This window comes from Amblyomma maculatum, chromosome 5, assembly GCF_055883805.1.
Source record: "Amblyomma maculatum isolate TAMU_Amacu chromosome 5, ASM5588380v1, whole genome shotgun sequence".
Classification (NCBI taxonomy): domain Eukaryota; kingdom Metazoa; phylum Arthropoda; class Arachnida; order Ixodida; family Ixodidae; genus Amblyomma; species Amblyomma maculatum.
In genome coordinates, this window is record NC_139348.1 from 162,334,075 (window position 1) to 162,460,584 (window position 126,510).

Below are 126,510 nucleotides of genomic sequence, written 5' to 3' on the forward strand. Positions count from 1 at the left end.
AGAGCGAGCGCGCAAGGCCCTGCATTTCACCCGTCGACCTACCAAGGAGTGTAAGACAATGTGCTACGGCGCAGAAATCACTGATGAGGCGCCCCGCGTCGGACTTTGCACTCACGAATCACGCGGTGAGCGCCGAGCAACGCAGCGTTCGGCGCGGCAACGAAACGTGCGCCTGAGCAAGCGGAACGAACCAAAGAACTCGGTGTCTCGGAGGGAGAAAGCCGGGCAGCGACGCGCCATGAAAGCGGACGCGATCATGGGGCTGAGGCCTTGATGGGATCGTCCTCTATCTCACTTGGGAGCACCACGCAGAAGCATGATTCCTCGGAAGCAGCTCGGCACACATCGCAGGGGACGCTTTCCCAGCAGAAGCGCTACGGAGCAGCGATCACGTCAGAGGCGTCCGGCATCAGACGCTGAACCTAGCAATCGCGCTGTGAGCGGAAAGAGGAGCCGCGTCGCCTAAACACCACTGTTCGAGTGACGCACGCTGGAGAGAGCGAGAAAACTTATTAAACGCAAGGGTATTGAGGCATCCTCGCACCGGTACCCGCGCGGCCCGAAGGGGAGAAGCGAGTGAGCGAAGATAGTGATCTAAATAAAGGAAAGACGCTTGATTCTACAACCCGTGAGGGTGCACGGCGAAACGTCAGGGGCGAGTGGTGCGCCACGTGTCGGGGCAGCGCCGCACGTTGCGAGGAGGGGTTCTTCTGTGTTTGCCGCAAGATGCGCACATGCAGAGCCATCACGTCATCAGCGCTGTCACGTGAATAAGGACCATACCAGACCGAAAGCTTGTCTCATAACATAACTAACCAAGGTATACCTTACAGTGTTGTGTTGATTTTTATGGTGCATAAGTGACTAATGCTGCCATGCACCAAGAACAAGGTTTAATGTATTTATTTTGTGTGTAATGCCTAACATGTTCTTTAGGATGTAGCTTCTTTAGGAACATTTTAGGAGACCAAAAATACAGGAAATTTGCACGTCTCTCCTATGATCATGCTGGGATGGAAAAGGATCTGTTGCAAAATCGTACAAAATGTTTTCCTCTTATTTTCTCGACTCTGGCGCACGTGTAAGTAAGATATGGTTTATTGTTAGTTCATCTCCACACTCATTGAAAAAAGGTTTGTCCTCTTTCATAAGTATGAAGCTGTGTGTCAGGTGTGGGAATGTGTTTTGTGAAGATAACCTAAAATGTCCGCCATGCTGTGTTTTTCATGACTGCATGATTTCCATTCCCCGATGACAGGTTTGACAAAGTATACTTCGTAGTTTATTTAAATGTTTCAAAACTCTTGCCATTTCACTCTCACTTTTCTTTCTACAAGCTTCTTGGTATCTTCATGCAGCATATTCACCCTCTGTAATTTAGCATTGTGGCAAGGTAACCTGGTTATTTCTTTTCATCACCTTTCAAGACGGCTGTCCCGATTTCATAAAGTGTGGGGTTTCTGACGACAGGAACTCCTTGGAAATCATAGAAATAACTGAGATCCACAATCATGAGCTATCTAGGGTATGCATATACATGTCCATCGCTCAGTGGAATGGTGTCAGTACGCTGTTAGAACAGGTCTTGTGGTAACAACAACCGTTGTCTGAGGTGGTCCTTTAATGGGCATTGAAATGCCATGTAACTGCAGGTACTGGCAGAACTCTTGATAATGTCATGGGATTATGCTATCCTTGCATGCATATTTTTTATTTATTTATTTATTTTATTTTACAATACTGTGAGCCTTTCTCAGGCTCTGACAGGAGTGGAAAAAAAGTATAAACGGCAGGCATAGTGTTCCAAGGTATATAGGTATACATTTCAGAATCTGCAGTGCACCACTTGACCATTTGCCACCAGTTTGTGTGAAAATGTATTTTTCATGCATTTTAACCAGTATTTAACAGATAAACCCTGTGCACAAGCCAAAAGTGCAACGAACTAAATGTCACGAGGCCACACGACATGGCAGGAGCTGTTAACTCAAGCTTACAAAGTTATATTTGAAATATATTCTGGGACGTTTCAGCTCTGATTACGAAAGGTTACTCCTAGGCCATGAAGGCATGTGTGTACAGTTTGGTTAACGTGAGGCTTACAGAGGTCTATGCCAGGTTGTCTATCCCATAACAGGGCAGCCTACGACCGTATGCTAATGAGCATGTCTGAGATAACAGAGACACGAATTAAGGAATTAGTAATTAAGTTTGTAGCAAAGGGCATATAAATTAACGGGAATTCACAGTGGGATCTGCAGACAAGAGCCATTAACGCTGGCGCATCATACCCTTACAGGTGGGGATTGAGTCTCCCTAATTTTTTGGCTGCTCAAAGCTTGTCATTTTCTTCGTTCTTCCAAATAAGAAAGATGTGAAAATGATAGCACCGAGAATGCCAGAGACCATCATTAACAAGGATGCTGATCCCAACAGCGTCAAAATGAATTTCAGAAAAGATGGGTGACTAGTAATTAATGCTGGCAACAGTTGAAGCTAAGTGGAAAGGCATGAAATTGAAATGCAACGTATGCAGAGATATGTTGCGAGACGACCAGTCTGTGGTGTGCAACATCTGTCTCCGTTAGTTGCGTCAAATGATTGGCCAAAGCAGATGGGGCTTGTGGTTTTGTGATGAGTGCAGTGTAGTAGCATAGATGCAACCTTGCCCACTAACAATTGGAATGCAGTAAGTGCATTGTTTTGTTTTTGTAAGATGTTCATGGTTTCCATGAAAACATTAAGAGAAATTTCTTCCTAGAGAACGTTTGCTGAAATGTGAATATAATGTGCAATAAAACTAGTGTTTTCTTGCTATTTACTTGTTCTTGTACACATTAGTTCTGTGAAAGAAACCACAGGCTAGAAGGAAATTTAATGGCATGCATTTTGTTACTTGGCCCCGTTGTGCTCGCTCAGTAGTTAGAGTGCTTGGCTGATTTGCAGATTTGATTCCAGCCACAGCAGGGGCGTTTCAATAGAGGCGAAACAATAGGCCGTCATGCACCGTGCGGTGTCAGTGCATGTGAAAGAGCCCCAGATGGTCGAAATTATACCGGAGCCCTCAACTATCGTGTTCCTCATAGCCGTAGTTGTTTTGGGATACTAAACCAAATATTATATATTTTTACGGACGAAGAAAGAAGAATAAGAGGGCAGTGGCGCGGGCAGGAGCGCGCGCGTTAGGCCCGCACACAGATTCATTAAACGTCATCTCACGAGCATCGAACATCTTCTCTCTGTCCTCTGTTCTCCTGTTGTCATCGCTTGCCGCCACGTAACATTTGGTTGGAGGTTCGAAGTACGTCATCCCCATCCTCACCTTGGAGCATCGACGCCATCTGTAAAACGGGACAATCGACCGAGGGCCCAGGACATCGCCGAGTAGCTTCGCCCCAGCCCTTCAAGCCCAGACCTGACCAACTACCACCGCCCAGCCCCCAACCCGGACCTGAAGACAAGGAGAAAATACAGACCAATCAGAACTGAGACGAAGGACCCGAAAGACCCGAATGACCCCAATGACCCGAAGGAACCGATGGACACGAACACGCTACCCCCGCCGAAGCTGCCCGACGTGACCTCGAGCCATCGGTCCTATGGACTCCGGTGACGGATGGTTGATACCTACAGGGGAGGCGGATCACCCACGCATCAGACATCGTATCGGCAAGCCGTTCTATTCTTACTTCTTGCTCGTATTCAAGCATCCAGACTCGCCCACCTTCATGCCATGGAATCATCGGTAAACTTCCTCGTCTACGATCAGGACGATCGCTCGGTGGCCCCGGGTCATGTTACGGACGAAGGAAGAAGAAAAGGGTAGTGGCGCGGGCAGGAGCGCGCGCGCTAGGCCCGCACACAGATTCATTAAACGTCATCTCACGACCATCGAGCATCTTCACTCTGTCCTCTGCTCTCCTGTTGTCATCGCTTGACGCCACGTAACAATATCACATCGTACCCTGAGTAAGATGCTATTCACGGTCAGTTAATCGTACACTAAATGACCAATTTTTTCTGCATGGTACAGCAGCTGTTGTACAATTTTATTTTAGCCTTCATGAAGAATAGGCTCCACATGGCCTTCTGTCGACCCTTGATATGTGTCACAATCACACACCCGAGTATGTATTTGTCTAAGGGCACCTATGCATACATGGAGGGGACCGTTACTTTCCATTTGTCAGAACTGAAATGCATGATCCACATCCTTCCTGTAATTCAACTGCCTGGTACTTGAACTGTCCAGCATTGATGCAAGTTTCAAAGAACTGCATTTAGCAAATTCATTCAAGCAGGAAACCATACCAAAAACTGCTTCGGTTTCATCTTTAACAACTGTTTGAGAACTGAATTTAGCCAAATGTTGCAAAACATAGATGAGTGGTTACAAAACCTAAAAAACAACACATCTTACCTGTGGCATGTAGGGTTTCACATCCTAAAGTGACATATGTAGCTATGAAAAATACCGTAGTGGAGAGCTCCAGACTAATTTGACTGCCCGGGATTTGTACTTTGCGTTGACATATTGCAGGAAACAAATGCATTTACATTTAACTGCACCTAAGAGCGACTGCCATCACTGGCATTAAACATCACGACCTTGGGGCAAGTTGCCGAACGTGCCGCTGAGATGTCGCAGCGTGTGCGTACATGCTATACACGTCAACCTTTCCACCATTAAACCTGTCACATGCATGGCAGATATTCATGTTTACCTTTGGACTGACAAGTTTAAAAGTGTACCATTTGTGTTTGTCTAGCATGAAAAACAAAGGAAACTATAGAAAAAACGAAAAAAAATGACCATAATATTGTTACGGGGTAGTTCAGCTTGTAACAGAGGGCGGACACCGAAGACAAGGCTTTCCAACGGACGTACTCTGTAGGCACCAGCCGACGCTGTTGAACGTCGTCTTCTCTCCAAAACTCACGAGAGTCTTCCTCTTCTTTCCTTATGAGTATGCGTTCTTCTTTCCTTATGCGTTGCACCGCCGAATGTGACACTACCCCGGCGGCTGAAAAGCACCGTCCCGGTGCGTACTAGCGTCCAAACCAGGGTCCATGTAATACGGTTTTAGGCGTGCAACATGGACCGTCTCGGTTCGGGGTGTAGAGGCATGGCGGACGGGATGCAAGGGCACAATTTCGTATGTCACTGGTGTCACTTGTCGTAAAATACGGTAGGGTCCTGTATACCGGGGCAAAAGTTTTTCCGAGAGGCCAACGCGGCGAGCTGGAGTCCAGAGCAGCACGAGAGAGCCGCAAGAATACTCGGTGTTGCGATCACAGGAATCATAGCGACGTTTCTGGGAGTGCTGAGAGGCTGCGATTCGGTTGCGAGCCAAAACGCGAGCAGCATCAGCTCGGGCTATGGCGTCACGAGCATATGAGCTGGCAGTGGTGACAGACGGGAGCAGGCTGTCAAAAGGAAGCAGAGGTTCACGGCCGTATAAAAGATAGAAGGGGGAGTAGCAGGTAGTGTCGTGACGCGACGAATTGTAAGCGAATGTCACAAATGGCAGCGTTATGTCCCAGTCGCGGTGGTCATCAGAAACGTACATAGACAACATGTCAGTCAGTGTCCGGTTAAGGCGTTCGGTAAGCCCGTTCGTCTGTGGATGGTAGGCGGTCGTGAAAGAATGACGAACGTTGCACAGCCGTAGGATCTCGTCGACTATCCGAGCCAGAAAGCAACGGCCACGGTCGGTGAGCAGTTGGCGGGGAGCTCCATGGACGAGTATAACGTCGTTGAGGAGGAAAGCAGCGACATCAGTTGCACAACTGGTTGGTATTGCTCGTGTGACCGCGTAGCGTGTTGTGTAATCAGTGGCCACCGCAATCCATTTGTTCCCCGATGCGGACAGTGGAAAAGGCCCTAGAAGATCCAGACCCACTCGAGAAAATGGGTCTATAGGGATGTCGATTGGCTGCAGAAGTCCAGCTGGTAAAAGTGATGGCTTTTTCCGGCGTTGACAGCGGTCACAAGCAGCTACGTAACGGCGGACTGCGCGATATAGGCCTGGCCAAAAGAACCGACGACGCACACTGTCGTATGTGCGAGAGACGCCTAAATGACCCGCTGTAGGAACGTCGTGAAGCTGTTGAAGGACGGCTGAGCGTAGGTGCTGAGGGACTACTAGTAGAAGGTCGGGGCCATCAGGTCGCATATTGTGCCGGTATAAGGTGCCGTCGTGGAGCACAAACAAACGAAGAGAAGGGTCATCGCGATCGGCGCTGAGGCGATTGATAATTTCGCGAAGATGAGGGTCCTGGCGTTGCTCATGGCGAATGTTGGAGAAATCAGAAATAGAGAGCACGCAAGCGTCATTGTCACATTCAGGTTGGCTTGGCGGGTCGACTGGATGACGGGACAGGCAATCGGCGTCTCGATGCAACTGGCCAGACTTATAAATTACTGAAAAATTGTACTCCTGAAGGCGCAAGGCCCAACGTCCAAGGCGGCCAGTAGGGTCTTTGAGTGTAGAAAGCCAACACAGTGCGTGGTGGTCAGTGACTACTGTGAATGGCCGCCCATACAAGTAAGGGCGGAACTTTGTAATGGCCCAAACTAGGGCTAAGCACTCACGTTCAGTGATGGAATAATTTTGTTTGGCCGCAGAGAGGAGTCGGCTGGCATAGGCGATGACGCGGGGTAACCCGAGCTGACGTTGTGCGAGAACGGCACCAATTCCATGACCACTTGCGTCGGTGCGCACTTCTGTGGGCGCTGACGGATTGAAGTGAGCCAACACTGGCGGACCGGTGAGGTGGGCAATAAGAGCGACGAAGGCGGCCGATTGTTCGTGGCCCCAGGTAAAGGAGACCTCTTTTTTCAGAAGCTGAGTGAGCGGAGGTACTTTCGGTTCCCCTTGCCACAGCTCCTCGTACTTTCACGCCAGAAACCTGGATTTGCGCAGTGGACGTCATCTCCCTGAGCTCACCCCACCGACTACCCAGCACCTCCACCAAGGTGTTACGGGGTAGTTCAGCTTGTAACAGAGGGCGGACACCGAAGACAAGGCTTTCCAACGGACGTACTCTGTAGGCACCAGCCGACGCTGTTGAACGTCGTCTTCTCTCCAAAACTCACGAGAGTCTTCCTCTTCTTTCCTTATGCGTATGCGTTCTTCTTTCCTTATGCGTTGCACCGCCGAATGTGACACTATATTGAAAAAGCATTAGTCATTAAAACATAAAGCATATTCGGATCTCAATATATGCACCGCACAAGCCAAAACCCATAGCCGCCGTTCGCCACTGCGAACCGCCTGGCTAAAAGTTGTCTTTAATTATACATACATGTCGTATTGGAGTTATTTGCCTCAACTATCGAAAAGCTGAAACAGCTGGTGAGCTGCGCTCAAATTTCGCATTACAAAGTAACGTAATCGTCGGCAATTGTTTTCTTTGTTTTTGCTTTGTTTTCGGAACTACGTGCTTACCACTATAGGCAACATAACAAGATGATAGGCCCGCAAGGAAAGGACTACCCTCGTTCGCGCAAGAAGCAAAACCTAGTTTATACTTTTTTTTTAGATTTCCAAATTTCCAACAGTTCCTTTCGCTCACCCCCTGCCGCTTTCTTCTTAGCCTTTGCTCCGTGCAGAGTGCACACCAGCCTGCTCGATTTGCACCCCTGCTGCGAACTGTCACGGTGCAGTCGACGCTGCATCTGCCGCTGTGCATCAGCTAGCATTCTGTCCATCCCCGCGCTCCATAATAAGGCAGCAGAACTTCGCAGCTTCACCTAAAAGAAAATACCATGCGCCTGGCTGAGTGTCACGCTGCCTTCGTTTCTTGCCCTCTCTTTTCCCTAAATCGGATTGTCGGTGCCATCTGCCCATTACTACTCCTCGTCTTTTAACGCGATAGCGTTACGAACCCCGTATCGCAGAAAAGCGGGTGTCGGTGTTGTGGTTGTGGTTATAACGCGAAAATCAGAAGAACGTAAAGAAACAATAGAAGTGCTGCGAAAATCCGCGGAGTCGAACACGGTTCCTCCGCAGTGCGAGGCGAGCACGCAACCACTCCGCCACAAAATTGCATTGCTTCTCTCCAAATAAAGGTGGTCCTAATGTGTGCATACCTTATGACTGTAAGCTAAAGTTTAGTGTTTCATTATAAAGAAATTAATTACGGAAGTAATAATTAGGCGAGAAGCAAAGAACATTTCTCCTTTGCTTACCTGCGCTGCGACACTAACTGAAAATTGTCTTCGATCGTATGTCTCTGCCGCAAAGATGGCGCAAGCCGCTGCCGAATAGTAAGAACAAGATCATACTGCGAATAAATAAAGGAGTGCTAAGGCTGAAGAGCATGAGAAGGCGATGCGAACGAGGCCTGATGCTGTGGCTGTAGGAAGAAGGAAAAGAAAATGCACGGACCTGCTACTGGCTCTGTAGCTGAGCCACCTCCGCTGCCCGATGACTATCGCGTCGAACTCTGTAAAGCCGAAGCTTAAGCGTCCTCCAAGTTCTTTTATAAATGATTCTAGGCTGTACAAATCCGAATTCGCGAAATATGTAAACTCAAAATAACGCATACCAATTATGTATAGCATTGTAAATTGAACTTCTATATTTCAAGTCAGGCCAATAGTTGATGCACCGCAGTGATGCAGTGATACTGGTAGACGCGAATAAGAAGGTGGAACAACATTGCCTTTTGCCCAAACAGCAACAATTACTTGGCATATAACGGTCCCAAGAAAGAATTCATCGCTTTAATTTATTGCACACGCTATAATCGTGCCAGTAGTGTGAATAAAAAACAAACGAGAGTGAAATATATATTTCAGCACATATTCACACATGGCAGAAAGAAATCGTAAACGATGTCTCATACAATCTGCGAAACGCAAGCTGAGCTTATATCCCCTTACCTCCAAGATAAGCGTGCTTTTGTTAGACTATAATATAGCGGTAATGCCCATTGGTAAGACTCCTAAACGTGCGTTCCGCAGGTGCTGCGCATCTGAAAGAACTCAGGCCGCCGTCTAAACGATTACTTCTTAAAGGATGCACGCCCATAATTTCTCCCATATTTCAATCTTGGACCTTTGAACTGTGAAGTTTGCGCATGTCATGGAGCTATGACTAGATTGTATGATTGACGAATGTATCTGTTGTTCTGTGCAAGCGCTGAAAATGCCGAACGGTGTTGTGACACGGACTTTAGTTATCCTCGCGGCATATCTAGTCCAAGAAAATGCTTGCCAAGAAATGAGGTGGGTATTGCGGTACTTCGTGCCTTTGGCCTGTACACAGTTTTCGCCTCTGTTGTTTTACTGAATGATTTCGAGTGCTACAAACGGGAAATAACGGAACGTTACCTAACGCTCATGAAGCGAAAGATAAAGATAACTTTGTTGTCATAACCCCGTCACTGGCAAAAATGTTTGCGCGACATACAGAAAAGTAATCAAGAAAATGTGAAATCGGCTTCTCTAATAATCGGATTTAATGAAAAAGGGCTAACAGGTTTTATGTTTCCTGGAGACATTGATGGATTCGTCTAAAACTTGAGGCGTCAGGCAATCAGTTTTAAGGCTAGAGCCTTTAGGCTCTCATCGTTGTCTGCAGGTGTTGTCGGCAGAGGCTGTCGGCAGTGGTGTCACGCTTTCGAGAGCGGGAGTTAAAAATAAGTTAACAATTCTTGTATCCACCGGGAATCAAACCTCCGTACCTTGGGCCGAGCTCTTTACCACTGCGCCACGCACAGGATTTTTTTTCCTTTATAGCCTGGATTTGGCACACGGCATAGCACGAATGAAAACTCCGAACAAAACATGGTAAAGCACACACAAAGCAATCTACAGTCGACGTCACCCTTGTATAGAGCACTCGAGTGAGACATATCGGGCTACAAAAGCCGAAACTAGACTCCAGCTCCAGACGTCTGGGCTAGGTGCTAGTGTCTACCTTGGTGGCGGCTCTTTGTGGCACCACTTTCAGTCGAGTATTGCCGCAAGAACCTACCAGCTGCGCCGATATCTGGCCTTATTTACAGGGACGTGTGTCTCCCGAGATCTCTACACAATGATGACGTCGACTGTAGATGAATGAATGTCATAATCAGCCAGCGTTAGACTGGCCTCGTCGCAATAAAACTCCCGCAGCGACAACAAGAGCCATTCGGGAGGTTCTTCAGACACTTTTTGAAAGGCAATAAGCCACTCCATACTGTCTATAAAATAAATTCGAGCAGGTCTTGCATCCCTGTTACAGTGATAGCCTGCCATTCTGGAGCGCAATATCATGAAACGATTTTCATAATTCCCCTTGTCTGCCGTGAGGATGATAGCGGGATACTGTCTTGGACAAAGTGTGTCCTGCGTTTGCGGCGGCTGTCGCATGGCGTTCCTTGGCGCGCGTTTAAGTGTGGGATTGCAGATGGCAGGAACGCTAGACAAGATGAGACTTCTGGAGGAAAGGCGCCGTATCTGTCACACTCTCCGACAAGTGTGCGTTTGGATGGTACGCCATCGCTCCTGTCGCGTAGCGTTCCTTGGCGCGCGTTCAAGTGTGGGATTGCAGATTGCGGGAATGCTATAAACAAGATTAGACTTTTCAGGCTTTCGCCTTTCCCTACTTTAGTCGCTAAAGTCCCTCGTAATTTTTTTAACCATTCACGTAATACAAAACTTGGAGGAGGCAAGTCTATTTACAGTAGGTAGTGATAGGTTTAAAGTGTCCCGACCTATACAAAATATTTTGACAGTCCATAGGCTACGTGTAGACCTGCCAATAATGTCTACAGATTATGTACAGACTTACTACGTACCTTTTTCTGAGAGTTTTGCTACAAGCTCCTTATAGAGGAAATGAAATAAAAAGGCATGTAACGTTTAGTCTGCCGACACTTTATAGGCAACTGTAATGGGTCTAAATGATACTAAAGAAGTCGCTAACAAGTCTATAGAGAATAGATTGTTTTGCAAGATTTCAGTAGCTTGGAAGACCCTTGGAGCACCCTTTCGCCGGCACTTACATACTTGTTTCCATCAATTGGCACTTTTTTATTCAGTCGAACGAACATGCCTCTCGGCAGCGTAGAGCTACGGTGTCGGGATCCAAGGGAAAGGTGTTCGATATCGCAGCTTCGCAACACATTTATATATTTAGCGCTTACTCTTAATGCTGCAATTTTGTCAACCACGGTTTTTCAGTCTTACCGACTTTTAGATTATATCGCTGAACTTCACCGACGATGCGACATAATCCTAAGATGCGAGAAGCATACTTCATCATGATACTCTTTTACGCTCATGTGCAAATAAGCACGAGTTCTTTAATGCGGACTTTCATGATGGTGAACCCGTTCGCTGGACCAGTATGGGGTGTCTGTAATGCAATATAAATCCATCCTCTATTCGGCTGAGGTAGACATTCATATATCATTCCTTGTTCGTTTGTTTCCTCTTTATAGCGACAGAAACTTCAAGTTTAACTGTGAGTAAATCTACTATATTTCTGTCTGTACTGAGTATTTTAAGCAAAATTAAACTGCTCCAGAAAGCGTGTCGTAGCTTGTTAGATATTTTAGCCTGTAGTGTAATGTCTGGCGTTGTTATGGTCCAGGGACCATAACGTTGTTGTTGTAAAGCGAAAATCAGCGTCAGTATGAGTCATCCATAGGAAAACCCTCGATCGTACTGCGCTACCGCAGTACAGATTGCGCGCAAGAAGTATAAAAGGTGCGCCTGGTGGATTCTTTGTCGTGCAAATGTATGTATATAATAGCTTTGTTATTTTTTGAAGAAAATATGTGGAATCAACAGGCGCTATCCCGTCTCCACTCTTAAGGTGGACTTGAAGTGTGCATCTCATTTTTTAAGCATACAGTGGCAAGACTGGAAAAAATAATTAGCTGAAGCACCATATTCAAGACGAAAGTAAAACAAAAGAAGTAAACAAAACACAAAAGTGAGTGACTTTAAACATCTTTTTTTATGGTAAAATCAGTTTCTTGATTATCAGGCTAGTGCACCATGGCGACTCAACTTTAGCCAAGGAGCTCCAACAACGCCGTCTACAAGAATGCCATCAGTTTTGTTAAAATATGATAGAGTTCTTAATTATGGACGAGCTAGTTATCGTCTGTATTTCAGCAACTCATTCACATATCAGCCGCCTCTACAATGTTCTTTCACCTGAGTATGGACTCAGTGGTGTGGATACGCCAGTAGTATGGATATTCTGCGGAAAGCGCAAAATGCTGAGTACCCTCCGGAAACGTTTTGTTGAACATATTGATTTGTTGAAGATAGGTGTCACTTTGTACAGCGTCATCTTGGAGTAGTTACTCTATTGTAACTGGCCTGGCCCTAAGTCGCACGCAGCGACTAGACTAAAAACAACAATAAGTACAAACTTTTGAAGGCTTAATACTCCTGAACGCCATGCTGAAGATTAAATTGGCAAAAAAAAATTATTTTGACATTTTACACGAATAGCCACAGATGGAAAATTGAAGCTTTGGTCTATGAGCAGCCATATTCACCCAACAGCTCAGCGGTGCCAAACTTGGCCGTCTGGTTTAATAATATTCGCTCTCATAATAATTCAATAAGCTTGAGCTGTAAAGGAAAAATAAAGGGTCGCGCCTTGGATTGCTGCTGATACCAGAGGCACCGCTGTTGACATGTCATCCGACAGTGACCATTCTTTGAAATCCTGGCGTCAACGAGGGGAAGCAACTACTTCGACCGGCAGCTTCGATGTCCTCTACGGCGCCACGATGCTATCAACAGAAACGCATCATCACGGCTGCCCAGTATAAAATGGGACCACCATGGATTGCTGGGCGCAACAGCAACGCCAAGATGAACCAACCCGTTCATTCTTCTCGTACAGGTGAGCAAACCCTACGAGATGTCATTTCGAAGTAACAATGGCTGCTTACTTTTGCTCACAGGCAGTTTGTGAAACGTTCTCGATTGTGATTGTCTCGCTTAGGTATTTGCTTATGCTGAGCAGTGATATAGAGGCGAATCCGGGCCCCAATGATACACATATTGCAGAACTGAAGTTAACTGCGCATGACATTCAGGATATTAAGAAAGAAAAAGTTCTAACCAATCAAAAATTGAACGCAATAGAAAAGAAGCTTGAAAAAAGCTTGAAAACGAAGACGAAAACAAGCCTGGAAAACGAATAACTAGAAGCCAATGCTCTTGACTGTTCTCTATGTGAACGCGCGAAGTATTATTAATAGAGCGCATGAACTCGAAGCAATCCTATTGGCATTCAAACCCGACATCGTTGCAGTTACCGGGACATGGTTGCACAGCAACATTTTGGACCAAGAAATCGCGCCGCCGGGCTACACAATATTGAGAAAAGACAGAGAATCAAGGGGTGGGGGCGTCGCCTTGCTTATTAAAAGTGAAATACAATACTTAGTCATGCCAGACGTGCCGGAAGTGGAAACGGTCTGGTGCAAGATCTATTTGGCAGATCGTGTTGCACATGTTGGCGTTGTGTATCGGCCGCCAAATGCAGAAAAAACCTACTTAGACCCTTTGTTTGATTACATGCTAAACCGAATGTCCGGCGGCCAGATACTTATGGCAGGAGACTAACTTTCCCAAATTTGACTGGAGCTCTCTGTGTGCGGGAACTGCGACAAGCTGCATTATAGCTGACTTCCTATTCACGATTATTTTAACTCAGCTATAGTTACCACACCCACTCGTATTCGGGGGCATCCAGTACAATTCTGGACCTAATATTTGTAACCGACCACTTTCTGCGAGGTACTGTCGACATCCGTACACAGGAAAGCCTTTCTGACCATGAACTAGTGATCTGCACTTTACACGTGACAAACCTCATTCTTTCTAAGTGCTTATTGAAAAGAGTGCATGCCTTAAACAGAGCAAATGAGGCAGTCATAATTACATACCTTGCACATGAATACCCAAACTTTTATGATCTTTGCACAAATGAACAAAATAGCATTAATGAAGTATGGATGCGATTCAAGGCACACAATGCACATTGCATTGACTGTTTTGTACCGTCAATAGTAAAAACCACCCGGAAGAAGAATCCCTGGATCACGCGTGACATAATACTCGTAAAACTCAACATTAAAAGACTACGCAAATCTAACAAGTCGCGACCTGTCCCAGCCTACTCATCCCAGATAAGTGCTTTAACAAGGTCTCTAAAAAACAAATTTCGTTGCGCGAAAGAACTCTTTTGCAGCCCCACTTTGAATAACTTCATCAAAAGCTCTCCGCACAAATTTTGGCGGTATATTAATGACCATCGTCACCCTTCTCCAGCACTTTCTCAGCAGCAGAACAGAGAAAAAGCATATTCATTCAACCGATACTTCCAATCTATTTTTACACCAGACAATTTTCATCTTGATGAAAGCAGACTGCACCCTACTAGCCATGAAAAACTGCCAGGCATGCCTATTATATCTGGGGCTGGACTGTTATCGCTGTTGATAAACTTAGATGAGAAGGAAAGCAACGGATCGGACGGAATCCCGAACAGTTGTTTTGAGACGGTACGCTGAGCCAGTCAGTAAGTTTTTTCAAAGTCGATCCGTGAAGGCCACCTGCCATCGCAATGGAAAATTGCTAAGGTAATCCCCGTACACAGATCAAGTAATTTCTCCACGCCGGCTAACTTTCGTCCTATTTTCCTTACCTGTACTTGTTGTAAATTACTAGAACACATCATTTTAAAATATATTACTAAGTTTGTAGAAGAACTTAACCTACTCAGTTCAAATCAGCACAGTTTCCGATCCGGGCTCTCTACAGTAACGCAGCTCATAGAGACTGTTCATGACTTAACGCTCGGCATAAACAACCAATCCCAAATTGATATAATATTTTTAGATTTTTCAAAAGCCTTTGATCGCGTGTCGCATTGTTATAAAAACTAAGGAATGTATTTGGAGATGGGCCGATTATTTGTTGGATTAAAGATTACCTTACAGATCATTACCACTTTGTAGAACTAGATAATTGCACTTCAGACACGGTTCCCGTTCTCACCGAAGTCCCCCAAGGCTCAGTGCTTGGCCACCGAGCAATCGTCCCGATCGGTTCGTTGAAGTCGATGGTGACGTGACGGTGTAGATGTTTAAAAAAAGATAGAAAAGAATGATGCGCTTGCCCCATCGATGACGATGACCACCATGATGCTTAAGTGATCCGCGTCCCCTGGAGCTCTTCAGCCATACGCCACTCAAGCATCCATAGGACCGATGGATCGAGTTCGCGTCGGGCGGCTCGCCGGGGCGGGGTTTGCGTGTTCTTGTCTTTTGGTTCTTCGCGTCTGTCGGGTCTTTTCTCTGATCTGGTCTCTGGTCAGTTCATGTGTGCGCCTTGTCTTCAGATCCGGGCTGGGAGCTTGGCGGCGGTAATTAATTGGTTGGGTCTGGGCAGGAAGGGCGAAGCTGCGCCGCGTTATCCCAAGTCTCTCGTTCGATGGTCCCGGCGTAAGCATGACGTCGATGCTCCAAGGCAAGGATGAGGTACGTCGCACCTCCAACCAAAATGTTACGTGGCGACAAGCAAGAGAACGGCATAACATGGTGACATGGTGAAAAATGACTTAATGGCTGTCCTAGCACGAAGGCTCCTCTTCTTCTTCTTCTTCTGCCTTGATATATGGCACATACCCACAAAGGGGGATTGGCCAGGGTTCAGTGTGAAGTGCCAAATGTCCTACACAAACTGAATTAGTTCATTAAAGTAATTGTCAAATAAACAAAAACATAAGACTTAAGATCACAAAATTGATTGAAAGGAAAAATACGAACGAAAAATTTGGAAGTTTGTAAATTTGGAATACAATTAGGAAGGGAATTTGTCCGTAGCTGTGATGTAATTATGTAAGTACTGACAAATTTGAGGCAACGCAAATCTTTTCGCACTCGCACCGAAGGAGAGTAGAAGCGGGACCGACAACGTAAATCCCAAGCGTGCAATTGGAATTTCTAAATGCACCCTCCTCTGATGTGAAAACCTTCGGCAAGCGAGAAGGAAGTGATCAATATTTTCAATCTCACCGCAAGCCTCACAAAGGTTTGTGGGGCTGATTCCGCATTTACATAAATAAAGCTTTAGGCAAGGAATCCTGCATCTCATGAGAGTCATCGTTACCTCACACTGCCGTGATTTACATGAACGAACTTTCCATGAGTATATGAGTGCTGGTATTCGGCTGTAGATAGCAAGGGATCATTACGTGGAGTGGCTAGGTATGGATAACGCTGGAAATGGGACATTCTAAAAATGGTGATATTAGGGATGGTGCATGAAACAGATGCATCAAGAGTTGATTTAGCCAGGAAGTCTGCCACTTCATTCTGGAAAATACCGCTGTGACCGCGGACCCAGATGAAGCGTATTTCTTTCACCTACCCCGGTATGAAATACTTTAGTGAGCGGCTTAAAAAAGCATCCCGTGCTCACTCCAGTGATAACAAAACAAAAAGAGAGTCTGATAGAAAAATTATTTTTGATTGACTGCAGGAAACTTTTAGTAGTACCAGCCTAATTGCCATAAACTCTGCTAAAAATATCGATGTGTAATCCGGGACACGCACCGAAAAACGCCAGGAAAGAAACTCTGAAAAAATTCCAATCATTGCTTTCTGCGCAGTCACAGACGCATCAGTGGCAATTACAGTGTGATCGGGGAACTTTTCAAGGTGATCACATAGGAGACTGGATATTAGACTTGAAGGTAAGTGCTTCACATTAGATGGAAATATAGGATCATAATTTATATCCACAAAGGACGTTGAGCAACCAATAGGACATATAGAACCGAGGTCCACACCAATGTTTGCTAAAATGCTCTGCGTGAAAACAACCTGGGGCATGCAGACCCTTGGCCACTGGTGACTGAGAAAGAGGGCTGGGTTTGACACAAAAATAGTTATAGCCACAACGGGGGCAGCCTCAAATAATCGCAAGAATGATCTAACAGTTAGAAGGCGGAAACGGGAGTTAAGGTCCGGAATGCAGGCCTCGAAGTACAGAACAGTGGTAGAGACTGACTGTGGAAGCCCTATGCAGAGGCGCAGCGCCCGTCTCTCTAAAAACAGCAAAGGATGCAGCTTATATTTTGGACACCCAGAAAAAAGAATGCAGCCAAATTCCAAAATCGGTCTCACATAGGCTTTGTACAAAAGAAGAAAAGTATCTCGATGCATACCAAATTTCCTATTACTTATCCGTATGAGCCTACCAAGGGCACGCTCACCTTTCCGAACATTAGACGATGTGAGGCCTCCAATCCATACTAGCGTCATACGTAATGCCTAAATACCGCACAGACTCCACTTGAGGTATGACATCTGAGCGGTAGTTTAACGAAACATATAAGGGGGTTTTGTTTTAAAAACTAGCACACTACTTTTGCACACATTTAAAACCAATTTTATTTTGTCCAACCAGACCTCAAGTGCATTTAGGTAAGCCTGTAGTGAACGACAGAGGTCATGAATATTTTTTGCAGAGGCGAAGAATGATATGTCACCTGCATATACATATACAGTGACATCAGGATGAACCGGAATATCACACATTATTATATTAAAAAGGAGTGGTAAGAGCACAGAGCCTTGGGGCACCCCTCTTGTCTGTACATAGGTATCAGATTAATGAGCCATCAGTACAAATGACTTATCCTCATTTCAAAAATTCCCTGATCCACGCATAAATGTAGAACAGAGGACGTAATAATGACAACTTGTTTAATAGAATGGAATGTTCAATGCTGTCATAGGCCTTAGCAATATCGAGCGTCACTAACGCTGATACCTCCTTGTTGCACATTGCAAGGTGAATCCTGCTTTCTAAATCTACATGTTTGAAAGGGTACGTATACTTGCGCGAAGAAGACGGGACACAAAAAAGGCACATATACGACATGTATGGAGCGAAACTTCGAACTGGTTATAATTTTGAATAGGCCGATACATTTATACCGGCGCTGTGCAAACACAAGAAAAATAAACGCACTGCCCACGTAGCGTCCCACCGCCAGGTGTTCCGACAGACAGCAAACGTGTAAAACTGATATCCTTCGATATACAGTAATCAAATACAAGAAAAGGCCACGACACAGATAAAAGGGAAGATGAAGCATGAAACATTTCTTAGCAAAATCAGTGTCAAGGAAATAAATAAACAAAAAGAAAAAAAGAAAACAAAAACAAAAAAAAAAGAAATCGGACAATGTGTAAAATTTCCTCATCGTAGCAAAAGCAGTGTCAAAAAGTAAGAAATAACTAGATGCCGAAAGGCCAGAACAAGGCAAACACGGTGGGAAAAGGCTTATCTAACTAAACAGCAAGCGAAGGCTAGGTGAACAACCCACCAAAACTAAGGTGAGGTCAACAAGAAAACGAATTTACACGTGTCCATCTAAGGATGTTATCTCTTTGTCCAGTAGTACGACAGAAGCAGTGCTAATGCATTTGTCACCAGTGTTATTAATATGAAAGGCTTCTATTATTTCTCTACTAAGTTTAGTTTCAGCAAGTGCGAACTCTGCACTACTCCTGGAAACGTAATACTAGCCCTTGTTCAATTTGTTCCAACTCATCCTTTGCCTCCTGTGGAGTCAACACTACTGAACTTAATGACTGAGAAATTGTGTGAGTTTCTATTTCGTTCCATGAAACGACGCAAAGCCTTCCTGTGCTTAGGGTTTGACAGATAAGTATTTAAATTTTTGTTGTACTCGTCCTTTGCATGCGCTATGGCTCTCTTAAATGACGCCGAACAAAATTTGTAGTTTATCCAGTTTACTGGGCTTTGGTTATAAGAAAGGCTCTTCCATGCTGCTTTCCTACGGCGGAAAGCTTTTTCACACGCATCATTCCACCGTGGGGATGGCGACTTATTGTTTACTGCAGACCGCACAGTGAACTGGGAATCTACAGTAGCATTCGCAATTGAGGAAAATACCTGTTGTGCTTTGTCGGTCCGACATGAACAAAGGTTTGATGTGAGGGAGGAGAGTTGCGAAGCTGCATATTTGGCGTTGTTTACTAGTTTACGGTCAAAAGTGCTATCTCGTGTTGGGCTCATCATGATGGTAAATGTTATTGGAAAGTGGTCACTAGACGTACCACTGTCCACTGTTGACCATCCTCCTATACCTATCCCACCTGCTACCAGGGATAAATCGCTGACAGATCGCGAATTTCCGCGCATGAAGGCTATAGCCCGAGAATTGCAGCAGCGCACAGCATTTGCAGACATCCACGTCCATAACAGCTGTCCACATGAGTCAGAGTAGTTACCCCAAAGAGTATGGTGACAGTTAAAATCGCTTGCAATAAAGACACTATTAGAATTTGTAAGTAATCTGTCAAAATAATCTGTGCTACGTGCACTTATGGGGTAGTAGACGTTAGCGACTGTGACAGGGCCACACTGCGGCAATGTGATATCTACAGCCAAAATCTCACACACAGGATTCATTATTATTTTGCTTATTTTTGCCCGGTGACATAATTTTGACGATATCAAAGTCAATAAGCCACCGCCCCAATCGGCGCGGAAAACACGAAATTTATTTAAGGTAAATGACTTTGCGGGGAAGAGCCAAGTTTCTTGCAAGAGCACTATGTCTGGCTTATGTGTTGAAAGGAGAAGATATAAATCTGGAAGTGAAGATACAATAGAGCGACAATTATACTGCAGAACTTGTACACCTGCCATGATTACTTTCCTAAAATTAAGGCCGCAACAGCTTCTTTTAACACATTGGATTGCGGTAAAACTTTGGAAGGCCCTTTTTAGTTTTGGTCTGGGAAATGGAGGACTTAGAGGGTGAGGTAGAAGCACGGGGCTTCTGAGTAGGGCATGCCATTTCAACATCATTAGAGCAAACACCTTTGCGAGAAATGCTTACAGGGACACTGTCGATAGGCTGCACTTGAGCCAGCACTAGAGGAGAAGCTGCATTTAAACTCTCAGCACAGGTTTGAGATGAAATAGATGCTGGAGTCAGCACAGGTTGAGATGGGCAAGATGACTGGCTACCAACAATGCCAGAGAAGGCTTCAGTAAAGCTGGTAACCATACGGTCAACCACGACAGAAAGGGCTTTTCAACCGTTGTCACAACTGCGGTAGACAACGGGGCCTCAAAGTCTGGAGTAGAAGGACGCACACAGTTGGCATAAGTGTGCCTTTTCTGATTAAGAAGGGCATAAGCATCTGCTCGAGAGCAACGATTCTCTTCAATTAATTCCAGTAACGCCTGCTCCTGAGAACGTTTCTCACAACTGGCGTCATCAGCCGAGTGCTCGTTACTACATTGTCAACAGCTAGGTTTTGCAGCGGTACAGCTATCAGAAGAGTGGCCTTCCCCACACACCCTGCATCTAGTCGCCGACTTACACGCTCTTCCGCTGTGTCCAAATCGCCAACAGTTGGTACATTGAAGGGGGCGAGGACGTAGCGGGTCAATGCGATAGACAATTGGCCAAATTTCAACTCAGATGGACACATGAGACCGGCAAAAGTTGTTATAACTGACTCTGTAGCAACATGCACCCCGGCCACCATGCGAGAGCAGCAATACACTGAAAGAACACCAGCTCCTGCGTCCTGAAATTCCTCCAAAGTTTCTTGAGCAGTAGATGCAGTATCCACTCCACGCACAATACCCTTAGTGCAAGCCAGCTGTTCAGAAATAAAGACTTTGACAGGAATCGAGGTAAAAGAACTGCAGCGTAGCAAATATGACACACAATGTTTGCAGATTTGCTAACTATACCTCGTCTTCCGAAAGGTCGCCCCTCAGAGATATCAAGATAGTGATCCGTCAGACTCTTGAGTTGCTGCTGAATAGTTTTTGGATTTTTCATTTTCAGCATTCCATCGCCTATCGGTATGAGTGCGACATGAATCACATCGACACCATTTTTAGCAAATGAATCCAGAGGCAAGCTTTCAATCGGCAAGCTGACGAACCAATCTGCCGAGCCCCCTACCGGGGAGGTGAAAGACATGCCTGTGCGCAAAGTAATGAAACCTTTACATTACCAAATCCTATGAAGCTAGCCTAAAACCTGGCCAAAACCCCCCTGAACGTGGAAAGGCCTCACCACGAAGAAGCACCAGGCACAGAACACCTTGAGTGAACCACAGGACAAGATATCTACTCCACGACCGTTCTGGACAATCTGCCGCCTTCTTCGCTTCTTCGCAGAGCCAGAGCAGAGTCAGTCGAGGAGATTCTTCTACTACTGCACTTCTGCTACTGCACGAGTGTGCACGAGTCCGCCTCTGCCGATCTTCTTCTTCGCAACAATATCCTAAGGAACTCAGAAAGAAACTAAGGAGAATGCGAAAATGCAAATTAAACATGGATAATATTTGAAGGTTTGTTCCTTATTTCTTTCCTTTTCGCGAAGTGTCATTTTTAATTCTGCTGTAAAATGGCATCCCGCACCATACTTCCCCTTAAAAATTCAACATGCATTGCTGATTTGCATTTTTTTTCCTTCTTCAAAATTAAAGACTACTAGGACATGTTTTCTTGCTCTTTTCAAGAAGTAACCTTTTTACATGTTGTCTAATATGCTGCCCATTTCCCCTTGTTTTCAAAGAATTTGATTTCTCCTTTATATAGCGATATTGTAGCGAAAAACAGACGAGACACACGAGAAGAGCGAACAACACGAGCTACAATATCGCTATGTTCATGCACCCAAAAAGCCCAAAAAGCCACACTTTTCCTTTATGTCCAGCTATGGCCCAAATGGATGGGAACAAATAGCTTGTTACACTGGGACAGGAGTTAGCCGACGACGACGACCTGAATTATATGAAAAGAGCATTGAAATGTCTTGGGGTAGGCAGTTGCGCGAAGATTGATGTAATTCGACCTGTCTTCAACAGGTTCTTTTCCTTGTTGATGGAGAACTGCCCGTCTTTGGTTTCAATGTCCTGCGTACTGCCTCAGAAAAAAAAAGTGCATTTTGCGTTTTCCCCGCCGATTTGCTGAGGGGCCGCAAAAAAGATTTTTTACCTTCAATTAAAGTTTTTTTTCCTCGCCAGTTTCAGGGCGAAGGCCTCACTTGCCTCATAGCATGGTCAATATTAACAGTAAAAAAATGCGGAAAAGGAGTGGTAACAAAAATATAACCTGATTTTGTATCGCATTTGCTACGCAGGCGTTCTTCGCGCAGCATTCAAAGTGGTCTCGGATCGTTTCGTTTTCTTTTTAGCAGCCACCTGCTATTCAAGTTGGAGGTTACTTACTAGAACGAAGTTGTAGGGGGGACGTCGTAAGAAATAAACCGCAGAGGCAACAGTACGGGGTGGTGCCAAAGCACAAGTATTGAACGCAAACATTTAAGGAATCCAGCCTATCTCCAGCACTCAGCTTTTAAGACCTCCGCTACTTTTTTCCCAATAGCCAGAAGAAGGCCAAATAACACCAAACACGGACAAAACATCGTGGAGACAGGTGTTATTCCGTAGACAGAAGGTGTGGGCTCTGGCTCTCAATGCGGAAGAAGCGATGATAGCAAAGCACACTGATGCCTACTTTCGATAAAATGTAACTTACAAAAGTAACTTAGCAAAAGATGTCTTACCAGAAACAGAAGTTACATAACTAAGATATATGGTGTCATCTACAGTTATGCATGTATGTACTCTTACATTTTTTTTTTCTTTGCTCTAACAGGCACAGTAACGGCAAAATGCCGCGACCGATTGCAAAGAGAGTGAGAGAGCCTGAACCTGAACTGTCTACTCATCAGCGATATTCCAATGTGCGTGGTGAGTGATTGAACGGATCCGCTCCAGTCTGCTCGTGGTCTGAGTGAAGAACTTTTACTCGCCAAACTCCCTGCAAAGCAGAAAATAATTTGTTTTTTTTTTTTTAAACATGTGAGAAATTTTCGTCATTGTCTAAGGTAGGGAAGCATAACTCATTCCGCACGTCCCGCGGCTCACGCGACTTTTCTTAAACTCAAAAAGTTTATTTCTGTTCAGCACAGCTAATTTATATTATCCAAGCAGCACTTCGGCACCAATAAACAATACTAGATTATGGCGCTAAAGGGCAAAAAATTCTAAAGGGAATTTTGCACCCTTAAAGAGCAATGAGGCGAAAACCATTACAGCGTGGAGAATCGTAGCCCTCCACTACGGCACCTCTATCTCCCTCTCTTCTTTCACTCCTAATATCCTCCCTTCCTGTACGGCGGCGCGTTACTTGTGTCCGCGGAGAATTGTGACAGATACTGCGTCTTTTCTATCCTGTAAATCAATTTGAAATGCCGCTAATGCCTGCTGTATTAACGCCTCCTAGACATCTAGGTCTGCCTCTGTTTGCAGTGTGGTGTGGCGTTCGAGGAAGCGCCAACTGAAAGGCGCCGCGTGGACGCTTGTGGCAGAGAAACAACTCGAGTTAATACCATTCCAGTGGAAATCAAGAAGACGAAATGGGCAGGTCATGTAATGCGAAGAAATGATAACCATCGTCGGTAACTAATTTGATTCCAAGGGAAGGAATGCATAGTAGGGAGCGGCAGAAAATTAAATGAGAAAATGATTTTAGGAAGTTTGCTAGGGTCGAGTGGATACAGGCTAGCAAAGGACCGTTCTTTCGTTGTTGTTTTTTTTTGATGGAATATGGTGAAGGTCTAGGCCATGCAGTGGCTATAGTCCCGCTACTGATGATGACGATGATGATGCCTTGAATATAATTCGCAGTAGCAGCGTATTTTGCGTGATTTTTCTGAACAGTTTATTGCCTTCTAGATATTACAGCCATTCGAGTTCAATGAGTGATGCAGTGAAACATCTCATCAACTAAGTGCTATAGATCGAAAGCAGTCGACAGCGCTCTTTCTATCAAGCCTGTTGAAGGCCTAAGTCTTTTAGGTATGTGCTGCTGTGTTGCTACTGTCCTGCTCCGTAGCTTCCACCTCTTTTCTACTACACCGCTTATATGCTTAGCTACGCAGTGATGTTGTGTCTTGTCAACTGCATGCACATTCGACATGCTTCAGCCGAACAAGAGCATTTATTTTTTTTTTGCTACGTGCTGACAAGAGCTGCTCATGATCATGGATCATGAGCAGCTCTGGATCATGGATCATGCTGGATCGTGGATCATGGAAAAAGCAAGAGAGTTCCAAAAACCCATCTGCTTCTGCTTTATTGATTATGCGAAAGCGCTTGACTGCGTACATCACAACAGATTGTGGCAAGCTCTCCAAGAGATGGGAGTTCCAATTCACCTCATCTGTCTCCTCAGGAACCTGTATGAAGGGCAAGAGGCCACAGTCAGAACTGGGCATGGTCTTCATGATTGGTTTCCGATTGAGAAAGGAGTGAGACAAGGCTGCATACTGTCGCCCTGACTATTTAACCTATATGCTGAGTGCATCATGAGGAAGGCCGGTCTGGACGAGTCTTCAGCTGGAGTGAAGATTGCTGGGAAACGTATCAACAACCTTAGATATGCGGATGATACCACTTTAATGGCAGAAAGTGAAGTGGAACTCAAGAGACTTCTGATGCGCGTACAAGAAGAGAGTGAGAAGTTTGGGCTTAAACTGAACATTAAAAAGACAAATATCATGGCGTCTTGCCCCATCAAGTCCTGGAGCATCAAGGGACAAGAAGTAGAAGCTGTGACAGATTTTCTCTTCTTGGGCTCCAAGATAACCCCGGAAGGAGACTGCAGCCATGAATTTAGGAGACGCCTACTTCTGGGAAAGAGAGCCATGGCTAGCCTTGACCGCCTAGTAAGGAGCAGAGACATTAGTCTGCCAACCGAGATCTGTATAACTCGTGCTATGGTATTTCCAGTTGTGATGTATGGATGCGAGAGTTGGACTGTGAAGAAGGCTGACCGCCTAAGAATTGACGCGCTTGAATTGTGGTGCTGGCGGAGAATCTTGAGAGTTCCTTGGACGGCCCGAAGATCAAATGAGTCGATATTGTCGACCATAAACCCTGACTGCTCATTGGAGGGTCAGATTCTAAAGTTAAAGCTCAGTTACTTTGCTCATCTGATGAGAAGAGAGGAGTTGATGGAGAAAGATTTAATGTTGGGAAAGGTTGAGGGTCACCGGAGAAGGGGTAGGCAGCGAACGCGATGGTTAGATGGCATCCTCGAGGCGCTGCAAATGAAGTTATGTGATGTTAGGAAGATAGTGAGAGACCGGAAAGCGTGGCGTGATATGGTCCATAGGGTCACGAAGAGTCGGACACGACTGAACGACTGAACTGAACTGAACTGACAAGAGCAAACGTCGTGAGAGAATGTTAGGCATATCACAAGTATGACGTTCGGCTGTGGGGAAGACGAGTCCCAATTTCTTTTTCCTAATTTCATGCTCTTATATTTTCTTCCTTCCTCGCCCCTCGCTTCTTAGCACTATCTTCGTGTCACACCAGCCTGATGTGCACACCATCCTGCTGCGAATTGTCGCGCCGCCACGCTGCACACGCCACGGTGTGGCAGCTAGCATTTTGCACAGGACGCCAGAAAAAAACCTAGTGGTACGGTACCGCTGAGACCAGCACTTGAGAGCAAGGAAGGACTTGCAGCAGAAAGGATGCCATTTTTTCCTTCCTTTTTCACTCGAACATGCTCGCTCATAAAGTGCGACTTACGTAGGATACGTCTTGATTTCGTTTGTAGACTCCTCATGTTTTATCTCATTACAGTCACGTGCCATGATGTCAATAAAATTACACTTTCTTATTCGTCATGCATCTCGCACTTGGTTTAGTCTGTTAAAATACTAAAGCTGTTGTCGACACCCGAGGGATGCTTCGACCCTCCTTTGTATAACTTTTTGCAGGCCTCCAGACTATCAAAAATCTATAAACAAACTCCAAGCAACTCCAAGTTTTATATCTTCTTAGCAAATAACCTTCATATTGTCGAAATGAATCCTAGTTGATGCATCACAGAGATACGGAGAGATCTGGTATATACAGACACGTAGATTGACCACAGTGTTCTCCTCCTGGAACAGCAACAACTCCTTAAAGTTCAGCTATTACAAGAACACATGTATCACTTTTACCCTTGCATACTCTGCAATTGTCTCGATAGTGCGAACCCAAAAGAAACGAGCGCAATATATATTTCTCAGCGCAGTTTACAATGTGGCAGTCAAACATCATGCAACCATGATAAATGCCAGCAGAGCTTAAGTCACACAGCTGCAAGAGAAAGGTCTTTTGTTGGAAAATAGAATAAAGGCCAAGCCCGCTGTTATAGCTGTAAACGCACGCTCCGCGATTGCTAAGCATCTATATGAACCTATTATTGCCGCCAATTTGACCGGCGCTCTTCGAAGCGAACGGCAACTGAGTATCGCGCAGGTTTTGAAACTGCAGTCTTAAACTGCAAAGTATCCGGGAACTATGACTTTACTACACGAGTGACGAGTACGGCTGTCGTCTTGTATAAGCGGTGAAAATGTGGATGGACATTGTGACGCGGATTTTAGCCATCCTAGTGGCATATATATTCCAAGAGAATGTTTACCACGAAATAAGGTTTGTATTGCTCTACTTCATTCCATTTGGTTCGTATGCAATCTTCGCCTCTGCTGCTTTAGTTACTGCCTTGGACAGCTACAGTCAAGGCATATAAGGAAACTCATTGAGTGATTACAGTAATCTTTCTTTTAAGGCTCCAAGGCAAGGAAAAGGAGCCTATCAGGCTACCGAGAGCGAGAACTAAGCTACGGCGAAAAAAAAAAGGAAAATTTAAGGGAAAAAGCATCACGCACGTTATTTCTCTATGAACGTTAAATTTCTTTCCACAAATTTCGCTTCTGTCAGCTCAGTTCACCTAAGAGCATGCAGCAAACATTTGTTGAAAACACACAAATGCGATAAGGCGAATGCCTTTCCTGAGAATCTCTGCATTCATTTGTCGCTATTTCACACATTTGTTTATTTCTCTTTCTTTTTTTTCGCTCTGGTTTCTTTTTTTTTGCTCTTTTATTTCATATTGCATATTTTACACAATTTCGACGGCCGCAGATGTTTTGACATCTAATAATCTGATCTGGCTCCAAATAACTAATTATTCCATATCAACTAAATTTTTTACAAACATTTTCTTGCCCTCTACCTCCTATAAAACTATTCGTTTACTAGTGAATCAATTCATTTCTCGACAATGATGGTGTGACACCTCCGCGAGCACACACATCCTGCCCACACTCACAAGCCTACAAACGTTTTCATCTTAATAGCTTTAAAGGGGCCCTACACTTGCCTGGAAGCCCCTTTCACATAAATCTGCAGGCTTGCTTGCTTAGAAGCACAATGTAGCACCCTTTCGCAGAAATCTGCAGGCTTGCTTGCCTGGAAGCTCAATGTAGGACCCTTTCACGCAAATCTGCAGGCTTGCTTGCTTAGAAGCTCAATGTAGGACCCTTTCACAGAAATCTGCAGGCTAATTTGCTTAGATGTTCAATGTAGGACCCTTTCACAAAAATCTGCAGGCTTGCTTGCTTAGAAGCTCAATGTAGGACCCTTTCACAGAAATCTGCAGGCTAATTTGCTTAGATGCTCAATGTAGGACCATTCCACGCAAATCTGCAGGCTTGCTTGCTTAGAAGCTCAATGTAGGACCCTTTCACAGAAATCTGCAGGCTAATTTGCTTAGATGCTCAATGTAGGACCCTTTCACGCAAATCTGCAGGCTTGCTTGCTTAGAAGCTCAATGTAGGACCCTTTCACAGAAATCTGCAGGCTAATTTGCTTAGATGCTCAATGTAGAACCCTTTCACAGAAATCTGCAGGCTTGCTTGCTTAGAAGCTCAATGTAGGACCCTTTCACAGAAATCTGCAGGCTAATTTGCTTAGATGCTCAATGTAGGACCCTTTCACAGAAATCTGCAGGCTTGCTTGCTTAGAAGCTCAATGTAGGCCCTTACACAGAAATCTGCAGGCTAACTTGCTTAGATGCTCAATGTAGGACCCTTTCACGCAAACCTGCAGGCTTGCTTGCTTAGATGCTCAATGTAGGACCCTCTCACAGAAATCTGCAGGCTTGCTTGCTTAGAAGCTCAATGTAGGCCCTTTCACAGAAATCTGCAGGCTAATTTGCTTAGATGCCCAATGTAGGACCCTTTCACGCAAATCTGCAGGCTTGCTTGCTTAGATGCTCAATGTGGGACCCTTTCACAGAAATCTGCAGGCTTGCTTGCTTGCTTAGAAGCTCAATGTAGGCCCTTTCACAGAAATCTGCAGGCTAACTTGCTTAGATGCTTAATGTAGGACCCTTTCACGCAAATCTGCAGGCTTGCTTGCTTAGATGCTCAATGTAGGACCCTTTCACAGAAATCTGCAGGCTTGCTTGCTTAGAAGCTCAATGTAGGCCCTTTCACAGAAAAATGCAGGCTAATTTGCTTAGATGCTCAATGTAGGACCCTTTCACGCAAATCTGCAGGCTTGCTTGCTTAGATGCTCAATGTAGGACCCTTTCACAGAAATCTGCAGGCTTGCTTGCTTAGAAGCTCAATGTAGCACCCTTTCGCAGAAATCTGCAGGCTTGCTTGCTTGCTTAAAAGCTCAATGTAGGACCCTTTCACAGAAATCTGCAGGCTTGCTTGCTTAGAAGCTCAATGTATGACCCTTTCGCAGAAACCTGCAGGCTTGCTTGCTTGGAAGCTCAATGTAGACCCTTTCGCAGAAATCTGCAGGCGTTGTTTCAACCGCTTACTGCGTGTTAGCCAACTCCAACAAATGTGTCTCGTTGGCCTAGTGATAGCATGTATTACTTGCAACTAAATGGTTAGACGTACGGTGGCACCACTTAAAAAGGCATTTCTTTTTTATTGACGACTCCTGTTTCTGCAGATCGACTAACCAGATTTCTTTCATCGGCGTCGATGTCGTGTCTTGTGCCAAAAGTCTGCTCATGCTCCCGCGTTATTTACTGAGTAATTATTCTTTAACTAGTGCGTACTTATTGAAAGCTTTTTTCATCCGGATGGAGACGCTAACTAGACAAGCATTAAGCATTCTCAACACAAATTAAAATCCTTGCAGCATTTTGCTGAGGCGGACTCTGATGAAGGTTGCTTTTTGATTTTTTCAACACAGTGAAAAACACTCCTTTTATTATGGTAAGTAGACCTGCAACCTTTCGCTTGCGTCCTCAAAAAGAAACGTAACAGGGCATGAGAAAGTATGCTTCTTTTTGCTGAATCATTTATTTATAAAGCAGAAAGTGTGAGTGATTAAAAAATTTCGCTTCCTTAATCGACTCAGCAACATTTTAAAGGTTAATTTTAAAGGGAAGCACTAGACACAACTTCGATACAATGAATATCTTGGGCACATTTATATAGAGAAATTTATAGCCTTTGTTTCTTGACCTGAGTTGGGAATGAGCGCATCATAATGAACAAACCATACCAAAGGAGCCGCAATAGCGCCTTTCGAAAAATTGTTTTTTTTTAGCATAATCCTTATATACTGTACAACTGCTACAAAATGAAGAGCCACCTGTATTTTATCGTTCACACAATTCATCTATCAAGAAGCGGATCTCCATTACTATACTCCGTTTCATACATTAGGTGCAACGCAGCGAAAGCTACGCAAGTAGTCCGCAAGAAAAATATGGAGGCGTATCACTTCAGTTCAGTTCAGTCGTTCAGTCGTGTCCGACTCTTCGTGACCCTATGGACTATGTCACACCACGCTTTCCGGTCTCTCACTATCTTCCTAACATCACATAACTTCATCTGCAGTGCCTCGAGGATGCCATCTAACCATCGCGTTCGCTGCCTACCCCTTCTCCGGCGACCCTCAACCTTTCCCAACATCAAATCTTTCTCCAGCGACTCCTCTCTTCTCATCAGATGACCAAAGTAGCTGAGCTTTAACTTTAGAATTTGACCCTCCAATGAGCAGTCAGGGTTTATGGTCGACAATATCGACTGATTTGATCTTATCACTACCGGGGCGTATCACTACCCGCTCGTTTTGTGACCGAGTGGTTCTTGCAGAAACGAACTCTATCCCGACCATACAAATGTTCAATAACTTGCTTCACGCGCCTAGACATCTTCGCAGTGCGGATCTTATAGAAAAAATGCGCAACGAAGAACCATTTTCTCAAAAAGAGATGCGCAGCGCGGAAGGCACAGCCAGCGCCATCTAGTGGCACAGCTGGCAAAGTTGCGGGGCAGCGAAAACGCGACACGAACGAAAACGACATAAAAACATACAAATTCACCGAATTCGATCATTTCTCCCTAAAAAAAGGTGCTCTTTATGAAGTTGATGGCAAATGTAAGATGTATTAAGCTTGCAGACAAAATAACTATTATTTGCTCTCGTCAAGAGCAAGCACTATTTTTCATCGCGGATGCGGAGAGCGCGAACAAGAGTTGTAGCTTTGGCAGTGTTGTACTTGATGTATGAAACGGAGTATAGACGCCAGGGCAGGCGTACGGCTAGTGCGCTGTTTTTACCACATGGAATTTTTTTTTTTTTTTGCTGTTGAAGAAATTAAGTGGTGAATTTTCGGTTCTCCGAAAGTGTCATTTCGAACAGCGTTCTCGCTGTACATTCATCAAAGTCAAAGGCAAACGCCTTACTTCATGATGGTCGAAATCATATTCCATAGAAAAACATAGAATAGACTACGATCGAATAAAGATGCGCACCTCATGTAAAAATTTGCTAAAAAAAATTAAATAAAGCTAATCATATTTTATAGCCGTATGGCGGCACGCAAGGGGGTCCTAATAACAATGCTTGAGGGATTATATTAATATAGTGACAGAGATATTATTTACAGTTGTGTGGCAGTATTTTAATATACTCTCAAATCCTTGCTGCTTTCGTCAAAATGCACGTCTTGATTTAATCTCATCATCATCATCATCAGAAGGGTACCCATGGCAGGGCGGAGGTCTCTTCGATATTCCTTCGGCTAACGTACTCATGTGCTAGATGCATCTTCTTAACCCCTTCAGACTTCCTAATATCATCCGCCCACCTAATGGTCTGCCGCCCTCTGCTACACTTGCCTTCCCGTGGAATCTACTTTATCATTAGCGACCATGGGCAATCTTCTCTTCGTACTACATGTTCTGCCATGCCCATTTCTTCTTTTTGATTCCACTAGAATGTCAGTAACTCGAGTAATTTCTCTGACCCACTTTGCACGCTTGGTATCTCTTAACGTTACACCTACCATTTTCCGTTCGATAGCTCTCTGCGTGTCCTCAACTTAAGTAGGTCCATTTTCATTAGCCTCCACGTTGCAGCTCCATAAGGGAACTGATAAGATTCAACCGTTATATATTTTTCTCTCGAACAATACCTGTAAGCTGCTAATCATATTCTGCGAATGCGTGCCAAATGCGCGCCATCTCAATCTTATTCTCCAAGTTATTTACTTTTCATGGTCCGGATCTTACTACCTGTCCCAAGTAGACATATTCACCTACTACTTCCAGTGCTTATAAGTCAGTGCAGAAGTTTAGCAAATTTTGTTATATTGTCGATGTTAGTAAGGACATTGTTCGCTTTGGCCCTGAGTGCATATTCAGGCTGCCACTATTCTTAAGAGCCTGCCCACTTCTCTCCATGTTATACTGTCTTATGTCGGCCACTTCACGCTTATTGATTAGCTTCGATATCTCTTCCAGTTCAATCATGTCTGTTGGGTTGAAGGTTATCATGCATTTTGTTTCTGAGTGAATTAGTACTTTTGCACTAAACGTATCTTTCAATCTTTAGCAAAACTTTGATAAATTAAAACAATCTTCTGAATGTAGGTCTATTATCTGGTAAAAAACGGTCGAGACAAGTATTTCCTCCTTATAGGGCGTCTTTCCCTCAGAAAATTTCGCCTACACTGAACTCTTTTATCATGGTCTGCATTCAGCGTGCAATAAATATCTATCTGAAAAAGTTAAATGTAGACAAGGTATAAGGAGCGAAATAATATTATTCTGGACTTCATCAGTAGAAACTGTTTTCTTCACCATAGAAGCAAGTCTCATGACTTCAGTTTGAGGCGATCATTAATATTTGTGCTCCGAGAAGCTTCGCATTAGTTGAAAATGGTGAAACTAACTTTGTCCAAATATGTCACGCCCGCAGTTCACGCCGAATGCATCGATGAAGACGTTGATCGCTGCGCCCAGCGTGACTGGATTTGTGTCCCGACTCAAGGTCAACCGGCATGCACAGGTAAGCCAGCTGTTTATGGCTCTAACATCTTAACAATAACTTTGAGCTTTTGCTTTGTTGCGTCCTTCGACACAAGGCAGTTAAAAAGCAATGGGAGCAACTGTAGAAGTGTCGTACTACCAGAGGCGATAGGTGCAATTCCGGTGTATGCATCCTTCAGACTCTCTCACCTTAATTTCGAACTGCCACTTATCGCCGTTATATAACAAGTTGCTGATAGAGCGTCAGGTCAATGACCCAGCGTTCTTATTAACTATCCAGCAGGACGCACCTCTCAAAAATACCATCGTTATTTCCCCCGCATAGTTAAGCCGTTTGACCAGCACAAATGTCACTTTCCACAGTAATAGCTATAAAAGAAATTCCGAGATTCTCTGCCTGCGCGTTAGGTGGAATGGAAACTACACTGTTAGTGTGAATTTATTCTCTCGATGGAGGACAATCAAATGCTTCACTGTTATTCACCGATGGAGCGCCCTCAACACAGTCAGGTACCGATCTAGGTTACCGTATTATGCCCAATCTGACTGGCATAAGCTACAATTTTCTCAACAATGTTCAGGATTCAGATAATGGCGCTCGGAGCTACATGCCTTCCCAGTGAACGCTCCGGGTTTAAAGCGTGTGGACTGCTCGAGGTTCGTTGCTACATATCGCCCATAAGCATGAGTAGCTCATTGAGTCATGTCATAGGCGGTATACGAAGAAGGAAGTATTAGAGAGATTTAGCACACCGGGGTCCGTGATCCGCCACCGCGCGTTCCACTGCGCATGCCCAGATCACTTTGATGCCGATAGATGGCGCCACATACTGGATGTCGGTACATAGACCTGCCGCATCGGAGCCAATCAGCTTGAGCGCCCCGCCAACGAGCGGTGGAGGGTTACGGTGACGGATCGCGGATCACAGTATGCTAAATATTATTGCCATTGATATTGCAACTTACCCTCCTCTTTTTATGGTGGGGCAGGACAACAACCAACCACGGGTTCGATCGAACTTCACGAAGCCGAAAGCACAGGCTACTCGTCACCACACGCAAATTGTGGCAATTAATGATGCCGCATTCTCAACCAAGTACACGGGGTGTGTGATTAGCGGCAAGAAAACAGGACTCCGGATCTACAATGAAGATGTTTATTTACCCACCGCGGTGACTCAGTGCAGCTCGATTACTGAGCCCAAAGACGTGGGATAAAATATAGGCTGCGTCTGCTTTCTTTTTTTTTTCGGCGGATTTGAAAAGGAAGGCGCCCGTACACTGTGGAATACCAGTGTATATTAAAGACACCTAGAGCTCGAAACTATATGGAGCCCTCCACTCCCTGAGGAGTGAGGCGTCTCTCACAGCCTGAGTTGATTTCTGCCATTATAAACGCTACAAAGCAAACTCCTGTGACACGCTCACAGCTGCCTGGTCCCAGGATCGAGTGGGGATCAAGGCTTCGCTGCGTGCAGGAACCGACAAGAGAAATGCTCGCCGCTATAGCACGCAGCACACCGTGACGGTTTTCGATACCGAGCGCGCAATCAACGCAACGTACGCCTGCGGTGAATCGCTGGACCTCACTGTCCAGCTCAAAGCCGCTTTAAGACCCCATGTTGACTAGCTGGAGTTCGCACAGATCCGCCGGTAAAGCAGCAGCATCATATACACACTGTTATTTATCGGAAAAGTCTCTCTCTGGGCTCTGCTCAGATGATGGCCCGAGCGCGGCCGTCGAAGCAAGTCCCGAATTTTTACCAAAATGCTTCAAAGGGAAGCCATTGGGAAGCCATGACAGAGCTACGACCTAACAAAGGTGTGTCCAGATGACGGACCCTGGACCTGTTTTGGCCCGCGGACCAAGCGTCACGTGACGTTCCATTTCCGGTTTATGAGGTCCGCGCCTGGTCCGCGGGCCGCAGCACGCGATAGATGGCTGGGTATTTTTCTCGGGCCGCCGACCTGCTCTGTGTACGGAGGAGGCGCGTTTGCGCCCGATTAAAGCGCATGAGCCACATCAACAAAGTGCACTTCGAGCACGCTTTGCAGAGCACCAATCAAGTAGCAAAGGCAGTGTCTATAGTGGCGTCCGATGGTGTTTTCACACAGCCTTCGAGCATCGCCAGACGGCATACATGCAGCATTGCATTGCTGCCTCGTCGCCTCCCGCACGAGTCTTTTCAGCGCGTGTTTTGTGAACTATGTCGAAATAGATCGGCTACAGTTACGTTATGAAAGTAGAAGAGTTCGCAGACGAACACGTATGTATACCGCATAGAATGCCGCGAGCTTGCCGGAATGAAGCCGCCGCCAGCGCGGCGGACGACGGCTGCCCGCTTGCTACTCCCTAGTCGTCGCTATAGGCCTAGATTGTGTCGCATCGAAGTCGCAGCGAATGGTGCTTGTATTTGACCAGCGCTATAATAAATGTTCTGCCAATTAAGGGGACAGTGTAGGCCCTATTCCTCCCATGCATTTTAGCCTATGTTTGTGACCCTTTTTCTCATAATCTGCTGGGGTTAGAACATTAATATTGGTATCATTGTAATTCGGAATGAATGTGAGGTAGTGCTACTGAACTAGGATTATTGCTTTCTGAACATTGCATTTTTGTTTGCTTTTTTTTACTAGGCCTAACAAATTTTAGACCCAAAATCTGCAGTAAATATCGTTTAAATTAAAATTCTCTGCAGTAACTTTACTAATTCTAGTTCAGTAGACTCTCTGTAGTTTTACTCATTACTCCCAAAGTTTTATCTCCCTATCACCTGTAGTTCCTGAAAAAAAGGGGTCAAATGCAGCAAGATTTCACGTTTTGAGATAACTGCCTTTGAAATGGAAGAAACAGCATTATTACAATATTAACTCTAGAAATTCATACTGTTGCAGTTTTTTCAATAGCCACCAGCATGTTAATCATTTTCATAGTCAATATTTGTTTTTCTGTACCAGCTGTCTTGCTCTCCCGACCCCCTTAGTGACCTGTCGTGTAGCCCTGAGTACAAATTATAGCCGCCGTCAGTCAGCTTCACATAACCAGTGGACTGTTTATCGCCCTGCAGAAATTTCTAATAGCCTCATATGCCAACTTGAGCCATGTCTCTCGATGTTTTCCGTCTATGTTTTCCGTCACAACACAATCCAGCGGCGTCCGCCGCATGATTGTGTTGTGGAGATTTGGTGCCATTGCTGATCGATCAATGCCTCTTCTTGTGGAAGCGCAGTCTGCTAAACCCTTTCGTTATCTTCGTCATTCGATGAGTGCGAAATATCCAGCTTCAAAATAAAGAAAATGTCAGGTGCCCACGAAACACGCCGAAGCGCGAACAAAATGTCGGAGTTGTGAATAATCCGGCTGCGTCTGATTATTTTTTTCGCTACAAAACATGTGCTAGCTATCTTTTCACTGTTGGCAGATCAGTGACGACCATCCCACTAAATATGAAAAAAATATACTCTGAAAAAAAAATTTTTTTTTAGATTAGGAGAGGCAAAGGTCTTAAGCAGGTGTAAAAAGGGGACGTTGCTGGCCGCCGCCTTGATTTCAAAAAATGCCGATTTCGAAGTAAATATTTCGCGTGCCGGTAAATGAAGGACTGGACTATATAAAGAATAAAATGGAAGTTTTAATTTGCAGAAAAATAAAAAAAAAATTAATTTTTCCTACCGTGTTCCCTTAAGAAAAAAAAATCTGCCTACTGTCTCGTAATAAAAAAAAAAACGAAAGATATGGTCATCTCAGCGAGGAGCGGCTAAGCTAGCGAAAAAGAAGACCAGGTGAGCCGACGCCGCAAAGGCGGCAGCGGCACCTGCTATGCGGCTGCAAGCAGAAACTTGCCTGTTATTATATTATACCAGCCACATGTAATAATAATAATAATAATAATAATAATAATAATAATAATAATAATAATAATAATAATAATAATAATAATAATAATAATAATAATAATAATAATAATAATAATAATAATAATAATAATAATGCTGGAAGAAGGATGGCTCCATACGATTTTGTGTTGATTATCGCCGACTCAACAAAATTACTCGTCGTGATGTGTACCCCCTCCCACGTATCGACGATGCCCTAGACTGCTTGCAAGGCGCAGAATTCTTTTCCTCACTTGATTTGCGCTCCGGGTATTGGCAGGTGCCCATGGCAGAAGAGCATCGCGCTAAGACCGCCTTTATTACTCCGGACGGACTATACGAATTTAATGTTATGCCATTCGGACTCTGTAACGCCCCAGCCACATTTGAAAGAATGATGGACACCGTACTGCGTGGCCTGAAATAAAACATCTGTTTATGCTACCTCGATGATATCGAGGTAGCATAAAAAGTGGTTTGGACGCCCGTCTCGACTGCGGGAGGTGGCCAGTTCGAAACCCACCGCCGGACACCCACCGGTAAAATGGGTACAAGCGTCCCCCGGCCCGGCGCACGGCACTCTCAGGGGTGTGCGTTTGGAAGAGGCTCTGCTAACCCTGCTGTGCTCCTTAGAGGGCTTAAAGTTTCGAACAACTAATGACCTGCAAAGGTCGGGTTCTCACAGGTCAGGTAGGGCTAGAAGAAAACAAATTGGGTGTGGGCAGCAGTCACAAGGGTTTCCAGCACTAAAAAGCAGGATCCGTCTGGCCGTCTCGGGCGCTGGGCTCTCAGGCTTCAGGAATACGACATCCGTGTAGTGTACCGCTCTGGACGCAAGCACTCTGACGCCGACGCTCTTTCTCGGTCACCGGTACGCTCGCCTAACTCATCATCCCCTCCTCAAGCATCCTTGTCAGCACTCACCATTGAGGATATGCCTTTCGAGCAAAGACAAGATCCTTGGGTTTCTAACCTGCTAAATATCATAGGCACTACTTCTGGGGCTATGCATCCTCGGGCACTCCGCCGACAGGCCTCCCATTTTACCATTCAGGACGGCCTCCTCTACAGAAGAAACTACAACTCAGACGGCAGAAAATGGCTTCTTGTCATTCCGCGCCACCTCCGCTCCAAGGTTTGTGCCCACCATCACACTGACCCTCAAAGCGCTCATGCCGGTGTCCTGAAAACTTGTGATCGAATTCGTCAGAGGTATTACTGGCGGGGAATGTACAATTTCGTACGACTTTACATTCGCTCTTGTACCTCCTGTCAACAACGCAAGATTTCTCGCCACCCCGCTGGCCCTCTCCAGCCTTTACCGTGTCCAGCTCGCCCATTTGATCGCGTGGGAATCGACCTTTATGGTCCGCTACCATGCAGTACCGCCGGTAATCGATGGGTAATCGTCGCCGTCGACCACCTGACCCGCTACGCGGAGACTGCTGCACTTCCCGCGGCGACAGCCCGAGAGGTAGCCCATTTTCTTCTGCACCGCTTCATTCTTCGACACGGCGCCCCTCGCGAGCTGCTCAGTGATAGAGGTCGTGACTTTCTTTCCGAAGTAGTCCAAGAGCTCCTCTCGTCTTGCAAATCAATACATCGGGCTACAACCACGTATCACCCGCAAACCAACGGCCTCACGGAGCGTTTCAACCGTACGCTTGGGGGCATGCTCGCAATGTATGTTACATCTGAATCTGGGAGCTCCAACTAGGACCAGGTACTTTCATTCGTAATGTTCGCGTACAACACTGCCACCCAAGCAACAACTGGTTTTTCGCCCTTCTTTCTCTTATACGGCCATGAACCATCTTGCACTCTGGACACAATTTTGCCATACAATCCAGATGCTTCTCAGTACAGTGCTTTGTCCGATATTGTACAGAAGGCCGAGGAATGCCGTCAGCTAGCTCGCACGTTTACCTCCAACACTCAAGGCTATCGCAAAGACCAGCATGATAGCGATACCCCTGCTCCAACGTTCCTGGCCGACAGCTTCGTTTGGCTATGTGTTCCTGCCACCAGCAAACTAGAAACGAAATACCACGGACCTTATCGCGTCTTGGAACGCACATCCCCTGTAAACTACATCATCGAGCCAGTCACCCCTTCTTCCGACCACCGCCGCCGCGGCCGTGAGGTTGTCCATGTTAGCCGCCTCAAGCCGTATTACAACCCTCTGGTTGTCTCTTCTCCGTGAGTCGCCAGGATGGTGACTTCTTCACGCGGAGGAAATGTAAAGAAGACAAAGAACAAACAACGCTGCGGCATCGCCATCACCATCGCTGGTCTCCGGCGCCCATCTCTCTCGCGCTGAAGCTCTGCCCTACGGCTGGTATTCCGATCCTGCTGTGCCCGAATTACTGCCAGCGCTAGACGTTCGAACCAGCTATTAAATCCACATTTAATAATAATAATAATAATAATAATAATAATAATAATAATAATAATAATATTAATAATAATAATAATAATAATAATAATAATAATAATAATAATAATAATAATAATAATAATAATAATAATAATAATAATAATTCATTTTTGCTTTACTACAAGGAAAGGAAAGGAGCAGCCGCTAAAAAGCTGCTTCGAAGAGCAGCTTGACGGGGCGGCTGCCCCTGCACATGACGGCATTTCACAGCAGAGAAAGTCACGCCCACACAGTGAATAAACAATCAATGGAGAAATAATTAGACTACAAAAAAGCACTAGGTAAATCAGGAAAAATACATGAAAATAAAACAGACAGGCCGCAAGACAGAACTACTAACTTAAAAATAGGTATTTATAGAAACTATCGAGGTATAATTTAATGGGAGGAAGAGAGAAATCATGACCCCTATTAGCAAAGTATTGATTTAATATGGTAGGAAGCCTGAAGCGAAGCATCTGCCTGCCATAGTTTATCCGGCACGCTGTAACGTGCCAATGCTCCGGGTTACGGGTGTCATATGTGTTTATGTTGTCTTGAAGCGCTGCTATGAGTGTTAGTGTGTTGTCCTTTTTACTGATGCCTTGTTTATATAATCGCAAAAGCCTGTAGTTATACAAAGATGTTACTTTAACTATTTTTAGCTGCTTAAATATTGGTCTTGGATGTTCGAGGTAAGAAGCTTTAGTAATATTTCTTATTGCACGTTTTTGAAGGAGTAGTAACTTTGTAATGTTTTCTGCTGTTGTTGTTGCCCATACTAGCAAGTAGTTCAAAATAAAGGAAAACGGTGAATTATAAAGCATAATGTTAATAGTAAGTGGAAATACACGGAAATGTCGGCGTAGAGAACCTATTGTGCGTGATAATTTTTTCACTAAATATTCTATGTGAACATCCCATGTCATGTGCTCTGAGAAGTATACGCCTAACGTTTTCACAGAGTGAGCAATTTCTATTTTCGTGCCACTGAGTTCAAGGGAAGGCAGCTCAAATGCTTTATTTCTGGGATGGAAGAGAACGGCTTTTGTTTTACTGACATTGAGTTTTAGACTGTTTTGACACGCCCAGTGTTCAATTTTTTCCAAGGTTATGTTAGCCCGACTGGATAGCTCTATGCCTGAGTGACCAGAGAAAAACGGACCTGTATCATCAGCGTAAATAATGTGTTTTGCAGATCAATCTATGGAAACAAGATCATTGATGTAGAGAATAAAAAGAAGGGGGCCTAAAAGACTGCCTTGTGGAACTCCCGAGATGACTGGCTTGACTGTAGAGGAGAAACCGTTTATTTCAACATATTGTGTCCTATTGGCTATGTAAGAAGATATTAAAGAGTAGGCTGTGACACGTATGCCATACCTGTTTAGTTTATTGAGTAAAGTTTTGTGGTTGATGCTGTTGAAAGCTTTCGAGAAATCTAAAAATATGCCCAAGACGAGTTTCTTTTCTTCAAAATTAGTTCTTCAATACTCTTTTTGAGCGAGAAGGGCAAGCTCAGTAGATCTGTTTTTCCGAAACCCGAATTGAGCGGGGTTTAAAATATTATGATGATTAATAAAGGACGTAAGACGAGCAAGAATTAACTTTTCAAATCCTTTTGAGAAGGTAGGCAGGATAGATATTGGGCGATAGTTGGAAAGGTCGTTTTTATCGCCTTTTTTGTATAATACTGTGACCCTCGTCGACTGCATGTTACGTGGGAACAAGCCTTTTGATAAACATAAGTTGAAAATATGTGTCAGGCAGTTTGATATATCAAGAATAACAAATTTTACTGGCATTATCTGAACACCCGCGCTATCCTCAGATTTGCTATTGTTAAGACTGTTGAAAGCCGCCACCACCTCTCTTTCTGAAACTGGATTCAAAAATATTGTTAAGTTATTGCGAGAATAGTTGAGCGGTACCTCTTCGCAAGATGACGAAGTTTGGGCAACAGAAGTGAAAAAGCGTTAGCGAGTTCATGTCGCTCAACCTCTATACCATCAAGAATAAGTTTGGTAATTGGTTCTGTTATATGCCTTATGACAGAGTTCAATTTCTTCCAAGTCAGCTCCGGGTTATTTTTCGAAAAAACAAACAAATTCTCATGATACAGTTTTTTTGCAGCTCGAAGCTCTTTTGTCACTATGTTTCGGAAAGATTTGAAAGCTTTCAACGCATCAGGACATTTCGTTTTTAGACATTGGCTGTACAATTTGTCACGTTCTTTTATTCGGTTAAGTAGCGTACTGCTGATCCAAGGCTTACGAGCTCGCCGTGGACGACTCTGTATTTTGCGGGGAAAACATGTAGAATATATGTGTTTGAATAATGTGATAAATTTATCGTACGCTGCTTCAGGATTGGTTTCGTTGAAAACGTCGACTATCTGCTCAGGAAAGTTATAAAGCGTAAACGAATAGATGTCCCTATAAGCGTATTGTTTCAAGCTCCTTTTGAGATTAGGTACGTGGTTGACACACAGAAATATAGGGAGGTGATCGCTCATCGGCAGACTGATTACTGCGGATGATTTTGGTTATTTGTAATGAAAACATCTAATAATGTTTGTTTCTTCTGTTACTCTGGTTGGGGCATTTATAGTAGTCATACAGCAGTGAACATTTAACAGTGTATCTAATTCCCGCGCCGCAGTACTATCTGACAAGCGATTTATATTCAGGTCACCTCCAAGGACAATATTATACTTGTGCTGATTCGCAAATTCAAGAACAGAATCTAAACAAGAAAAGAAAACACTCGTATTGCCGGAGGTAGGGCGGTAACACACAGCAAACAGGTATGAGCCGACTTTGAGCGTAAGTATCTCGTAATGAGCACTAACTACACAGAATTCGTCAAGAAGTTCACATTCTATGTCATTTTAACCAACATGGATACGCCACCACCTCATTTAACCTGGCGATTCAAGCAGTAGCTCTTAAACGCTGGTATGCTGAACGCATCGTCTTCGTTACAAAACCAAGTTTCCGAAAACATAAGGACATGAATTGACAACTTCACTTCAGCAAGAAAAAATTCAATGTCATCTTGCTTCCCTCTTCCTGAGAGAAGATTAAAATGAACAATATTTAAAGATTGCTGGGAATTTCCGCAGAAAGAATCGAGGTCCGATGTACAGACTGGGCTTGACAGAAAAACAGACATTCAAACGAAAAACAGAAAATAACTAGACAATTGTCGAAACGACGATTGCATCATGAACTTTCCAGTTTGAAGATATCATCTGGGCTACGGATGACAACTGCGCTCTCCCCTTCCGCTTTTCTGACAAATACACGACCGCCAACATGCCACGTGAAACGATAACCATTTGCTGCTGCCCAGTCTCGGCTTAGCTGCAAAAGGTTTCTGTTGTACCTAGCCAGGTTTTCGGATATGGAAGCAGATGTCTCCGCAGCTCTCAAAGCTTTTGGTCCTTCGAGCCATTTGTCACGAAGTCCTTGTTTAGAGAACCACACCAGAATTGTGAGAATTTTTCCCACCTTAGCAGGAAGTCTGTGGACATTGTCGATATCGCTCGGTTGCAGATCTGGCAATTTGATTGCTTTAGCGATGATGTTCAGTTCGGTTAGCAAGTCTTCATTTGGGGAAACGGGAACATCGTGAACCTCAATGTTGTGCTTCCTACTGTATAGCTCTAGCTCATTTAATGACATTTTCAGTTGCTCAATGGTATTTTTGTCACAGCTTGTCTGCTCCAGCTTCTGGACACGTTGTTTAAGGCTGCCTATCTCTTTGTCCTGCAGTTCCTGCTTTGCTAGGATGGCATCGTATTTAGCTGACATCATTTCGATAGATGCCTTTACCTCGTCGACTAGGGACGGCAAACCCGAAAGCGCGTCCAGCTTTTGAACGATATCTGCAAGACTTGCAGCGAGTTCTACATCAACAGACATTTTTCGCCCGGTATTTGCCTTCTAACTGCGGCAAGGCACGCATCGCCACGCTTTGCGGCCGGCTTCACCTTTAGATTTGAAGGTTGCCTCCGACCACCCTGAGCAATTACCATGATGATAGCTGCACTTACATTCGGCACACAGCAGGACTCGGTCACCAGGCGGTACAGCTTCTTCACAAGATGGGCATATCTCAGACATGTTGAGACACAGTGCACGAATAAGCACAGAAAACAAAGCACTGTGGCAGCAGCGGCGGCGCTACAGAGATTAAATTAAGCAAATAAGAAACTCCGTATAGCACCAACCTGGAAAACGAAGTAGGTGCGAATTAGGTGGGCGTCCTTGCTCTGCCGCCGCTGCCGCCAAAATGCCTCGTTTGCGATAACAGCCACCAAGAGCAAAGCACGACCAGCGCGTCGGTAATGTGACGTCAGCCGCCAATCCAGTCCACGTAAGCCTGATGCAGGTATTGTTGAAAAGGCTTGGTTCCTGCCTGGAAAACGAAGTAGGTGCGAATTAGGTGGGCGTCCTTGCTCTGCCACCGCTGCCGCGAAAAGGCGTAAGTGATCCTCACGAAGCGGTCAGTTGTGACACGCCTTTATGACAGCGTTACTATCCTACAGGAAAACTATTTCACATGCCGGCGAAAGGATATCCGGCTGTCGCTGCCGTATATCTGGTGACAGCTTGTGCAGGTGGGGCGCGACGGTAGGACAATGCATCGGATGATGCTTTAACGCGCTATCGACGCCCAAGTCGGAAGCCACTCCATACACAGTGTTATAATACCTCGGATATTTGTGAATGAAGCTTCGGTATGCCGATTGCCCAAGGGGCAACTGTTGCAAGTTGTAACCATGAATTGCTATTCGCTTAACTGCGGTTAAGCTCGGGAGCCTAGATTAAGCGTAACCGCGGTTAACCCGGCTGCTTTTGATGTGGTCCTTATCGCCTACATATTTGCGTCTAGAATTGAACGGAATAAGTAGAGCGCTGTCAAACGTAGGTACGTTGTTACTGATCTAGGTGCACCATGCATGTTTAGATGAAGCCGATGGTGCATATGAATACTGCCCAAATGCACACTCTGCTTGCCATTGTGAAATAACGTTTAAAAAATGGCATGCAGTGTTCTGCGAATGCATCACGAAACTACGTACGAGGTCAATAGTGTCGGCCCGCTTCGTGGTCCGGCTTGTCGGCTGTTATTTTGGCCCGCCGTGTGGATGCTGCCGGACATGGCCAGACCGTGCGCAGTCGACACCACATGACCGGTCAGCGGCCCAGTCTGTGGTCCGTCTTCTGGATACACCTTAACAGTGATCTTGTAGAGCCCTTCGCCTGAGGCGCAAGAAAAGCATAGGGGAGAAAACCGTGGGACACAGTCGCACAGAAGCAACAGTACAATGCCGGCGTCCACACAGCCTTCCCGGTTATGTTTGTTTTGGCAAGGTTTATGGCAGACAATTGTTACAACAAATATAGACCCAAATATTGCAGCAGCAGGAATCTAGGAATTACTGACATTGCGGAATTGCTGTTCTTCCTTGATAACGTCCATATCAGCAATTGGAATTTCAAGCTCTTTTACCTCGATATTTAAGATCTCGCCTGATTATCAGAGCATAAGGAGATGGAGAAGGGAACGAAGTAGAGAGGACACAGTCCTTTCTGCTTAAAAGTTGAAATATTGTCCTCGTTCATTCATTATATTGCAAAGTTTACAAGCACTTCTAGCTAAATTTCCTTTGTATTTATCGAGCGAGAAGAAAGCCCTCTCAAAATGGATAAAGAGCGCTGGCTACACAAGTAACCTTAAACGAGTGAGCACCAATCTGGACTTGAAATGCGTCGCAGGCATTTGAGCAGTGCATCATACTACAGCGCCAAGCATTTACTATATATACGGACAACCTGCGAGCTCGGATGGAATGGAAGGCCGGTCATATGGGGAGCTTATCAGTAATGATCTCCAAATTATTCGCTTATTTATTATAACGCTTCACGACGACACCACTCACAACCGCCTTCCATAGACTGATCGGCTTTTAACAATGTTAGCTAACACCGCGCTGAATTTAGCGCATAGTTACGTTAGAGGCATTCTGACGGCCGCGTAGTTAAATGCGGTACATGAAAACATAACACAGCTCATATTTCAGGGCCATTGCGGCTGTCCTCGTTATTCATATTAGCCAGAATGTGGTTAAAAGCAAAACAATATATGGAAATGGTTTCAACCTATTGTCATAGAAGCAACAGTGTCTGTTTTACTCTGTAAAGGGAGGTCGCATCTAAATCTCCCAATTTTCAGTGTGCCCAAGACACCTTTGCAATGAAAGAATATATTAAAAGCTCGCGTTCGTGTAGAACTAAGCAAAAACGATTTCCAGCGGAAAGCTAAATCTGTTCATTTATCTTTATTTCATAATAAATGCGAATAATCGGACACATAAACACCTGATGTGAAAGATCGATTGCAGCTAAAACTATGTAATATTTTGTTTTCGTAAACAATGTCACATAACCTTATTTCTAGAGCGGAATAATCGCATTACCTAATAATTAATTAGAAAACAGGATGTCAACCTCTCTAAAAGCAGCAAAATAAAACGGTCACCGCTTTGAGGTGCGAATTCTTCACTCTATTGGGCTAAAATACTATTTGCTCTGGTACCTTCTCGTGCGGATGGAGACATGCTGTTGATCAGGGCTTGCTACATTCAGCGACGTCTAATGTATAGCTTTTCTTTTTTTTTTTTTTTTTCGAATTGCACCACTTGCAGGACTCGGCAATTGCTCAGAGTTCTACGCGAAAAGATGCGCCCTGTTCGGCAAACAGTGCACCATGGAGCGGGAGAGGCCACGATGCAGGAGTAAGTAGCAGTGGTGAGCCCTGAGGAGAACCACGCTGTAACCAGACTTTTTTTTCAGCCTCTTGCCAAAGTATCTAGATTAGATCTCTAGAGAAAATGTTAGAGGCCTTCAAGTAAGCGATGGATGAAGGCAACAGGGACGTAAACCGCCACGGCAGCCAATAACATCAAACGGCTAAGTACTGTAAATTGTAGAAATACAGTCAGCACTGTCTTCCTAAATATGCAGCGTTTTGTGAACCCAGCCTTATATAAATGAATAGAATACATGCCTCCGACCGACGCTTCACCGACCAATCTACGAAGCGCTATGATTTTCCCTGCTCTACCTTGCGTTCCGTGGATCTCAAGAAGATGAGCAATAATTGAATTATATTATGTGGTCGGTAGTAAGAGCATAAAGACACTCAGTCTTGCAGATAAAAGGTAAAACTGGGCGTATGAAACAGGACAATGCGCCAATCTACAGTGAATCGACTATCCTGCAGAAATGTTCAATACTCCCCTCGTTCTTCTTTTTCTTGTTCTACCTTTGTGCAGTTACATACTACTTCACCTTTCGTACAGCAACGGTATTTGATATCATGAGTAAACAGAAGAAACGTCCCAATCTGACATGATGTTGACCTTTTATAATAAGAACCTTCGTATTTTTACTTTCAAAATTAGCGATGCACTAATATCCTGACCGATTGAGGTAATCAGTAAAACGCATTTCGTGTTTCGTCTAAAATTATACATGTCTGAAGATCGCTATTTTAAATAAAAAGAAGAAAATGGCATGCGCAGTGTCGTTTTTTGTAAAAACAAACACTGAGTAAAAAAACAAGATGTGTTTTTTTAGGTAACAAACAATAAAACAAATTATGGGTGGTTTATTTTGAGGCTAACCCCTAATTATCATTCGAAAGAAGAATTATCCTTCGTTTTTCACAATTTATTTTTACATTCTCATGGTTATGATTGATTAAACTGGAACAGATCGAATACTTATGTGGCAGCGAAGCATTAGATTTCGCAGCCGCTTAATTCACCTGAAGAGGGCACTGCGACAGCATTGTGTTCTACGCAGACAGCGAGCGAATAAAAGTTGACAACACCGACAAAAATTACGAGGGACTTTAGCAAATAAAGTAGCGAAAGGCAAAAGCCTGAGTGGCCGATTCTACTACGCAACTGACGCTGATTAGTAATGATTTAATCATATTGTTAAGGGAAACTTAAACAGCGATAAAGGCCAGATAACTCTCAGAAGTACACACCACCAGCACGAACCCAGCTTAGCCTGAGCGTCGTCTTTTTTACAACACCACACCAGTGCGTCGTCGTCATCTAGATATTGCGCACCGTAAAAGTATTCCCCGCGCGGGAGAAGCACCGTCCCGGTGCTGCCTACACAGGAGAACTTGAATGGTATGGTTTCAGACGGGCGACGTGCACAATTTCTGGATGAGTGGTTGTGGAAGGATACTTGGGCTGTAGAGGGGCGATCTCATAGATCACATCGGTGACTTGTCGCAGAACGCAGTAAGGACCCACGTAACGAGGCAGAAGTTTCTCGCACATCCCCACACGACGGGCCGGAAGCCAAAGAAGCACGAGGGAACCAGGAGGGTAGTGGACGTCTCGGTGATGTAGGTCATAACGACGCTTTTGTGAGCATTGAGACGCGCCAAGCCGGTCTCGAGCAATGTGGCGGGCGGCATCAGCGCGGAGGGAAATGGCGTCCGAAGCGTAACTACAGGAAGAGTTGTCAAGAGGCAGCAAGGTGTCGAAAGGGAGTAAAGGGTTGCGGCCGAAAAGTAGATAAAAGGGAAAGTATCCGGCGGTGTCATGACGTGAGGAGTTATAGGCGAACGTGATGAAAGGTAAGGAGATGTCCCAGTCACGATGGTGATCGGACACATACATAGATAGCATGTCGGTCAGTATGCGATTAAGGCACTCAGTAAGACCGTTCGTTTGCGGATGGTAGGCCGTGGTGAATTGGTGACGAGTAGCGCATGAGCGGAGAAGGTCACGAACCACTTTAGAAAGGAAATAGCGGCCCCGATCTGTGAGCAGTTGACGCGGAGCGCCATGAATTAAGATTACGTCATGCAAAAGAAAGTCAGCAACGTCGGAGGCGCAGCTGGTGGGGATCGCCCTGGTTACAGCATATCGGGTAGTATAATCAGTCGCCACAGCAATCCATTTGTTTCCAGACGTCGACGTCGGAAAAGGCCCAAGAAGATCGAGGCCCACACGAGAAAACGGTTCAGTCGGCCCTGAGATTGGTTGCAGGGGCCCACTAGGTTGAAGCGATGGTGCGTTACGGCGCTGACATAGCTCACAAGCGGCGACGTAGCGACGGACAGAGCGGTAGAGACCAGGCCAGAAAAATCGTCGTCGCACACGGTCGTACGTGCGTGATACTCCCAAGTGTCCTGCTGTAGGGGCGTCGTGAAGTTGGGCGAGGACAGTAGAGCGCAGATGAGCCGGAACAACCAGTAAAAGGTCCGCGCCATCTGGACGCATATTGCGTCTGTATAATGTCTCGTTATGGAGCACAAACATGCTGGCGGAAGAATCGGGGTTGTTGCGCAGCTGGTCTATAATTGGTTGCAGGGCAGGATCCCGACGCTGTTCGGAGGCGATATTTATAAAGTCCGAGATGGACAAAATGTAGTCGTCAGCAGTACGGTCGGGCAAATCGGGAGGATCTACTGGATGGCGGGACAAGCAGTCAGCGTCTTGATGTAAGTGGCCGACTTGTATACCACAGTAAATTCGTACTCTTGTATTCACAAGGCCCAGCGACCTAAACGGCCAGTGGGGTCCTAAAGTGAGGACAGCCAACACAAAGCATGATGGTCTGTCACTACACAGAAGGACCGCCCAAACAAATAAGGGCGAAATTTGGTCAGCGCCCAAACAAGTGCAAGGCATTCCCGCTCTGTAATTGAATAATCGCGCTCAGAGGACGAAAGCAGGCGGCTGGCATAAGCAATGGCGTGGGAGGACCCATGCTGGGATTGGGCAAGTATCGCACCAATACCATGGCCGCTAGCGTCGGTGCGCAGTTCGGTAGGTGCAGAAGGATCGAAGTGCGCCAGAATAGGTGGTGTAGTGAGGGTGGAAATAAGCGTCGTGAAGGCATAGGCTTGGTCACAACCCTATGTGAAAGGTACGTTTTTCTTCAGAAGAGAGGTAAGCGGACGAGCGATGTCTGCGAAGTTTCGAATGAAGCGGCGGAAGTAGGAGCAAAGACCAAGGAAGCTTCGCACGTCACTTGAGCTACGCGGGGTAGGAAACTCGCGCACGGCTCGAACCTTGTCAGGGTCGGGCTGCACACCATTTGCATTAATCAAATGACCCAGGACTTTGATTTGGCGCCTACCGAAGCTGCATTTTCTGGCGTTCACGTTGAAGACCGGCGCGGCGAAAAACGGCCAGGACTGCAGAAAGTCGATCAAGGTGGGTTGCGAACGTGGAAGTGAAAACTACGACGTCATCTAAGTAGCATAAACATGTTGTCCACTTGAAGCCACGGAGGAGAGAGTCCATCATGCGCTCGAATGTCGCAGGAGCGTTACAGAGTCCAAATGGCATCATCTTGAATTGATAGAGTCCGTCGGGGGTGACAAATGCGGTTTTCTCGCGATCCCGTTCGTCGACAGCAATTTGCCAGTAGCCTGAACGCATGTCGATAGAAGAAAAATAGCTGCCACCATGCAAGCAGTCAAGCGCGTCGTCAATTCGCGGAAGAGGGTAAACATCTTTCTTTGTTATTTGATTAAGGTGGCGATAGTCCACACAAGAACTCCAACTTTGGTCTTTCTTTTTGACCAATACGACAAGGGACGCCCAGGGACTGCAGGAAGGCTCAATAATGTTTTGCGTCAGCATCTTGTCAACTTCTTTCTGTGTAGCATGCCGCTCAGTAAGAGAAACACGATAAGGCCGTCTGTGGATGGGGCTGGCGTCACCCGTATTGATTCGATGGGTCAAAACGGATGTTTGGCCCAGTGGTCGGTCTCCGAAATCAACTATATCAGCGTACGACAACAAAAGGTCGGAGAGAGCTCTGGCTGGGTCATCTGGCAGATCCGCAGATATCATGCTCGAAAAGAGGTTCGAATGTGAAGAAGCTGATATATGCTGCTCCCACAGATGCTGAGGCGTTAAAGCATCAACTTCGCAGTCCGCCAAAGGAACCAGATCAGCAAGTGCGATGCCATGGGGTAAAACTTGGGTCGAGCGGCTGAAGTTAAGGACGGGAAGAGAGGTGCGGTTAGTAGTGACAGTCACTACGGTATGAGGGAGTATGATGTTGCGACGCAGAACAACATCGGTAATTGGGAAAGTGACGTATGTGCCGTCCGGAACTGCGGGGAACGGGGCCAGTGGAACATAAATAGCAGCTTCGGGTGATAGACGAACAAATTCGGCGGATTGGAAGCGGGGCTTGCTTTCGGGGCAGTAGGGCAGGTCTAAGCGAAGAAGGCCAGTTGAGAAATCAATCAGGGCAGAATGGGCCGTTAAAACGTCGATGCCGAGGATCACGTCGTGAGAGCAGCGGTCGATAACAGTGAAGAGGACAGGGGTAGTGCGACCGGAAATACTGACGCGCGCAGTGCACAGTCCCACGACCATCGGCGACACGAACGGCCGATGAAGCGGCGGGTGTGACAACCTTTTTGAGACGGCGGCGAAAGCATAAGCTGAGGACTGAAATTTTGGTACCAGTGTCAATGAGGGCAGTAACAGGGGCACCATCCACACAGATGTCTAGAAGGTTGCGGCGATGAGCGAGGGTCAGCAGAGGATTTTCGGGCCGGGTCGTCAATGCAGCATCAACTCCGGGAGCTGCATTGGTTAGTTTTCCGGAAGAGAGCCAGAGAAGTGAGGAGATTATGGACGGTGAGGTAGGGGCGAGCGGGACCTCCGGGTCTGAGGCGACGGTGAGCGGCTGGACATGCGCGGGGCTGGCGAGTTAAACTCACGAGAGCGCGTATCTCGGAAATGGTTTGGGTGTGGATATTCGGCGCTGCGATCAGGAAAGTAGCGGGGTCGAGGTGGCGGAATCCAACGGCTGCGGCAATGACGAGAAATATGGCCGACACGTGAACAGTTGAAGCAGATGGGTCGGTCATCCGAGGTTCGCCATTTGTCCGGATTGCGGTAGCGGTAGCGGTATCGCGTCGGCAAGGGCGCAGTTGGAGCCGCAGCTGCTACCACCGGAACGGTGGGTTGGACAGATGGCATTGCGTTAGGTTGGAACGAAGGCTGTGTGGAATACTGGCCAGAGTTGAAGCCCACGTTCGCGTTCAGGCCCACATTTGCGAACTCCTGGCGAACGACAGATTGTAGCTATAGTAGCATCTGCCGGCTGAGGAGCGAACGCAACGGGCGCCATAGCTTCTATCTCTCGGCGAACAATCCTGGTCAAGGTAGAGGGAAGAGATGGCTGCTACAGTGTTGAACTGTCTTCGCACGAAGACGTAGCAGCTGTGTTTGGCAAGCGGTCGAAGCGGGGAGTAATGCGACGGTGTTTTGCTTGCTCAAACTGCCGGCAAACTTGGATGACTGAATCGACCGTTGGACGGTCTTTGCAAAGCAGCAGATTGTAAACATCGTTTGCAATGCCCTTTATTATGTGGCCCACTTTGTCTGACTCGGACATGGCGCTGTCCAGGTTTCGGCATAAGGCTAAAATATCTTGAATATAAGACAAATATGATTCCGTGGAATTCCACGGAAGACTGGGCACGGGATGCGAGGTCTTTTTGTGCGCCGAGCTTGCGTCCAATCGGCTTGCCGAATAGATCGCGAAGCTTCTCTTTGCACATATCCCAGGATGTGATATCATCTTCATGCGTCTCAAACCAGACGCGCGCCGTACCCGCCAGATAGATGATGACGTTTGCGAGCATGAGGGTCGCGTCCCAACGATTGTGCTTGCTTACGCGCTCGTACATACCGATCCAGTCTTCTACGTCGACATGGTCGGTGCCGCAAAAGGTGCCCGGGTCACGAGGCTGCGTCATGACGACTGTGGAAGCCGGTGGTGCAGCTGAAGCTGATGTCGCGTCGGATGGCATAGTGATGGTACCAATCTGGCGGCCACTACGGAGATCCAGGTTTCCTACGGATGCACTTCCAGCAATCATCCACCAAATGTTAAGGGAAACTTGAACAGCGTTAAACGCCAGATGACTCTCAGAAGTATACACCACCAGCACGAACACAGCTTAACCTGAGCATCGTCTTCTTTACAACACCACACCAGTGCGTCGTCGCCATCTAAATATTGCCCACCGTAGCAATATTGCCGCATAGAAGACGACGCCAAAGATGATGACTGGCCCCACAAGCGCGAGCCTGAAAAAGAAGGAAGTTGGAGCGCAAGACTCGTCCTTGTTGGTTATTAAACCCGTTCTATCTTTGGGTTTTCCTTGGCGTTCTATCGAGACGTGACACTGGTGGAGGTCAGTTCAGTTCAGGCGTTCAGTCGTGTCCGACTCTTCGTGACCCTATGGACCATGTCACGCCACGCTTTCCGGTCTCTCACTATCTTCTTAACATCACATAGCTTCATCTGCAATGCCTCGAGAATGCCATCTAACCATCGCGTTCGCTGCCTACCCCTTCTCCGGCGACCCTCAACCTTTCCCAACATCAAATCTTTCTCCAGCGACTCCTCTCTTCTCATCAGATGACCAAAGTAGCTGAGCTTTAACTTTAGAATTTGACCCTCCAATGAGCAGTCAGGGTTTATGGTCGACAATATCGACTGATTTGATCTTCTGGCAGTCCAAGGAACTCTTAAGAGTCTTCGCCAGCACCACAATTCAAACGCGTCAATTCTTCGGCGGTCAGCCTTTTTCACAGTCCAACTCTCGCATCCATACATCACAACTGGAAAGACCATAGCACGGGTTATACAGATCTTGGTTGGCAGACTAATGTCTCTGCTCTTTACTAGGCGGTCAAGGCTAACCATTGCTCTCTTTCCCAGAAGCAGGCGTCTCCTAATTTCATGGCTGCAGTCTCGAAATTAGGAGACGCCTGCTTCTGGGAAAGAGAGCAATGGTTAGCCTTGACCGCCTAGTAAAGAGCAGAGACATTAGTAAAGAGCAGAGACTGGTGGAGGTGCTGGGTGCTGTCTCGAAGTTTCGTTTTAAATAGATTTATATCCCCAACGCACATGTATTCCTAACTTAACAATTGTAAATAGCTATCGGGCATGCTAAGTTGTTTATTGCAAATGTGTGTTCTTTACTGATAATGTCTGCACTGTATTCAGGAAGTAAAAACAAGTAGCGGCAGCTTGTTGGGGCGCCGGTTGATACCGGCCGATTACTGGTGGGGCCTGTTTCGTACTAATCTAGACAGCCCAGCACACGAGGCTCAGTGCAGCAGCACAGATAGTAGTCATGCTGTATGCTTCGCTTGTCTTGTAACATCATTCGCCGTCCGGCGCAGCAGTGCTGGGCTATCGACTGTCGCGGAGTACTGTTAAAGATTTTGACGGATTTACGTTTCCGTTTCTTTTGTTCTGCATGTGCTTCGTGAACATCGCACCGTCCCCTTGTCACACTCATAACCAGTGTGGCTGAATATGGGCGGCCTACGCCCTACTGTAGCTAAAGTGCGGCTGATGGTGACGTTGACGATGATGATTCACTCATTTCTGAGTTGGTAACGGGATTTAAATACTGTCACGTCTCGATGTACGTTGACGTGAACCACAAGAATTGGGACGAAGTTCTTCCCTACGTCACGTCCGCCTACAATACGGCACGCCAAGGCACCACTCGTATGACACCATTCAGCCTCCTTCAAGTGCGGCCAGTAACAACTATGCTGGATGCAATGTTGCTCCTGAATGCCGACACCGACGATCTGAATCAGGACGCCGAGGAAATCGCTCAGCGTGCAGAGGAAGCTCGCCAACTAGCTCGTGTGCGGATCAAAAATCAGCAAGAGCATGATGCACGACGCTACAATCATAGACGCCGACATGTCATGTGCGAACCTGGCGACAAAGTGTGGATCTGGACGCCTATTCGCCGCCGTGGACTCTCCGAAAAACTATTGCGGCGATATTTCGGGCCATATGTTGTTCAGCGACGTTTAACCGACGTCACTTATGAGGTGGTGCCAGACGGGGTGTCTACCTCAAAGCGACGCCAGCAACAAGCCGACGTCGTCCACGTTGTACGCATGAAGCCGTACAACTCGAACTGACCTTGACCTCCTACTTCCTTTTATGCTCATCAAGACGATGCTTCCTGAGGAGGGGGCAAATGCCGCATAGAAGACGACGCCAAAGATGATGACTGGCCCCACAAGCGCGAGCCTGAAAGAGAAGGAAGTTGGAGCGCAAGACTCGTCCTGGTTGATTATTAAACCCGTCCTATCTTTGGGTCCTCCTTGGCGTTCTATCGAGGCGTGACAATATTGTTAGGGTTTATTTACAGAATGTTTCTGCACCTTAGCCTGGTGCGCTAACCAACAGATGGTGAACTCCCTCTTCTTCAGCCTCTATTCTGGAGAGCCTCTTTTTCGCACTTCCTTGTCCTCTTCTGTGCGCATGCCTGACATTTCCCCCTTCGCAGACGAAGCCCCTGGGCTATCGTCAGAGTCCCAAGAGTGGCAGCGCTTCATTCTTGCGACATGAACTACTTGTGTTTTCCTAGAGGGGCGACCTTGGGAACATTGGCGAGACACGACGTAATTCCACTCATTGATGCGTTTGAGCACAATAAATGGGCACTCTTGCTCCGTCACGGTATAGTTGCTTTCAGACTTGCTAAGAGTGCGACTTGCGTAAGCGACAACGTGTTGGTTTCCGTCATGCCGTTGTATGAGCACAGCATCCACGCCGATGCCACTTGCGTCAGTGTGGAGTTCAGTGGGAGCTGTCGGGCAGAAATGACGCAGTAAGGGCCGAGAGGTAAGAAGAAACTTGAGCTGGCAAAACACAGAATCACATTCAGGAGTTCATTTGAAAGGAATATCTTTCTGCAAGAGGCATGTGAGGGGGTAGGCTACGTCAGCAAACTTGGGGATGAAGCGTCGAATGTAAGAGCAAAGTCCCAGGAAGCTCCTGAGTTCTTTCACAGACTTGGGCTCTTTGACGCAGCTGACAGCTTCAATCTTCTGTGGGTCAGGCCTAACCCCGTCTTTGTCAACCAAATGCCCAAGCACAACGATCTGGCGTTCACCGAAGCGGCACTTCTTAAGGCCCGTTCACACCTGCGACTAGCAGCGGTCGCGCGACCGTTTTGGTCGAAAAGCGACAGTTGCAAATGGTCGCATCGGTCGAAAAGCGACTGCCGCGGGCCGATCGGGCACTGCTCGAATTTTCAGTCGCGCGACTACTAGTCGCAAACCATTTCACCAATCAGCGAGGTCCCGGAGTACTCGATCGAGCACCTTCTCAATGGAATTAAAGAATACCCCTACCTTTTCAACAAACGGCACCCGGAATTCAAAGGCAGGGAGCAGGATATGGCCTGGGAGGAGTTTGAGAAATGGGTTTTTCACGCAGGCGCAACATTTTACATTGACACGTCGGCGTTCTCCTGGAAACACGAGAGCGCGGCATCCACACGGGCTCGCTTAAAAAAGCTGAAGTGTCTGGCAAGCGGCTGTATACCGACGTTTACTGTCATCGCCCAGCAGCTCTCCTACTCCCAACTCGTTCGGAACCAGAACAGAACGAGAAGGCGACAGTCGCAAGTGTGAACATCGGTAGTGGCGAGCTCCTCTCTTCTGTCGCGCGACTACCAGTCGCACGACCTCATCTAGTCGCAAGTGTGAATAGGCCTTTAGAGTTCAGCACGAGACCCGCTTTCTCCATGCAGTTAAAGACCACAGCTAAATGGCTGTTATGCTCGGCGAAGGTCCTCCCGAAAATCACTACTTCATCTAGGTAACACATGCAAATTTGCCACTTCAGTCCATGCAAAAGAGTGTCCATAAATCTTTCAAAGGTAGCCGGAGCGTTGCATAGGCCGAAAGCCATCTAAATTCATATAACCCATCGGGAGTCCCGAATGCCGTCTTCTCTTTGTCTTTCGGATGCATCGGTATTTGCCAGTATCCGGACCGTGAATCAATAGATGAAAAGTAAGAAGCTGAATGGAGGCAGTCAATGGCATCATCAACACGCGGGAGCGGGTAAACATCCTTCTTTGTGACAGTATCGAGGCGGCGATAGTCGACACAAAATCGCCAGGTGCTATCTTTCTTTTTCACAAAAATCACAGGGGCGGCCCATGGGCTAGATGATTCCTGAATAATTCCTCTTTGCATCATATCACGGACCTGTTCGTCAATTATCTTACGTTCTGAAGGTGAAACACAGTATGGCGTCAGTCTAATCGGGTGTGGAGATCCATTGTCGATCATGTGATGGGTGCGGGAAGGCGGAATCGGTGGTGGCTGATCTCGAGCAAAGTCGAACACGTCCGCATGTTTCATAAAAACCTCCATCAATATCCGGAGGTCGTTGATGGGTAGCGATTCGTTTATCATGGACTGAAACTGGGAATCGGCATGATCGGGACGTCTAGTTGAACGAGCAACGTCGTCGCTGAACGCGGCGATGCGCATAGAAAGGCGTTCTTCTTCAAAGTCGGCGAGTTTCAAACCACGCGGCAATACGGCAGGTTCGTTGGAATGGTTGACAGTCCAAAGCGTGGCACGGCCCTCGTTCACTTGAACAACGCTGCAGCGCACCAACACACTTTTTTTTGCACCGGGAAATGAAACGGGTTCCACCAGAGCGTCGAAAGCATTGGGAACCGCGCCCGAGGACACAACTCGGACGAAGATGGCGGACATCGCCGGAACGACGGTATCCTCAAAGACAGAAAACACTTGGACAGCCCGCGGCGATTCTTCTATGAGAGCCGATCGAAGGCTGGGGCTTATTGATATCTCGCCACTGTTGAAGTCGAGAGTTGCGCCACATTGCTGTAAAACGTCAGCTCCTAGAATAACGTCGTGCATAGAGCGAGGGAGCACCGTAAATTCGGTTCTAAACTCGTGTCCAGCGATCGCTACATTTACATAACAAATACCAAGCGGAACCAACGATTCTCCCCCTACACCTCGAAATATGACAGTTCTATCCCAACAAAACTTAATTTTGCGGCCGAGACGGTTTTTAAAATCTAAGCTCATCACGGAAACTGCAGCACCCGTATCCACTAAGGCCATAACACAGACACCATCCACTAACACTTCCAAGCGGTTCTTCAGCATAACGACCGGTAGAGGAATTGGCAATATCAATGACCGGGCGAGCGCACCTCCATCGGCCGTACACGCTAGTTTCCCGGTGGCGGAGAAGAATGGCGAGGAGAGGGCGAACGTCGGTAGCGGCGGGCAGGGGGAGTCAGGCTGCGGTCAAAAGCTGCTGAGTCGTTGCGTGATGGTGCGTAGCGGTAGGAGCCCGAAGGAGTTGAATAGGTCGGGTCATGGACATCTGGACTCACGGTAGAACGGCGATTTGAACATTGGCGCTGGTAGCGTGGTGCCGGGTTCCGGGTTCCGGGGACGGCAGAATCTGGATATGTGGCCAAGCATACCACAGCGATAACAGACTGATGGTTCACGAGCACGGTCCAAATAATAGTCCTCGGAAACAGGATCGAAGCGATCAACAAAGTCCAGCCGCTGGGGTCGTTGCAGAGGAGGTGGCGCCCTGTAGTGGAAACGAGCTAGGGGAGCAGGGCCGTATGATTCGTTTCGGTGGTCGCGGGCGGGAGGAGTAGCGGTAGAACCCCAAGAAGAAGAGCGCTGGACGGGAGCTGCCTGCAGGGAGCAGCTATCACAGGGGATTGCACTGCAATTCACAACATCTTGATGGCGGGAGAACTCATCACGGACAATTTGGCGAATCATGTCGGCCAAATGCGGAGGCTCATGTGAATGCTCGTGAGAATCCACGCTTGCAACAGTGGTCACGTTAGGCAGACGGCCGAATTTAGGGGTTATGCGACGCAGCTTTAAAGCTTCGAACGTACGACAGTGCTTGATCACGGCCGTGGGAGAATCCAAGTTTTTTTTTTTGTAATTAAAAAGTTGTATACGTCCAACGCGATGCCCTTTAAGAGGTGGCCAACTTTGTCTTCGTCAGACATGCTCGGATTCACCGCTTTGCAGAGTTTTAGGACCTCTTCAATGTACATTGTGCGTGTTTCGCCAGGCACTTGGGCTCGATGGAATAAAGTCTGCTCAAAGCATTTCCGTTTTGCCGTGGTATCCCCGAAACAATTTCGAATCTCCTCTTCAAAACGATCCCAGCTCGTTCAGGGACGCTTCATGGTCATCAAACCATGTCAGGGCTGTGGAGTCCAAGAAAAAAACATTTGCCAGCTTTACAGTGGCATCCCAGCGATTGTACTTGCTCACCCGCTGGTAATCGGTGAGCCGCTCGTCCACGACTTCCCCAGCCTTCCCAGAAAAGGTCCGCGGCTCACGGTAATGCTGGACCAGGTGCCGCTGGACCTGGCTGCCGTGCGTCGCCGTCTTGGATCATTGTGGCGGTCAAAGGGGGGAGCCCAGCGAGTCGTCGGCTCGAACGAGGTAGAAAAGAATCAGTGGTGATCGTTACAGCACCTCCACCACATTGTTAAGGTTTATTTACAGGGATTCTGCACCTTAACCTGGTGCGCTAACCAATAGATGGTGAGCTTCCTCTTCTTCATCCTCTATTCTGGAGAGCCTCTTTTTCATACTTCCTTGTCCTCTTCTGTGCGCATGCCTGGCAATATATTTAGTCTTTAATAATTAATTGGTTAGTCATTAGGTAGGCAATAAATCATTACGTATCTATTTATAGATTGCTCACTAATTAATTCTTATATAACTCAATTAGTCAACAATTAGTAAAACATTAATTCAATCAGTTATTAACTAGCAATTGATCATTGACTGACATATGGCCACATAAGACACACATTCGTGCATACTGTGGTGGCGCTCTGTGAATGGCCGAGACCTCCATGACGTCATCCCGCCTCGGTCAACCAGAGCCGCCGCAAAAGTGGGACACATTTTGTCCACGACAGCATTAATTTATGCACCAATCGACATCAATAGAGAGCCGTGCTTCAACTAAGCACTAAAGAACGGGCTTGTGCGGTCTATTGAGGCAGCGTGTTTGACTTGACGTTCCAGCGGTAATGTCTATTTTTATTTATTCAGTCTGCTTCAGGCCTGAACGCTAGCAGGAGAGGCGTACACGATAAGAAAAAAATTGACGATGAATACGTTACTTCCTAATGCGATATTTGAATGCATCTCATCAGCTGTTTCACATTTTCGATAGACTGAGGCAAAGATTTCGAGCCAGACATGTATTACAACTACAGACTTTTTTTTTTATTTTTCACGCGTATCCCTTCAAAAAGCACTCCACTAACAGTTCTTGACTGTCATGAATGAAGCTTTGTGGTAGGAGAAATGAAGAGAGCAGTTAAGTCATCGGGAGGTTGCGGGAGGCAGAGCATGGGGCCATAGGAACGTTACCCGGTGAAGAGATAACAGCGACTGACTGATGCAGCTGACGCCTCTAGCGAGTCAAGACAACGTGGCTCTGTGTTACGGCCTGAGATGCATGCACCGTGATCCGCTGATAGCGAGCCGGTGCTTTGGCAACCAGAGAACACCGTCGCCGCCACAGAGAAAGAGGGAGGGTACACGCAGCGGCGAACGAGGGCGGCAAGAGCGCGCGCAGTAATTGGAGTACATGCGTGGTCGCCACCACAGGGAAGGAGGAAGTGGTGGAGCGCGCGCGGCCCCGGCTGCGGAGCTGGTTACGAGGGACAACGCCAACGGCGATGATGACGCGAAACGCAGGAGCGGGCGCCAAACAGCTGCGGTCTAAAATTTGACAGCTGTCGTTTTACAAACACGAAAAAAAATAGCTCTGGAAATGAGATATGAAGATGAAGCATGCAGAACTTATACAGTAGTGGTGACACTTGGGAGCTTACACAGAAGCAAAATAAAACAATGAAATAAAGCGCAAACAATAATTAGAACTCCCGTCACCCAAGCTGTCCAGCTTGGCAGCACGCAGGGCCATGTGATGTGGTCTCGTGATGTCAAGCAACCAGCTCACCTGCCAACAAACAAACACCGGCGAATTCTTGTTCTAACTGTCGGCCCAGTACTGCTTACACCTGCCAGCCAAGATCATTCAAGCAGGTATAAACTTTTGAAGCGAAGCTTTACTGCGCATATAAAGCCAGGGTCGCAGCGCAGAGCAGCAGCCTCTACTGCGCATGCCCCGAAACCGTGGCAACCTGCTGAGCCGTTCCATAGGCGTTCCGCCGCTACGCTCGCTGCAGAGAGGAGAAAGAGAGCAGTGGCGTCTCAGCAGATGCGCGCACTAGCGAGGAGAGAAGGGTAGTTTCCGCAATGTCCATGCGCCTGTCTCCGCGGAGAGCTGACCGAGTCGAGCAGGAAAGAGTCTGCCGGCATTGCATGCGCAGGGCATGAAAGTGGGTTCTGCCGAGAACGCCGCTGAATTCTGGTGTGTTTAAAGGAACGCTGGTTATATTCGATGCAAAAATCGGTCGCCCGCAGCCAAAGCTTTTGCTCCAAATTCAGTAGCGTTGAACCCCCCTAATTTTTGGCGGAGTGGGACGTCTGCTGCTGGACCAGGGATGATCTCAGTATTATACGTAAACATGCGAGCGTTTTCTGTTCAGCATAAAGTAGTGAAGGGCTATCACTTACAACAGGCCGACTAGTAAAATAGCCTGCTGAATATACATCTGTCTTTTATCCGGGCCATAATATTGCAATACCTTTATGTAGTATTTATGTTGTGATGTATATCATCGACATTAGACTTTATTTAACATATATTTTCTTTCTTTCGTATGCTTCCCTTTTTCTTTTCAAGTAATTTCCACATTTTCCGAAACTGTCATTGCCATGTTGAAATAAAAAAATGGAATAACAGCCTACCTTCAAAGCGACTTTTTGGTCGTGTAATTTATCGGGCACTGTCAAAATATTAACGACCTAACAAAACAGTGAAACGAAGCGATCGATGTTTTTTTAGCTAAATAGCATGTTCTGACGACAATTTTGAATAAAAGGGTTTTTTACATTTTGCATAAAAGCCACTTTTAAAGGTGGCTTTTTAGGGCGCATGCGAAAGAAAGCTGAAGTGCTCATTCCTGCTTCCAGATCTTGTGCCGATAGAGATGCTACCACCAGGTAAGTACTGTAAAACAAAGAATTTTGCTATGAAAACCATATATATATATATATATATATATATATATATATATATATATATATATATATATATATATATATATATATATATATATATATATTACCGTCGACGGAAGCATACCTGCGCCCATGAATAATATGCGAAAACTCCAGCAGAAAACTGGCTGTCTGTAGCTTTATCAGGCATTAGCTACCTCAAAGCGCCCAAGGTGTACACTATTCGAGGTTTTGTTGCTTACGCAAATATGGAATGCGTGCATGCTGAACGCCCCCCCCCCCCCCCCCCCCTACATCACTGAATTCACGAAGTTAATACCTTTCAGTGTGGGCGGGTAGGCACAGTCCTGCGCTGACATAGGATGCAAGAAGCAACTACGCTTTTATCCAGCGACTAGCAGACAATCGCTTCACACAATCCTTACCTCACAACAGTCGCCTTGCGGATCAAGCCAAATTCTACGCAACGCTTACGGCAGGATAATGCGAAAATACGACAGCAATAGGACTGCCAGACACCTGGAACAACATATTGCAACGCGGGAAGTAAGGGTAGTCATAACAGTGGGAGATCCTGAACTATCAGAGATAAAAACAAAGAAAGCATAAACTGAATTGCAGATCCCCGCCGTGGTGGTGCAGTGGTAAGACGCCTGATTACTGTGCCGAAGTACCCGGGTTCGATCTCGACCGCGGCGTCTCGATGGAGGCGAAACGAAGAGGCGTCCGTATGCTGTGCGATGGTGGTGGTGGTTTAATATATCGAAAGGGAATAGAGGTATGCATGAGCGGGACCTTGAAGATCCGGCCCTTGCAAATATTAGGTGGAGTCCCTAGTACGGGACCCATTGGCGTCGGCCGCTGCCCGCGCGCGCTGGCCCAGGCCTTTTGGGCCTGCATGTCATAGAAGCCGAGCACGATTGCCTCCCAGTTCTCCCGAGTTGGGTTGGGGTGAAAAGGAATAGCAAGCATTCACCATGTGGCAGATGTCCGAAGACTTCTCCGCACAGTGCGGACAACTGCCCGTGAAGGAAGGATTAAAATGTTTGAGTGCTGCCCGGCACAGTAGAGTATGGGTATAGGGACGGAGTAAAAGCCGCTCCTACGCCTTAGACCTTTACTCGGGCGAGTATAAAATCTATGGCAAGATTCATAATAAAGAATACCCGTGTTTGAATTCGAAATCCTGATCTAAGGGGTCGAGCGAGGAAGCCCGGAAAGAGCGCACGGGCGGTGGTGTCGGCTGTCTCATTCCCCTCGAGACCTGTATGAGCAGGAGCCCGTGCTATGTTCCACTGAGTGGGATCCCAGGTATAGGTTGCAGTTTTGAAGTAGTCAGTAGGCCAGGTATGGAGCCCAGCCTTGCTCGACGTTCCGACAAGCCCCTCGCGAGTCGAAGATAATTGTTTTGGAATCAATGTGGGCAGCAGCAATGGCGACCTCCCCAGCGTGAGTAATGTTGCGGGCGCGAAATGTAATCCCGTTAACTGTTTTGGACTGGTAGACCACTGCGACCGTGTACTATCCCCCATGGGGGGGGGGGGGAGGTGTACACGTAATAAGTGCCGGGTTTTAACCCATAATGGCGGCCCAGGGCTTCTGCCCGCGCCAGGCGCTGGCCATTGTGGTCTTCACATGTCATGTAGGAAGAGGGCGTACGTGGAGGGCGCATCTCCACTCGAAAGGGAGACGTACACACTCCTCCATAAGGGTGGTATGTTGGATGTGTAGCCGGGCAATGAAGCGGCGACACGACAGTGTCTTAGAAAGAGGTGTGTATTGGTTGGTTAAGTGAGCCTCTCGGATCTCCCGGAACGTGTTCACCATGGCCAGCCCCAGGAGACGTTGGCTGGAGGTGTTGACTCGAGGGCTCTCTTAAAACTTAAAATTTTGCGCAGGATGACTTCGAGAGCATCCCCGTCTTGTTTCGGGATGCTATAATAAGGAGTCGAATGCCGGATTCGACTTTTCACGAATACATGCGTCAGCCGCAAGGCGTCTTTGCACCGCAACCCCCATGTTTGTTAGAAGCCTGGCGGACCATGCGGCCCACCTGCCCCCCCCCCCCCTTTACAAAGCTGGGCCAGGGTAGTGTCCGACCGTCTATGTTGATGAATGAAGAGCCCCATTACCCGGACTTCTGTTTGTTCAGAAATTAGTCCAGTCTCCAAAGAGAGCTCAATTTTAGCCGTACACTTTGGCGATGGGCGTATGTGTACAAATTCAGATTTTTGAGGGGAGCCCTGACGGCCGCAGCGGCGAGCATAAATGTCCACTATGGTTCCCGCTTGCTGCAGGTTGGGCTCAATATCTTCGAGAGAGCCTTGCGTAGCCCACAGGGTGATGTCATCGGCATATAGCGCATGCTGCGCCCCAGCGATAGCCTCCAACTGGGCCGGCAGGTGCATGATAGCCAGATTAAACAAGAGAGGAGACAGCACTGCATCCTGTGCTGTTCCTCTGCTTTCAAGTTGGAAAGGGCCATGTTCAGTATCCTGGATTTTAATGTAGGATTGGCGATCTGTCAAAAATTGCCGAATGTATCTGAACGCGTTGCATCCCCAGCCGGTTTGTGAAAGATGAGCGAGTAATACCTCATGAGTTGTTGAAGGCTCCCGTCAAGTCTAAGGCGGGTACGACACTGTCGTTGTGGGGGCATTAGCGCACGTTGAAGATCCCCACGTGATCGAAATTACTCCGTAGCCCTCCGCTACCGCTCCTCTTTCTCAATTTCCACTTTCACTGCCACCTTCCTCCTTTCCTTACGGGGCCGTTCAGGTGTCCACAGAAACAGGTGTGACATACTGCGCTTTCCCTTCCTGTGGACCAATTTTTTTATTATTATTATTATTATTATTATTATTATTATTATTATTATTATTATTATTATTATTATTATTATTATTATTATTATTATTATTATTATTATTATTATTATTATTATTATTATTATTATTATTACCGGAAGTGTTTGCGAAATGCCTTCATGGCTAATTACGTTTTCGCATGCGTACTCAGGTTTTTTAAATATTCATGATGAAAAATAGCGCAAAAAGTACACGAAGGACGGAGGGACGACAAGGACGTGTATTTTTTGCGCTATTTTTCATCATGAACTTTCACCAACTCGCCCAATTTTCGGCACTTCTAAATATTCGATGGAAAGCCATATTTCGTGAGCTCCGGTGACACACATCCCTGCGCACATTGAACGATGTTCTTTGCGCCCGCACTGCCTGATAAACAAAAGAATTCGCAATAAGCAGCGTAAAGTAGCACCGATATTACTGCCTATAGGGCAGCCGTCATGACTAAGGAAATGATCCGATGTGCTTACTGTGGCTGTTAAAATGGCATAAAGCCAGATATAAAAAATTCACATCCGATTCGCGTAGTTAATCGTATGCGAAGTAGGCGCACAGCCCTTCTTACCCCTTCCGTACTTTTCCATGCATTTCACAGCTTATGCTTCGCTTTGCTTTGATACGTCCTCACGCATATGATTCCACTCTGTATATTGTTTATTCTGTGAAGAAGAACATGAGCCCTTTTTTCTGGATGATGATGAAGAGGAGGCAATCATTGTGATCGCGCAGATCATCGTGCTGGTTTGATCATCGTGCGCTTCCTCGCCGACCTCGATGCCGTCCTCGACGTATAGATTAAACCTTCTTTACACTTGGTGGAGGTGCGGCCTGATACCCTTGCCTCACGCTGGAGCTTCGCACTCGCACGCTACCGGTAATCCACATGGCCGAAGACGAACACCCACCAACTGCCCCGATGACCCCGCCGGTCGTCTGCTCTGGCTCCTCACGCCAGCGAGACCCTGCGCTCTTCAGTGGGACAGACGTCACCGACTGTGACGACTGGCTTGCTTCATACGAGCGAGTGAGTTCGTACAATAAGTGGGAGTACGCGACAAAGTTAACTAACGTTATCTTTTATTTAACCGGAGTTGACAACCTGTGGTATAGTAACCATGAAGCCGAAATCACGAATTGGGACTCATTTAGGGCGAACCTTATCACCGTGTTTGGTCGTCCTACTGTACGCAAGCTCCGCTCCGAACAACGCTTGCACGATCGAACGCAGCGGCTCGGCGAGACGTTTACCAGTTACATTGAAGATGTGCTCCACCTATGCAGTCGTGTATATGCCCGGATGCCCGAAGCACAAACGATCAAGCACATCCTGAAGGGCATCGAATATGACACCTTTCTCATGTGAACATCCCGGAATTTGATAACTGTTGCACAAGTTGTCAACCTTTGTCAAAGCTACGATGCGTTGCGCAAGCAGCGACTCCTCCCTCGACAGTCTTCCGCGCCTGTGGAATCACTTTCTGGCCTCTCCGCTACATCTGAGACCTCATCGCTGCTGCAGTAGCTCAAAGATTTCATCCTAGAGGAAGTTGCTCGCCAAATATCACTATTGCCCACAAACTGCGAGCTTTCCCGCAATTTGGCGCCCCTTCGACAGGTCATCGCCGACCGCGTGGCAGACGCCCTTCCCCCTGTCCATCTGCCAGCGCCCATTCCTCAGCCCACACAAGCCGTTCAGACCCTCGCATACGCCGACGTCCTTGTCGCTCCACCAATGACATGCGCCCCCGCTCCTGTCGCATCGCTGACGTACGCTGCGGTCGCGGCCCGACCACGGCCACCTAGCTACCCTGTGGTGTACGCTACGCCTCCAGCGCCTGTACAGGAATTTCTTCAGGCGCCACAGCCTTTCGTTCCGCCTCGTCCACAGCGCCGCAATCCATGGCGAACAAGTGATAACCGTCCCATTTGTTATTCTTGTGGATGTGCTGACCATATTGCCCGGTACTGCCGAAATCGCACTCCCGATGATGTTCTATCGCGCCAACGTCAGCTTCCTGGCAGCCAACCCGGGATCAGTACGCAGCCGCCGATTCATCTGCAGGTTCCGTTGTGAATGACCTTACTACCTTTTCTCCTCGCCGCTCAACCTCGCCGCGTCGCCGCTTCCTATCTCCTCTGCGCCGGCGTCACAATCTTGCGCAAGAGGAAAACTGAATGCCGCAGTTCCTGAGGCGAGAACTGCGCAACGAGCGAACTGTAAAAGGTCTCACGTATCTACCGCAAATCTGCTTGAAGTTTCTGTTGAGGGTGTTATTGTACTAGGCTCTGGTCGACACCGGCGCTGCTGTTTCTGCCATGGCTGCAAGTCTTTGCCGTTCATTGCGCAAAGTGACGACACCTTTTTTCAGGATTCTCGCTATGCACGGTAAATGCCCAGCCTGTAGAGCCTATAGCGGTGTGCACCGCTCGAGTCATCATTCAAGAAGTTGTGTACGCAATACAGTTCGTAGTTTTGCCTTCCCGCTCTCATGATCTTATCTTGGGTTGGGATTTTCTGTCGCGTCATAATGCGGTGATCAACTGTGCTCGTGCCGAACTGGAGTTTTTTGCGCTAGACGAACCGTCGCCAAACGTTCGTTTTCCCAAAGCCCTCGTTGCCGAAGATACTGATCTCCCTGCGTGCTCTATCGTTCTTGTGCCCACCGCTTGTGCTTTTTCCCGCCATACTGATGTACTTTTCATCCCATCGCCTATCTTTCTAAGCCGCAAAAATTTCCTCCTGCCTTACGCGGTACTTTCTGTGTCAGCTGGTCTCACCACGCTTTGGATTTGTAATCCGTTCTCATTTCCCGTATCCCTGCGTCGCGGTGAATGCCTCGACACATCCAGCTCATTGATTCTATTTTCCCTGGTGACGCAACACCCGCTTCACAGCCCACTGACTTGGCTGCACTCACACCGCCTGTCCTTGCGCTGGACCAGTCTTCTGCCGACGTTTTCCTCCGTTCCATCGATGCCAGTCTTCCTGAACCTCAACGCTCTGAACATCTCGCGCTGCTTCATCCGTTCCGTACTTCATTCGACTCTCACCAGCCTGCTTTGAGCCGCACATCAACTGTTGCCCACCACACTGACACCGGTTCCCATGCTCCCCTGCGTCAGCGCCCTTATCGAGTGTCTGCCACCGAGCGCCGAGTTATTGCAGGCCAAGTTCACACAATGCTTCAGAATGGAGTGATTGAGCCTTCTAACAATCCCTGGTCCTCCCCTGTTGTCCTAGTACGGAAGAAAGACGGTTCTATTCGCTTCTGCGTTGACTACCGTCGCCTAAACAAAATCAAGAGGAAAGACGTCGACCCTCTTCCTCGTATAGATGATGCATTAGACTGCTTACAAGGTGCTGAACTCTTTTCTTCACTCGATTTACGATCCGGTTACTGGCAGGTGCCCATGGCTGCGGAGGATTGCCCTAAAACCGCGTTTGTCACAACCGATGGCCTCTTTGAATTTAACGTCATGTCATTCGGTCTCTGTAATGCTCCTGCTACATTCGAGCGTATGATGGATACAATTCTGCGTGGCCTGAAGTGGAAGACGTGCCTCTGTTACCTTGACGACATCGTGGTGTTCTCGCCGGACTTTGCGACCCACCTCTCTCTACTGAAGCAGGTCTTGACATGTCTTGCGAACGCCGGTCTGTAGCTCAACTTGAAGAAGTGTCATTTCGCTGCTCGTGAGCTGACCATTTTGGGCCACGTGTGTCCAAGGATAGTATCTGTCCTGATCCCGCCAAACTTCGAGCTGTGACTGCATTCCCGAAACCTACTACCGTCAAACAACTAAGGAGTTTTTTGGGTTTGTGCTCATACTTTCGGCGTTTTATACGGAATTTTGCTTCCATTGTCGCCCCGCTGACTGAGTGTGATGATGCTGATTGTGTGTGTGGGAGTGCTCGAGTCATTCGAGAAGTGAAGTGCGGCCGCGTGAAGGGCGAGCCAGTGCGCGTGAGTTGGTTCGAGGCAGGAGGACGGGGTCGATGTTCCTGGGCGTCGCTGGCGGTTGAACTAGTCGTTCTGGGCCTGGCGGCATAGGCCGGCTCGCCAGAACCAGCCGCGCACTTGGTCCTGGATCTGGTGCCGCACAGCGCTTCGCCATCCTGCGAACTACTCCCGGAGGCAGCTAGACTGCTCCATCGTGCCTGCCCGCCGCGCCTGTGTCGCCGCACTGGTGCCGTTGCAGTACCCGGGCGTGACCCACCACAGTACCCCGGACAGCGACGCAGACGCCGGACGCAGACGCCGGACGCAGATGCCGAAGCGTGGCCTGCCGCGCTACCGGGCACTCGGACGCCTGGGCATGAACAGTATCCCGCGTCACACCCTGGCCGCCGGTCTCTGCCACCTCAACCGGAGTTCAAGCATCGTAGGACTCGCCTCAACCGGACTTCGAGCACCGTCGGACTCACCTGCACCGGCGTCGAGTCCACGACTGGATCAAGTCATAGTAGGACGGTTTTTTGTACCTGTCACATTAGCCCTTAAGATGTATGCGTGTGTGATCCGTTATCCAATAATGGTCAAGGAAAGAAAAGCGTGCGCGTGTCCGTGAACCTGATCTGTTGCCTGCCCAGAGCTCCTGGACGGACCTGGGCCCATAACATAACATCACAATTTGGCGAGCCTGCCAGGATTCCTAGAATTCATTGGATTCGAGGAATTAATCCGTCAGTGAGAGGGCAGAGTATCGAGAAAGGTTCGGGCAAACGTCATTTCTTGCCGTGCCAGATCTGAGCCGTCGTGAGGGGTGAAGATGGAGCTCGAGGCGTTGGTGCTGATGAGAGAGCAGCTAGATATGACGCCTAAATTATTCCTCGGCTAGTACGAAGAACAGCTTAGCATCGACAAAGAGGAATTAGAAGCGGACTGGGCAGAAACGCGAATGGATGGGCGGCTGATGCCTAATGCCGAACCCAAGCATTTGCACGTGGTATACAGAACTCCGTGAGAGAGAACAGCGGTTGAAGGCGACCGAAAAAACACTATTGGAGCTTCGAAAGCACGTGACAGCGGAGGAAAAAAAACACCTCGTTTCATGGTGTTGGACGTTACATAGATAGAGCTACTGGGTTGGATCAGAGCCCTAACAAAGTGACCCCACTGTTTAATGAAGCACATGGAGCATTACAGGCCGCAGCACCTGCTAGTAGGGTAATATCACATCTAGAGCATGAGGACAAAGCTGTCAAAGACTAAGGTATTTGACAGCCTTTAGCGCTACATGTGCTCTGTTTTGACATAGATACAGTTGGACACCGTCCTCATATGTTCACGTCAGTTCTTAACGAGACTAAGAGCTCCATAAGGACATATGTCTGCATAGAAAGGTGCGTTACTGACTGTCACAGTAATACTGAAAACGTAAGCACCTTCATAAAGGATCACAGGGAAGGAGTGTGCACCTATGAGAAGGTTGAGAATAAAGTCGTTGAGAGCAGAAATGTGAAAATGCGTGAAGATGAGAAAATGCATAACGAGAGTTAAGAGTCAAGACTGTGGCTGGCCTAGGTTATATAAAGCTGCTACGAAAGTTCGAGCGTGAGAAGCTTACAAATCGACTGTTGAGCAGCACTGGGAATGGTCCTGAATGTCGAAATGACTATCTTACTTTAGATACAGCTGCAGCGACTCACACAGCTGGTGAGGATCGCCGCCGGAAAGGTGGGCGACCGAGACATACCAAGAAAGGCACATATTCTGATAATGTTTTTAGACTATCTGGAGAACAAGCAGAGGCGAAAGACTGGCCGCAGCTCTTCTATGTTTCCAAAGCCGTAAAATCAGTGGTGGTTCATCTCAAGAAGGATGTTGGTGGCCGGAAAGAACACCTCCCACGAGAAGCAAGCTGTGCGAGAAAGTGCAGAAGTGCCTGCGTGCGGACACGTAGGTGGCTGCTGCACCATATTCGGCGGAAATAAATGTTCTTCCTCCTCCTCCACCATATTCGGCGGAAATAAATGTTCTTCCTCCTCCTCCTCGACGTGCAAAGCTCGTTTCCGCAAGCACATTCGGTTTAAGCCGAGGACGGAAATGAAACCACATGCCATAAAACAGTGGCATCGTACTCACTGCTGGAAAAAAGCAGCCTGTGAAATAATGGGAGATGTTGCGTCTTGGCATTATCGAGAAGTCGAAGTCCCTCTACCATGCGCCAGTTGTGGTTGTCAAGATGTCAGACAACGCATACGATTGTGCAGTGACTTCCGGGAGCTCAATAACGTCCTGAAGTCTGACTGTGGGTTCATTCCGCGCATTGATGCCGTCTTCGCCCTTGCAGGACAAAAAACGTTTTTCTCCAAGTTCGATTTTACGAAGGGTACGTTATTAGAAAGTCACTATGGTTGCTGGAAGCAGGAAAAAAAGCGGCTTTTTCCAGTATTTCAGGACAATACCACTTCCGATATATGCCTTTTCGCATCAAAACAGCACCACCACCTAAAAAAGGCTCTCACAAAACAAGACATACTACGACCGCAAGAGTCGGCCGGGGAAGCTACAGCCTGGAGAAAAAGTGCTCATCTTCCTGCCGGCCTATTCAAACAAACTATTCATGCAATGGCGAGGTCCTTTTGAAGTTGTGGGCGTGAGAAACGAGGTGAACTACCTCATTGACTTGGGAGGTGCAAAGGAACAATTCCACATCAACATGCTGAAAAAATATTAGAAACAGCGTACCAGTTTCCTCACCGTGGCTGTCGCCGCTGTAGAAGGAAACATGTCAAACACTCATCCCATCTGTCGCAAGAAATGTGACTACAGTGACTGTATCCCGCTATTAAGTTTGTGCCACGCAAGGACTGCCACTGATACAAAGGTGTCGCAAACTATGGGAACTTGCTTCCATATGAAGTGCGTAAGAGTATGTCAAGGAAATTGATAATGTGGACGCTGACTACGTAAGCCATGTGTGAACTTGGGCCTGCATTCTGCAGCCTTGTATTTCTTGTGTGCGATTCGTGATCCAATAATGGTCAAGGAAAGAAAATCGTGCGTGTGTTTGAGTGCTGTGTCTATGTTACATGAGCAGCGTGTGAAAGGTGTAGGAGTGTGTTTCTGGTGACTAAACAGAAATTTAAAAAATGAACTCGTGTGTTGGATTGTGAAGTTTTTGTGTGCTTCTGATTTGTGTTTATTATTGGTGTAGTTTGTTCTCCCCCCGCCACGTCTTCCCCCTCCCCGGCGCCAGAACAGTTGCAAGGAACTGTCTTGAAGCGGGGGGAGGTTATGATGATGGTGATCGTGCGTGGGAGCGCTCGAGTCAAGAAGTGAAGTGCGGCCGCGTGCGGGGCGAGCCAATGCGCGTGAGTTCGTTCGAGGCAGGAGGACGGGACAGACGTTTCTGGGCGTCGCTGGAGTTGAACTCATCGTTCTGGGCCTGGCGGCATATGCCGGCTCGCCAGCACCGGCCGGGCACTTGGTCAAGGAAAGAAAAGCGTGCGTGTGTTTGAGTGCTGTGTCTATGGTACATGAGCAGCGTGTGAAAGGTGTAGGAATGTGTTTCTGGTGACTAAACAGAAATTTAAAAAATGAACTCGTGTGTTGGATTGTGAAGTTTTGTGTGCTTCTGATTTGTGTTTATTATGGGTGTAGTTTGTTCTCCCCCCGCCACGTCTCCCCCCCCCCCCGCCGCCAGAACAGTTGCAAGAAACTGTCTTGAAACGGGGGGAGGTTATGATGATGGTGATCGTGCGTGGGAGTGCTCGAGTCGAGAAGTGAAGTGCGGCCGCGTGCGGGGCGAGCCAATGCGCGTGAGTTCGTTCGAGGCAGGAGGACGGGACAGACGTTTCTGGGTGTCGCTGGGGTTGAACTCATCGTTTTGGGCTTGGCGGCATAGGCCGCCTCGCCAGCACCGGCTGGGCACTTGGTCCGGGGTCTTGTGCCGCACAGCGCTTCGCCATCCTGCGAACGACTCCTGGAGGCAGCTAGACTGCTCCATCGTGCCTGCCCGCCGCACTGGTGCCGTTGCAGTACCCGGGCGTGACCCACCACAGTACCCCGGACAGCGACGCAGACGCCGGACGCAGACGCCGAAGCGTGGCCTGCCGCGCTACCGGGCACTCGGACGCCTGGGCATGAACAGGATCCCGCGTCACACCCTGGCCGCCGGTCTCTGCCACCTCAACCGGTGTTCGAGCATCGTAGGACTCTCCTCAACCGGACTTCGAGCACCGTCGGACTTGCCTGCACCGGCGTCGAGTCCACGACTGGATCAAGTCATAGTAGGACGGTTTTTTGTACCTGTCACTAAGCTGTATGCGTGTGTGATTCGTGATCCAATAATGGTCAAGAAAAGAAAAGCGTGCGCGTGTCCGTGAACCTGATCTGTTACCTGCCCAGAGCTCCTGGATGGACCTGGGCCCATAACATAACATCACATTGAGCTCCTCGGCAATACCTCAAACATTTCGCTGTGGTCACCAGCATGCGACGACGCCTACAACACCTTGCGCCGCCTCCTCACAGCCCCGCCCATCCTGCGCCATTTTGGCCCCCAGGCGCCAACGGAAGTGCACGCAGACGCGAGTGGTGTCGGCCTCGGAGCTGTGCTTGTTCAGCGCCCCTCTGGCTTCGGTGAATACGTAGTCGCTTACGCCAGCCGTACTCTCACCAAAGCCGAAGCGAACTACTCTGTAACGGAAAAGGAGTGCTTGGCCATTGTCTGGGCAATCACAAAGTTTCGCCCTTACCTTTACGGCCGTTCTTTTGACGTAGTCACGGACCATCATGCCCTATGCTGGCTTTCATCGCTCAAGGACCCATCCGGCCGCTGGCCCGGTAGGCTCTGCGTCTGCAAGAATACGATATCCGCGTTATTACCGATCTGGTTGCAAACATAATGACGCCGACGCTTTGTCTCGCTCAACGCTTCCAGCTGACCTTGCCAGCCTCTCCGTCTTAGACTCCGTGGCATCTTCTATCGATGTCAATGACATGGCTGCCGAACAACGGAAGGACTACCTTTCAAACCAATCAGCGATTACCCCTTCACGCGCTCTTCGCCGCCAAGCTTCCCAGTATGAGATTCGCGATAATCTCCTTTACCGGCGCAACTACAACTCTCAAGTGGTCGGAAATGGCTCCTCGTGATTCTGCGCCATTTGCGGACTCAAATATGTACAGCTTTTCATGCCGATCCATAGTGCGGCCACGCCGGAGTTTTCAAGACGTACACACGAATCCGTCTTCGTTACTATTGGCGCGGTAGGTACAACTCGGTTCTCAGGTACGTTCGATCGTGCCTGACGTGCCAACGCCGCAAACCTGCCTCTCCCTCCTCCTCCGCATTGGAATTGACCTCTATGGCCCTCTTCCGTACACAGTTGATGGCAATCGCTGGGTCATTGTCGCCGTCGACCACCTGACGCGATATGCCGAAACCGCCGCGCTCAAAGCTGCAACAGCCCGAGATGTGGCCGGTTTCTTATTGAAGAATTTCATTCTCTGTCACGGCGCTCCTCGTGAATTGCTCAGCGACAGGGGCCGTGCTTTCTTATCCGAAGTCGTTCAAGCCCTGCTTGCTCAGTGCAAAATCATTCACTGGACTTGCACCGCTTACCACCCGCAAACAAACGGCCTTGTTGAACGATTTATTCGCACCCTCGGCGACATGCTCGCGAAGTATGTCGTATCCAACCACACGAACTGGGACATTGTCCTTCCTTATATCACCTATGCGTACAACACTGCTACGCAATCTAGCACGGGTGTCTCTCCGTTCTTTTTGCTATACGGTCGGCATCCATCAGCTCCTCTTGATACTGTCCTCCCCTACAACCCTGCCCCATCAGAATGTACTACAGTGACGGAAGCTGCCCAGTATGCCGAAGAATGCCGCCAGATTGCCCGCACGTTCACGACCGGCTCTCAGTGGCGCCAAAAATGTCGCCATGACACCGATCAGAAGAATGCACCACACTTTGAGCCCGGCTCACTCGTGTAACTATGGGTTCCATACGGCAGGCCTGACCTCTCAACAAAACTAATCTCCAAGTATCATGGGTCTCACCGTGTCCTCGAGCGCACTTCACCAGTGAACTATATTGTTGAGCCGCTTACGCCATCTTCCGATTTGCGACGCCGTGGCCGCGAGACTGTACATGTGCAGCGTCTTAAGCCGTTCTACAATCCAATTATAGCTTCGTCCCCTTAAGTCGCCAGGATGGCTCCTTTTTCTGTGGGGGGCATTGTGAAAAACATGAGCCCTTTTTGCTGGACGCTGATGAAGAGAAAGCAGTCTGTGGAATTGTGATCGCGCAGATCATCGTGCTGGTTTGATCATTGTGCGCTTCCTCGCCGTCCTCGACGTATAGAATAAACCCTCTCTTACAATTCTCATTTTTAGAACGCAGCCGTTTGGCGCCCGTTCCTGCGTTTTGCGGCGTCGCCGTTGTTCCTCGCAACCAGCTCCGCAGCCGGGGCAGCGCGCTGCTCTAGCTGCGCACGCGCGCTACTGGCGCCAGAGTAGAGGAATGGGAGCGGTCGTTAGGGATAACGAGGTCGAGGACCTTGATCTTCTGCTTCACTTCTGTGAGTTGGCCATCCAGAATGACCTCAGTGAGAGAGGTGGCAGTGTGAGAGTGGGTGTCGCCGGCGGTCAATAGTTCTGATTTTTCAGGAGCACAGGCAAGGCCACAAGAAGCGGCATAGGCACTGACCATGTCTATCGCCGCTTGGAGGTTGTCTTGCATTTCGCCTTCATTACCATGGGCAGTCCAAATGGTACATCGTCCGCATAGATGGCGTGTCGAACTCTTGGGAGGCTGTTGAGTTTATTAGGAAAGTTATTCATGATGAGGTTAAAAGTAGTGGGGAAAGTGTCGCAATTTGATGTGTGTCCTTGGGGCCCAGACTGATGGGGGTGGTAGTAGTACCATCCCCATTAAAGATGCCTTTCCTATTGGTTAGAAAATTAGAAAAGCGCGTACATAGCAGTACGCACGACAACAACATTTGGAGGAGTTCAGGCTGGAAATAATGCATCTGTGAGTATATATCTGGTTTAGACAGATGGGTGCGAAAGCCAAACATAGAGTGCGGAAGCACGCCTTCATCTTCAACGTAACGGGCGAAACGGGTAATATTAACTAGCTCAAACAGCTCCCCCAAGCACGAAGTAAGGGAAATAAGGCGGAGGTGCTTAACTGAGAAGGGTTTCTTGGGCTTTGTTGTTGTTGTAGGGGTTATTTTATTATATATACAAAAGGAAGGAAAAGATGTTTGTCGGCCCTGGTATCTGCTATCTGATATCTGAAGCACCTGAACTGGGGCGGCTGAAATAAAAGGAATAAGGCGGATTTCAGCAGTCTTCCACGAGTCAGGAAGAGTTCCTTGGGCCCAACAATGAGTGTTGATGTATTCAGTCAAAACATAGAGGGCTGAATCGTCGAGATCAAACAATTTGTCGACGATTATGTTAGTTCCTAATGCGAATTTTCAGCGTAGCATCAGCTGTTTCACCTTTTTCGATAGATTGAGGCAAATATTTCGAGCAAGACACGTATGTATAATTACAGACAACTTTTTTTTTCCACATATCACTTCATGAAACACTCCACTAACTGTTTTTGACTGTCATGAACGAAGCTTTGTGGTCGGAGAAATGAAAAGAGCAATTACGCTATCGGCAGGTAGCGGGAGGCAGCGCGTGGGCCCATAGGAACGTTGGGCGGTGAAGAGGCAGCAGCGACTGAATGATGCCGCTGACGCCGCTAGCGAGTCAAAACAACGTGGCTCTGCGTTTCAGCTTGGGATGCGCGCACCGCGATCCGCTGACAGCAAGCCGGCGCTTCGGCAACCGGAGAACTGATTTTTAAAAAAAACTGATTTATTTATAGGAAGGAGAACATCATCGCTGCCACGTAGGAAGAGAGGAGGAGGGCATGCACGCGCGGCGAACGATGGTGAGAGGATCGCGCGCAGCAATCTGAGAACACGTGCGGTCGCCGCCACGGAGGAAGAATGAGGGAGGAGGAAGGAGTGCGCGCTGCAGAGCTGGTTACGAGGGACAACGCCGATGGCGACGGCGACGACGCGAAACACAGGAACAGGCGCCGAAGAGCTGCGCTGTAAAAAAAATTTGCCAGTGATGCAATCTGGCCCCGCCGCTGCGCATTTCCACATAGCGGCCAGAGCTGCGCGCAGTTAAGCAACGGTGATATCAGCATGCAGACCAGGATTCTGCTTACCTGTGTAGTCTGGGTAGGAGGAAGATGGCTCGGTGCAGAGATACTTTTTAGTAAGCGTGGCAACAAGATCCTCGTTTGTACCTGCGAATCCATGAATAATTCTGAGTAGTGCCGGTCGGTATTTCGCTCAGAAGAGTCAATAAGGACGTGTAGAATGTTCCAGGTTTTGGAGACACCGAGTTGGCTCCGGAAACTATAACTATGGTATACGATAGCTTTGATGGGAGAGAATATTCGCATAAGCAATTGCTCGCCACGTAAGGTCGGCAATATGCTGTTTAACCTTGCGATTAAGCTTTGCTTTTTCCAGCTCTTCGTTAAGGTGCGGCGGACTTCACACCGGTTGATGTAGATGGGGGTCAACAGCCGGAGTCTCGTTAGATGTGTGGAGAATTGTGGTGCACTTCTTGATCTGTGCGATTGATTTGATACCCATTCTTCGATATTTGATATATTTTCCGGGTGGGTTGCCTGGGTTCTTTAACCTACGATTCTTTAAGGTGCACTGGCATAGCACAGAACATGGGCGCCTTGCATTTCGCCTTCATCGAAAAGCGGCCGCCGTGGCCAGGATTCAATCCCGCATCCTTGCGCAGAATAGTCGATTGCTCTGACCATGACACCACTGTGGTGGAGTCGAACACAGTTTACTTTCATTTTCTTTTTTTTTTTTTCAGTTTCTTTACATTTCAGTGATGATCCGCCGCGGTTACGGAGCAATGAACCTTTAGGAGTGGAAACTCCGCTGTTTGCGGAGACCAGAAAAGGTCACAAGCCCGCGGAGCCACTATCATTGATTGATGGAATAACCTTATTTGATGAGGATATTCTTCGCGGTTGCTCCTTTTGTGGAGCCTTCAGCGCTGTTTGGTGTCCCTATTCCAGGACTCCACTTGCTTCCGCCGCCCGTAGAGCACACTGTATCAGACCTAGATGGTCTTCACAGCGGTCACTGGCCAGCATTGCATCCCATTGCTCTGCACTAGGGTATTGTATGACTTGTACCACGTCAATATTTTGGCACGCCCATGTTATATGATACATCGTGCCCCACACCACGGGCATACGTGCGAATATACCGTGGGGTTAACAATGTTTCGTACATATAGATTCGGGAACGTCCTTGTCTGTAGTTTTCGCCATATACTCGCCTCTTCTTTGTTGAGATCTTTATGTGGTGGCGCGTATCTACGTCTCGCCGCCCTATAATATGCAAGTATCGCCAAGTACTCGCAAGGCACCGGCTCAGGTTCATCGAGATCGGATGACCCGGGAGCTCGGCACCGTAGATATCCTCGAGCTACCCGATCCGTCTCTTGATTCCCCGCCTTTCTTGCGTGTTCCGGCACCCATATGATACCGTGTTGTATAGGTCTGATTGCTCCTTCAGCGTATTTTTGTTTCATCACAAGTCTCCTCAAAGATTATGCGCATGGCGGCCTTGTGCACCCTGCCATCTCTAAAATTTCGGTAAGCCATTTGAGAGCAGAACCCTTTTCGTTAACATGCATGTTTCAGCCCCATAGGCCAGTACCGGTAGGATGCAACTGTTATACACTTTCCTCTTGTGTGACACCGGTGAGCTGCTCATAATGTTTGAGTACCTTCCAAATGCGCCCCATCCCAATCTTATTCTCCTAGTTATTTCCCTTTCGTGGCCCGGATCTGCGGTCGCTACCTGTCCTAAGTAGATATATTCGCCTGCTCCTTCCAACGCTTTGTTACCTGTTTTAAACTGATGTTTCTTTCCTGGGCAGTTCAGCATTACCTTAGTCTTTTGTATATTAATCTTTGGGCCTACTTTTCCGCTTCTCCTGTCTAGATAGCTTATCATTAGTTGCACTTGGTCCCCTGAGTTACTTCACAAGGCAATGTCATCAGCGAATCGTGGATTACTAATACATTCTCCATCGATCCTGATACCTAACTTCTCCCATTCCATTCCTTAGACTCTCTAAGCAAGCTGTAAATAGCGCTGGGGAGATCGTGTCTCATTGCCTAACACCTTTCTTATTGGAATTTTATCACTCTTTATGCAGAACTATGGTTGCTGTGCAGCCACCGTAGATATATTTCAGTACTTTCACATATGGCTAACCTACACCCTGATCTCCCAATGCCTGCATGACCGCTGAGGGTTCGACAGAATGAAATTTCTCGTAGTCAATGAATGCTATGTATAGGGGCTGCTTATATTCCGAGCACTTTTCAATCACCTGGTTTATAGTGTGGATATGGTTGATGGCAGAGTATCATTTCCGAAATTCTGCTTGATCCTTTGGTTAATTAAAGTCTAAGGTTGTACTGAACCTATTAGCGATTACCTGGGTAAATACCTTGCACGTAACTGATAGTAAGCTGATTGGTCTGTAATTTTTCAAGTCCTTAGCGTCCCATTTCTTATGAAGCTATCACAACCCCAGTCAGAGAAAGTCTGGCGTTTGAGGGAAACATCAGTATTCTGATTCCGTGGCTCGCGTTTGGGATCCGGCCACTCCTGAGATAGATGACGGGTCGCACAAACACAAGGTAAATAATCTTTATCCGTGCATTTCACAACTCGTAAAAACGCGGTGCTGCCGCAGTCGCGCAGCGCGATTAGAAAACGAAAGTTTCTCGCGTAAGATGAAACTTGGAAAGGGGGGTTTGAGACAGAGAGAGACAGCACGAGTGCGAGAGAGAAGGCACGTGGGGAGAAGGAAGGGAAAGCACGTGGAAAGGAGTCCAGTGTTTCCAGATTTAGGCTGTGCGCGCGGGAAAATTTAACCACCTCATGTAACAACACAATCAGGCTCTCACTGCGCCGAGGTGCGTGGTGGTGGTCGATCCGCTGCTTCATCCAAAGTTGCAAAGTCACAGGTACCAGCCAGTTGAACGCCAGGGACTTCCGACCACTTCCTACCACTGTAGTACCACGGTCACGCGTGGGACATCCCGACGCTGCCAACCAATGTTGTGCCGAAGAGAGTATGGCCCGTAGCTTGGCGGTAACGATAAAACCGGGTAGCCTCAAAGAGATGAACGTCTTTATACATTATATACAGGGCATATTTACAGCAAACTCGGCACGGAGGACTAACACCTAGACACAACTGTAGTCGCACAGCGACGGCCGGCACTCGACGAACGCTCGTGGATGTCTCGGTTTGTTGTGCTTAAATAGCCTGGGAAAGACGTTGGCACTCGAATTGTGAGGCGGCCCGAGAGGTCCAATCAGCCCGCTTCAAATCTGCTGCGGTGCGAATGCGACTCGTCGCCAGGGCATTCCACACGTGACTGGCGATACTTTCGTGAGCAGCACCAAGCTTGCGAAAGGGCGTTAGCAGGAGAAGCTTGACGTTTGCTCGAGCGGGTGACTTGTCCTGGCACAACAGCAGTGCTCTCATTGCTGCTTTTTTTTTCGTTCATCTTACCTTATCTTAGCAGCGTTTATACAGCGTTATGACTGGCGTCATAAAATTTAGCTTTTCCTTTAGCACGTATCTGCCATTCAATTTAAATGCTAGTTTCCTAACGGGATCGAACCGATTACATATATAGCTCAATTGACGTCCCGCCGCGGTGGCTCAATGGTTGTGGCACTACTGGACAGACAGACGCAAGACCTAACAGCTGCCGCGGCGGCCGCTTGTCGATGGAGGCTAAAATCAAGGCACTCTTGTACTGTGCGATGTCAGTGCATGGTGAAATACTTTCCAGGTGGTCGAAATGTTCGGAGACCTCCATTACTGCACTTCTAATAACCTGAGTCGCCTTTGGAAGTTGAAACTCTGCAAAACCTGAAGCTAATTGTACGCCTTAATCACCTCAACATACCACGTCACCTATCACAGTGGGCGCCGTAAAGTCGGAGAATTAGTAAAGGGGGCAGCATGGAAGTACCAGGGAGAGTACATAGGGCATTGCGCTGCTTGTCACGTGGTCGCGAGATCCACAGGAATAGGCGTGGGGTGCGGTCGTCGTGTCAGAGCTCTTCTGATTCATATGCGTAGGTGTTCCTGAGTGTCTCCTGTTGGCTTTTTTGTTCATTCCTCATTCTCATAACCTGACAACGGGAAGGCGTAATAGTAAATGGCAGCCACAAATCGAAAATGTCGCTACTTGATTCCAACATACAATTTTCAGACTTTTCATGCTCAAATGCGATCAGATTTTCTGCTTGCTCATTTCAAACCTTCGCTTACATTACCTTTCTCGTTTTAAAAAAGTTATGAGGGACTTTAGCGACTAAAGTAGTGAAAGGCGAAAGCCTGAGTGTCGCATTCTGCTACTGACACTGACTAGTATATTTATTTATTTATTAAGTAGTCATTAGTTATTTAATAAATAGTCATTAGGTTGGTCGGCAATTAATAAATTATTGATTAGTTATTGGTCATTGGTTGACATATGGTCATATAAGGTACGCATTCGCGCATACTGTGGTGGTGCTCTGTAATTGGTCGAGACCTCCATGCCGTCATTGCGCCTCGGCCAATCAGAGCCGCCGCAAAAGCGGGACACATTTTGTCCATGACAGCGTGAGCCATTAAAGGCTTTCGCATTAAAAATTTTTGCAGGCGTGTCTAAAACATTTTCTGAGTGAAATCACCCTCTTCCAGTTCCCTCCGAATGCCCGGAAGACTGGGCCGACAAGTGCTACACATGGGGCGCGCGCTGTGTCCTGAAAGGAGGCACACCCCAATGCATGCGTAAGTGGCGGCGCTATCTTCCTCTCAAGTTCCCCCGCAACCATTTCATTTCTCGCATCATGCAGCAGTGAATATTTGTACAGCGGCTCCAAAGGTAATTGGACTGCTCTTTGAATGCAACACTAAACGAATCAGTTGAGTCAACTGCATCTAGGAAACGTTTTTTATTTTCCCAAAACAAAACTTTCACTCTGTATGAATGATATGAATAAAAATAATTGAGAGGTTGTGAACTTCAGCGCTCATTTCAGGCAAATCACGTTGTACCGTGCTCATTATTGTATGACTTATTTATGCTTTTTCTAGAACCAAGCGAAAAACTGTCAACATATCAATGTGAGTATTTCTTGCACCAATATGTTTTTCCTGAAAACACGAATAAAATGCGCCGCCAAAAAAACGCATAATTTCAAAGCGTTGCAATGCAGGCTTTTTTGGACACTTTGTCGTTGTGCTTGTTCAAAAAATCTTCCTGCATGGCAGGGAAAATACGAGTTCACCATTTTCTCCGTCATTCAAGTGTGAGTCGACTTAGTAGCGCTCATTCTACTTCCCGGGGTTTCAACATATCATTCCTTAAACTTTCACATTGTTAAAGAGAAGCTGCACCAACTTTAGATTTCGATGATGTTCTAGTGGTAAAATGTAGATAGCTCGCTGTTTAAGCGTGCAAATATCTTGGCTCTAGCATTTGAAACAATGGCGCAATTAGCGATTAAAACCACGACGGCTATCAGGCTTCACCGCACTGCACAGCGACGAATGGTGGACGCATGATGACGTCATTGACGGTGCCGGTACGTTTCCTGCATAAGCACTCTTGGTTTGAAGAAATAAAAACAAGACTGCCGAAAATAAAGGCCTAGAAATGTTGATTAGCACCGTCAGAAAAGGTGCCGCAGGACATGGGCGAAGGCAACGAACATCAGAAATATTACGCGTCCATGACGTTTTCACCAAGTTTCCCCGCAGAACTTTAGTACTGGGAGGAGAAGGTCGAGATGTAATCGTCGATTACGCCATCAGTTTGAACGCTAGCGCAAAAACACCTTGCATGCATTACTTGGAGCCTATGTAGATTTGAATCCTTGAATATCGCGAAATTCCCGAAAAGTGATGCAGCTGCTCTTTAATCAGTCTTTATCGGCAGCTCTTGACGATACTGTATATTTTAATTTCCCTATTCAGTAAAAAAAAAAATGCAGCGTCGCACGCGGCTGAAGTGCAAGTAATGAACTGCATTTTTAAGTACTCTTTATTATCGAGCTTTATTCAGTGCCAAGGAAAGTGAAACATAGTCGAGAAAGCGTATATTCGCATACCTTTTCAGTGTAAACAAGCTGTATAATAACGATGCCCAGTTCTCTAGCGTCTTATATTAGGCCCGAGCTTCATTATGAAATAGTATGCACAATATGGCCCCATTTCTTGATTACCCCATGACTGGCTCTTGTAAAACGATTTGCCAATTTATATATATTTCAGTGCAGATGTACAACGCTCAAAAAAAAGCATGAGAAAAAAATTAACAATTACATTTTTTAAAAGATTACCTTGTACAGAGTTGAACTACCAGTAATGCTGAATTTCCCACATTTTTACAATATTTGCTTTCTTTCATATGGTACCGCAATTTTTCTTGCCATTCCGGGTACTGGTCGAGTGAGCACAAAAGGTGCTCATCTTTGGCTCTGATGCCAACTCGCAAACTAACGACTCCGCAGGCGCAGAAACGAAACAATTGCTGACATCGAAGCACGACTGGCAAATAAAGCGTAGCTTGATAAATTTTGAGGCTCATTCTTCACAAACTGGAGTTTGTTTGCGAACCTCAGTTGTCAGGCTGATTAAAATGTCAGCCTCTTCTCAAAACTAGGAACTACAGCAAATAACCGAATTGAAATACATTTCTGAGAAAACTGAATAATGTAAGTTAAATGAAGTTACCCGCCGCTGAGGTTATTTGGGACGCTTGGCTGCCAATCGTTTAGACAGGGGCGAGACGCAAGGCGCCGGTGAAGTGTGCGATGTCAGTGCGCGTCAGAGAACCTCACGCGGTTGATATCACCGGAGGCGTACAGTGTGGCTTCGCGCATCGTTCATGTCGTTTTGAAAGGTTAAGCCTCATATGTCAGGTATTAGGATGTCACTCCGTACCCTGTTCTACCACGCGATGCTAACCAACATCATGCTATAACATGCGATACAATTTTATGTCCGTTTTAAATAAGCAACGTGCCGTGCGGTCTAAAGGGGTGTCCGTGAGGTTTCCATTACCGTCTCAAGTTTTAACGGAGCTATCACATTTAGCAACTCCTGTCAACTCGTGCGTGCCTTGCGGTCTCGCAACGTCATGCAACTCGCCGGGTTATCAGTTCCTGCTCAGGCCACCTGCCAAGTACAACCTGCAGCCCCAATGGCAACTCCGACGGCCAATTTTCTCCAGATCGAGGCTCCAAATGCTGTCGCTTTAAAACGCTTGGCCGGTACTTTAGGTTATTATATATTCATTAGAGAGATTCGCAGACAAATAATAATAATTCAGACAGTCCAGGCAGAATGGTAGAAGCAGAAGGCTAAAGTTATGTTCAACAGTCTCGGGAAGGAACATGGGTTCACACTATTTAGCGAGGCGCTTAACATGGTAAGGAATACTTAGGACAAGTAGTAGCCGCAGACCACGAAAGGAAAATAACTAGGAGAATCAGACTGGGTTGGAAGTCATAGTTTTGCTAGCAGCTTACCGGTATCACTCCAGAAGAACGTATATAACAGTCACATCTTACCGATACTCGCCTATGGGGCTGAAACGTGGAGGCTAGCAAGAAGGTTCTGCTTCAGTTGAGGAAAACGGAGAGGTTTTCAACTGACTTTAAAGGATGACAGGAAGCGTGCAGAGTGGGTGAGAAAGCAAACTCTAGTTAACGGCACGATAGTCGAAATCAAGACAAAGAAATAGGCGAAGGAAGGCTGACCAACGACCGCTAAGGAAAACAAATTCGACTCCAAGGAAAGGAAATCGAGCAAGGAGCGGCAAAATATTAGGCGGGAGGATGAGATTGAGAATAAGTTTCCTTGGGTCAAGGAATCAAAAAGCGCACGACCGGGTCATACGGAGGGCTAAGGTAGAGGGCTTTGCCCTGCAGTGAATACAGTGTGACTGATGATGATAATTATGCATTTATTATTAGAACGCCTACGCTATAAGAACGTTGCAGTTCTTGAGGCTACATAACTTACCTCCGCCTTCCCGCACTTTCGTGCTTCGAACCAGGCAGCCCGAATGGTTCCACTGGTTGAGTCTGCTGTGTTGCCTATATTCTGAACAGGACATTTTGGTTGGCTTCTTTTTCAGTCTCCAGGTCTTATACTTTGTGTCTTGTTTCACGTCTCCTTTTATTAACGCTAAGCAGGATGTCTATCGCCGTTTAGAGCGAAATGGCTCCCGCAGGCTCTGCACTGGCCTCGGCGATAACTGCCACTTTTGCGTTGATCCAACTGATTCAGATGTGTCGCTTCATCTTCACCTACGCTTTTCGCCGGCTTCTCACTTTTGAATTGACCCAACTCGATGTAACAAATCCGTATGCATGAGCCCGACAGCAGCCAGATAACTTGGAACTGCAGAACGAACGATCGATAGATAACAAAGGCGAGGATGTAAGGGGCGACCATCAAAAAGAAGTAAGGTTAACGGCCGACGCAAAGCGGTTCAAGGCTTTACACCGCAATCTCCACGCGGAGCTTCAGGTAGGCTTTTCCCCCTTTTTCTGGTACTTACAGTTCTTACCGAAAAGTATGGGATGTTCCAGGTAGCCTGGGATAGTATGCCGAAAATCGGAGTAAAAATTATTTGCACCTAAGCTGCAAGACTATAACTGACGTCCTTTGATGTCTGAAGCACATCATTAACACGGCATGCATTAGCCGGAACCTCCCCGGAAATAGCGTTCCAAAGCGTTTTCTCTTCCATTCGTCACGCTTTCAGATTTTTCTCCATGCCGCGAAGAAAACATCAAGAAGTGTGCTTTAGAGAACAAGTCTTGCATACTACCTGATTACCGGCGGCAATGCGGAGGTGAGATAATTATAATACATCGGTGGTAAAAAAAAAAAGAGCTCTACTGTCTCTTTAGGGATGTATAGCTTAATTAAAAAGCACTTATTGGCTTAAGAGTGGCGTAGGCAGGATTTGTAGACAGAAGATGTCCTCACTAACTGCCAATAGCCAATGAAAAACAAAAACACTCTCGCCGCTGGATTTCTAACCCTCGCCAAAGCGAAAAGATCAGCCTCGAGAGCAGATTACTGTCCTCGCAGTCGATCACGCCTCGTGCAAAACAGCAACACACCCTCGTATTGTGCAGTAAATACCGCCGTCATCATAAGTTTTATCTACGCCGCTCTTTCAGTTAACCTCGGAGGTACAAAGTAACCCAGCTCGCCGAGGTTCGCTAGCGTAGTGTCGGGCGAATGCACAGAGCCCGTAATGATATCGCATTGTTGCACCTAAGCAGATTTAAGAGCACCCCTGGAATATTTATTTCACTCCAAATTTGGTCGTCCCTGTACTAAAACAAGAACGGTACATAACAAATCAGACACAGAAGTGGCTTTATTTTCCAAAATGTTCACCCTTGCAGTGGTCACAGAGTGCCCGCACGAGTTTCAACAGAGGTGTTACCAGAGGCGAAAGCACTGCATCCGGATCAATAACGTGCCATTGTGCGAAAGTAAGCTTCCATTTTTTTCTCATTGGGGAGAAGGTTACTTAATTTCGTGTCATTGCATTCATTGCCATCAGTTCAAATGGACAATGTACTTTAAGCTGACAGAGCGTATTGGATGCCTACATTGAGTTGGGTGTGGCTACAAAATGACAGCTTTTTAGTAATAGCTGAGCGTAAGTACTGTGTAAGAAAGCTAGAAGTGGTAACAAAGTTATAAGCCTATTTCACTAAGCTTACAAAGGATGCTTTACGGACAATGCGTTCTGTTCAAGCTTTAAGAAACTACTGCATTGTCAGCTTACGGGCAATTTAAAGGAGAAAACTAGAAACGGAAAACGTGGTATATTGAAATATAGAAAATAAAATTTCGTAATTCGGTTTTGTGGCCGAGAGTTATGTCACAGCAGTGTTCCTTGCCGTTAGGACCCCTCTAGTGACCAAATGCTACTCGAATTTTGGCCTCGTTAGCTGCGACATACTTAAGGTTGCACTAAAGAGCGTTCTGCAAAATTTCGTTTTCGCTTTTATTTTGTTTTCTTAATTACCGTAGTCGTAAATTAAGCACACAGCAGTAAAACTTAGCCTGTGCTCTATGCATTTAAGAGACAGTCTCACCATTCTACGAAGGCCCCTATAGTGTGTGAAGACACCCGAAGTAAACTTTTCGATGTTGGATACGGCGCAATAATAATTCTAGAGGGCACTTTGAACCACTAAAATTACGAGGGGCTTTAGCGAGTAAAGTAGTGAAAGATGAAAGCCTGAGCACCGCCTTCTGCTACGCAACTGGTACTAATTAGCAGTCATTTAAATAATTAACTAGTCATATCTAAATAGTTAATCAGCCATTAAGTAGGTGCCTGATTATTCATTGTTTGGTTAATTAACGATTCACTTAATTAGTTGTTAATTAGTAATTGATTGATTAATCATTGATCATTGATTAGTAACTTATTATTGATTGGCATATAGCCATATAAGGCACGCATTCGCGCATACTGTGCTGGTACTCTGTGATTGGTCGAGACCTCTATGACGTCACCCCGACTCAGCCAATCAGAGCCGCCACAAAACCGGGACACGTTTTGTCGACGACAGCATGAGCCATTAAAGTCGTTTGCCTTAATATATTCATAAAAATTCTGGAAGGCACTTTAGACCACTAAAGTGAGATGATGGTTTGGTTTAGTTTGCGGGGTTTAACGTCCCAAAGCGACTGAGGCTATGAGAGACGCCGTAGTGGAGTACTCCGGAAATTTCGACCACCTGGGGATCTTTAACGTGCACTGACATCGCACAGCACACGGACGCCTCCATCGAAACGAGGCGAAAGCCATTATAGCGCGGTGGATCGTAGCCCTCCACTACGGCACCTCTATATCCCTCTCGTATTTCAATCCCACCTTCATCCCTTCCTTTACGACGTGGTACATGTATCCACGGAGAATTGTGGCAGATATTGCGCCTTTTCTATATTGTAAATCAATTTCAAACGCCGCTGATGCCTGTTGTTGTTGTTGCTGTTGTTGTGGCTGTAGTAAGAAGGAAAAGAAAATTCACGGGCCTGCTACTGGCTCCGTAGCTGAGCCACCTCCGCTGACTCGTGCGAACAGAAGAGAAAATAGAGAAGAAAGAAATAGAAGACGGAGGGAAAGACGCACGGCTCAACAACAGCCGTCGTCCACTACCTACGCGGTGGCGGGTGCAATGACGGCCTACAACAGATAAAAATTCGGTGGCTGGCCAGCCCCCGCCGCAAGCGGCGTTGACTTACCATCCCAGCCCCGTAGGGCCAAGAACTGCCACCCTTCACCACCTACTCACGCCTCCTAGACATCTGGATCTGCTTCTGTTTGCTGTGTGATGCAGCATTCAAGGAAGCGGCAAATGAAAGATGAAAGGCGCCTCACGGACGCCTGGATCGGACGCCCGGTGGGGTCAGCTTCATATATGAATAAATCGCCAAGTCACGTCATTACCTGTCGTGGTGGTACATCACGCGCCCCTTGTCGAATACAACCAGCATTCCATTCAACGCATCAAAGTTCACCGGCGTTCCATAATTCGTTTACAGGAAAGGAAAGGCGCAGTATCTGTCAATCGCGGAATCCCGCTATCATCCGCAGAGGACGTAGGTCTATGCTGTTCACCAGAAAAATCGGAGCTCCTGGTAATGACCAGCAGTAGTGGGAAGATAACTCCAGATATCAAAATTAAAGTCAACGGGGACGAAGTCCCGAAAGTAGATGAAATTAGAATATTAGGTATGATTATCAACCGCAGGGGTAGTAACAAAAGCCTGATTAAGATCAGACGGAGCTCGTAGTCAGAGTATGTAAGAAGACGTCCAACAGAAGGAGTGGTCTCACGGAGGCTAGTAGACTCAGACTCGTACAAGCGAGCAGAATCTGCTACGCGACTCCATTCCTAAATATCAACAAGACCGAAGAACACGAATTAAGCACCATAATTAAGAGATGCACGAAGTGCACTCTAGGACTCCCCATAACTACTTCTAACGACATTCTAGAGAAAATTGGGTTGCATAATGAGTGGAAAGAGCTAGCTGCGGCGGTCAGGCTGTCCCAGAGAGAGCGACTCGCAGGAACGGCGGCGGGTAGACAAATCCTCGACTGGGTAAACCTACTAGCGCCCGGTGAGGGCGAAAGTGTCAGAGAAAGCATAGATCGAGAAATCGAAGCATCTATATGTCTCACCCATACCGAAGAACATGCACCCCGTACACGACGAGGGGAGGAGGAAAAGCAGAGCTACCTCGATAACAAATTGGACAAACTCCCGTCGGGATCGGTCGCCTACACCAATGCAGCGATCGGGAAAGAAGGCGACGTAACCTCGGTCGCCCTATTAGACACTGGGATCGCCATAGGAATCGAAATAAACGGAGATCTACCGCCGGTAGAGGCGGAGGAGATCGCAATAGCCATTGCCATTGCACGACCAGGCGTGAAACACGTCATCAGCGATAGCAAAGCGGCGGTTAGGAATTTTAGCAAGGGTAGAGTCAGCAATCGTGCTGCAAAAATTCTGAACGAGTCGTCTCTCGCCGAAAGCGTGACCATAATCTGGACCCCACCACACGCCGGTCTCGCCGGTAACGAGGCTGCCCACATGCTCGCCCGCTCCTCGCTACCTCGGGGTGCTGCGGACGCCTCCACAACATCTAAAAGCAAAGAATGTTTTTTTACGTTTAGGGATGTAACCGACAACCTAAAGAAAGACCGGAGGATATATTCGCCATCGGATAGATCCCTGAGTAAAAAGGAATCATACGACTGGAGAAGACTCCAAGCTCGAAATTTCTTTTCGCCCCTGTGGAGGAGTTGGACGGGTGCCAGAGGGCGGAAGAGGGACGGTGCAGAAACCGAAATTTGTAAATTTTGCGGCCACGTGGCAACATTACATCACATAATATAGAGATGCGTTCGTGCCCCAGGGCGCAACGCAATTAAAACTAGCGGTGAATGGGAGACCACGCTAAGAAGCTCCGACTGAAAAACTCAGCCGGCCAAGGCTGAAGACCTCTTCTCCTAGACGGGGCCGGGTGTCCTCCGGCCGCGGTGCGACAGACTGCCTCCCCGGACGCCTGCGTGCGGACCCGGAGGTGGCTGCAGCGCCATTTTCGGCGGAAATAACTGTTCTTTCTCCTCTTCCTCACGGTAGTAAAGTGGAATTGTGAAGAGCGTTTAACGATCCGGGGCGTGGCGCAGTCGGTAAAGCCGTGGGCCAAGGGATGGAGGTTCGATTCCTGATGGTAACAGGGTTTGATTTATTTTAACTCTCGCTCTCGAAAACGTGACTCCTCTAACAACATTCTGCTGACGACCTTCTGCCGACAACGATGAGGCATTGCAGGCTTTCGCCTTAAAACCGCTTCAAGTTTGTGCTTCAGACAGCATGTCACAGAAACAAGACTCGATGCGAGTGAACAATGTTCGCAATATCGCTCCGCGTATTATTCCGTCAAAGTACAGCGGCAAGCCACCACGCGATTGCTTGAAACAAACTCAATCCGATGGGTGAGTCCTCCTATACTATGCATTGAGTTAAAAATTTAAACTCGTTTCACGAGCTTAATCCATCAGTCGCGACCACAGTCGCTGCTGGCGCGCTTCAATCGTGGCTCACTTCCACGCTTGGCAAGCTTCTTGGCAATGGGCTAATCTGGCTGCTCGTTATTAAGTGTCTCACCAGCCTGTCTGACACAACTGCGGTCTCTGTCTTTAGCGAGAGTGGCTTCCTCTGCGCCACGCCGCCTCTTTTGTCGCGACGACTGGTGGACTCGCCCGACACTACCCTCGCGGACCTCATTCGCACTCGCCCAGCTCTGTATGGCTTATTTACATAGCTTAAATATTGCAGCGATGCAGATAAGACTAAATTAAGGCGAGCAGAGAGTACATCTGCTAAGAGCATGCAGATAAAGCACGTCACAGACTGCAGAAACAAAGTTCCGATGGACCGACACCAGTGCACAGCCTGAACGGACTAGATGGCGGTGACGGAAGACACGCCGGCGAATGAGGGACGTACGACATATAGGCACTTCAAATGGCCGGGCTAGAGTCAATGCATGTTGAAGCTTCCGTCAAGGGGGTACCCTGAAAAGTGGAGTTGGATATCGGAGCCAGTGTATCAACCATTAGCGAGAGATCCTTCACTGAGCTTTTTCCTTCGGCAATGCTGCAGCCATCGGAGATTCAGTTCAGACGATTTTTCGGAGACACAAACTAGTGGTGGGTTAATTCGCGGTAACCATGTAGCTCGAGGATAGCATGTGTACGCTGCCGTTGTTCGTAGTGAAGGGCCTGTCTTACGCTGTTCAGGAGAAGCTGGCTGAGGAGATTTAAGCTTGGAATCGGTAGCCAGAAGCAGTCAATACCGCGACGTCCGTAGAAGACGCGGTGAGTCAGTTTCATTAACTGCAGAAGGATTGGCCCACCTTTGACGGCGTAACTATTGCCCATATTACCGTGAAAAGGCTGCGAAGCTAAATTATTTTATGCACTGGGTCGTCGGTTTCGCGCTACGAGACAGAGCTGCTGAGAAGATAAAGAAGATGGAACGGGATGGGAACCATTCGTCCTGTGAAACGTCCGAATGGACCACGCTCATCGTTCCCGTAGTTGGCCTGTGCGGCGACTTCAATGTGACAGTCAACCAAAGGATGATACTGGAGTCTTACCCAAATCCCTCCCATAGAGCAAATGCTGACGGGCGAAGTACGTTTACAAAGCTCGAACTGAGAGGTGCGTCCTAGCAGGTTAAGCTTCACGGAGCCTCTCAAAACTTTGTCACCCTCAGCAACCAGCAGGTCTTGCATCAAATCACGCTACTTCCGTTTGCTGTATTGCTAGCCCCGCCTTTGTTACAACGCGAGATGCAGAACCTTGTATACTGTCACGTGGTGGTGACCAGGGTCTATGGCACAAATGAAGAGTCGGCGATTGCAGTGAAGAAACTCTTTATTGGGCTGACTTGCGCCCGCAAAAGAACTAAGCAACTCGGCGGCGGCGATAGTAACAAACGTGCTCGTCGATCGTCGAACAAAGAATGCCATGAATTTACCTTGGAATGCCCGTCGCACTCGTCAACGCTCAATTTAAAGGCTGTTCATAACAATCTAGATAACGTCGCAATTGCTACCAGCACAAGCTGGAACATTGTAGAAAGACACACGAGTGGCCGGAATCTTCGGGACAGATCTCGGTGCATCTTGCGCTACAACGAAACTGATAAAGGTGTGACTCGCGACATCGAGCATTAACAAACAAAGAATACGGAACTCATACACGATCCGGAATCAGAGTGATAAGGCCGTATGCCGGCGGCTGTTAAAAAACAACAAATACAGTTTTGAAGGTTTCGCGGCAATACAATCGTGACCATGTCACAGTATGCTTTGACGACATGCTGGTTACCGCGGCCAACAGCAGCGACCATTGGGCTAATGTGTGCCGATTCCTGGAGCGACCGAGGGGAGCTGGGCTGTGGCTGAAGCTTGCCAAGTGCGAGTTCCTGGTACCTAACGTGGGACATATCTGAGGCATGTCATCAGTACAATTAGTCCCCAGCTGAATACAACCAAGACTAAAGCCATGCTGCCTGCACCAGTGCTCATTTGTTAATTTTGGTAAAATACAAGAGATAACGATACATTTATGTTTTATTATATGTGTTGCACAAGAAGCATCCTTCATATGATAGCAGAACTTGTTTATGCTGATACCGACAGTTAGTCATCTTACAGCTATTGGCACTGGGCCGTACGTAGATTCTCGCCGAAATGAAAAAAGGTGAATTTCAAACACTGATCAAATATTCAGTTTATTTAAAAGACTGAAAATCTTACCAAATTAAAGCCGAGTTGAGCGAACTTTATAAAACCTCTGCACTGTCGCTTAAGACCACTGAATACTCGACAAATTTCAAACTTCTAACTTGTACGCAAGATGAATCATGACATGGGTGTCCAGATGAGGCCAGCACACCAGAAATGATGCCGAAAATTCATAAAAGGATGATGTAAATCCGCCGAATGAATGTATACAAGATAGCTGAAATTTCAAGCATCTCTTCAGAGACAGTTCACAATATTTCTCATGAGAAATTTCAGATGAAGCAGGTCCGCGCACATGGGATTCCGCAATTGCTGACAATCGAACAAGAGGCCATAAGGAGAGGTATCCCGATATAGTATTTATCGATGCTTGCTTCCAATGTCCAGGTCGTTTGGCGTTGATTTGTGACAGGCACGAGGACACCATACACAACAGGGTCTAAACAGCAGTCAAAGCAATGGACTAAGCCTGATGAATGTGCTCCAAAAACGACAAAACTGCTTGTTAAGCGGGAAGCTGATGGCGACTTTCTTTTGGTATTCACGAGGAATACTCTTTGTAGACTACTTACAAAATAGCAAAGCGATAGAAGAACCACATTATGCAACACTCCTAAATCAAGTGAAAGAAAAACTTTTCTTATCAGAGAAAAAAACTCTTATTGCACCAAGACGAGATAGCCTGTTGTAATGGCTAAATTGAACGAGTTCGGTATTGTTCACTCTCTATCGTGAAATGTTCCCGGTCTGTGCTATCTCAGCATTAAAACATCGCTCTTTTGAATTATTTACCTCGGGATATTGCAAATATGCAATATCTCTCAAGAGCGCGGCTTCGATTTCGCACTACCTAGGATCTTAATATCAGTTAATTTTTGCGTATACCGTGAAATGTCGAGCAAGATAGCGCATGAAATTGTGTTTTTTGCGATTTATTGCCAGATATGCATGGCACTACTTCCCTGCGAAATTGTTAATTGGTCATTGCTTGCCTTGCGCAGGACAGCGAAGCAACAACAACAAGCAAAAGGCCTTGCAAGGATAGACCACTTTCAGCTATCATTTCAACGCAGTATTTCATAATGTTTCACATTTGCCTGGCAATTAAAAACCGTGCTCAAGACGCCTAGAGTCAATTTCGCGTCACACCTTCTTCCGTAGTATTACTCATTTCGTGTGGGCCCCGCCGGGGTGGCGCAGTGGTTACGGCGCTCGACTACTGTTCCTAAGGATGCGGGATTGAATCCCGGCCTCGGCGGTCGCTTTTAGATGGAGGCGAAAAGCAAGGCGTCCGTGTGCTGCGCGATGTCAGTGCACGTCAAAGACCCCCAGGTGGTTGAAATTTCCGGATTCCTCCCCTACGGCATTTCTCATAGCCTGAATAGCTTTGGGACGTTAAGCCCCACAAACCAACCAAACCAAACAATCCAACAAACCAAATCATCATTTCTAGTGGGAAGAGGAGGATTTCGATGAAAAGACAAAGGCAATGCTGTCGGAATGTTCTTCCTACTTTTTATTGCAAGGCTTCTTAACGTCATCCCATTCTCACAATTTGAAAACCAATTGCGCAACAGATGCTGCTGGTAAAATGGTGAATGTTCTGTAGAGTGTAAATTTGGGCCTACTTTCTAAACCTTTATTTAGGCAAATATCTCATACTAAGAGACGTTAAATGTGTTTTATATGCTTTTCCAGACACCACGCAAGAAAACTAAGAAATTTGCTCTCTATTTTAGGAACAACTTTGCTTTCGAGAAGGGTTCTGAAAAACGCTAGTCTGTATTTTCTTACATTATTCGCAGAAAAACATAATCACATATTATCCGAACCTATTGAGATTATTTTGGTTAAGGACACCAGTTTATTATGGATGCAACAGGTTACTTTCGTTCCAGAGTTTTGGACCGGCCACTCGTTGGCACAAAATTTGCCAGGACAGTATGTTGTTGGATACACAAAACCTGTCATGCATTGCTATACAATGAAATCAAGCTGAGAAACGTTTTGTGATTACTTGTAATGCAGGTTCAGAAAACGTTTTGCGTGTTAAAAATCTTCACGTTACATCGCCATTATGAAAAAAATGTCATTGGAAATCTTTAAAATTGCTGTACCTGTCAAGTAGCCACAAACTCTCGGCACCAAGCACCTTTCACCTGATCTCCAACTAGCACGCCACTAATAGTAGTGAGATCACAGCAATGAGAACGACGACTGATTCCTGTGCAAACGACCCATGGCTCTCCCAAATCAGCTGCGGTTCGTTCACTTGGCCTTTCCCGTTCTGTGGCTGAATACTTATTACTCATTTGTCGAAGTTTTTGCAGTAAAAACGAACAATAAATCAGATCATTCTGATCCACCAATATTTGTGGTATTAACTACATAGAACTGACAGAATTCTGAAGAGTGTCTGGCACATCACAAGATTTAACAGGATTAGCGCACATGCCTAATGAAAAGAGACTCGCACGTTAACTATAACTTTATGGCTGTGTGCTACATAGGCAGCACAATCACTCACAATCTCTATCGTGTAGTCATTACCAACAGTTGCGTGGCTAATGAACATCACTTATATTCCAAACAGCTATAAACAGAGATCTGGTAACGGCACCACTCACTTACCTGTCTGGATGAAGACACGTCGTAATGCCAGCCGTTCCCAATTTTACATTCACCACTGCAGATAACGCTAAGACATGGCATTAAATTCTTGCTCGTGGAGCCCACTGCTTGGCAGTGACCCAGTAATAAACTGCGTCTCCATCAGTTTTCTATGACAGCTGCTCAAAACAACCAACGTCGCTCGTACCAGCGTAGTAAAGTTTTGGACTTGGGCAGTGCAAGAGCCGGTGAAGTTAGTATGGCAACTTTGGAACCAAACTGAAAACATTATACAGGTTATATACAGATATATACAAGAGTGAAGACAAATCTAAACTAGACCGACAGCTAAAGACAGCAACAAGAAACTCCACCCGTCCGCACAGTCGACCTAGCTGGCACCTCCTGCATCAGCTCTAAAAAATTCTAGAGGGCACTTTGGACCACTAAAATGCGATGAGGCAAAAGGCATTATGATTGGCTGGGAATGGAGGGTGGCCTGGTCCTGGCCCTGATGGGGCTGGGATAGGTAGGTCACCGCTGCTCGCGGTGGGGGCTAGCCTGCCACCGAATTTTTATCTGTTGTAGGCCGTCATTCCACCCGCCACCGCTGCGGTGGTGGACGACGGTTGCCGCGGCGCGCGTCTTTCACTCCCTCTTTTTTTTCTTTCTTCTCTATTTTCTCTAATGTGCACTCGAGGCAGCGGAAGTGTCTCAGCTACAAAGCCAGTAGCAGGCCCGTGTATTTTCTTTGCCTTCTTCTTACAGCCACAACAACAACAACAAAGACATTATAGCTCGATGGATCGTAGCCCTCCACTACGGAACCTCTATCTCCCTCTCTTCTTTCATTCCCACCTTCATCCCTCCCTTTACGGCGTGGTACATGTGTCCGCGGAGAATTGGCAGATCCTGCGCCTTCTCTATCCTGTAAATCAATTTCAAACGCCGCTGATGCCTGTTGCACTAACGCCTCCTAGACATTTGGGTCTGTTTCTATTTGCTGTGTGGTACGGCGTTCGAGGAAGCGGCAAATGAAAGGCGCCGCACGGACACCCGGATCGGACGCCCGGCGGGGTCATCTTCGTCTACGCCTGATGATGATGATGATGATGATGACAACTTTTTTTTCCACCGGATAAGGAGGCCCCCAATTCCCGCCCCCAGCACGCAGGCCTAAGGGACGGGAGCAGAGACCTCCGCGATCAAAAGCAGGCAAAGAGGTCTTGGCTATTCGCGGCTTCTTCCGCCTACGCATGAGTCACCTGGTGACGTCATGACCTGTCGTGACGGTACATCGCGCGCCCCTTATTGCACACAACCAGCATTTCATTGAATTCATCAAAGTTCACCGGCGTTCTATAATTCCTTTACAGGAAATTAAGGCGCAGCATGTCACTCGATGGATGGATGGAATGGATGGAATATAGGAGCGTCCCCTTTGAAACGGGGTGGTAGCAGTGGCTATTATGCTCATTTTTCTCCCTATACCTTAATTATTGATTTAGATTGGTTAACTAAACCATCATTCTATTTATTAAATTTTTGTTTCTACATTACTAATTTTGTCACTTCTCTACTTTTAAGCCACCAATCTTCCAGTCGTTTTTTGCTAGTTCCACCGCCGGTTTATTCACCCGGCCACTGGTATCTCTAAACCCCAGAACTTCAGGAACAGTGACTGCGCCTGCATCAACTTCCGGATAGATACCATTACATTCGAGTATAATATGGACAATTGTTTCACTGAAGTTACCACATACAGCACATGCGTCATCTTCATTGTTAAATTTCTTTTTGTAGCTGAGTGTTCTAAGGCACCCTGATCTAGCTTCAAAAGTAGGGCACTGCCTGACTCGCGGAAGGCAAGAAGCGCCGCCCGGCGGCGTTGGAGCGCACTCGTTCCTGCTTGGTCCTCATAGCTGACGGCAGATGGGTGACGTCACATCCTTGACGCTACCCTAATTGAGTGACAACTATTTTAGTCCTTGATACTTTCAAATTGCGCGCCAATCGCACTATCTGTGACTCGCGGAGGTAGACAAGCGGAATTATGAAGAACGTTTCACGACCCTGGGCGTGGCACAGCGGTGGAACGCTCGGCTAGAGATCCAAGGGATGGAGTCTCGATTCCCGGATGGAGACTAATTTTCTTCTCTTTTTAATAAGGAGTCGCACACCTCTTAAGCGTTGCTAGGCAACGCCGGCACAGCTTGGCGAGAGGGCTGCGTAGCTGGCCTTGGCTGTAACGTCACGCGCATGCGCAGAACTAGGCTATGTGGGGACACGCGAAACGGCGGTCTGACACGGGTAGTGAAGCGAATGAATGAATGAAAACTTTATTTCCACCGAAAAGGAGCCCTTCATCTCCCGCCCCCGGCACGCAGGCCGGGTAGCGGGTCAGGAGGGCCCCGCAGGCTGAGGTCAGGTGAGGTTACAAGCACTCTTCACGGCCTCAGCCGCCAGGCGGGTCGCGTGCCGCTGAACGGTGGGATCTCCGCTCCGCAGCCAAACCTCCCAGGCTTCTCTACTATCAATGTTAATGCCGGCGCCTGGGGAATCGGCGCATTGCCATATTATATGATCTAGCGTGCCTTTTTGTCCGCAATTTTTACATTTAGAATCTTCTTCCTCCCCGGTCTGTGTTAAGAAAACCCAGACAGGGCAGATGTAGTTATCGGCTTGTAGTCGCCTCCAGATGCGTGCTTCATTGTTAGTGAGAGACCGATCTGGGGGAGGGTATACTTTTCGATCTAATTTGTAAGATTCTGTGATCTCATTGTATGTGATAGCGCAATCTTTAATTCCCTTGCATTCGGGCTGTTCTACCGCTGCCCGGTGGTAGAGATCTCGGGCCAGCAGGTGCGCAGCTTCGTTGCCAGGGACAGATTCGTGTGCTGGTATCCATATGATGGATATGGTTCTAGTAATGGGATTTGTGAGAAGAATCTTTTTGGCCTCCTCTGAGATCCGTCCTTTTGCAAAATTCCAGACAGCCGTTTTGCTGTCGCTGATTATAGTTTTGGCCTGTGTACCAGTGCATGCGAGCGCTATTGCGACCTCTTCAGCTGTACTAATGTCACGGGTGCGTGTTGAGGCCGCAATTTTAGGTGCACCTTCTCCATTTACTACTGCCGAGACAGCTGCTCCATGTCGTCCGCATGATGCGTCTACATAAGCAACTTCATCGACTGCTTTGCGTTTCATCCTTTTAGCGATGGCTTTGGCTCTGTGTTCTCTGCGTTCTTTGTTGTAGTCTGGGTGCATGTTTCGAGGTAAGGGTGGTACCAGTATGTGTTCCCTTATGTTGGGTGGGATAGATGTTTTCGTCTGTGGGCCTCTGTCTGATTGGAGTCCGACCCAGTCTAGGATGGCTCTGCCTGTCTCCGTCTGACTTAGTCTTTCCAGTTGAGAGATTCTGACAGCTTCAGTGAGCTCTTGCCATGTATTATGAATCCCCATTTTCTCCAGCTTCTCTGTTGATGTGGAGACAGGGAGGCCTAGTGCGCGTTTGACGCATTTTCGAATTATGACGTCGATTTTTTCACGTTCTATCTTTTTGAGATTGAGAAAAGGTGTGGCATAACATATGCGACTGATGATGTAGGCCTGTGTCATTTTGAGTAGACTACGTTCCTTGAGACCGTGTCCTCTAAGCGCTACTCTTCTGAATATGCCCGTAACTTGGGCTGCGTAGTTCTCCAATTTTTTGATGGTGTTTGTGTTCTGCCCTCTTGCTTGGAGGATCATTCCTAGGATTCTAATTTCCTCTACTTGTGGAACCGGGTAGTTTTCAACATTTATCTTTATGTCTGCTTTATTCTTCTTATATTTGGGGTTGTAGATGAATAGTTCTGACTTCTGCGGCGAGCAGGATAGACCGCGTTTCGCAGCGTACTCAACCACCTTATTTGCGGCAGCCTGGAGTTTGCTCTCTATTTCTGCGTCGCTACCTTTATTTATCCAGAGATTTATGTCATCTGCGTACATGCTAAATTTTAAGTCCGGTATTTGCTTTAGTTGTGCTGGTAGCCCCCTCATAGCAATGTTAAATAGAAAGTGAGACAAGACAGAGCCTTGTGGCGTTCCCTTGCTACCCAAGGTGATTGTGTGTGATTTGACGCTTTGAAAGCTCATGGTGACCTCTCTGTTAGTGAGAAAATCTTTAATATAGTTATAGGTTCTGGTTCCAACCCCAACGTCTTGGAGACCTTCGAGCACTGCCTTATGCTTGACATTGTCGAAGGCTTTGGTTAGGTCAAGGCCGAGAATAGTCTTTGTATCTGAAGATTCATGTGTTATGATATCGTATCTAAGTCTGAGCATGACGTCCTGTGTGCTTAGCCCCGGCCTGAAGCCCACCATTTCGTGTGGCCAGAGGTTCTCTTGCTCCATGTATTTGGTAAGTCTCGTCTGAATAACACGTTCCATTAGCTTTCCCACGCACGAGGTCAGTGATATGGGTCTTAGGTTTTCTAGCTTTGGCGGCTTCCCCGGTTTGGGTATGAGGATTATACTGGCATTTTTCCATGCCTGCGGTAGTTGTCCAGTCTCCCATACCTTATTCATGTATCCTGTCAGGGCTGTGATTGAATCGTCGTCTAGATTTCTGATAATAGTGTTCGTGATACCGTCAGGTCCTGGGGCTGATCTTGTCTTTAATCCAATAATCTCAGCTCGGACTTCAGCCCTGGTAATGGGGGCGTCTAAGTCTAGGTTAGGTTTCCCCTCATATGCTGGTAACGTTTCGGTTTCCGTTTGTCCAATGTAGATTTCGATTAATTTACTCATCAATTGTTCGTCCGAGCCTTCGAAGGCATGCTTAACTTTAGTTTGATTTACGTTGGCTTGTGCTTTAGATTTTTCCGGATCGAGCATGTGTCGTAGAATGTTCCATGTTTTGGAGAGGCTCATGCCTTGTTCCATTTCATCACATCTGCTACACCAGTTTTGTTCATTTAGTTTGATGGCGTATGTCTCCATCTCTTTATTATGTCGAGCTAGTGCTCTCCTAATGTTACGGTTCCATCTTTGTGTTTTTAGGCTTTTCTCTAGGTCCTGTTTCTTGTTCCACATGTTTAGGAGTTTGCTATCGATATTCGGCGGTGCATCTTCTGCTGCGGCCACCTGCGCTGCGCGTGACGTCACTCGGTCGCGGCATATGCGAAGCTCGGCTCCGACCCTCGTAGTGAAGCTTTTCTCTTCAAAACACAATCACTGCAGATTTTATTGCAATAGCAATACTGCGCCAGGTTTCGAGCCGTCGCGTGGTCCCGGCGGAGGCCACGCTTGACTTTGGACACCCGAGGGGGAGGAGGAGAAGACTGGTAGGTTACGCTCACGCGTCATACTCTTAAAGGATGAGCTGAAGTGTCCCCAGTAATGTAGCACCTTTAGGGGAATAATGTAGCAGGCAAAAGAAGCTTTCGCCGTTGCTATAGCAATTCAACTAGGGTTAACCACAGTTAAAACACAACTAATTTTTCTTCTCCGAAACCTCCGCAGAGCGCGCCATATGTGCGCTGCATGTCGCGTACGTTAACATTATGGCTGAAAAATCCCCTCAAAAGCACAATTACACACATGCCTGAAGGATCGGCATAGAAACTCGCGCAGACCATCCAACAAGCGCTGAGGCTGAACAGAGCCTTACAAGGATAATATTTGCCTCCTTCCCACATTTGCAGGCGTTTCGCAGTGCCGAGGCGAGATGGAAAGGCAGTGCGCACTCATGGGCCAGCAATGCGTCGTCAATGCGGGTACGGAGGGTTGCGTAGGTAAGCTGGCGTGTTCTGCATAAGCGGGCATTTCCTAAACATATCGTAACAATAACATTCATTCTCTTATCTCGACACCTGTTGATCACATGTTATATGATGTAATAATTTGGAGATATGGGGACTGCAGTATATGCTTTCCAATACCACCCCACGCAGTAACAGGCGTTTCCAGTTATCTTCGGCTCTGTGCCAAGCTGAAGCACTGCAGTTTAAGTGGATTTCATGGCACTTTCAATCTTTCCCTGAATTGACGGGTAGAACTGAAGCCATTTTAATGATTCACTGCCAAGATTATTTCTTGGCGTTTTGTGATAGGATAACACTTGTTGATATAATTATTGGTCTTCGCAAACGCTGTCAATGTTTATACTAGTCCAGCCAAGAGTAGGCTTCAGCTATAGCAAGAACAGCATTTACTGGCATGTTTTTGCACAGCGTGTGTACTGCGGAGTAGCTTACACAGGTGGTAAAACAAGAAACAGCTAGAAAGCAGTAGTCGAACAATACATTTGGTGATGAAGAGCGGACCTTCATATTAGCGCGCATAGCCGCATGGTGATAGAGCCTATACTCACCTAGGCCTGGTGTCAAACCTGCAGGGAACCCTGATGTCACATCTGTGGGGAATTAAGGAAACATTTATATCGCTATTAAATAAAATGCCATTATCACATAACAGCTAATAATACTAACTATTCCACAGAGCTTGTCACTTAAACACGTACAATGCCAAAAGCAGTCTTAGCCTCGACCCATTGTTTCAAAATATTGTTTATTGGAAGACATATGTCTAAATTTCTTGTGTTTAGTTTATATTTGCTCGACTTCTTAGGACTCGTTGGACTACTGCTTTCTAGCTGTTTCTTGTTCTACCATCTGTGTAAGCTACTCCTCGGTACACACGCTGTGCAAAAATCTGCAAATAAATGCTCTTCGGGTGAGATTAAGAAATTCGCAGGGGTCAAGTGGATGCAGCTAGCACGGAACCGGAAGAAAATGGGAGAGGCCTTTGCACTGCATTGGGTATAGTTCGGCTATTGATGATGATGATTATGATGAAGTAAGTGAGTGAGTGAGTTAGTGAGTATAGTGCGCGCATGCGTACATAAGGTAGTCTATAGGTAGCAAATAGCGTTTCACACTCATTTCCTGTCCGCGTAAGCATGCATGTGTGTATGCGGCATTCCAACCCGTATGTCACTTATATAAGCAAAAATACAGCGCAGACTTCCGCTTTACAAAACATTTCAAGGCACTGCAAGCAGTGAAAAAAGCTAAAAATAGAAAATCATTTGCCATTGAAAAGAGTATACAACTTCTGTACACATACTCCAGAAGAAACATAAATTCACTGCTCAAAAAACAAAAGAAACAAAGAAAAAACAAAAAGGTCATTATAAACTATATACCTTATACGCATGCGCATAAAAAGAGCGCCGGTTTTATGTATGCTCTGCGCCTCAAGCCACTCGAGAAGTTACGTTGGTAATTCTTGATCTGAAAGGAACAATAGATATTCAAAAAGAAAAAAAAAAGCGGCAGAAAGTTAGGTATGCGGATGAGGTTAAGAAGTTCGCAGGGGTCAAGTGGATGCAGCTAGCACAGAACCGGGTTAATTGGAGAATATGGGAGAACGTCGCCCTGCAGTGGGTATGGTCAGGCTGAGGATGATGATGAGTTTATGTAGCAGACATAGCCGGAGTATCTGACGTCTCAGTGAAAAAGAAGGGAGGTGTAAGGTGTTTTTCATGTTAGTTGTGCTGGCGGTACGATGGTAATTACTGAGTATGTAGCGAACAGATCGATTCTGAATGGCTTTGACGGAGATTGTCAAAAACTCAAGGCCGGGGTCCCATACAGAGGCTGCATATTCAAGTTTTGGACGGATAAATGTTTTGTAAAGCTGAAGTTTAAGGGATGAAGGGATGTTTGGAAAATTACGTTTCAAATAGCCTAACGAGCGATTAGCATTGTTAGTTATGTAGTTGACGTGCGGTTCCCATGATTGGATAGAGGAGATAAAGATACCCAAATATTTGTAGGCTGTTACCTGATCCAGTGGGAAATTCTGCATATGATCAGTACGCGACACATGCATTGCCTTCCATTTTTCAGAGTTAAGATTCATTAACCAGTCTTGACACCATGCAGCTTTTACTTTAAGGTCGGATTGAAGAATTTCTTTATCTTCAGAATTGGTTATTTCGCGATAAATTACACAGTCGTCTGCAAAAAGGCTAATACGTGATTGAATTCTGTTGGGTAAGTCATTTATATAGATTAGAAAAAGTAAAGGAGCGAGAACGGAGCCTTGTGGCACACCAGAATGAACGATTTGAGTACATTTCTTTAACCATTACATATTGGCAGCGATTAGTAAGAAAACTTCTCAACCAAACAGTGATATTTAATTTTTAATGCAGTAGACTGTGAGATAACCTTTTCAAAAGCCTTAGCGAAATCTAGAAAAATACAGTCAACATTACCACCTCGGTCGAGCACACTGTGAATAAAATGGCTGAATGATGTCAGCTGCGTTTCACACGAGTAGTGCTTTCTAAAGCCATTTTGGCAACTGTGGAAGAACGAATGGTAATTAAGGTTGACACCTATTTGGGATGATATGGTATGTTCCAGAATTTTGCAAGAGATGCTGGTTAATGAAATGGGGTGATAGTTATTAACGTTATGGGAACCACCTTCCCCAGTCTACAGTCATCAGGTACCAAGCCCGTGGATAAGGACTGCTCGAAAAGTTTTGTTAAAATAATGGAACAGTAACATTTAGTGTTCTTAAGAAATTTTGAGTTGATATCATCACGACCTTCAGGTTATCTACACCAGATGGATTGACAGTAACAAGAGGCATCGGCGAGTACAGATAAGCGTCAAAATAGGGCTTTGGAACATCTGCATGACTGGAGAATAACGCTGCGAAAACATCATTGAATGCAGTCAACGGTACACCATCGCTGTCAGGGCAGTTACTGTCTAGGACTAGATTGGGGAGGGTGAAGAATAAGCCAGTTGATTCATGCAAGGCGCGAGTATAAGTAATATTTGCCAACGTTCTGACAAGTTAGACGTTTTAGCTATGCGGTACAAACGCTTCTTTTCATTGGAGAGCTTTGTTAAACCATGCTGATTTAGTGGTACTTATTAGCTGTATGGTAATGTATTTTTAACAAGTTCGGCTACTTTGTTTTTGAATGGGTGCCAGTTTACCTGCAGACTGCAATTCTGAAAATTGCAGTCCCAAGAAATATTTGGATAATTAAAATCACCCAGTAGAAAAATAGGAGAACAAGGAAACCGTACACAAATAAGATTAATTACGTCATGAAGATTATTTACAAAATCTGGATGTCGGTCGATATCATGCACCAATTATAGGCTTTCTACATTTCAGGTTTAATAAAACCCGAAAATTGCTTCGTAATTTCCCCGGCCATAATTTCTGACGATCTTTACTTTTTTGCGAACGCGTGGGGCTGAAAACTCCAGTGTAAATTCAAGTAGAGAATTGTCGCTTAAGCGAGAAAAAAATACTTATATTGGAAAGTGATTCAGGACACGTTGATAAGATGTTTTCAAGTATGTTTTCAGAATCGTTGGTGCATCTTGTAGGTTGTGTGATCAGTTGAGAGAAATGGAAAGTTGAGCATAGATCTTAGATTCTGAGTCGTTGGGACTATTGCTGGGGCTATCCACCTCCCAAGAAATATTTGGATAATTAAAATCACCCAGTAGAAAAATAGGAGAACAAGGAAACCGTACACAAATAAGATTAATTACGTCATAAAGATTATTTACAAAATCTGGATGTCTCTTTGATGGTCGATATCATGCACCAATTATAGGCTTTCTACATTTCAGGTTTAATAAAACCTGAAAATGAAATAATTTCTAGATTGCTTGTCACAGCTGGGATTAAGCACGAGGTTAGTTTGCAGTCAACAGCAATTAATACTCCACCACCTGATCTGTAATCTCTATCGTGACGGTAAAATGTAAGCGTTTGTTATATTTCAAACTTTTATTCTAAAATTTCAAAATTTTACCTCTACATCCTGTATAATGCAGGGGTTTGAACACAGTATGAAATCAATTCCTTACCTTCCAACTTACCTCCCAATAAAACTGTGTTTCAGGAGCAATTTTCCTCTGCCAGTAGGATGTTTTGGAGTATGCAACGAAACGCAAGAAGAGGGCTTTGTCGGGCTGGTTGGTTCATGTTGAATGGAAGGAAGGAACAGCTCAAACGGACGGGACGTGTAGGAAGGCGAGACAGCACATGTGTGTCTGTCTCGCCTACACGTCCCGTCCGTTTGAGCTGTTCCTTCCTTCCATTCAACGAAACGCAACGCCTTGTGGCTGACCATTCCCATCGCTTACGGGAGGGGCTCGGTCCATTATCCGTGCGTCCCCACGGGTTGTTACCTCGTAGGTAGAAGAGCCCGTTGTGGTTAGGGCGCTCGATTGGTGCACCCAGCTTTTCGGTGGAGGCGAAAAGCAAGGCGTCCGTGTGCTGTGCGATGTCAGCGCACGTTAAAGAACCCCAGGTGGTCGAAATTCCCGGAGTCCTCCACTACGGCGTCTCTCATAGCCTGAGTTGCTTTGGGACGTTAAACCCCACAAACCAACCAACCAACCAGATTGAGATGCGCGATCCGGAAGCGGCGGCCGCTTTTCCGTGGAGGCCACCTCGTCTGGGTTTGGACACCTGTTCGTCATCGCGGCCTATCTGAAAAATTACAACGCCGATACTTCGGCCCTTACGAGATTGTTCGCCGTATCAGTGAAGTCACCTACGCCGTTGTTCCCGTAGCTTCAGCTCCATCCCGAAGCCCTATCATGATCGTGCATGACTGAACTTTTCGTCAACGCCGCCGGGTCCTTGTGACACTTTAGTGCACCCTTTCGCTGACTTCTTCCTAGTAGCACCGCGTCGCATCGGGTCGATGCTACAGAGGAGGGGGGCAGTGATACAAACTATAGTCGACGACGAAGCGGAGACAATCAGTGGCTAGTTGACGTAGACGATGAAGTGGTTGCTAGTTGGCGTAGACGACGAAGTGGGTTGCCTGGAACCGCGCTCAGACTGCTGCTCGGACCGCTCTCGGACTTCGGCAGTCTTCTAGGCTCAGGGCGTTGCCTGGACGTTTGGCGCAATACCCGTTACAATATCAAGGCGCATCTGTGCTTTGCGATATCAGTGCACGGTAAAGCACCCCAAGTGGCCATATTTCCGGAGCCTTCCACTACAACATCACTCATAACCGCAGTCGCTTAGGTACTTTAAATCCTATCAACCAAATCAACTATCGTAGGTAGAAAATTTCTGCCGGATTTCCGGTGTGAAAAGTGCTTTGGAAGAAACTGGTGCTTTGAGAAGCCAGTGATTTTTTTCTGTGGTCAAAATATAACAATGCTTTTATTTCGTGAAGCACACGAGCCTGGTAATCTTCTAGTGAGACAAGAGCGTTCGATCCCTGGCGTCAGGTGCAACACCTCCAGTTGGCCACTTTGTTCCTCTAATCACTTTTGTTGTTGCTTATGACCGGCTTAACGAAACTCTCTTCACAACAGGCAAGCTTTCGGTATTTCAATATTCCATTTCAGTATTCCATTCTATAGAGCAAAAAAAATGGTACTGAAGTATATTCTTTGCTGAAGCCACAAATATATGGTATAACCAAGAGATAAATTCAGGAAAACGTTGATTCAATTTCAAATGAGGAAATAAAGTATCACTTCTATGAGCGCTTGTGAGCAGACAGAAGTGCTCGTCTTTTTTTAACATCTATAAAATGCGACGTCTCGCATCTTCATAAAAAGGTTTGGTTTATGGGGTTTAGAGTCACACAGCGACTCAGGCGGTGAGAAACGCCGTTGTGGACGGCACTGGAAATTTCGACCACCTGGGGTTCTTCTACATGCACTGACAATGCTAAGCACACGGACGCCTTGCTTTTCACCTCCACCGAAAAGCAGCCGCCGCGACCGGCATTCGACCCCGCATCCTTGGATACAGAAGTCAAGCGCCCTAACCACTGCACCACCGCGGTGAGGTACATGTTCATAAAAAATACAATTCCGCTAACAGAACTAACAGAAAGCTCCTGAGGTATTCACTAACCTGTAATTGGAATACGTCCCATAAGCTGAAAGGGAGTGAATAACAGAAAGCACAGTATATTACAAAATTCTCGGTTATTACAAATTATTTAATTTGTATGTTTTGCTTTGTCGTACTGGTTTCCGTACTGTATACAGCACAACTAGGCGACTCCTAGTCACAGCGTTGCTATGGACTCTAAACCTACAATAAATGGTGCCATTTTTCAGACCGTATCACAGGTGCGGTCCAAACGTCTACGCCTTTCAACGGTAAGCATCAACCACCTACGGGCACAAAACCGCGACCTTGTTTAAACAAAGTTTTTAGTATTCTGTGCTTAAGTGTGTGTGAGTGTGTGGGGGGGGGGGGGGTCATCAGTGAAAAACAAAAGAGAATACACCGGCATCCTTAAGTTATGCGAACCACTTTGCTGCAAAAAACTTACTGAAACTTTACAGTGCGTCATACGGGCGTGATCCCCTGAGCACTTCATGCTATTGTATATCAAAACTTCGTCATCAACCAGACTATACCAACTGCAAGGCGGAGGTCTATCCCATATTCTTCCAATTACCCCGGTCCTGTGCTAGCTGCATCCCCTTGACCCTTCGAATTTCTTAACCTCATCCACCCACCTTTCTTTTGTCCCCTTCGCTCCCTTCCCTTGGAATCATTTTTTTTACCCTTAGCGACCATCGGTTATCCTCTCCTCGCACTACATGACCTGCCTAATACCTCTTTCATCTTCTTGGTTTCCACTAGAACATCATTACTCTGTGTTATTTCTCTGACCCACTCTGCACGTTTCCCATCTCTTAACGTTATCCCTATCATTTTGTAAAAATTGTAATAATATGGAAAACCTAACAAATTTATTATTTAAAGCATTTAAAAATAATAAGGAACTAATTATTCATAATTTAAAAATAAGTAAAACATAATAAACACTTTATGCTAATCGTAGGAGGCATTAGTAATGCAGGCAGCAGCGGGGTTTGGAATTGATTTACAGGATAGAAAAGGCGCAGTATCTCTCACAATTATCCGCGGACACATGCACCGCGCCGTAAAGGAAGGGAGGAAGGTGGGAGTGAAAGAACAGAGGGAGATAGAGGTGCCGTAGTGGAGGGCTACGATTCATCGCGCTTATAATGGCTTTCGCCTCATAGCACTTTATGGTCCAAAGTTACCTCTAGAATTTTTGTTCTAAGGTTTTGGTAAAAGTAGTTTTTCCCGTGCAGAAAATTTGCAAGTTATGTATTAACATTTATTTTCTGTTTTCCAACAGGGCTTCTGCCGGCACAATGCAGCGAACGATTGCAAAGGAAGTGCAAAAACGTCAACATGTACTGTAAAGTCATCAGCGTTACACCTATATGCTTGGCCAAAGATTAAAGTGTTTCACTCCCACACCCCGTCACGGTTGAATAAAGAACATACGAAAGTGGCTGCTAAAAATGAAAGAAGTAAATGGCGGATTTTTGCCCGGTCAAACTTCGTTATCCAAGCGTAATCACGCCTGCGCCCAAGCTTTCACGCACTCGGGCCGGCCCCACGTCGAACATGGTGCAGTTGACCCCCAGCCCCAATTTCCCCGTGTACAGCAACTATAATCTTGTAACATCCGCGTACACTTGCACTTGGGTACATCTTGAGAAGTCACTCTTCGGCCTTTGTGACCAGCGTTGCTGCTCCTAGGCAGCGTTTCGCTGCCCGTTCGTGTGCCCCGGCGCCGCGGCTGCTGTCGTGGTGTCCAGGGCCACAGCAGTGGATCAACCACCGCCGGTCACTCGGCCTTCGAAGGCCCAGTGCTTCCAATTCACCGTGCCGGAGCCTGCTCCGGCGGACGACCTTATCGACGCCATCGAGACAGTCGTCGGTGTCGGAGGGCTGCAATATTTGCAGCACCTCGGCGGGACCAAGTTCCTTGCAGCAGTCAGTTCGATGGCTCAAGCCCCGAAGATGGTTGCGGCGGGCAGTCTGCTCGTCGCAGGAAAGGCAGTACCGTTGGTGAAAATGGCTGCACCAGTGGTTTTTGTGACCGTTTTCCGGTTGCCCCCGTGCGTAGGTGACGACGTCCTCGCCGCTGCGCTCAGTCCTTACGGAAAAGTTCGAGCCGTCACAGAGCCGATGTTCAAGGGAAAGAGCCACGTCCGGAACGGATGCCGGCTGGTGAAGTTGGACATGCTGCGTGCGCCGCCCAACTTCCTCTCTGTCGCGGGCCACCGCGTAATGCTCGAGTACCGGGGCATGAAGCGGGTCTGCTCGCGGCGCGGAGAAGGGGGGGCACGTCGGTGCTGTGTGTAGGGCGGTCAAGTGCGGACGCTGCTCAGCCTTCGACTACGACACCGACGCTTGCAGAGAGGCGTGCAAACGCTGCGGAGCCCAGCATGCGACGTCTGACTGCGTGTTGCCCAGGTCATATGTTTCCGTGGCAGCCGCGTCCAGGAAACCTGCAGGCTTCACATTTCGGGAGTCTCGGGGCGAGCCAGAGCCTCCAGCCCAGGTTTACGTGGCCTCCACCATCGAGGCAAAGGACGCCCTCCGTGTGTCCCCCGAGCCCCATGAAAGCGGAAACGAGGACACGGCGTCTACTGCCACCACGGCGGCTGGCGTGAACGAGGCCTCGGGCCTGTCTTCCGAAGATGAGGTGTCCAGCGCGGTGCCGTCTTCTGGCGACGACAGCGAGTCACCTGCCACTTCCCCCGCCCACTCTACGGAATCGGAAGAGGAGGCCGCCGCGTACCAGTCGCAGCACATGCAAGGAGAGGCTGGGGCAGCCACAGCTTCACCCGTGAGGCAACACTCTTCGGCGGAGGCGGCGTCCCTTACGAGCAGCGCTGTTGCAGAGCTGACGAAGACTGGACACCCAGGAGCCGCGCGCACCACCCGTGCAGGTCTGGGTCGTGTGGGAAAGGCGCGTTCCACAGAAGACTCCAAGCGTCAACTATCTGCATCCGATGGCAACATGTCGCCATCCGCGGCAACCACTGCCCCCGTGAAACGAGTGAGAAAGGGCGATGACGGCAAATTAATGGATGTCTCGAATAATGACACGTAGCCACCATGGCTCTAACATCAAGCGTCGCCGGCCCCTGTGGTCTCTCTTTTCCTCTTTCCTCGTACCTAGCGGCAGCGCGACCGCTCCATGGGCAGCTCCCGCCGGTCGCCGCTGGCCTCTGCGGGGATTTCAGCGTTTTAGCCTCGTCAACGTATGCACTGAACGATATACTACGCGGGCCCCGCTGTGCGTGCGTTTCTGTGCGGGACTGCGTTTCTGCGGTCGCCTAAGGAACACGGACCTTGCGGCAGCCCGCAAAGCGCAGCGTGTCGTCACTTCTCCGCCGCCGACCAGCCCTCAGCTCGAACACCAGCGGGCGCCTAAACCTGCTCCCCATGCGCCTGTCCGACGCTGGTGTGCGGCATCAGCCGAGGACTACGCCCGCAGAACAATGCTGCAAAAACAACCGCGGGGCTCATTTGCGCGGCTTGTGGTGGCGCACACTGTTCGTATAGACCTCCCTATAATTACCCTTCCTTCTTCGCTCCCGGATAACCTCAGAATAATCCCCATTCCAAAAAACGTTGCACCCGACACTAACACAGGCAGACGTTCCGCTCGCGTTTCCAACCATGTTCACCCAACAGATTCCACGATCATCTACACAGATGCATCACGAACTAACGTCGGAGCGGCTGCTTACTCAATTCAGAGCTGTAGCGATGTAGTGACGCATACCCTCGGTCCTTACATAGATCCTCCTCCTACAGCGACTCTCGAGACCCTACCAATAGTTACCAGTATTCAAGACCTCGCACAAGCACCCCCTAACCCTTCAGGATATACCATATACACTGATTCAATACAAGCTATACGCGTCATTCACACGGGTCGCATTCCTGAAGAACTACACGATGATCTACACAGAGCTCTTACCAAACTACGTCCCCACACTGTAACACTGAGGTGGATTCCTGGTCACGCTGGAATCCCAGGCAATGAGGTAGTGCATCGCCTCGCCCGCGAACCGGGCGCCTGGGATTCCCTGGCCTTATCCACCAACGTGGGATACTACTCTTCACTACAAAAAAGAAATCAACGTTCACTACAACAACATTAGAGAAACTCTCCGTACACTTCCTCTTCCTGATAAATCTCTCACTACCACGCAAATCCGCATTCTTAGACGCATACAACTAAATACACTGCTTACTCCTGCCCGATCTTTTCTATACAGAATCATACATTCCCCTGCATGCCCAAATTGCCCAGAACACTATGCAAACTTGGAGCATTGCATCTTTTCATGCCCTGTCGCCCTCCAATCTCCTCACTTTCCACACCCTCCTCCCCCAACGTGGCGGGCTTGGTTAGCCTCTGACCAGCTGCAAGATTGTTGTTGTTGAAAAACCTTTATTTCCACCGAGAAGAAGCTCCGTTTCGGACTCCCCGGCACGCAGGCCTGATGGAGCCTTACTCAGGAGCCTCGCGAACTAAGGTCTGGTGAATATACATTGTCGCTTCACGGCCTCAGCCGCCAGGCGGATGGCTTGCTGCTGCTGAGCGGGGTCCTCGCTTCGCAGCAGGGTCTCCCAGGCGTCTCTATCTATATTTTCTTTAGCTCCTGGGCTGTTGTTACATTCCCAAATAATATGATCTAGAGTGCCCCATCTCCCACATGTTATGCAATGTAGATCCTTTTCATCTTTTGAAATTGTTGCATATACCCAAAAGGGACTAATATGATTGCCCCCTTGTAGCCTCCTCCATGCAATTGCCTCCCCGTTTCCGAGGGAACGGTCTGGCGGCGGATAGACCCTTCTGCTTAGTTTATAGTGCTCTGTAACCTCTTTATACGAGATTAGGCTATCTTTTACATCCATGCAAGAGGGCTGCTCGGCAGCCGCCCGGTGATAGAGAGCTCGGGCAAACTCGTGAGCAGCCTCATTCCCTGCGATGGATTCATGTGCTGGTATCCATATAATTTCCACGTTGCGCTCAAGCGGCCTCGATTCGAGGACTCGTTTAGCTTCTTCTGATATTCTTCCCTTCCCAAAATTTCTGACCGCATTTTTGCTATCGCATAGTATGAATTTAGCCTTGGTACCGACACAAACGAGCGCTACTGCCAATTCCTCCGCCGCGTTGGCGTCTCTCGTGCGGCTTGAAGCCGATACTACAGGTGCTCCTGTTCCGTCGACTACTGCGGATACGGCTGCTCCTTGCCGTCCACATGCAGCATCTACGTAGGCCACTTGTTCTGCTGGTTGTTCTCCCATTCTTTTCTCGTAGGCTCTGGCTCTATGCCCGCGCCTCTCTTTGTTATATTCGGGGTGCATATTTTTTGGCATAAGCGGGACGCGTATCCTGGCTCTTATCTCTTCCGGGATATCCACTGTCTTATGGGCAGTGTATCCCGGTTTGATGTCTATCCATTCTAGTATTTTTCTTCCTGTTTCAGATTGGCTAAGTCGCTCCAGCTGAGCTATTCTAACTCAGTTGACCTTGGTGACCCTGGCCCAGGACATTCTTAACGCTTAATGTAATGCGTTAAATAGTTGTTTCCTCCTGCTCCTCCTCCAGTGGAAACGCCGCTGCCTTGCGGAAGCACGCAGGCAGCCGGCACTAGCCATGTACCCAGCGCTGCAGAACTTTCGCCTCCTGCTCTGGGAATACCTATCCGAGCGTCTCGAAGTAGACGGGGAGGCGTGGTTGCTGCAGCGCTGGCACTCACGTTTCTTTGTCGTGAAGCCGGACGGGCTGGTCATGCCGGCATTTTTATATTGATTAGACAAGCGGTGTGTATTGGATTGAAATTTGTATGAGTTTACATCCCCCCCTCCTCTTTTCCTTTCTTGTGCATCGGGATGGCAAGACTTGATTTGTACCTTTTTGTATCTTTGTATATTTTGATGTAAATTGCATGGAAGTGCAGGCAGACCCTGCTACGGGTTCAGATTGTTAATATAGTGTAATTTGCACCATATGTATGTATGTTTGGAAGTCAATAAACTTCTCTTTATTCCTAGTCACGTGGTCATCTCAGGTGGTGGAAATTTTCCGGAACCCTATATTACGGCGTCTCGAGGTGAAATGAGTGGCGCCACAAGACATTGGAACGTGCAGTGCGAAAAGTAAAGCTCACTCTATAAATATTTGTGCGGTTCTCACGGGGCGCCGGCTCCGCTCTGAGAAGCGAGGCCACACCGCTAGCTCTGACCACAGCAGCGGCCGTGAAGAAAGTCACACTGAGGCAAGCATAGCCAGCGGGCCAAGCTGTTTATCGGGAATGCCCAATGTTCATCCTCGGTGTCGTAGCAGCATCCGCGCGCTCTGGCGTCGCCGCAACTGGCAGTAGCTTGACGAGTAGCTCAGGATCTCTTGAGAATGACTCGTTCGGCGGACCACACCTGCGATTTCACTAGAGGCGTATCGCAATAGCGGTGGGAAGCCCCTGCCATCGGGCTAAGCTTCGCATACGGGCCAGGATCGCCCAGCCGACTTCGGACGACTTACTGCGTGGAATTCCACCATTCTTCGTGAGCTAGCCTCCTCAACTGCACTGCCAGTGGGGCCCCGCGTTGGTGCGCCATTTGTGGGGATTCTCTACGGGGCTGCGGCTCTACTCTGAGAACCGAGGCCACAACGCTAGCTCTGACCACACCGGTGGCCGCGAGGAACGTCACACCGAGGCAAACATAGCCAGCGGGCCAAGTTGTTTATTGGGAACGCCCAATGGGGTTCGTCCTCGGTGTCATAGCAGCATCCGCGCTCTACGGCGTCGCGGCATCGTCTCTCTGGGTGAAGCTGCTGTCCGCCGAGATGAGAGGGGGAAGGGCGAGGGAAATGTTGAATTCCCACAATATATATATTTACCTCTTGTGAAAAATGTTCGAGACTGTCTAAGACAGGAAGACATGATGCCCTCGATCCTTCAGAACTTTCCTCTCACTAGAGAACTATATTTTTCGTTATGTTAAAAGAGCGCTAGAAACACGAATAGATAGAAAGACAAACACACATTGCGCTGTTTTTCTATCTGTCCTTGTTTCTAGCGCATTTTCATGTCACGTGGCTATGAAAATGCCACGCGACAGGAGTGACACCACAATCCCACACTTGCAGGAGCACTGCAAGGAATGCGCGCCAAAGGACTTCATGTCACAGAAGCGCCGGCGTATCGAACACTGCAACGAACCAATGAACGCGCGCCAAGGAAAGGAAATTGTCACTGCGTGGTACGAGCCCTGGAGTTGCAAGCAAAAGCTTACAAGGGGCGCCCAATGTACCGGGCAGCAGCAACGCTCAGGCTTTCACGTTTCTCCAATGCAGTCTCTGCAGTGCCCTCAAAGTTTCTTAGTGAAAGCTCCACTAAGTAGCAGAAGCGCATCTCAAAGAGCCGGATAGAGGCCATCACTGCGCATGCACCGTTACCATGGCAACCAGTTGCTCCAGGTGTGCACCGCATGCCATCGCAGTCGCTACGCAGTCTGCCGCGCATGGCGTCACCACTTCGCTGTGCGCGAGCTGCCGGCGCGATGTGTTGTGTTCGTTCCCCAGACGCGCACCGTGGAAGAGCGGCCGCGCTCGTCACGGTCCGTCAGGTCCAACCCGAAACTTCCGGCTCTTGGCGCGGTGAACACCTTCCGGGAGCTTTGAGAAGCCCACTTGCTCAACCAATACACGCGTCTTACACAGACCACGTCCGGTCGCCGCCTCTTGGACCGGCTACACCTCAAACCCGAACAGCTGCATTTCGATGGAGGCGAAACGAAGATGCGTCCTTGTGCTGTGCGATGTCAGCGCACGTTAAAGATCTCCAGGTGGTCGAAATTATTCCGTAGCCCTCCACTACGGCTCCCCTTTCTCTCTATCCACTTTCACTCCCACCTTCCTTCCTTCCCTTACGGCGCGGTTCAGGTATCCAAAGAAACCAGTGTGACAGATACTGCCCCTTTCCCTTCCTTTGAGCTAATTATTATCATTATTATTATTATAACCTAATTGGGGCGCCCGGTCACCAGAGTCTCAAGGGAAACGAACAGGCCGATCAAGCAGCCCGTGCTTTCTCCCCGGGTTATCTCCCTGTCCTTGGAAGCCTCTCCCGATCAGACAATCTGGTGCTTACATTCAAAGACATCACCGATTACTACAACGATGAGCACAGGCGCTACCCGGTCCCTTGTAAGGGACTGGATCGCGCTGACGAGCGCTTCCTCGTCAAAATTTTTACCAATACTGTACTGTGCCCGGCGGTGCTTAAACATTTCAACCCATACTTTGATGGTGCGTGCCAGTACTGTGGGGAGCTGGCTGACACCTTCCACATGCTCTGGGCGTGCCAATCAAACCCATCTATTCGCCCCAATCCCAATCCAACCAGAGATGACTGGGAGGCGGCCCTGTTCGGCGGTGAAGACCTCAAGGCTCAAAAGGCCTTGATTCAACGGACGCGGGCGGCGTTGCTTGCCAATGGGGCCCCGGAATAGGGGCTCCACCGTCTCTAACCCCAAACACCTCTCTAAACATTTAATGATTAATAAATGATTTAACCGCCACCACCACCAGGCTGCAGGAAATTGAGTCTTCCGATCCTAACGATCAAGCAGTGGGGGACCGCCATTGACCTTGTGTATGGGCGTGAGACTATGGAATCTAAATACTGTATATCCAAATCATCGGGTCGTCGTGTATGTGCCTTACACACAGCAAGTTGTCTCTAACCACTGTATCACTGCGCGCATACAAAAGGAAAACCATGCCTAACCATGTGTGTCCTGGCCTAGCTGAGCTAAGGCGCCAGCAATTTTTTATTCATTTAAGTTTTAACCCAACGTCATTTTGTTTAAAAAAACTGTAGATTGATTTATAGGAAGGGCGCAGTATCTGTCACACTTCTCATTGGACAACTGATCCGGGCTGTAAAGCAAGAAAGGAAGCTGGGAGTGTAAGAGCTGCCATAGTAGAGAGCTCTGAATAATTTCAACATAGGGATTAACCTGCACTGGCATCACGTCTGCACCCGCTATCGAACACGAACGCGGCGGCCGTGTTTCGATGGAGAAACGCATAAGCGTCCTTGTGCTGTGCCATGTCGGTGCACGTCGAAGACCCCCAGGTGGTCAAACTCTCAATATTGACCCGCTCTACACCACCCAAAACCGCGAAGATCTGCCACAGAATATCCGCCAAGCCATTTCTGTCAAACCTCTCCCCAAGCACATGCATGCAGAATATCACCAAGACAGCCGACATGCAAGAGCCACTCACCTCTCTCGAATATGTGACAGCCAACAGAATACTCTGAACGTAGACGCTGCTGGCCCTGTTAACGGACACATGGTCATTACCGTGACATCTCCAGCGGGCACTCTCCTCAACTAGCCTCTCTTCGCACCACCGAGCCGAGTATTGCCGAAGAAGCAGTCATCGCTCTGGCCGCCGCCACTAATGCCCAAGTTACCATCATGTCAGATTCCCGCACGGCTTGCCGTAACTCTTCGCGGGCGCGTCGGTGCCGCCAGCCGCCGAATCCTCGTCGCTAACCCTCCGAAAAGTATCAGTGTGATCTGGATTCCGGGACACCAGTCGATATCCGGCAATGAAGCTGCCCATCGACACGATCGCGCGCTCCTTCCCCGAGCATCCCCTCTCCCGGATCACACGTATGCCTCCCCGATCCTTACATACACAGAACTGCTTGAACACTACAGGCTGTCTCGCCGTACATTACCACCCCCTTATCCCACCCTGTCTACTCAAGAAGCAGTAACTTACCGCTGCCTGCAAACCTTTGTTACACTATTTGTCCTAACCTCTGGTACCACATTCCCCCGACTGCCCATATTGCTGTGAGCGGGCAACGCTCTACCACATGGTTTGGGCGTGCCAAGTTACCCCTTCTCTAAGCCCACTCCCCCCAACCCCTGCATGGAAGATTGGGAGGCCGCCCTGTAGGGGACCCCTGCCCTTCGGAGGCGCATTACCAAACCATGTCCCGATGATGATGATTATGTAGCCTCCCCCAACGTTCATAGGATCTATAAACGATGGTCTGCTCTTTGTAACGGACGGGCGCCTACTAAGGGCACGCTGGCTGGTTACACACAAATACATACACTACATACATATACAGAAACACTGCGCGAAGCGAATATGCACACAATATTGACGAAACAGTATCCGTAAAAACACTTCTAGCGTCGCACCAACGTCCACCACTCAGTCAATCGGCGCTTCTTCGCTGAAACAGCCGCCTAGTTTGCTGCATCCGTTGTGCAGCCAGTGCAGCTTTCGCTCGAAGAGCGGAAACCCAGCGCCTGTGGAAGCGTAGCGCCCTCCTGTGGTGGCGTTGGCAGCTTCTAGCAGAACAGGATGATGTGCTCCGTTGTCTCGTGCACTCTGCAGGCTCTACACAGAGTGCATTCGACAGTAGTGTCAGCGCTTTCAATTTAAGGCATGACGCAATCCTCAAGAACCTCGAAGATCTAAACATTGATGCAAGAACCTTCGCTTACGTAAGCAGCATTCTCTCAGAGAGAAGACTCAAGCTAAAATTCCTAGACAGAATCCCCAATCATCAACAACAGGCAGAGGCACACCACAAGGTTCGGTGCTCTCGCCATTGCTCTTCAACATAGCAATGATTAACCTCCCCTCCCTCTAAAAACAATACCAGAAATCAAGTTTAGCCTCTACGCAGATGATATCAACATCTGGTTAAACACAGGCTCGGACGCAGAAATACAGGAGAAACTCCAGCGCGCGGCTAGAATGGTCACAGAGTACGCGGCAAATATAGGCCTCAAGTGTTCACCGCAAATAACAGAGTTACTAATCTACACGAACAAAAAGATGAAGCCAACCTTCGAAATCACAGAGGATGGTCAAAAAGTGCCCGAGGTTAATCAGATTAGGATCCTCGGATTCATCATCCAGGCAGACAGCAGACACAGGTCCCTGATAGCCAAACTACAGAACTACGCTGCACAAGTAACGGATCTCATAAGAAGGGTCTCTCAAAAACAGGGGACTCAAAGAAAATAGCCTGCTAAGACTAGTACAGGCTTATATAATCAGTAGGGTAAGATATGCGACACCCTACCTAAACCTGGCAGTAAGGGAAAAGGAACAAACAGACGTCGTAATAATGAAGAGCGCGCATCAAAAGCGTACTCAGCCTTCTCAGCTGCACCTCCACGACCAGACTGCTGGGAATGGGGGTACACAACACATGGGAGGAAATAATGGAAGCCACAAGAAGCTACAAGTCAATCCGAGACGGGAAGGCAAATTCCAGAATGGGTCGGGCTCCAGCACGACAGAGGTATGGTGGCTAGCCACCATAAGAAAGGGATTGACCCCAAGATCAACCTCAGCCAAAACTGTAGAACCAACTTGTACATCCCACCCATGCCAAGAAACATGAGCCCCATTCACAACAAAGAGAGAAGACAGAGCCAAAGCCATCGAAAAGGAGATGAGCAAGCTTGACCCCCCCAGCGGTGCAGCGGGGGCGTAGCGGTAGAACATCCGCCTCGCATGCAAGAGGACCGGGGTTCAAATCCCGGTGCCGCGCAAATTCTCCACCGGATGAAAAAAAAAAAAAAATCCGCGTGTCGATGGAATCGCATAAACAGGTTTGGGGTGCGACCTGATGCCGGCGAACACCTCCGGCAACGCACTCCCTCACCAGAACAGGAGTTGGCCACCCTGGTGCAGTAATTGGCCGCAACTATACCGCAACCTCCTATGATAAGCTCCATAAAACCCCGGCCCTCAGTCACCAGCGGCTGCGGAACAACTGACCACGGCGGCGGTCAGATCTATGACGCAGCAGGGGGTGCTAAGAAAGCCTGGCTCCGCTGGACAGGCCGCCATTGCAAACTGACCCTGGCAACGTTTAATGCTAGAACCCTAGCTAGTGAAGCTAGTTTAGCAGTGCTGTTAGAGGAACTAGAGGGCATGAAATGGGATGTCATATAGGGCTTAATGAGGTTAGGAGGCCGAATGAGGCATATACTGTACTGAAGGATGGGCATATACTGTTTTATCGAGGTTTACCAGAGAGGCGACAACTAGGAGTAGGTTCACTTGTCAATAAGTATATAGCGGGTAATATAGATGAATTCTATAGTATTAATGAGAGGCTTGCAGGCATCGTAATTAGGCTTAATAAGCGGTATAAACTGAAGGTTGTACAGGCCTATGCACCTACATGTAGTGATAATGACCAGGCTTCTATGAAGATGTAGAATCGGCAATGCGAAAAGTAAAGACGCAGTATACTGTACTAATGGGCGACTTCAACGCCAAGGTAGGGAAAAAGCAGGCAGGAGACAAGGCAGTAGGTGACTATGGCATTGGTTCTAGTAATAGCAGGGGGGAGTTACTAGTTGAGTTTGCAGAACGCAATAACTTACGAATCATGAATACCTTCTTCAGCAAAAGAAGAAGCGGAAATGGACATGGAAAAGTCCTAACGGAGAGACTAAAAATGAAATCAACTTCATAATGTGTTCAACCCCCGCAATTTTGCAAGATGTAGAGGTAATCGGGAAAGTGCGATGCAGTGACCACAGGATGGTGAGGTCCCGTATTAGCCTAAATCTGAAGAAGGAACGCAAAAGATTCGTAAGAAAGAAACCCATCAACGAATCAGCGGTGAGGGGGAGGGCAGAAGAGTTCAGGATCTCGCTACAGAATAGGTATTCAGCTCTAACTGAGGATGGCGACATTACCCTAGAGGCAAGGAACAATAATTTCAGAGATATGATTACTGAGTGCGCGGTAGAAGTAGGCGGTAGGATAGTTAGGATACCGGTAAGCTGTCTAAGGAGACGAAACATTTGATTAAGAAACGCCAGAGTATGAAAGCTTCCAATCCAACAGACCAGATCGAATTGGCCGAGATATCAAAGCTAATCAATAAGCGCAAGGTGGCCGATATAAGGAAGTATAACATGGAGAAAATTGAGCATGCTGTAAAGAACGGGGGAAGCCTTAAAGCGGTGAAGAAGAAATTGGGCATAGGAAAAAACCAGATGTATGCGATAAGGGACAAGGCGGGCAACGTCATCACTAATATGGACAAGATAGTCAAAGTAGCCGAGGAGTTCTATACAGATCTCTACAGTAGCCAAAGTAGTCAGGACCGTAATGAGATTGGCGGTAGGGAAAAACAGTCAGACGTTCCACCAGTGACGAAGGACGAGGTCAAGAAAGCACTAGAAACTATGGAAAGGGGGAAATCAGCTGGAGAGGATCAGATAACTACAGATTTGCAGAAGGACGGGGGGGGATATCGTGCTAGAAAAACTGGCCACCCGGTATACGCAGTGCCTGGTGTCATCGACGGTACCGGAACCATGGAAGAATGCAAACATTATCCTCATTCACAAGAAAGGGGACTCTAAGGACCTTAAAAATTACAGACCAATCAGCTTACTGTCTGTTACGTATAAGGTATTTACTAAGGTAATCGCTAATAGAATCAGGACAACCTTAGACTGCAATCAAGCAAAGGATTAAGCAGGGTTTCGGAAACGGTACTCTACTATCGATCATATCCATAACATCAATCAGGTGATAGAAAAATGCTCGGAATATAACCAGCCCTTATACATAGCATTCATTGATTACGAAAAAGCATTTAATTCAGTTGAAACCTCGGCAGTGATGCAGGCATTGCGAAATCAGGGGGTAGACGAGCCGTACGTGAAAGTGCTGGAAGATATATATAGTGGCTGCACAGCAACCATAGTTCTGCATAAAGAAAGTAACAAAATTCCCATAAAGAAAGGTGTTAGGCAAGGAGACACAATCTCCCCAGTACTATTCACACTTGTTTAGAGGAAGTATTCAGAGAGTTGGAATGGGAGCAGTTAGGGATAAGGGTAGATGGAGAATACCTCAATAATCTGCGATTTGCTGATGACATTGCCTTGCTAAGCAACACGGGGGATGAACTGCAAATAATGATTGATGACCTAGACAGGAAAAGTAGAAAGGTAGGCTTGAAAATAAATATGCAGAAGACTAAGGTAATGTTCAAAAGCCTCGGGAAGGAACAGCAGTTTACATTAGGTATAGCGAAATACTGGAAGTAGTAGGCGAATATGTCTACTTAGGAGTCAGGACAGGTAGTAACCGCAGATCCGGACCATGAAAAGGAAATAACAAGAAGAATAAGATTGGGATGGAGCGCATTTGGCAAGCACTCGCAGATTATGACTAGCAGCTTACCGGTATCGCTCAAAAGGAAAGTATACAACAGTTGCATCTCGCCTGTACTCATCTATGGGGCTGAAACGTGGAGGCTAACCAAGAGAGTTTTACTTAAGCTGAGGACAACCCAGAGGCCTATGGAACGAAAAATGATAGTGGTAACTTTAAGAGATAGAAAGCGTGCAGAGTGGGTCAGAGAAATAACTCAAGTTACCGACATTCTAGTGGAAATTAAGAAAAAGAAATGGACATGGGCAGGACATGTAGTGCGAAGAGAGGATAACCGATGGTCGCTGAGGGTAACAAACTGGATTCCAAGGGAAGGAAAGCGTAGCAGGGGGCGGCAGAAAGTTAGGTGGGCGGATGAGATTAAGAAGTTCGCGGGGGTCAAGTGGATGCAGCTAGCAGAGAACCGGGTTAAGTGGAGAAACATGGGAGAGGCCTTCGCCCTGCAGTGGGTATAATCAGGCTGATGATGATGATGATGAAGCTTGACCCGAACTCCGTGGCGTACACTGACGCAGCCACCAGGAAATCGGGAGCTGCCGTCGCAGCAGTGGTGAACGGAGCCGGAGCCCCTCTAATCACGGCGTCTATAAAAACAAGAAATTCAGTCATCTCTAAATAGGTAGCGATTGCGCTAGCCTGCGTCGGCACAAAAGCTAAAGTGATTAAAAGCGACAGCAAAGAAGCCATTTGGAACTTGACAAAAGGAAGAGAGCCATCCGCGGCTAAGAAAATTCTCGAATCCAGGGAGATCTCACGTAGGATCACAATAAAATGGACCCCCGGCCACGAATCTGTGTCTGGAAACGAAGCCGCTCACGCGCTCGCCCGAGATATCTACCACCGGACGAACGTCGAGCAGGTCGACAACCCAGAATTCGAGGAGAGGTTAAACACCTACCACGAGATCTGTGAATTACTACAAATTAAACAGAAAAACATTCTCTACTCCACATAAAGAGCTAAACATCGAAGAGGCCAAAAGTCTTCGCAGACTACACAAGGTAGTTATCCGCCTTGCCTGTGTGTTCCCGCTGGGCGCCTCATGAGCTGAACTACAGGCCGGAAATTACCCCAACCCGGTATGGCTACACCATTTAAAAGTATAGATGACAGACAATACGAAAACTGTAAACACTGCGGACAGAGAGGTACACTAGATCACATAATCTGGCAATGCCCCTTTTCGCCTGGGGCAGTGGCCAACATTCATGACACGGAAGCTTGGGAATCCCTTCTACAAAGCGAAACCTTGAGACCCAAAAAGAAGTCGTCCGCCTGGCGGCTGAGGCCGCGATCAGAATCAATGTACTCTTGCGCGCTTCTAGTCGCGGAGTCCCAGCCCCCTATTTGGGTCTGCGTACCTGGGTGGGGGAGTAGGGGAACCTCCTGTATCGGCAGCAATAAAGTTTCAAATAATAATCGCGCGCGCGGCTGCGGTGGAGGCGAGACGGTACGGCGGCGAGGCTCTTGTTCGGTGCGGGCATGGAGTGAAGAGCAATCGAATCGCGTTGGGTTTTGCAATGACTGAAGCGGCGGCGGCGGCACATTCTTTCGTGCGCTGGCCGTGGCCAGACTGAACATAGTTTTGCAAAAATGCTTTACCAGCCGAAAATAATTAAGTCTGACTAACGCGCGCATGTAACAGCAAGTCACGAGGAAGCGATTCCAAGGTCAATTCAAATGGTCGCGTTACTTGGAAGAAAACGCGTGCAGCTGCCTATTGCCAGCAGCATCAACTCGATGATGAGGGCTCCTGCGAACTGCACAGAAAATAAGATCTGCCAGAACTCCAAAGATCTAGAAAGTAAACATAATATTCGCGCTCAGGAATGAATGCAGTTTTTGTTTCCTGCGTAAGAAAAAACGTGTCACATTTATATTAATATTTTAACTTGTTTCTAATGGCCTCTCTCGGCCATTTAGTATCCGCTGCGTAGGTTTTTTTTTTTGTTGTTTTTTTTACGCAAGCTTTCCAAGGCATATTATAGAAACTCGTGTAAATTATTTTCGGTAAGGAACCGGAACAGGCTCCCACTCTTGTCGTTGTCGGTGAGCCATTTAGAGAAGTCCTCTTCCCTTGTTACCCTTGTTGTGGTTAGTCCCACTTCGCGCAGAATCTGGGTCCTTGATGCCCTTGTCCCTGCACAAGTCCACAGCAGGTGGCGAACATCCACTTCGGCAGCTGGTGTGGAACACTTCGGGCATGTGGTTGGTCCGATGTCTGCTTGAGATTCCCATCGGCATGTTACCGACGGGGTAAGGGCTGTCCCAGTTCTTATCCTTCTAAGGGAAACCTCCTCTAATCTCGTTAAGTTACGAGGGAGTGGGCACGTACACGGGGGAATGAGGGCACGTGTACTTTTCCTTAAAGAGGATGCTAAGATGGGAACAGCGGAGCGGGCATCAAAAGGGAGCCTGGTGGGGGCCGCATTAGTGTTTGGAACTTCGTGTGTGAGGTGGTCATGCAACTTTTCTCTGCTCAGCGTAGTTGCCCAAAGCTTTTTTCATCCGCGGAATGGGTGCGTCATCGGCCCCGGTTCAACGTTCATCGTTGCGTGCTGCGTGGGTTATCTGTACCAAACAGTCATTATTTTATTCTGCATGGTTGTGGTAGAGCTTTACAGCAAGGCGAAGACTGTGTGTGCTCGGTGAGAAACTGATTGCCGCTGCATGTGCGCATTTCCGGACGATGGGACAATGCTGCCTCACAGCTCGGCTCGGCCAGCTCGGCCTCCCAGGCACGTCGCAAAAGTGGTCGCTTGTTTTACGGATACACGTCTGAATGAGCGGCGTATCGCTGCATGTTTTAATTGAACGGTAAAGGTGAGATTCTATTGCCCCCAAGACGCGTGTCGAATTGCGCAAAGCCTTCCGTTCCGCTCCCTTTGCTGCGTGTTTTGCTTACTGCGTCGTATTACCGCACCAACGTTCGCTGAATGTGCTTTAGCTGTTATTACAGTGATGTTCCTATTGTCAATGGGATCTTTCTCATGAACATGTTAAATACTTAAGTTGTAAATTTGTAGCCTCACATTGACTCCTCTCAGTGGCAAATGAAGCGCGAGTAAAATAATGGAATCGTGAACAGGGCGAGATTTATTGGAGCGAAGCTATATCGCAGATATTTTCACATCTCAGACGCGTTAACTTCTAAGTACTAGCAATCCCAATTCGAATTGCTTACCTAAGCTCTTGCAGGTTGGCGTTCTAGCGCTAGCGTTAGTTATTCTGTTCGTTTTTTTTTTTTTTTTTGTTCTTTGGCACTGATATGTACTTTGTTATGTTACGACCGTGCATCCGCATTTGCGCGCTCTATTGTTCGCCTGTGGGCATGGATAAGTGCTGTGGATATGTGGTGATGGTCCAATGGCTTTAAGTGAGCCTGTTTCCAGGAATCCTGTTTTGTAAGCCTGTTTTGCTTTGTGGACACCCTGCAAATGCCAAATTGACCCTGTCAAGAGAACCTCTGGAAAAACACAAAGAAACGTCCCCCTGCGGGAAATAGCAGGAAGTGCTTTCTTTCTTTTGTTCACCCTTCCAGTCGAGAAGTGCTATCCTCCAGTGATGAATGACTCCTATCCAAAGGAGACGACAGAGTGACATGTCCGCTGACGTGCAGGACAAGAAAGGAGCATGACGCATACGGCCATTAAATGATTTCCCGGGAATGCAGGAAAGATTTGCAATTGTCGAAAACGGACAATGCTGGGAGCGTATGCGGCGCCCACGTGCACTTGGGTTTCTGAGAAGTAAATCCACTTGCCGGAACCAGCTGCCTATCGATTCTTGACTGAAGAATAGAAATGTACCTCCTCGCCGCTCCCAAGCTTTTCCCGCCAACAAGTGACCAGGCTCAACGAAACAATGCCGGGCCAGTCAGTGCTTCAGACCATCAGTGCAGTGATGTGTTCGATTGGATGCCGATATCTGAGGGGCGTGCCCTGGATTTGGTTGGTCAGCATCTTCAGAGAGGGGCTGGACATAGGGGGTTTTAAGGACGCTGCAGAGCACGAAATGTCGCTCTGGGCCCTGGGTAAACGGCTCATCCAGTCGCTTCTCGCTATGAACTCTCCCCCCCCCCCCATTCTTGGAGGGGGAGGGGGCCTTGCCGGGGGCGTCGGATGAATGATGATGGGCTGATGGATTATGTGCGATCCTGGGACGCGGCACCCTCGGGTGCCAAGTCCCCTTCCTATCTGACAACGGCAACTCTTAACGCTTGCTGATGTACCCTTCTTTTTCATGTAAATAATCATGTAAATAAGTTTTCTCAAAGTGCCATTAAACCTGCTTGTACATATTTCACCAACTTCGAAGATTCAATCCTTCATGAACCCGGAGTCTCTGCACGCTACCAAGTGAAGGCCGGGTCGACATAGCCCCAGCGTCACGACAACTGGTGACCAGCGTTGGGATCTGAATCTACAAGCCACAACATCTGGTGATTGGAGGTGGATCTGAAGCTACAAGCCACAACATCTTGTGATCGGAGGTGGCACCTCAAGCAACAAGCAGGAGCAACAATCGGCCAACAAGAGAGCAGCTCGGAACATCGATCGCATGTGTGGGTGAGTGCTTGGCTTTTCTTCTGATGTGGACCAGGTTCTAGAACAGGGTTAGATTTTAGAACTGGTAAAAAGTGTTGAAACGCCTTTAGGTTTGGTAGTTTGCACTGTTGTTTTGGAAGTAGCCGACACTCGGAGCGATCATGGACCTACAAAAGCTGCAGAAACCGGAACTGTTGCAATTGTGTGAGGAATTGGGAATTGATACAAGTGGTTTGGCACGAAAACCTTTGATTATAAAGGCAATCACAGATTTGGGAGCCGATGATGAGGAGCTCAGTGAAGCATGGAACCTCATCGCCCAAAAAAAGGAGGAGCAGCTCAGACAGCAGAAAGAGCGGGAAAAAGAGGAAAAGAGGCGTGAGCGTGAACTTGAGAGGGAAAAAGAGGAAAGGGAGCGCGAACGTCAGAGGGAAAAAGAGGAAAGGGAGCGTGAACTTGAGAGGGAAAAAGAGGAAAGGGAGCACGAACGTGAGAAGCTTGAAAGAGAAGCAAAAAAGCTGGACCAAGAAATTGAGCTCCGGAAATTAGAACTAGAGTTGAGCAAGAGGTCGGGCGATTGTCCCCAGCTAGCGGTACCTCTTCTCAACAAGGAGGCAGATTTCAAGATGTCAAAGTACATGCAGCCATATGTGATATCAGGGGATATCGGTCTGTATCTGGCTAACTTTGAGCGAACCTGCGAAAAACTGTCCTTCCAGCGAGACACTTGGTCTCAGAGATTATTGACGGTTCTGCCCTGCGAGGCAGCGGAGGTTGTCGCGCGGCTAAGCAAGGAGGACGCGGACAACTACGAGAAGGTCAAAGCTTGCCTTCTGAGAAAGTATAGGCTTAGCGCCGAGGCGTTCAGACAACGTTTTCGGAACGCTACTAAGTCCAGGGACGAGAGTTACCCTGAATTCCTCTACAATTTAAGAGTTAATTTGGGCGAGTGGCTAAAGAGCACTGATTCCTACAGTGATAGGGACGCTGTAGTCGAGCGAATTCTTTTGGAGCAGTTTTATAACTGCCTCCCAGAAAAAGAAAGAAATTGGTTACAGGACCGAGGCGACATTAAGTCGGCAACTGAAGCTGCTGAACTCATTGAGGAGTATGCTTCGCGCCGACAATTCAGCAACCCAGCAGTGGATAGGCCCCGCAATCCCAAGTTGAGTAACCGTCAGAAAAGGCACTTTGCTAGATTTGCAAACGAAGAAAGGAAGGCTTCTTCAGGCAAACGCCCTAGAAAGGACGGCAGTGAGAAAAGTGGGGAAGTGACCAACGCGCAGAACACAAAGAATAAGTTTGAGGCTAGGAAGCCGCTCACATGCTTTAGGTGTAATGAGCAGGGTCACATTGCCGTCAACTGCCGGAAAGAAAAGTTTGCTTTCTCGTATGTCAGTGACTGCGATGAAAATATGCAGCTTTTGGAACCCTACCTGCATGACCTAGTAGTCAACGGGAAGCCTTGCAAGGTACTGCGCGATTCGGCCGCAACGATGGATGTTATCCATCCGGCGTATGTGTCGCCTTCCGACTATACAGGACAGTGTGCATGGATCCGCCAGGTAGTGGAGGAACAGAGTGTGTGCTTGCCAATCGCGAACGTGGTCATCGAGGGCCCTTTCGGCAAGTTAACAACCGAGGCTGCCGTTTCAGGAAAGCTTCCTAAGTGCTATCCGTATTTGTTCTCTAACAAATCGGACATGCTACTGCGAAAGAGGGGCATCCTTTTCGGAGACAGAGTTGTGCAAGCCTTAACACGTTCAAAGGCGCGAGAACTAGCTACACTGCTCATTCCAGAAAAATCCACAG

At 47.4% G+C, this 126,510-nt stretch overlaps 1 protein-coding gene across 1 annotated transcript; it reads left to right on the plus strand.

Moving 5' to 3' along the window:
- Positions 1-12,790: 12,790 nt before the first annotated feature.
- On the plus strand, positions 12,791-107,356 carry LOC146190163 (uncharacterized). Its single transcript, XM_084605428.1, has 10 exons — positions 12,791-12,863; positions 45,212-45,301; positions 60,506-60,535; positions 80,224-80,313; positions 80,620-80,649; positions 84,302-84,391; positions 84,957-85,046; positions 99,702-99,791; positions 106,143-106,184; positions 107,204-107,356. Exons 1-10 carry the CDS (start codon positions 12,791-12,793, stop codon positions 107,308-107,310), a joined length of 732 nt encoding a protein of 243 aa, XP_084461554.1. The 3' UTR covers positions 107,311-107,356.
- The last annotated feature ends 19,154 nt before the right edge of the window (positions 107,357-126,510 follow it).

Bases quoted from the DNA above. Each gene is read 5' to 3' on its own strand.
- LOC146190163 (XM_084605428.1), top strand. From the start codon at position 12,791: ATGGGACCACCATGGATTGCTGGGCGCAACAGCAACGCCAAGATGAAC. The intron at 80,314-80,619 runs GTAAGTGGCGGC...TGCTTTTTCTAG, and splicing joins AGGCACACCCCAATGCATGC to AACCAAGCGAAAAACTGTCA. The intron at 85,047-99,701 runs GTAAGCTTCCAT...CCACATTTGCAG, and splicing joins TAACGTGCCATTGTGCGAAA to GCGTTTCGCAGTGCCGAGGC.